This window comes from Melospiza melodia, chromosome 2 (assembly GCF_035770615.1).
Source record: "Melospiza melodia melodia isolate bMelMel2 chromosome 2, bMelMel2.pri, whole genome shotgun sequence".
Lineage (NCBI taxonomy): Eukaryota > Metazoa > Chordata > Aves > Passeriformes > Passerellidae > Melospiza > Melospiza melodia.
In genome coordinates this window covers 88,059,171-88,183,596 of record NC_086195.1, presented here as the reverse complement: position 1 = coordinate 88,183,596, position 124,426 = coordinate 88,059,171, and the positions used below count along the sequence as shown (strand labels likewise).

Below are 124,426 nucleotides of genomic sequence, written 5' to 3'. Positions count from 1 at the left end.
CTTTGAGTGCCTGGTGTTTTATTCCCATTTTCCCAATACAAGCCAAATGCAGGGCAGCCCCCCGCCTCTCCTTGCAGCTGGGGCTGCGGTCCCCCGCCCCAGAGCCGGGGCTGGCGTGGGTGGCCCCGCTGTCCCCGCAGGGCTCGGGCGCCGCCGGGCCATGGATGATTCATTGCGGTCCCGGGCGCTGCACCCTTCACCCGCCAGGGAGGGAGCGAAAGGTGACGGTGTTTGTCAGCCGTGGCACAAATAGCCACGTTTCAGATTTCATTGGGGAAGTGGGGAGGCAGGGAGGGAGACCACTGCGGCGCCCAGCCCCGGTCCCAGAGCGCCTCGTAAGCAGGCGGTGGCGAAAGCAGAGCTTCATCTCCGTGCGGGCAAGCATTCGCCCTCCTAGATTTGGGGGGATGCCAGCCACTCCTAGCGTTTGTGTTGTGCGGATCGGGTAGGGATGGGGATGCAAACTCCCTCTTTCCTTGGTGTGTCCTCTCAGCTCACCCTGGGGATGGCTGAGATGACTCTCTGGGGTCAGGGGACTCCTGAGGAGACACTCGTGATTTCTTGCCTTCTATGCTGCAGCTCCTGTGGGGCTCCACTTGACCCTTGGCCTCAGTGGAAAATTATTCTTATTTTGTTGATGGCCAAGGAATTTTGCCTGCTCAAGGGCTGGACTCTGCCTGCTGCTTGTTTCTGGCAGGCATGGGCTCTTGGGTGCCCAGGATGCTCTGCAAAGCTGGGCAGTTTTCAAAGATGGGATAATCCTATCTTTTGAGATCATTTTTAAAATAGAATGGATCCTGTTGCTCAGAACCACAGCAGCCACATTGGATAGGGAAAAGGTGCGAGCAGAACAGCCACTGAGATTTAGGAGCAAAGCTGTGATCTTGTTCCTCAGGTTGGTGATTACCCCCTGAAATCAATGGGATTGCTCAACCATGTTGCCATTTTAAACCTGACAAGGCTTTACTCTGAATTCACCATAAGCCTGTCTGGTGAGGAGATATTTTCTTAGTGCCTTCCAGTGGGAAGAATGGAACTGAAGACACACACCAACAGCTGCTCCTAAAAGCCTCCCAGACTCTTAGACCAGGGCTTAGTCCATTATATATATATTACATATGGTAGCAGCAGGTGCAAAATTATTTTATAAAACTGGATTTAAAATCCCACAAGTTATAAGAAGAAAAGTGAGAAAATAAAAGGAAAAGGTGGAAAATAAAATATAAGGCATTTTTCAAATTTAGCCTAATTTTAAGTTGAAAATCAACGTTTCTCCAATGCTGCTGTCAGTGTGATCTGCTCAAAAGGCCCTGTTATCACAGAGCTTAATGCCCGGGGAAACCTTGTTCTAATGAAATTACTTGAAATTACTTTTTCCCCCCTTTCCCCCTTTCCCTCTTGAAAGCAACTTAATATTGCTTTTTCTTTTTTTTTTTTTTTTTTTTTTTTTTTTTTTTTGAGAAAGGTTGTTTTAGGACAGTCACAAACTATCCAGGCCTGAGTGTGGCAGTGCTCTAACAGATTGGCAGCGATAGCAAGCGGCGATATCCAGACACGGATTGTGCCGGTGTCATGGGGGTGTAAATCCGAGTTTCCGATTCCTTCAAAACCAGGAGCAGCTGCCAGGCACGGGAAAGGTGCCTGCCTGAATCCAGGGCTGCAGCCGAGCTGGTTCCTGTGTCACTGCAAGCTGTGGCACTCAGCAGTGGCAGAGAGGGATGGAGGCTGCCTGAGGCTGCTCAAGGCTCCCCCGGGGCTGGTGGGGCTGCCATGGCTCCTGCTGGGATGCCGCGGGGAGAAGAGGGACTTGCCGGTGCTCTGCAGTGGCCAGCTGTCTGCTTCCCTCTGCTCCAGACCTGGAACATCTCCTGCTCCTCACCAAGGGCCTTCTGCAGGTGCTTTAAAAGCCACTGTTAAGTTTCCCAGCTTCCATTCTCCCCCTCCACAAAGAAAGGATCCTAATCTCATGGGCGTTTGCAAAAGTGAAAAATGAAGCTAGGACTGCTTCCTCTGCCTAATAATTTTTTAAAATTTGGTGAAACAAGCTTGGCTGTTCCTCTAGGTTCCTGCTGTGCCTCTTCTGCTTGCCCAGAGCACAGTGCTGCTGGTTATCCCTCCCTGATGGAAGCCACGGAGTGACCCTGCGTGCTGGCTGCCACAGGAGCTTTGCTGTTCTGTTACTGCACCAACGATGATTCCAGCACCAACTCCCATGGAAGACAAGGCCAGCACCCTTGTTTGGAACCTCAGGCTGGGGCCCCCCTGCAGGCAGATCCCTGCTGGAGGAGACCCTGTGGCCGTGCATCTGCCAAGGAGAGATGTTGGAGGGGCTGTGCCTTCTCCCAGGCTGCACGGAGTCCCCAGGTACGTGTGTACCCTGCAATCTGTGGCTTTGGTGTGAACCTAACCGACACCCCAGGCAGTTTTTCTGCAAGGTGGTGATAATAGGACTGACCAAAACTGTAGCTCAAACAACCAACAGGGATGTTTTGTCTCTGTGAACCAAGGGGCTGGGAATGGCTGTCTTTCCAAAGCCTTGGCCTGGGCTGTGTCACATCATTTTCATAATGGAAAAGCGATGGATAAGAGGGGAGGGAGCAGGCCCTGTGCTTTTGAGGGGGCTCATTTCAGTTTGGCATCAGATAGGCAGGGAGGTGGGCTTGGTTGGCTGATGCTCAGCCCACAGCCCCTCATCCCTGAGCCATGGTGTGCCCAGCTGCACCACCACAGGCTCAGGGCTGAAGTTCTTGCAGCTCCTCGTGCCGCAAATGTCCCAAAATTTTAGAAGAAACTTGGATTTCTGTCTTGGCAGCAGTATTATTTGGAGTTTGGATGAGGCCATGCAAGGCTCATTCCAAATTCTCCACGGACATTAGCAATAACTTGTCCTTTGTCTCTTTCTCTGCAGCACATCCTCCAAATGGGTGTTTATCAGAATCCAAGGTAGGGAGCAGACAGGTTTCATCTCTTTAATCACCACCACTGAAGTATTTCCATCATACTGCAGTGCAAGGGGGGATTCTTTATCCCTCCTGGAGCCATCCCCACATCTCCTTCAGTTGCCAAAGCACTGTGTTGGTAACAGGAGCAGACTTGGGCATGGCTGAGGAGGCCAAAACTGAGCTATTACGTGGTCAGGAGGCTGAGGGGCACATCCTTGCTCTTCTCAAGAGCACCCAGTGCCTTAAGACCCAGCAGCATCCTCTCTGGCCATCATCCAGAGCTGGGGATGGATGCTCCACTTTTCCCTCTCACCCAGCCCTGGGAAAAGCACTGAGACCTGCAAGTCAGATCTTCTCCTTCCTCTCACCAGGTGGAAATGGGGAAGGAAAAACCATAATTCCTCCTCTCCTGGACACAACAGGAAAGAGAAGCTGCCTTTACTTTCCACTGCCTTGCAGCTGAAAGGAGGAGGGGAAAAGTGAGTGTGGAGATTCCCCCCGGTGACCCCTCTGTAGTCTGCTGGCACCTGAAATGGGCACGCTGGGGGGGCAGTGTGGCACCCACACCTGCAGGGACAGCTGCTCCTGACTCGCACAGTAACAGTACAGGGCAAACTGGGAAGGCAACGCAGAGAAAAATCTGTCCCACCTGTGGTTGTGTCAGGGGTGTTGCTGGGTGTTATTTATAACATTTAATTATTTTTTTTTTTTACTTCTCCCAGTTCTTCCCAGGCAGAGAAGGTCGCTCTGGCCATTGCTCAGGAAAGAAGATGGTGTTAAACTGGTAAAAAAAAAAAAAAAAAGCTAAATTCTTGTGGGTTTATTTTTTGTTTGTTTTGGTTTTTTTCATGGTTTGCCATTCTCACTTCTGTGAGCACTCCTACATATCTCACACAAACGAGAGTTGAGCTTGGTATTTAAAAAAACAAAGGGTGGAGCAGCACAGAAAAATGGAGGTAAGCCTGTGCTAATGCTTGGCAAATAAAAACCCAAACATTAAACCAATTTCTTGGCAAAAAGCCCCAGGAGCCTGTGCCAGGGTGGTGGGCAGAGGGGCAGGCAGCTGGGCAAGAGCGAACCTGGCAGAGGGAATAGAGCCCCTGCCTGTTCTTGTGTGATGTCTGGTGTGGGATGAGAGCTTTTTGGAGAAGGAAAATCAGGCTTTGCTTACAGATGGGATGAGTCTGGGCACCAAACAGGACGTGCTGGTCCTGGAGAGGGTCACTTGTGGCAGCAGCTGCAGGGTAATGACCATCACTTTTGTATCTGCAGTGTGTGGGAATGGTCAGGGGCACTGAATGAGCATCACACCTGTGTCCTGTCTGTGGCCTGGGGTTGTCACCATCATGTACCCAAGCTGGGAGGAGTGGTTACTGCTGTGGAAGGATGCAGAATCAGTCATAAAATGGGAAGAAATGACAATCCTGTGGCAAGTTTGCCCTACTTCTTTTGCTCTCTCTATGGTTAAAAAGAAGAAGTTGAGGGGCTTGGGGCCTTCCACGAGTGTTCACCTCAGGCTGTGGGCTCACAACCTGCCCTATGTAGAGTGTAATCTCCTTACTTTGCTGTGGTCTGCTATAACTGTGATGTGGGATGAACACACTCCTCTGCCCTGGCAGCATGACCCTGCCCAGGAGTAAATGACTGCGGTGACTGTCAAGTAAATGCAATAAAAAAATTAAATGTAGCTGTTAACCCACCCCTCCTCTCTTTGACTCTTATAATTAGGTCAGACAGAGCAGCTACTAATTTGAGTATTTTCTGTGGCTCCCCTCAGACAGCCTTCTTAGCAGCAGTCCCTGATTTTTAATTGGTCTATGGAAAGGCATTGCCTTTTTGTGAACCATTTGCTAGACCTGCTCACCTCCACAGAGAGTGACACATGATTTTAGCGCACAGAAGCCAAAACCAACAAATCAACAACTAACTCGTGGTCCCTGATAGCCCAGGTGACGTGGGTGATTAATTGCTGAGACACTTACAGGAAGACACTTGCATGCTGGGTTCTGGTCATGACAAACGAGCTGTGACTGTCAGGGTGCATGCTCTGCCTTCTCACAGCAGTGCAGATAAAGATTTGAATCTAGGACATCCAGGGCTAGGTCAGTTCAAAGGTCCCTGACAAGGATTTGTCTCTGGGATGAGTGTGTGTCCCTTCCCATCAAAATGGCCCAGCACAGAGGTAGCTGTGTTGCACCAAGATGCTTGCAGGGCAGTGAGGCTGCCTGTGCCATGCCATGCCACCCTGGAGCTCCTGAATCTCCCAGGTGAACAAGACCCATGATTCATGCACCACGAAATCAAAGGGAGGCAACATAACTCTCTAATCTGATATGTGCAAGCTGGGTGGCTTATTAATTTCAACTAGAGAATTTTTTTTCCCTTTTTCTTTCTTTCAGAAAAAACCCCAAGTAAACAAGCCAAAAATTTGTGACTTAATGGTTTCCAGTGATGGAAAGTCCACAGCATGACTAAGTAAATTGTTACAGGGTCTTAATTGTGCTGATGAAGCCAATGGAGTTACTGTGAACTGAAGTTATGCTGGTGTGACTGAATAAAAAATTTGTCCTAGTTACCCGAAAGGAGCAGCACTTTAAAGTCTCTGTATGTCTTTATTTAAAGTTATTCTCCAGCAGAAGACATGGAAATGCAAGACTTGTCTTCCATAGCATACTACAGCAGTCAATTGGTCTCCAGCATACTACTGGAATATTAATGCCAAAGCCCATGTTTAAGACAGTTAATTGGACTTATTTCATACCTCAGTCTGCCTGCTGTCGTTAGGGCTATTTTGCTGCTGGCTGTGATAACATTTTTATCTGTTAACTTCCAAGCTGCTACGAGTAACACCAGCTATTCACTAAATGAGTCAGCTAACTTTCCTTTTAACTGTTTCTTCTGCTCCCCGAAGGTGTTATGAGGGTTGTGGTATGACAAGCTGGTCAGCACTCATTCCTTTAAAGCTTATGTATCAATTTTATTGTCACAGTAGGCTTTCTAAAAAATGGAATCAGTCTTCAGCAGCTGGGCAAGATATATTTGCCAGTTCAGTGCAAAGACCTGAGTGAAAACAATTGTTTTGATTTATTTAAAAAGCATCTTATGATGGAAATTGGTGTTACGATATCCAGGCTTTTACTCCCTCAGGAACAATTCTTACAGGCTATCTGAATTATCCAGAAAGTTGCAAGGCAGATTTATACTTAAACTGGATTATAAGGAAATACACTGCAAACCACCCCAACAAATCATTGCTAATCACAATCAATGGGAGTGATTAAAGCTCTGGAATCTCTCCCGACGTTGCGTTGATGGATGTGAAATTGCACACAAGTGGCACTGCAGTTCCCAGTGCCAGCCCAGCACTGCGCCTCTCATCCCCCCTCTCACCCAGCATGTTGCAAGGCTTTCCCTTGAACCAGTGTCCTGATAAATGGCTTTTCCATCCTGGATGATATTTTCACAGGAGGACTGAAGACCTTTATCCTGGAGAAAGAAGGAACACCGTAGGTTGTCACACCCTACAAAGATTTTAGCCCCTACAGATCAGTCACACCCTTATTCAGGTAAAATACAGACTAGTTAACTTTTCACAAGAAATAAATGTCTGTGGTATTCTTCTTCATTTCCTGTGCTTAACTGCTGGGGCTATTGTTGCTAGACACGTCAAGAAGCTATACTTTCCCACCCCAAATGAACAGGGAGCTCCAGCTTAATGCTTTTTTACATACATTGCAGAAATATTTTGAAGTTTACGTCTCTTGGACTGTGTTTGTTCAGTGTTTCAATAACCTCCTCTGAAAATACAAAGGATAATTCTTTTTTCTAGTCCACAATATTTTACTTATCCCTCAACTCAATGTTTGCTTCATGCTGATTACAAGGGCCATAACTCCGTGGCATTCAAATGCATAATTTCCAGAGGTCATTTGCTCTCTTTTTTGGGAGAAAAGAAGGACTTACACCCCAGAGGATGTTTCCTGGTTGCAGGGTGGTGATGGCTCTCCTGGGACTGCAGAGGGGGGTGACAAGATGTGCTGTGCCAGAAGCCCACTGTCACCATCACTGTGGATGGATGTCCCCAAGCATGTTGCTGACAAATTATGTTGACATCATCTGAGGAAGGCCCCTAAAATGTAATCCCTAATCTGTCTCCTCAGCAGCCCAGAAAGGCTGGTGTAGCTGGTGGGATATAAGAGAAATTTAGCACTTCAAAGCCAGAACAGGACATCTTCCATGCCCACTGCACTGGTGTGACCTTGGCCTGCACAACAGAAGACTTTTATAATGTCCCTGTGTTTCACCCTCATCAGGACCCACCAAAAGAGAGAAAATGAAGCCCCAGATGACCCATCCCCCATTGGGAGGCAGATGGGAATGTCTCCCACCTGCTCTGGGTGGGAGGCAGGAGATGTGCCCACAGACAGCGGCACCTGGGAGAGCAGTGCTGTAATTGCTGAGTGGTGAATACCTGTTTGTCATGTTCTGGAATCCTCCCCACCTACACCCACTTTGTGCCTCTTTCCTGTTTGGAGGGGAGATTATCCCAGCCCATGAACACCCTGGCAGCACGACAGCTTTGTGCAGCTCTCCCCTTGTGGCAGAGCTGATGGTGAGGATGGTGCCCATTGCAAGGAAAGCTGTGCGCCCCAGGGGCTGCCCCCCAAATGCCCTGTTGGAGTCACCATCTTCTCCAGGTCCCGTGCTGCAATAAATGGCACCCACGCTGTGTGTGCAGCACCGAGAGCACCACCAGCTCGGGTGGGGTTTGCAGCCCCTGAAAGCGACCCTGAAGAGGTGCCAACAGCTGCTTAGGACGTTCCTGTATCCCAGCACAGGCTAGGGGAGGTGACCCAGATCCAGGGCACCCTATCTCCCCAAAGGGTGTTGCTGCAAAGCAAAGCAGCGCTTCTTGATGCAATTGCTGCTTCGTGACAGGAATTAGGGAGGTGTGCTTTAATGAAGAGTGGCTTTGGCTTCATCCTGAGTCCCTGTGTGGGAGGATTGCTCTGCTGTGGGCCAGCGCTCTGGGTGCGTTCCCCCTGCTCCTGGCATTACAGGCCAGCCCTCTGGCTCTGGCCAAAAGTCACCTGAAACCACTCCTGGCTGGTGGTGCTGGTGAAGGAGGCAATGGTGACCTGGACTGATCATTGTGCCTTCTGCAGAACAATGGCTAAGCAAGCATTTGAGAAGGAAGGAAGTATTGAAAGGAGAAAAGAACCCCTGTAATTCTGTCCTATTTTTTGTGGTGATTTCTCATGGCATCAGGATACTTGGGCTGACAGGCCAACATGGGCTGCAGCTGATTCAAGCCAGAAGATTTTAACAAGGCAAAAGGGTCAGCTGGCCATGGAGGCTGCTCATCTTCCTCCCATTGTAAGTCCTTGGGATGTCTCCCTAGTAGGTCTGCTTGGATTTACTACTCCCTGAAAGCACTCAGGACTGCCTCCACAAGCACTTAATGTGCTTAATGTTTCTGGAGCCTACAGTCCATCCTTACAAATGTGTACAAGGTTCTGCATGTGCCAGAGTTACAGCTCATGGGGTATCACAGAGCCTCCTCTGTTTCATTTCATAGTGTTTGTAAGTATTCCCCCATTTTTACCCTCAGCTGGCACTTATTAGGTTGCAGAGGACACATCCCTGGCTTTCATCCCAGGTTACCTGGATGGCTGCCTGAGAGCCTTCAGGTTTGTTCTTACCTTCACAAGCTTTGTCCCAGCATATCCCTTCCCTGGGAGAAACCTGGCATGTGACCCTAGCACTGCTCCTCTGCTCCTGTGACCATCTCCACAGTTTGCATGTTCAAGGCTGTGTTCTGCTTTTCTACCATTCTGCTGGAATGATCCTGTAACTCTCAGCTGAGCACGAGGTGCTGCGTTCAGCAAACTCAGGTCTGTTCTTCAAGTCCTTTCATGCTGCCCCTCAGTCAAGCATTGCTTTCCAAGTAAGTGTCTCACTTCTAATGGTGAAGAGTCCCATTCCTAGTCAAGGTGATGTTTGTGGCACTGGACATAGCTGTCTCCTGAAAAGTCTCTCCTGCTGCTCTGTAATATTTCTCTTTCTTGCTGTGCGGGTTGTACATGCTCTGCTTTTCAGTAAGTACTAGAAGCCCTGGTCTGAAGACTTGTGAAAAAGTTTTCTCTCTTTTAAGTGGAACAGATCTTTGGAGAGCCGGACACTGACAGTGTGTATGTCTTTCCATGCCTTTGACAGACTTCCATGCTGTTTTCTGTAAGGTCATCCTTGGTGCCTCTTGCTGGTGTCTCCCTGGACTCTCAATATCCCATTTCTGCACGCATTGCCCTAAATTAGTTCTTCCTACCTTCAAGAAAAGACAAAAATCCTCTCACATTCCCAAGGTGCTTCAACACCCTGGAATCCCTGGTTCCTGCCACAGGGTTTCCTCCCTATCCCTTGCCCTGCCTCACCATTGCTCTTTGCCCTGCCTCCACTTCCAATGTGAAATCAGCATTCCCTGCTGCTTGGTAAGGTGAGCCCTGCAGAATGGCTGATGGAAACAATTCTTTGTTAAAATAACAGGTTAGCAGGCAAAGGGAGCAATCTCAGAGGGAGGGAAACCTTCCCCTTGTAGGGCCAGTACCAGCAGACTCCATCTGCAGCTCTTCCGAATAAGAATATTCTGGTGTTCTAAAGGCCATTGGTAATTCTGACTATAATCCAAGCAGACTTTAAAGTCCTTGTCAGTCTTCTCTCCCTTTCCCAGCCCATTTTCAGGTCAACATACTCATTTTTAAGTTGCTATTAGGACTTCAACACTGGCATCACATTTTAAAGCAAATTCAGTAGCAGAGGTTGAACAACACTAACAGATTGCTAATTTATGTAGCTTTTATCAAAGTGAAGCACAAAGATGGCTTTAAAATATAGAATCATAGATTGGTTTGCATTGAAAGGGACCTTAAAGATCCTGTAAACTCACACTAAATGTAAATTTGTGTGTTTGATAGTACTGTGTAATAATAGTAATGACGGTATTAATAAAATACTATTTTTAGTCTTTTATTGTAGGTCAGGGGAGGTGATTCTGCCCCTCTACCTCACTCTCAGGAGACCCTACTGGGAGTGCTGCATCCAGCTCTGGGGTCCTCAGCAAAGTAGGATGTGGATCTGCTGGAGTGAGTCCAGAGGAGGGCATGAAGGTGATCAGAGCAGGAGCACCTCTGCTAAGCAGACAGGCTGAGAGTGGGGGCTGCTCAGCCTGGACAAGAGAAGGCTTCAGAGAGACTCTAGAACACCTTCCAGTACCTGAAGGGGGCTACAGGGGACCTGGAAAAGGACACTGAACAGGGGCATGAAGTGGTAAGAGAAGAGGTAACGCCTTTAAAATGAAAGGGGGTAGATTTGACTGGGTATTAGGAAGAAAATTTTACTGTGAAGGTGGTGAGGCACTGAAACAGGCTGTCCAGAGAAGCTGTGAATGCCTTGTCCCTGGAAGGGACAGCTTGGATGGGGTTTAGAGCAACCTGGTCTGGTGGAAGGTGTCCTTGCCCACAGCAGGGGGGTTGGAACTAGATGACATCTAATGTCCTGACCTATCCATGCCATTCCATGATTCTGTGAAAACAAAACAGAGGACTACTCAGCTCCCAGGCCAGGCTTTGGATAAGTGAATTTTCTCTGCCTGTTTTCCTTCCTCAGCTACAAATGGAGTTAAAGTTGAGTGGCAAGGACTAAAACTGTAAGTTTTCAATGCTTGAGTCATGGCAGGTGAGCCTTACCCACTGCTAAATAAAGCCACACACAGCTTCTTAAATGCCCATCTCCCCAGAAGCCTTGGACAGCAGAAAAAGAACTTGAAAGCTGCTCTTCCACCTCATGACTGGGAAGATTGCAGGTACTTTCCCCTTTGCCTGGAGATATTGTTAGAAGGCAGCAGAGGCCCATTTTAATGCCACAAAAAGTTAATTAACTCCATTTTCCCCCCAACTTAGCTGAGCAAAGGTTTTGTGTAAGCCACATGCACTACACTGAGAAACAGGGCTTTTCTCCCACGTTCTTGCTGTGCCGCAGTGATACGGCCAGCAAAAGCTGCTGTCTTCTCAAAAGGAAAATCTCACATCTGAATTGTTTCCAATGGCCCGGGTTGCTCTTTTGGTTTCTAGCTAAACACACTGCATTAGAAGGAATTCCTGTCACGAATTGCCTGCTCCCCCCAGCAGGCCCTTGTGAATCATGCACGAGGGAACAGCGCGGCTCCGCTGCCGTGCTGAGCGTGGCAGCTGCCAGGCTGCTCCCCTCGTCTGCTGCGAGGCGATGCCCAACGTGAGCATCCAGCAGCTCACTAACGTGGGTCCATAATACGAAACCATATTCAAAATTTTTTGACCTGTTTTTCACCCCAGCTGATTCAAACAAGACATGCCACCACGGTGGTTGCAGAAGAGGTTTCCAGAAACTTTCTCGCAGCAGGGCTGCCTGTGACAAGAAGTGTAAAAAAGTCTCTGCAAATCAGGGAGCTTATTCCGTGGTGCAATCTGTGTAGGAAAAAGTTCACTCGCCACTTTTTGCTTGGCTCTGCCAGTGCAGATTCAACATCTCGCAGCTTCCATTCCCGCGAAGCACTCTCAAAATATTTGTCACAGTCTGCTTTTGCTTGAAACCTACGGAGCAGAGCAAGCTGTGCGGCACAGCGTGCCAGCTCGCCTGTGAAAAATCCCTTCTGGATGCCTGTCACTGCTCTGCTTAGCACTTTGCACTCTGTCTCTAGCCATTTTCTTGACCTTGTGTTTACCTCCATGGCACTTACCCACGTCCTCGCTCGGCTGCAGATCTCCTTGGCTGGCTCAGACGCCGCTGCACACGCAGCAATCTGTCAGCTAGGCCGTAACCCTGCTGAGGAAGAGATGCGCTGATTTCATCTGACACTGGCACACGAGTTGGATTAAAATATCAAAGGAAGGATCTAGTGGTGTAGGTGTTTTTGTAGACCTGTTTGCATGACTTCACAGATGTTGCTCAAATAGATGTTTTTTTCTGACCACTGTAAGAAAACCTTGGTGGAGGAGGAGGAGCACAACCCATGGTGTAACAGTGGTGTGTGGGATGAGGAGTTGGGTAACCAATGTGCCGGTGATCCCCAGCTCCTGTTTTGCAAACCACCCATCTGGCCACTGAGCTACTCTGGCTGCTGATTTCACACCCCCAGCAAACACTGAGCCGCCTTTCTCACCTGCAGCTGGAGCAAGCTGAGGACAAAGAGGGGATGAAAATTATCTGGGTGACTCTTTCTGCAGAGGCTTTCTTCTGGGCCATGTTGGGCCATAGAATACTGTCTTGTCCCTGGAGAAACAAGAATTGTTGAAATGAAAGGTTATAATGCAAATCTGTAATGCTGCAAAACTGCAGGAGGACAAAGACACATTCCTGAAGATCTGTCAGAAAAGCAAATAAAAGTAAGAGCTGTTCTGGTGAGTCAGAAATATTTGGTCATCACTGTCTCCAAATTATGACCCTTGATAACCAGTCAGCTGCAGAGAAATTCAGTGTACTCATTTGTGAGTTTTACAATCTCCCCACTCAGCTACCATATTTTGGTACATGATGACATTGTTTTGGGCTTCTTTGACATTGTCCTCTCTCTTTCTGGTCTTCTCCTATTTTTGTCCTTGCCACCCTTCATAGAGACTTCTACAAGATGACAGAAACCACCTTCTTCACTCTTTCTCCAGCTCTGCAAGCTGCCAGCTCACTGGTTGAAGTTGATGCCCTGGAGGGATCTGGATGATGTACCATAACAGAAGAGGTGTAAGACACAGTTATGGACCATAGGTCAGTCTCCAGGATGAAAAACCTGGAGACTGTTGGTGACAATCCAAGTCATCTCCCAGCCTTGGGCTTCTGCCTCTGCAGCTTCCTTCTCCACAGCTTTGGGGCTCTGGAGAGGATAAGTCCTTTCCTTTCCTCTGTGCTTTCCAGCAGGCTGAGGCTTGGAGTCCTGCTGGTTTGGGAACTGACTTTGCGTGGGTTACACACTGCTGGGTGGGATTTTGGGCGTTTCTCTGGAGGAGGCTGGACATCTGCTTCTCACTCTGGGCGCCCCTCTGGTAACTGGGGACTGGGGAAGAAGGGTCTAAACACAGTCAGACTGGTGCCTGTGTTTGCTATCCTGATTTAGTTCCAATGTCAAAAAACCCCACTCATTAGATTCACATGATGGAGCAGCAAAGAAAGTGTCTATTTATGGAGGCAGAGGAAAATCCACAGAGATGTGGGTTGCAGTTATTTGTCTGAATGGCGCCTCTGACATCACGAGTGGCTGGAAAGGCTTGCTCAGGAACAGCGGAGAAGGCAGCTCTGCCTGGCTCTGTTAAAGCCTAAACACCTTCAGCATCTAGAATTGCATTTCTTGTTTTTCATTACAGAAGTCTGATTTTGCAGGAAATATGATGTGTAGAGAGGACAATGCTTTTTGAGGCTTGTGAGAAAAGTGTCCTTCTCGCTTGTTTTGCGAAGTGACTGCGTCACAGACATTTTACAGAGAGTAAGATGAGGAGTGCAAGTAGGAAAAATGGAAAAGGTTTCACTTAAAAAAAATTGTAGGAATTTATTATCTGAAAGGAAAACACATCTCACAGGTCTGGAAAGTAAAAGAGGAGTCCTGCTTTTCTGCACTCAATTTCCTGTAATGCAAAAATTCATTGTACAACAGAACTATGAAAGGCTCAACTTTTTATCAAACACACATATGTTAAGGAATTCTTAAAAATTCAGTTTCATCCCTTGTCTGTTTTTATTTTGACTCTTGAGTTCTTTTTCAAGTGTGTATCCACATTCAGTGACCATCTCTGCTGGGTCCTGGGTGGATGGATTGGAAGAATTGTTGAGGGTGCCTTGGCATTTATTCAGGTGGGTCAAGGAGGGAGCAGCTGGCTGCCTGGTACAACTGCGTGATACAACACTTCATCAAGAGCTGTCAGTCCCTGAGACCCCTGGTTGATGAGCTGCGCCCAGGATGGAGCCTCTCTGGGCAAGGACTCCTTTGTCAACTCCAGGTCTTGCCTCTTCTTGCAGCACTGTCTGACTTTGCTGGAACACCACAGGGAATTGTAGCCTGGGGGTGCTTACTCCAGACTTGTGAGTGCTGCAGGGCGATGGCAGCCATGCCTCAGGATTAAAAGGACAGGAAATGCTGGCTGGCTCTTGCATGGCAGAAAGAGAGGCAGGACCAGCTTCCCAGCACACACTCGACCACGTGAACTTCACTGCAGTGTAGACTTTGGAAAAGAAAAATTTCCTCTACCTGCACCAAGGGCAGAAACTCTGGCTCCACTTGCCCACTAAATCACAATGCACATCATGGTGGGGACATGAAGGTGGCTTGGGAGAGCCTTCTGTGGGACACCCATGCAAACCTGCCCTGGACACCTGGGGAGGCTGTCTATTGTCCCTTGGAGTTCTGGAACGACGGCACTTCTGTGTCTTTTAAGTGGGTTTTTTGTTTTGCAAAAGTTTCAATTTGTGGTGCTCTGATACACACCCTCTTTCTTCATACAATGAACATTTCTCTCCTTGTTCCATGCTCATTTTCATCCTATTTTTTCCCCTTTTCTCTTTTGATAGTTTTTCCCTTCATTATGACTTATTTTTGTGATTTTCTTATCTTCCTCCACCCTTTCCTTCTTCCCTTTTCCCTCTGCTCTCATTCTTTCCCTTCATTATATTTCCTGTTCTCCAGTAGCTCTGGTAAACTCTGGTACCCATTGGAAAGTGTATTCCCTGTGAATGCCTCAATTAAGAGATTCTCACCCCAGCAAAATCATGCTAGAGAGTCCAGTTTCTGTCTTAGACCCATTTTTTGTTTGCTTTTTTTTTTTTTTTTTTTTTTGAGGCTTTGGATGGATTTTTTATTGCAAGATGCTTCATCAGCCAGCAAGATTCATAGCCACAATGGGAGTGAAGAGTGAAAGTGGGTGGCTCTCAGGGAGCCACTGCAGAGTTCTGTGCAGCTGGAGCAGCATTTCTGTAATGTGCGGCTGGATGGATGGGCCTAGCCCCACCATTTTCTCCTCTGCAGCCCATGCCTTTCTCTGCCTCAATCCCCCTCCTAAATCTCACTGGAGATCCCTGTCTGCTCTAGGGATAAAAAGAGAAGCCACCAAACTGCTGCCCAGCATGTGCCTTCCCATTATTGATCTTGTGGCAGGAACTTCTCTGGTCGTGGCTGAGCTCACTCTTTGGGGCCTGGCAGATGTACCTGTAAAATTGAAACTGCTGCTTGCCGCTGTTATCGGTGTGCAGGCCGGCGTGGTGTGCCTCTGCCTCCAGGCAGAACCTGCTGCTGCTGCTGGGACCATGCTGGTTTCGGTTTCATCAGTGTGCTCTCCTCCCTCACAGGCCAGGCACAAGCAAGGGTTGTGCTTGCAGCAGCAGATCTCAGAGCACTCACTTAACCATCTCAATTAACTCAGTTAACCAGAGCTGCAATGGGAAGGTATTTTTCACACCTGTTTTATGGAGAGGTGGAAGAGTGAAGCTGCCTGGGTTGCCATCCATGGGCTGTGGGTATTTACCCTATGGACGTGATTTTCTCACTGCAGACCTTACCCCCTGAGTGTCCTGCCCAAGATTTGCCTTCTGTGGTGTGCTAATCACCAGCAGTGTAGGAACATATGCATATGTGTCAAAATACTGTCTTCCTATCATTGTCTAGGCAAGTTTGCATCTATATAAATCTAGCATAAAATGCATATAATGTTATCATGCATATGTATTTTTGTAGCATATACATAATCACTTCTTTGTATGCAAATATAGTTTTATCCATAAGTAAATACACTTTTCAAGCCTGAATTCAACAATGGAAAAAATATTTGCTTTTAAAAGTAAGCCTTTATTATGCCTTCATGCTGATTCTGCCTGTGAATTATTTTTCTTGTTGATAACAGGTAGCTATCAGTTTTCCAGGGAAACAAAAGAAAAGAAGATGAAATAGTTGTCAAGCTTTGCATTGTACCATGCCATAAATTTTCCTTCCTACAGGCTGAAAAGAAACCAGTGAATTATATCGTAACTGTCAATCGTCCTGTTTTTAGTTTGTTGCTCAAACACAATAAAATTATTTAATATACAAAAGCTATCATGCGGAGCCAGTCGGTCTTTCCTTCAGCAATATATGGAGGAAAACAAGGAGTGAGAAACACACCTGAAAATGGTGAAACATTGACAGTAGAACGTTGGAGAATATTGTAATAGATCATATTTACGACAAAACAGAAACTCAACACCCTGGAAAACACACAGAGTACTTGAACTGTGTTTACTTCCAGGCACATTGGCCTTTGCATAGGGGTGGGCCGGGTGATTCAGCTGAATCTGAAACCTGATAAACTCCTGCCTTCTGTTTTTACATCACAGCCAGTGATTGCACATGACACATTGGGAGCAGATACCGCTATGCAGGCACTACCTTTGGTATTTTTTGTATCGATCAAGGATCACTCCTTGGCCATGCTGCACTTCAGCCTTTCACTTATGGGTGTGCATGTGTGGGTGCCAGAGGACATACGTTTAAATGGGAGGTCTTGTGCCTGGACTGGGAGAGAAGTGTGCCTGGAGTTGAGAGAAGAGCTTGTGGGAAATATTTTCTTGTGTTTAGCTTCTGTTTACAAACTGTGACAGCAGACTCTGGTTCCCAGTAACTTATGCCTCATTTGAGTTCATTCAGTGAATACGCTTTTGTCCAAATATTAAGAATCACGCCTAGAAGGAATTTGAGCTGCATTAATTGCACCAACCAGTTAAGTTGTCTTATTATTTCTTTTCTTTGATTGGAAAAACATGCAAGTACTTCTGGCATAAGCGCTGGCATGAGAGAATGTAAAATTAAATTCTGATTCCATATAAAACTGCCACTTAGAAATGGTTCCATGAAAATTTGCCCTCAAATCTTTATTGTTTACATTTTTGCAGATATTGAGAACAAATGAGGTATGAACAACAACAAAGGAAACTGTTCAAAAACACACAGTAAATATTTATTGCGGCACCTCTTTTAAGCCAGGGTGGTCCAACGTCAGCAGCCTTTAGATTTTGGTAGCCCAACACCCAGCAGCTCCATCTCTGAGCCTGGGAAGCATAACCCCATCCTCGTCCCACTTGACAAGTCCTTTTTACCCTTCCTCCTGGCAGCAGTGCCTGGCAAGCCCTCTGGCCACTCTCTGCCACCAAAGCTGCGACAGAGAAACTGGGGGAGGAGGAAGGAATTGTCTATGTCTTGTGGCTGTCTGGTTTGAAGAGCCACTGTCAGCTGCTGTTGGTGAAGAAGAGGAAGAGGAGGAGGAGAACAAGGAGGGTGAGGAGAAGAAGGAGCAGGAGGATGCGGCCATGGCTGTGTGAACCAGCCCAGCTCCCTGCAGCAGTCTGTGGGGAGATGAAGGGCGAGGCATTGGCTGTTTGGGCAGCTCTGCCATCACCAACCACAGCTCCCCATCTCCTCTGAAAAGAGGGGTGGGCTGCCTGAAGGCTTTCTGGGGGCTGGAGTTGCACCACATTGTGCGAAGATCTGTCAGCTCTCAACTCTGAAGTATGTTCAGAGGGGTGGGCAAGAAGTGCAGTCAGCACGTGGCCCCAGTTCCAGCCACGTGGATGTAAATCCAGAAGGGCCTTGCTGCCTCTATGGGAGCATTCAGGATTTTTCCCCATGTGCAGAAGGAGATGGACCTAAACCAAGATAACTTCAAACCCCTCACCAGCAAGAACCCTGACACCTCTGTGGTGATGTGTATTTTTTTATTTAAACGACCTGGACCAAAGTTGGTCCCTGCCTATGCATCACCCATGAGGTCCTCTGCACATCATGTGAATTCACAGTGGGCAGCTTTCCCCCCTGCAAAGCAGGACAAGCCATTTTGCCTTTGTTTTGCCATCTCTCTGCAGCACCTAGTTAGCCTGCGAGCCATTGTGTGCACAGCCTTTTTCTCACTGTTGATGCAGTGGCAGAGGGGTCAAAGATTGTGTATTTCCATGCACTATAAAGTGGGATGAGTGGGATTTGCTGGCCTAAAGTCAGCTGTCTGAAAGTGTGAACCCCCTGGAGTAAGAGCCTGGCACCTCAATGTCGATCAGCTCCACCATCTGGGGTGGTGAATCACCCATGGGAAGAATGTATTTCTCTCCAGGGACCATGGAGCAACCCTAAACGTGACACTGACCATGGAGTGACCCTAAACGTGACACTGACCATGGAGTGACCCTAAATGTGACACTGACCATGGAGTGACCCTAAATGTGACACCCACCTCTCCCAGGGCCAGACAGACCCCGGCCTGCCTGTGGGTGCTGTGTCTGAGGTGGGAGGCAAAGGGCAGGTGGAAAGGGAGTGGGCTCACCAAGCTGCGGTGAGGGATCAGCAGATCTTTAAATTCCATCAGTGGTTTGTGCGGTCGGTGGGGAAAGATGCGCAGCCCCAGGAAGTAACTCACAGCAGCAGAGCTCCTGCCATGAAATGCCTTGCAAGAGGGACTGCCTTTCTCCAGGGGCTCTGGAAGAAGTCTCAGACCCTTTGAACTCCCTTGGCAGGGCAGTGTAAATGCCTTGTTCAGCCAGGCTCTGTCCAAACCCTTCTGTGTGGGGCTGGGAGGGGAGGGGCTGCTCAGAAACATGCACTGCAAATCATGTCCCCTCTGAGGCTCAGGGGAGGAAACTGAGGGTGCTGAACTTCCTCATTCTTCCTCAGAAAATAGGATTTCTCCCAGCTCTGATGATACCAGACACACACTGGGTATCTCATTGTTGCTTTTTATGCTGTAGAAACATTTGTACTCTCTCACTATGCACATACGTGTAGAAAAAAAAAGAGCTGTACATAGAGTACGAGTGCTTTCAACTTCATGTAATCTCCTGCTGAATTTGATCAAAACCTCAGAACGTGAATTATACAGACAGTAGTAAAAAGACAGCACAGAACCTTTATTTTGGCTGCTTCAAACCCAGAATATGAATAGAAGGCTCTGCTTTATTTCAGTGATGATAAAAGGCAATCTTCAGGTCTTAAATTTGAAAAAAAAATACAAGCTGATGTTAAGGTTGATAGGAGATATTGTATTGTAGAGGAGTAGAAAATGGGAGCAGGAGTAGGAGTAGAGAAATGAAAAGGTGGAGTGTAGGAGGAGGAGGGTGGGAGTAGAAAATGAATTGTGGTGCATCCATCAGCATTTCAGCATTGTGGGAGATGAGATAAACCTAATGCTGTCATTTGTAGATGCAGTAAAATTTCTTGTACTGAGCCATCACTGTGCTGAGCCGTTTGAGGAGCAGGAAGCTCCCCGCAGCAGCTGAATGGGTGGGTTTGTCCACATGACATTGCCTAAGGGCGGTCAGCAGCGTTGGGGTGCACTAGGAGAGCAGTGCAGGCAGGGTTAGACACTTTCATTGTGCATGGCATGTGTTGCTTTGACTCTAAAATCTGTGGATTCAATCCCCAAGTTCTTGACAGAGAGAATAAATTCTAAAAACAAAAGTGGCAGATCACATGTGTGTGGACTGGGGCCCTACAGAAGAACTCATTCACCTGGGTGGCTCTGCCAAAGTCAGAGTAGACTACCAGGATTACTCATCCCAGGAAAGTGCACAGCATTGTCTCATTGGCCTTCATCCTTCCTCCAACCCTCAGCAGACCTGGTCCCAGCTGTTGGCATGCAATAGCCAAAATCTCTGCAGCTCAGCTCTGCCTGTTGCGTTGTGAGTCACAGGGCGCCGCTTGCTGAGCAAATGCAGCATTTGGAAGGTTCTGGTATCATCTTCTCCACCTGCATGCCCCTCACATCTCACTGCAAACTGCTGTCTGCACTCTCTGTACGCACTGCTAACTTTTGAGCAGCAAGAACACCGTGACATGGGGCACAAAGGTGGCAGAGCCCTGCCGAGAAGGTGAGGGGAGGGACAGAAATGTCATGTAGGGCCAAGAAAGGGGAATGCCACCTCTATCCTGCCGAATGACCTGGGCTGAACTACAAATGCACCAGGGCTTCCTAAAATCCCCCAACAGTAGCTTTCTTCCCAGTTTTCACAGTTGGCATCTGACAAAGGGAAGCTTTATTTTTTTCAACATCTGCATATACCAGTAGAATTCAGGGAATAGCATCCCTACTTTGGATAAAATAGAAGAGCAAGGACTGCAAGATTTAAAAAAACTCCTTAGAAGAAAGCCTGGGTAATAAATCCACTTCCTTTAGCAGGATGGGTGCCAATCTGGCTCTTAGATCCCCCTTTTATTTTTTTTCAGACACCAAGGAAAGAAAAAGAAAATGTTTCTGTGTTCTCAAGCACTTCTTTTGTTTTGGCTCCCATTTAAACACATCCATTCGCTGCGCGTCCCTGGCTGCTTCTCACCATTATATAACCTCTGCTTCTCCAAGGCAGGGTGCTCTCCCTTATTGCAGGGCAACTACTGCAGCCGAGTTGTGTAACACTGCCACAGAAAGCTGTTCCAAGCTGAAACGTGGCATGCAAGTTATTAGGTTGAACTGGGACTACTTTGCTTTCTTTTATTTTCTTTTTTTTTTTCTTAAACTGAAAAAAAAAGGCCTGAAAAAAAAGGTGTTTTCTAAAATTTGTGGGCTAAACAATAAAAATTTGTGGGTTGAATCCTTTAAAGGATTGACAAAACATAGAGATGACTTAAAGGCAAAGCAACTCTGAAATCTGATGAGCAGCCAACCTATAATAAGGTAAAATCACCTTTGGCATTTGATGAAATAAACATGACAAAAGCAGTGCTTTAAAATGTGATCAGTTACTATGCACTTATGCACATTTTGCACAAACTCTATAGTTAGGTGTCACCACATATTTTTAAAAGTGTTTTGATAATAGACAGCGTGAGTATCTAGATGTATGAGCTGACAATAAATTACCATGGCCTAAATCCAACCTTGTATTCTCTCCCCTTCATTATTGTTACACATTTTCAGAAAATATTTTTATAGGAACAATGAACTGCATTTAAATAACATTAACACTTTCTGCCTTGATGCAGAGAGGAGGAAAGGGTAACAGGTTTTCTGGCTCAGCTTTGACAATTACCCAGCTCTGCTGGTTCATTGACATGCAACGTCAAATGCCGTGGCTGGTTGTGAATTTTGTGACTTACGAAGCCATGTCTGAAGTATGTTTTTTAAAAGCACTCCTCCTACCGAAAACAAAACAGATTTTCTAAAATGTAGAGTTTGCCAGTTTGAGCAATTGAGTGTTGAGTCGTGTCTCATTCTTGGGATTATTTCCCTAGCTTAGTCAAATGTCCTCTTTTTAAATTTAAACAGAATAACACTTCTGTGTTAAATCAAACATATATATATATGTGTATGTGTGTGCGTGTGTGTGTATATATATATATGTATGTATCTTTGTATGTTGATGGGCAGGGGAGGCAGAGGCGACGCGTCCTGCGACTGTTGCCTCATCGAAAGGGGAGAATATAAACCTTAATGAACTGAGTAGCCCTGGGGTTTGCCGGGAAAAATATAAAGTATGTTCAATAGTTGACTTAGGATGAAATTATCCCGTGCTCCGTGCCTGCTCACGGAATAAAACACACACTCACGGTATGAAAACATGCTCAGCCGAAAGGGAGATTCATCACTTCGGGAGGTGCAGACACTCTTTGGCGAGGAGCCGGCCAGGGAAGGAGGAGGGCGGGGGGATCGGGGCAGGGCAGCAGTCGCACCCGCGGTCCGGCTTGCGGGGCTGCCAGGGCCCCGCACGGAGCCAGCGCTGCCGGGGCGCCGCTGGGAGCGGGGAGACGCCCCCCGAGGGATGCTCCCAGCTCCCCGCTCATCCCCGGCGGCGACACGCACCGGGCCCGTCGATGCGGGAGGCAGGACCCCGCCGGCAGCGACTGGAGCAGAGACACTCGCGGGGGAATTTTGCGTGGCCACCCCGCCGCGGCTCGCCGTGCGAGCACTCACTGCCTTCGGGCAGCCCCTGCCGCGGGGGCACCGCCGCCTGCCCGCTCGCCGCTTCTCTCCCCGCTGCGCCGCCGGGAAACAAAAACCACCCAGAAGCAGCACGGGGGGCACCGGCACCCTCCAGGCGGAGCAGCCCCGCGGCGGGAGGCGGGCGGCGGCGCGGCGCTGCCATTGGCGCGGCGGGGCCGTCCCTCCCCGCCGGGAGGAGGAGGAGGAGGAGGAGGGAGGCTGGAGGCGGGCCCGCGCGGGGCGGTCGCTCCAGTCGGTGCGCGCCGGGCGGCCGGGTCGCTGCTGTTGCAGTTGCGGCGGAGGGCAGGGATCCGGAGCCGGGCAGGGGCAGGGTTTAGGGCGGCGGGGCCGGGAGGTCAGGCCGGAGGTCTAGGGCGGCGGGGCCAGGAGAGTTGGCGGTCGCGCCGTCGGTGCCGCGCCGATCCGCGCCCGGAGCCTGCATGGGGCGGCGGCGCTGAGCCCAAGCCGCCCCGCTCCCGCCGCGCTCCCGCCATGGCCGAAGCACCGCAGCTGGTGGACATCGACCCCGACTTCGAGCCGCTGCCGCGGCCCCGCTCCTGCACCTGGCCTCTGCCGCGGCCGGAGTTCAACCCCCCCAGCTCGGCCACTTCCAGCCCGGCGCCGTCGTGCGGCGGGCAGCCCGATGGGGCGGCCGGAGCCGCGGCCGGGGCCGGGGCCGCCGCCTCGGGAGCGCTGAGCGCCGACTTCATCAGCAACCTCAGCCTGCTAGAGGAGAGCGAGGACTTCGCGCCGCTGCCCCCCGCCGCCGCCCCCCCGGAGGCTGCCGCCTGCCGCTGCGGGGACTTCCCGGCGCCCGAGGCCGGCTGCCGCCTCCACCCGCCGGGACCGCCGCCGGTGCCGCCGGTGCCCCCGCCCGTGGCCGGTCTGTCACCGGGCCCCGTGCCCGGGCAGCCCCGCAAGAGCAGCTCGTCGCGGCGCAACGCGTGGGGCAACCTGTCCTACGCAGACCTCATCACCAAGGCCATCGAGAGCTCCCCCGAGAAGCGGCTCACCCTCTCCCAGATCTACGAGTGGATGGTCAAGAGCGTCCCCTACTTCAAGGATAAGGGCGACAGCAACAGCTCGGCCGGCTGGAAGGTAAGCGGCGGGTGGTGGGGGACGCCCCGTCGGAGGGGGGTCCCGGGAGGCTCCGCCGCCCTCGGGCACAGCCGGGGCGCTGCAGGCGGCCGGGCACGCCGCCCTCCCCGGCTGCACGGTGCCCGCTGCGCAGCCTGCAGTGCTCCGGCTCCGCGCTTTCAGTTTGACCTCTCATTCCAACTTTTATTCACCTTTCCTAAGGGACAACTCCTACGGGAGGAAAGCGTTCCAGCCCTGCCGCTAGAACGCGGGCGCTGGAGGGACCGGGGCCGCCCCCCCGCTCTCCGCCTCCCCCAGCCCTGCCCCGCCGAAAGCAAAAGTTCACGCGGTGTCACGGCGCCGTCCCCGGGCACAGCCGCAGGAGCGGCGCCGCCTCCTGCTGCCCGGGGTGAGCCCCCGTGTGCCGGGGGTGCCGCGGGAGCTCCGGCGCTGCCCGGCCCCGGGACGCGGCCGGTCCTGCAGCCTGGCGCTGCAGGGCTTTGCCGTCGGGCGGTGGAGCGGGGACAGAGGCAAACAGGGATGGGGAAAGAGCGGAGGCAGAACAAGGGTTGCAGAAATACCGTGCGTTTAATGAGTAAGCCGCAGTATTTGACCTGATGGCTTTGTTAAACTTGAGTTGCGGGAGCGCCTTTCTTGTGTTACGTGGTGGGACGGAGCTCCCTCCTTCCCTCTCTCCCGCAGCGCAGTCCCTGCCGTCTGAGCGGAGCGCTGGGAGCAACCACCTGTTGGGATTTGTGCTCAGCCCCGCGCCGGCCGGAGCCGCAGCCGGTGCTGCCCGGATCCCGGGGTGGCATCTCCGAGGGACCCGCTCGCCAGGGCGCAGGGACCCTCGGGCACGGGCTGCCCCCCGACAGCTGCGGGGCTAGGCGGGCGAAGCTGCGCTTGGGGCTGCGGGGCCCCGGTGGCAGCGCCGGGCGCACGGTACCCTCCAGCTGTGCATCCCCGTGGATGAGAGAGGCTTAGCGCTGCTGCCAGTGAGTCCTCCTTCTCCGGGGCCTCCGTGGAGAAAGTGTCACCCACCCGTGTGTCCCCGTGCGCGGCGGAGGCAGCGCCGAGTTTTGTGACACTGTTGAGGTGGGAGCGTTGTCAGGACGAGTTTGTGCCGTCTGCGTGCGGGCAGAGCCTCCTCCGCCCTGGAGGGGTTAAATGATGGCAGAAAATGTATGTGTGAGGTGCGAGCACCTAGCACGGCATCAGCGCACTCTCGTGTGCTCGGGACTTAGTTCCACTTAGTGCCAATCAAGCTCTCTGCTTCACTTTCTACTATTTGTATTATCTATCTCTTATTTAAAAAAAAAGTGTCAACTCAAATCCTGCATTTATGTATTTTTAATTGCGCTGCTAGGAATGTTTGTTACGTCGGCTTTTCGTAAATTTCTAGTTTTTTAGAAGTAAGCTTTTCGTAAATTTCTAGTTTTTAGAAGTAAGTTTCCTGCTAAGGAAATGCAGATTAATCTGTAACTCAGTTTTAGCTGAAAGTTTTTAGGGCTTTTGAAAGTAGTTTGTTAGTTTCTATTGATGTGTTTGACTAAAAAGTTTAAAAGATAATTGTCTGAAGACATCTGTCATAAAAAACTTTAATAGGAGTGAAGTGATTGATAGTTGACAGCTTTTAAATAAGGTAACTTGTCACTTGAAAGTGCTGCTTTTTTTCCCAGTGGTATAGTCTCCTTAAGTGCCTTTTCAGAATTGAGTAAAAGAGAACCAAAAGCCAAACAAACCAAAATAAAACCAAATAGCTCCCAAGTTCAGGCGAGCAAGTAAGAAACACTGATAGCTGTGTAACTTACTCGGCGCTTCCTATTTTATTGCTGCTCGTCCCGTGGTGCTCCAGCAGGGAAGTAGTCTCGCACACCTCCCTCTAACAGACTGAGCACATCCTATGCCCACAGACCTCCGCTGTGGCAGGGAAAGCTGCTCCTGGTAGGATTTTTGGCTGCAATACCCTCTGGTAGAGGGCAATGCATAGCCTGCCACTGCTGGTGGGTAAATACACATGGGCTCTCCTTCCATAATTAAATAATCACCGTGTTATGCTTGGGACACGTGTTGCCCCCATCCCTTTGGCTGCATAACTGCCCGGCTGCTCGGAAAATTGCACGCTTGCAGGTTTTACCACTTCAGCTGAGGAAGTGCAGAGTTTCTCAAACACACTTTCAAGTTGAGTTACCAGCAGCCACTGGGTGTCAACTCTGTGACTGGCCTGGCTGAGGCGTGCAGCTCGTTTGCCTTGTTTATCACCAATTCTCCACGGCTCAGCGTGACCGAGGATTACTTTTATTTTTTTCCCACTTTGGGAGCCGTTGGTTTGCCCGCGGTCTGGGGAGCTGCGGTAGGCGTGGGGCTGGGAGCGGAGCCTGACTCAGCCGAGGGCCCTGCCGAGGAGGAGCATCGCGCCAGAGATGAGCGCAGATTAGCCGCTGACTTTTCTGCTGACAGAGGGAGCGCGGGTTCCCTCAGAGCCTGGCACTGACTGAGGGCTGGGAGTGCATTGTGCGCTGCTGACGCAGGCTGGGAAACGGGGAGTATTTCTTTTTCCCCCTTAAATAAAACTTCGAGATGCTTTGTCTTGTTGGGGTCTGCATGTTTGTGAGTGCACTCAGGTACCTTTCAAATTCTTCACGAAACGTACGAACACTTAAGAACGGGTAAAGAATGTGCACTTTCTGCATAGTGGCAAGGCAGTGTTTCTCAGGCAGAAGTTGAGCGCTGTCTGCTCTAGTGCTTGTGAATATGTACTGCCCTGATTTAATACATGATATCAAGCTTCTTTTTCATTTTTCACTGAAGAAAGTTCAGAGGTGTCACCATTATCTGGTAGCAGCTCAAAACAGCATCCAGGCTTTTCTGAATAAAAACATTAAAATAAAAAATGCCTTCTTAAATAAGGGGGTATATACCAAAGTATGTTATGTTAACATAAAATTATCAGTAACATTAAAATTATAAGTAAGTAAATTGTTCTCCGTTATACATACACAGTAGTTTATTCCTGATTTTCTTGTCATAAACTCTGCTTTATAAACAAATCCCCTCTTGAGCTCTAAGGGAGCAAAGTCTCCATGACCCCCTTGGGGTGGCTGCCTTGAATGAAGCCCTTGGGATGTGCTCTGCCAGACCTGCTGCATTGTTGGTTGTGAATGAGTGCTGATAGTGACCTGTGTTGCTCAGGGAAAGCAAAGCAAGAACAAGATCTACTGTAGAGATAACAAAGAAATTGTTGTGAAAGTTACATGGAAGAAGGAGACTTTTCTCCTAGTGTAGTGCTTAAGTAAAAGCAGCATTTTGCCTTGCCTGTGATAGTGGAAGACACAAGGCTTAAAACAGAAGAGGCAAGAATTCTACTGCAGCTGTAGATAATTATTTTTTGACATAAATGTGATAGCTTTTTGGCTAATCATCATACATAAAATATAAAAAATCTCCGTGATGTGCATATTTCATGTCTTTGCTTTATGGCAAGCGTTGAGATTTATTGTAAAGGAGCTGTCGCAGTTAAGCTTCCTTGAATGGTCTCATCCCTTCAGTCTGCTTTTGAAAATGGGTTCAAATAAAACCCTGTAATGTTTTTGAACAGGAGACATGGAATTTTGGTGTCACTCATCTGGAGGCAGGTGTGTTGTTGATTTTTCTTGGTGGCAAGTTTTAAGGTCCCATGGGCATATACACCTCCTTGACTTTTAGTCCCAAGGGAGCTTATTCACCTAAATTCATTTGCTGCCATTGTTGAAGGAATGAGGATGGAATATCTAGCTGCAGAGGGATGAATGGTTGTAAGCCTGAAAACCTGAGGACAAAACAGGCTTTTGGGACAGGTGCTTTGAGTGGCCTTATCATAGGAGCTCTCTATGGTCAGCACTATTCTGTAGTGATTTGGGCTCCGTGCAAAATGAATTCTGGGTTGCTCTGGTTCTGTTGTATTTGGTTTAAAAATCACAGGGAGTAAAAAAAATTAGAAAGACTGAAAAATCAAGAATAATTTTCACTGATTTTTTCAAAGTTTTTGAACCTAGATCAAGAGACAGTTTAAATTGTGGACATTTAGATGATTTATTTAAATTGAGTACATAGAATCAGAGTGTCAGGGAATAGTTTGGATTGGAAGGCACCTTAAAGATCATTTTTGTGTGGTTTTTCTTCTGATTTTTTTTTTTGTGGAAAAATCATAATTGAAGATTGCCTTTAACTCAGGCTGTGTATTCCCTCAGTACTGTGGGCATTTACCTCTGTCCCTTAAGATGGTGATCTGTGGCCCCCCCAGCATGATGTATTATACATTCATACAGCACACACAGGTATATGCAGGTAGAGGTGTGTATGTTTGGCTTGCTGTTTGTGGATTCTGTCGAGGTCAGTGCTATACAGTCACACCTTTTACTATACATGTGGCAGATAGCCTCAAGAGCTGGCAGCTGCAGTTGGGTCTGCTCTGCCATGACACCTGGCCTCAGCCCACCCTGTTGTGAGAAAACTCTTTGGTGTCTTGCATCCCTGCTCACTGCCACCAAAATGCATCTTGTAGCAGCCTATGTTGTCTGTCAGTCACCAGCTTGCATTTTGCTTAGTTCCAGGTGTGAAAGTTCAGCTTCATTTTTGCAGGTGGAAGGTGCTCTCCTCACCCGTGTCTGGATAAATCATAGGTGAGCTGTGTCAGTGCTTTTGAGCTTCCCATCAGGGCCTTGAATAATGCTTTAATTTTCTCTTAATTTTCTTTGCCTGTTTTCTGTTTGCTGTGGTATCTGTTCAGTTACTTGTATGATTATAGGTAAGACTAAACACCAAAATGAAATGTGTGAGTGGCTTTGTGTAGTGACATAATGAACTAGATTTTCCCTAAATGCCTTTAAAGAACTTCAATACAAAGACAAAGTAACAGCTCTCTGCCACTGTATTTTTTATGACATGCTCAGCTGCTTCCTTATTATCATTATTTTTGTATCACATGGTTTTACAAGTAGTTGGTGAAGTTGTTTGTTTGGGGAACTGGAGCCTTTGCTGCTTGTGATGGAAAGGGGAAGCAGCGTGGTGCAAGGAGATAAAGATTTTTAGGTGAGGTATGTGAGGTTGTTTTCTTTTTCTTTTTTCTTATTTCTTTTTAATCAAATAGGCAATACTTTTGGTGGTTGGGTTTTTCAGTAAGGCACCAGGAATTGTGTAGTCCTGAGATGTCTGCTCATATCTTTTTGGTTTCCAAAGCATGATGCTGCCTAAATACGCAGGTCTCTGTTTACTCAACTGGTGAATCATTCTGTAAAATAAGTGCTTGGCTTCTGGAATAAAAATGCAGATATATTTTGCAGCCGCAGTTTTGTGAAATATGTAGGGCTGTGGCTACAGAAATTCAACTCTCAGCCCCTTCTGTTTTGGGAAGAAGTTCATATGTGAAACAAGGATTTCTGATGGAAATTACTTTAAAACCTTGAGTAATGAATAATAAACTAAGACATAGTGAAAATAACCTGAAATATAGTTTATTGTTTTCCTCTTTCAGAAATATGCAAAAGATGGCTATATTTACTTCATTGTCAACTCTTGTGAGAAAGGAACTTCAAATTCGCTGATGCTGGCTGCAGACAGTTATAGTTAAGCATATGGTAGTGCATACTAATATTTTAATGAATTTTGTAGCATTTTGTTTGTCAGTCTGGTTGCTGAAATGGGTTTTAAATATTGGTGAAACACTGCTCTTGGTGGTGATAGGTTGTGCTTCAGAAATTAAGTACATTGCAAAGAGTCACATTTTGAAGGACAGCATCTCTGCTGCTCCATAGTGAGCTTCAGCACGAGTTGAATTGATATGTGAAGATAAATGCTATTCACATTTAAGTATTATTTCTAAATATACTTAGTAAACATTAATCATGTGTGTTTATCAAACAAAGGTGCATCATTCCTGCACCGTCATTTGTGATATGCAGATGTCTTAAGTAAGCAGTGCAGCATCATAAGGTTTCCTGGTAGATCTCCATTCCTAATGGAGGAGGAATAAAAAGAATTAAGGTGCTTTTACAGGATTGGTTATTACCTTCTTCATTAAGCCTCGTGCTTGTTCCAGATTTCGATAGTGGACTCTGATCTTTAGTAGATTGCTTAAAATGATGCCTGAAGAGGCACGTGTTAAGTTTTGAAGCACTTCTGTAATGAATTGTGAAGGCTTAGCAATGGTTTGGTTTGTGGTAGATGGGACCAGAAGAGGCTCTATCTTTATAAATGTAGTCACTCAAAACCTCCTGGGACTCTGACAGCTTCTGCATCAGACAGAGATTAGGAGTTGCTGGAGGAGTAGAGGGCAGCACTCAGTTTGCTCAGAGGACTTACTGAGCTGTTAAAGGCACCTTGCATCGCTGCACAGTATCAATGATATTCTAGTTGTGTTTGAACATATGTCTTATTTTAGAGTTAATTAAACTTAAAGTTACACATCTTCTCTTGTTCTAGTCTTAGAAACCTAGTTTTTGGGAATTCTGAGAATCCATGCAGTTGGAAGTGTGTTCAGTTCTGTTGCCGCTTCAAGAGAGCGTGCCAGGGATGGCTGTGATTGCATTTCTAAGCAGCCTGTGTTTCTCTAAGTGCTTCACTGGTGTGTACAAAGTAGGCTCACGTTGGTGTGAGCATGTGGGACTCCTTTTTAGTTTTGTCAGGGCTGTTGCTGTGTAGGTCCATGGGGTGTAGCTTCTGGGGCCTGGCACATGTGTAGTTGAGAGAATGTGCTGGGAACTTGGTCTCTGAAATAGTATAGCTTCAGATTTAAATTTGGACTGATTACCAGAAAAGTGCTTGCAAGGAGGGGTGCCCTTAACCATAATATTTGCTGACTAAATTATATCTTCTGGCTGTGCTCTGTAGTATGTGAGAATTCTCATTTTATTAGCATCTTAATTTTTTGGTGTCTCTTTCTCAGAGGCCACTTAGTGCAAGGCCTCCATGGTGCTTCTGCACCATGATGTAAAATGATGAATTGGGCTGGCCTCTGCTTCTTGCATGTTGGTGTCTCTCTTAGAAAATGTTAGAAATGCCCCTCCTTTAATTTAGTTGCTACCAGAATGAAATTTTCATCACATGCAGAAATCAGGAAATTAAAACCTTTTTTTAATGAAATGAGCAGTGTGTAAACATGCAGCAGTGATGCGTGTGAGCAGTCTTTGTGCTGTCCATGGGAACTGCGGTTCTGGAGAAAGTTAAAAGTGCATAAAGCTGCTTTAGTGCTGCAGTGCTTTGTACCTCCCAGGATTTGTTTATGTGTCCTGTTCAAATTTACACAGCAGAGAAGGTCTTTGCACTTTTTTGGAAGGGGAACTCTGGAGCACTGGAGTATGGCTATTAATTTTTCCCTTCCTGAATAAGGGGTATACACATAATTCAGAATGTGGACTCTAACTGTCAATTTACTGTTGGCAGTCTCACTTGCAATGGCAAGGTGGCAACTTCTTCAGTTTTCTTGTGCTTAACTCCAGAAACTGTGACGTGGGTGGGGTTTCACTTACCATCACTGACTTTTCAAACTGTGCAGTTAGATAAGACTGAAGCAACTTGCTATAAATGTGGTGACTTGTTAAACCGCATTTATTGTGCAAATGAGCTTACATCCTGCAAGATCAGCAGAAATGCTTGGTGTTTGCCTGGATGGAAATTAATTAAAATTTGGCGACTGAAAGTAAAGGAATGGATTTGTTGCCCATTGTGTTATATGAATCTGCCTTTCAGTTCCCACAGTGGGAATTAGCAGAGTTGCAAATGTTTTTTTGGCATATGTGAGTTCTAAGTCGGTGCTAAGTTCTGGCATCCGTAGCCTTCTTAGTTTTTTACTGCCCTTTAATATGTGTTAAATATATGTGAAGTCGCTAATGGCAGTGAGGATACTAGCAATCCAAAAATACACTGTTGTGGTGGTGGTGGTGTAGGCTCATTTGCTTGCAGCTTGTATTTGGTTAAAACTGATATGAGTTAATCTGCTAATTTGATTGTAATTGTTAGAATTAAGAAAAAAGGTACCGGTGCCATACATATCTTGGATATATATCCAGATTTGAATTTTGATTGCCAAAAGCATACTTACAGACTGAGATCTTTAGTGTTTGCCAACTAAATTATATCTTATAGCAATGCTTTGCAATATATAGAAACTCCTAATTAGATATTCAAAAAATGAAGATGCTGTTATTCAGACATGTTTCATAGCAGGCCTCCGCAGTTCTACCCTGTCAGGATGTGAAGGGATTATGTGCTCTGTGCTCCTGCTCACTGTTAAACGTGTTGATTTCTCTTTCCAAAAATATGCTCCTCAAATCTGAACCTTCAGATTAAATGTAATTATTTGCCAGCCCCCAACCCCTTCTCCCAGAAAACCTGGCTCTCTGAAGGCATGGTGGTGGTGCTCTGGGGCAAGACAGATTATGCGTGCTGTTGTTGTCTACACGTGGGAAAGTGCAGTAAGCAGGTGTAATTCATACCTGTTTGGTTGGACCCTCTCTTTCCTCGCCCCTTGGCACTGTTCCCCTGCAGGACTGCCCTGCCAGGCTCCAGCATCCCAGCTCTGCGGGGCTGAGGGCTGCTCCCAGTGCCCCTGGCTGTGGGGAGGTGTGAGCACAGGGCTGCGTGGGACAGCCTGGAGCCTGGCTTTGCCCCGGTGCTGGCAGGGTGCTGCTGTGCACATTTAGGGAGTGTTCCAGCTGTGACCTGGCAGCTGCCTGGCGCAGGAGCAGAGCCCCCTGGCACAGTCCTGCCAAAATAATTCATCTGCCCCTGGTGGGTACGCTGCTGCCTGCTGCTCAGGTGTGCAGAGAGGTCAGGGAAAGTAACCCTCTCTCCTCTTTGCAGTTCCCGGAGAAGTCTGCAGTGATTCACTGAGTAGATTTCTCACTACTTAGATCAGTTAAGGTACATCCCTTGCCCTCTCCAGAGCATACCATGCTGCTGCCTGTGCTCCTCAGTAAGATCTTTCAGAGTCTCTGGAGGTTCAGGGGAGGGAAGCCATGCCTGTGCTAACTTGGAAGATTTTAACTGAAAGAGAGTACATTTAGATCAGATAACTGGGAAGAAATTTTTTACTGTGAGGATGGTGAGGCACCTGGCACAGTTTGTCAAGAGAAGTTGTGGGTGCCCCATCCCTGGAAGTGTTCAGGGACCTTGAGCAGCCTGGTCTAGTGGAAAATGTCCCTGCTTGCGGTGGTGGGGTTGGAACCTGATTATTTTTAAGGTCTCTTCCAACCCAAACCAATTTATGAATCTATGAGATGTTGTTTCAAGGTAAATAATGTTTATTGATAAGATTCATTATTATTACTGCCATTTTTTTTTTTAGATTGATTATTACTACTACTGATATTTTTAAATGGTGTGGTGTTAAGGAAGGTTAAGATACCAGAATCAGGTCAGGCTCAGATATTTGCAGTTGCTGCTACTCTTGTCCTGCTTCACCCCTGCTTCTTTGAGATGAGCTGATGGATCTGCAGCTCAAACCAGAAGCTATTTGAAATTCAGGATGAGGATGCAGCCTCATGTGTGATCTGATCAAATTACAGTACATAAATTAAGCATAAATAAAAATGCTCTACACACTTCTATCTAGCTAGATATATTTAGATTTTTATTAATATATATAAATCTATAGTGGAGAAAAAGAACAAAAAAACCCCACAACTTTTTTTTTTTCTTTTTAGATGTGAAAACCTAGAGTGTGGCTGCATGTTTAACTTAGAGCAGCTTTATTTTTTCGTAGTTTTTATGTTATCTTGGTCCTGCTGTCATTGGGATGGTATTAAGGCAGACCTGGAAGACAGTTCCATGTTTTAAATGCTTATAAATCTCAGGGATGGATGAAGAGGGCTGAACCAGGAGCTTTCTCTTTTGGCTTAAATTGGGAGATTAATTTTATTGCCTTTTTCTTCTTTTTCCTTGATCAATATGTGCAGCCTCTGAGTAGAACTATGGTGTAGGTTTTAATGGCTGAGGGTTTACCTTTGTGGCAAGAGCTAAGCATCACTCCTGACATTGTGTGAGTGTATATTCTGGCTGGTGGGGTTTCAGTGCTGGTCTAATGTCTGGTCCCCAGTACTGTTTGTGTTTTGTGCCCTCCTTATACAGAAATGTAGTAAATCCACTAAACGCTGCCTTGAAATACAAACGAGGACGGGAGTTTAAAGCCGTATTTTAAAGTGTGGCATGTTGCAATTGATTTTGGGAAAAATCAAGAGATGCTATCTTAATGCAGACTTCTCCATGCTTGTTAGGAACTTGAGTCACTCTTGAATAATCCAGTTTGTACAGTCTATGAAAACCTGATACTGCACTCTTGCCGATTCCTTCTTTACAGTTCTGTGGCAATGACATAGTCACAAGCATTTAAAGGAGAAACCATAATCTTCTCTGCTTGCAGCCCAAGCCAACACTAGTCATCTCCTGATGCTATGAAGTCATTCTTTGCTTTGAGGTTTCTAACTAAAAGTCTGTTCCAAATATCTGCTCTGGGTGAGCAGTAGAGGCATTAGGGATGGAGTCCTGCTGCCCTCCCCACTGCCTCTGACCTCTTTTCAGACCATCCTCCTGGGGCCAAGGAGACCACTCCTGCAAAATCAACATTTTCCCTTGACAGCAATCCCTCCTTCCCACTTCTGGAGCGCTGGAACAGAAGATGTAAATGAATTTGCAATGATTGCGCAACCTTGTTTTGCAACGAGGCTGACGTGGTAGCGTATACATATGCAGAAAATGCCTTTTTGAAGATACTCCATTGAGCACAGTTTCACCACCTTCTCCCCAAAGATGAGGGCAACCGCATTACTGCCTTCACCTGGTTAGCCTGCATATATAACACACACCAAATACTCAGCTTCTGTTGACTGACGATTATTGTTGATGGAGCAGAAAAATAAATCAGTTCTTGTGGGCTGTTTATTTGGGAAGGAGTTTTTTAGCTTGGGGCTCAGAACCCAGACAATTAGACTACTTGGGCCTGGGGCAGTGGGCTGCACTGTAGTGAGTTTTTTACTGTCAGCATAATCTGAGCCACCTAAGAGTGTGTTTTGTTTCTTATTTTCAGATGAGTGATGGTGTTTTGCTTGGAGGCATCTTGTGCCATCCAAGAGGTCACTCAGTGAGTGCTCAGCATTGCTTACATCTGGCAACCCAATTCCTTGCTTCCTATAGTTTTTAATTTCTCTGGAAGAAGACATGCAGCACTGCTGACTCCTGTCTTTTGCGTGAAGCAGGGGGACTCATGGCATGATCCTTTTACTGCATTTTGGAGTCAGGCTGCTTGGTAAGGCTGCCCTAACACTGAATGTGATGCAGGCATTTGTTTTGTCACTTCCCTGGCAAAGTTACTCTGTGTGCCATGTGGGCTGATGGGTGTAATTACTGATACCTTGGGGCAAGGACAGACTTCCTGAGATCCCTTCTTCCGTGTTTTCCACTGACCAATTTGCATTCAGCTACTGGGCATGTGGAAGGTTGTTCTCCCAGCTAAGATGTGCAGTCTCTGAGAAGCTGAATCTCTCCCATCTCACCCGAAACGGCTGAGGCCATGGTTAATGTGAAGTCCTGTTGCTCTTGGCCTGACTGGCTGGTACATTTTTACTTAGGTGTGGGAAAATAAACCTTTTTTTGTCCCAGTTGCTTCTCTTCTGCAATAATTCCTTGTAGGTAGAACAAGTAAGTGATGTTATCTTCATGTGTAGTGCTTCTTGCTGATTGAAAGGAAAATTCTGCAAACTAAGCAAGTAGACTGACCTGACGACTCCTCATGACAACTGCTTACTTTTAGTTAACATTCAGAATATTTTTATCCTAGTTTACTCCTTAGAGGCTAATAGAGTGCTGCTAGAGTAATTTTCAGATGAATCATGCCATCTGCCATGCATACTTTGCTGTTTCAGCAGTAGGGGAGGAGAGGGAATACATACATACAGTGGTTTGAAACAGTATGTTTGTATTCTCTGTAAAACTCATTTAAGTTTCAGAGATTTTTGCTTGTTTTTTTTTCTTTCTTTTAAATTATTTATTTGGATTTTTTGGTTGTGGTTTTTTATTCCCCCCCCCCCCCCCCCAGGCATTCTGTATTTATTGCTTTGGCTATGAGTTTAACATTGGGCTCCAGCACTGATACTCATCTGTTGGGTGGTCTCTGCTAAACTTTGCAGAAGCACTCTGGACATGATCTGAATTGCTAGTGAGTTGATGTGGACTATTGCAAAGTCCTTCTCTGAAAACATGGCTCAAATGTTGAGCATTTGGGTTGCCAAACTGGACCAGCTGGAATTGGCACCCCTCTAAAAATAAAAGATAATATAAAATTTGTAGAGCAGTAGAACTGGGGGGGGGTTTAGCCTGAGAGTTTGGAAGGAAAGGTTGCTTGTGGAATGAGTTCTGTATGGCTTGTGTACAAGATTTCTTCTGTAGGAGCTGTCCTGAGCCAGGGGAGGATTGTCTGCAGCATGCAGCTGTCCTACCTGTGAGAATGTGCAAACTGGTGCTCGAACCTAAAAGTTCATAACCACATTGGATGCGTCACTGTGTTCTGTGTTGTGTTTTGTCCAGAAGCAATTATTTGGGAGACTGGCCAATCTGTTAGTAAGGTTCATGGGTTTGGGTTTGGAGAGGGCTGGGATCATAATCTTGAGGAGTTTGTATGTCAACTCTATTCCATCTTTGAGAACCAGGCTGTGATATTAGATAATGCCTTAACTATTACCAGGCAGAGTAAATTCTTCTGTTCTAATATGTTAAAAATCTTCCCTTGCTGGCAGTCCCAAAGATCTTGTTTTCTCATAAAATGATTTGGCTGATGAACCATTTGCAAAGGACTAATAGATTGCGTGCTTTGTTCATGTCTTTAAGCTTTTTCCAACAGTTTCAACTCATGTGCTTGATATTAGTGCCCTGACAACTGTATTTAAAGAAACTGAGAGCAGAATATTGAAATGTGGAGCAATTAAACTGTTTTCTTCCCTTTTCAAACATTTCACCCCCGCTCCTCAAGGGAATGATACGTCTGGTAAACTCCACTTAATTATGTGAGGTCAGTTGAAGGCTTGAGCAATAGCATGCTATCTTTTTCAGGCAAGAAAGACAATTTTAAAATGCCAGGAATCAAAAGCAAGGACTGCTTGCCAGTGGAGAGGAGTTGTTGCACCAGATATTGAGCTGACATGCAAGCAGATCTCTGCTGCCCTTAGATGAGGATTAGTTTGTGCCCTGAAGCAAACAGATTATTAACTCTTGTAATTTTATTTTAGCATGTTTAACAACAGATACTGTTGCTTATAAAACCCATTTAATCCTTTTTTAATCACTGCTAGTCATTTTTCCAGCAGTTATCCTGCAGGCATGGGTTCCAATGGTTAGTTATTTATTGAGCAAAACACAGTGAATTTGTGTTTGCCTGTATACTTGAATGCCTTGGATTCAAGTTTAAAATAAAAAAGGAAAAGAAAAAGAAAAAAAGTTGGGCCTCTACTTCTGTTGCCTTTCTTCCATCTTTAATCCCCAACTCTTCAAATACCTGCAGCATCCCCTTTCTTTTGCTCTTTGTATGCTCTCTGCCACATCCTTAATTCCCCTTCAGTTTTCCCTGGCCCCTGTGTTGCTGATGTGAAACACCCGCAGATAATCCCAGCAGATTTTTATTAGCTTGGGCTTTGCTCTGCACCTCAAGGCATTTATTGATAAATAGCAGCCTTGTATTATGGGATGTATAAACAGGAGCATGTGACTGCCCTCTGCGTTGGATTTGAGAACATAGGGAAGAGGGGTGGTGCTGGTGGCCTGATGATGCTCTTAAAGGAGGCAGTGCCTTTTCTTAGAGCCATGGGAAAAAGGCTGGCAAACTTTCAGGTGTGCAGGAAGTTCTTCCTGTGTGAAATAAAAGCTGTTAACATCAAAAACTGTATGGTTGAGAAGAAATAGTTCCATTTTCAAAGATGATGAGAGCAGGAACATCATTGGCAGGTGTAGAGCCGGGGCACCAGGGGGGTAGGAGCCTGAATGGCTCTCCTAAGTGAGAAGGATGAAAGCTGTTGGAGTTTAGAGACGTTGGTAGAAGCAGAGGAAAAGAAAAACCTGCATAGTTACTGGTATAATTGCTTATCTTTTACCCGTGTTTCCTGTCTAATCCTGGGACAAGAGCTGGTATTTCCTGTACTTTCCATTGCCAGCTAGCTGCCATGCTGTGCTGTGTAGGTCCTGCAGCCTGTCCTTCAGTAACCAGGCTGGAATGGAAGTGCACCAGACCTCTTAATTATCAAGTTATCATCCAGGGTGAGACAGAGGTAAGAAATAACTGACACCAAAAATCTTACCAGGTTAGGCATCTTTAGCTAGGCATGATGTGTGAAAGTACCAGCACCTGATGGATGCATGGCACACAACTCCCCCAGAAAGAGGGATGGAAAGTCTCAAGCCTTTTCAAGTTTGTTGCTCACTACTGGGATCTTTCAGCATCTTGGAAAGATCTGTCCTCTCTATGCCAGCCGCTGGGATGCAATGTAGCAGTGCTGCCTTGTGCGTGAGGGTACTTCCGTGCTCTGTCTAGTGCACATCTGAAATGAGGGTGCGTGCCGTAGAAACACAGAACTGTTCGGCTGGAAAAGACCTTTATATATCTGTGTAGAAGCCACTTCCCAGCACAGCGTGAAAGGTTGAGAGTGAGAAGGAGACAGTGGTAACATTTATGCGTTTCTGACTGTAGGAGCTTTGTCTTTTGGCTCTGATGAGGCCAGTGTTTAGCCTGTGAAAGTATTTTTTCCTCTAAGGTTGGGAGATCTGCTATTGCAAGCAATTTTGCCATCGGGGCCGGATGGCATAAAGTGAATACCTGACTGACTTGAAATAATTTGATTAGTCTGTCTTTTGCTGGGGGAATCCCTTGCTCAGGCTTATCCCAGGGATAAATGAATCATGCAGAGCAGAAGCCGAAATTGCCAATAAAGGTTTTAAGTTTGTTGCTGGTAAGTGATTGTTAAATGAGCTTTGCTGTAGGATATGTGCCTTTTCCTAGAAATGTCTTGAACATGGACTGAATTATACTGAAATATTGAACCTTCCAAATTTAAGGAAAAAACCTAAAGGCTGGAATGCTTTTATAGTCAGGAAGTTCTGACCAGGTTTATTGCTAATGCTGATGATTTGCTTGAGTACCACTTACGCCAAATTTTATTACATGAGGAACAGAAATAGAGTAGCAAAGAATATCTCTACTTAATATTCCCTCTCCTCATTAACACCTGTTTTCCTCTGCCATGTAAATCATGTGTTAATGTTCACACAGGCAACACCATTAAGAAAAATAGATCTTGCTTACTGTTTAAGGTTTTACTTCATCTCATACTGGTAACCTAAAGGTCAGGTGTGTAACTGCTGGTGCAAACCAGTTGTGAGAGAGTCCAGTAAGGTTCTGAAGTTCCGCTGCAGCAACAAAGCTTCCCTGGCTGATTAGCTGGTGTGGGAAGCACAGTCCTCTTCTGAAATTGTGTGAGGTTTCCTACAGGTTCCTTCCTACCTCAGAGGAACCTTTATTCAAGCCTGGTGGCTCCTATCTGTTTGTTGACTTTTGTGATTCAAAGAACCTGTTGGTGTTGCAGGGAAAGCCCTTGGGTAGCTGTTGAAGGGAAAGAAGATAGTTAGATGTGAAGAGGGTTACATAGTGTGCTTTTAGCTTAGAAGGCTGGTCTGTATGAGATTGGTAGTTGGTGGAGGGGAATAGGTTCCTGTTCTAAATGTTCACAAGGAAGAACTTCATCAGTTCAGAAGGAAGAACTTCATCTGCACAGTAATTCGAGAGAAAGGAGGCAGCCATTGTGACCTTCCATAGAGGTCTTTTTAGACTCAAATTATTAGTTTAGGGGAGAGGCCAAGGGACAGCTTCAAGTGTTGACAAAATAACCTCATCAAATTCAGGCCTGTAGTTCCAAGTGCATGGAACTAAGATGATAATCTTGGACCATGTTGTTTCTACCTCATGTGAAGACTGCATTTTGACTCCACAGGGGACTGGCCCAATTTGCCATATTTTCCAGACATTGAGAGTTCAGGAACCTCTGAGGTTTTTTCTGTACAGGCTATAGTTTGGCCAACTGATTTGGACACCAAGATCTGAGTAGCTTCTTGCCCATACCACAGTGGCCACTAAAGGACTGGAAAAAAGGTTCTATAAGAAGGAGTAAAACAAGCAAGTATTTTCAAGTCTGTAGAGAAATCACAGATTTCAGTTGTGGTAGTAACTACGTGCTCCTCCAAGGAGGTAGAAAGGTGACAGCCATACATGGGTTTAACCCACACCTAACTCCCTGCCCTCCAGCGCGGGGAAGTCTTAACTCTGGTCTCCTAAATACTGAGCACAACCACACAATTTACACACAGAAGAGGTATCTCTTTTCAGATAAACAGCATGACTTCCATGCATATGCAGTCCAAGAGGATTGTCACCCTTTTCCCTTTTGAAAAAGACCAGGGCTACTCAGCAGTGTGGTGTGTCTGGGTTGCATATGTTGAGATACGTTCTTTGAGCCAGAGATGGCCACGACATCTATCAGTCTTGGGCTTGCCCCCTCCTAGGAAAGATGTAGGGCATGTTTGAACTACAAGTTGTTCTGTGCTTTCTAGAAAGTCTGCAAAGGCTGCATGGTCTTCATATAGGAACAAAAGCTGTAACCCGCTCAGCGGGTTGCAGAGAAATTTTCTTGTCTTTGGAAACAGTAGAGTTTTGAAAATCAAAGCAAACAAATTGTTTTGGTTGTGGTGTTTGTAAGAAAAGGCAAGAGAGGAAATGAGAAAGTCTTTGAAATGTGAGTTAAATTGCGAGTACAATGAGTTGTTGTGTTTTTATGGTTTTTTTCTCTGTAAAATCCCGCTTTTTGTCATTGAGGCTTAGTTAGGAAAGTTTTACTTTCTAAAGAGAAGACAATATGTGTCACAAAGAAAAGGAATATCTTTAAGGTATGAAATCTCCAACGTAATGGAAGGGTTTGTTATGGAGAAAAACTGCAACCGTAAGACCTTACAGGGTTTCCTATCAGTTAAAAAAAACAGTCTTTACCTGGAAGCGTGAGCTCTTCATTAACATTGAAATACAGATGAGAATAAAAGAAAAAGATACAGAATTAAATGAGTGTCACAAGCTGCAATTAATAAGGAAGATAACGTGCTATGAGTTGTATGTTAGGAAATAAATATAACCATTCAAAAAATTAATAAAAAGAGTTAAAGGAAGAGCTTTAACAATACAAACCTTGTGTGCTTTGTCCAACTTTGCTGTTCAGTACAAGGTATGACAACTGTCTGCAAATCTTTCTTTAGGCAAATATATTCTTTTCTGTGATCTTTGGGTCAGAAGGAGGGAATTTTTTTTCTCTTACTGATGTAGGATAGAAAAGAGCAGACTTTTGCTTTCTGAAGCAGTGCTGTATAATGTCACTGAACAGATCTGTTCACATCACAAGCCAAAATGGAAATGAAATTAAAGGAAAAAAGTCCAGAAGCTTAAAATGAACCATTCTTCCTGCATTTTAAAGGGTTGAATTCCAAAGGGTGAAAGAGAGTAAAAATTCTAAATGTATCTGGGGAAATACAAAAATCCCAATTTCTTGCCATTCCAAATCCTGAGTGTTTTGTTCTTCTTTGTAGTGTTGTCATCGAAGTTGTTTTGATTTGTAACACTTCCTTGTAGTGTAGCTCTGATGTGAGATGTGGCCCAAAAACTATGGAAACTTTGCTCAGTTTAGAAAAAAACGCTTAATGAGTCACAAGGCAATAATGACTCCAGCTCATCACTGGGATATTCATTATTATGGATATCATAAAACATTGTTAAAAAAAAGGTTCAGTTCAAGAGTTAAGTAATCATGCTTGGGACTGCCATTTTCTTCCTGGTGAGTAGCAGCTTGCTGGCCAGTCCAAGCCTTTTTATGGACGTGGTGGATACTCCAAGGAGGGTTGTTTAGGAGGAGCTGAAGGATGCTGTGGAGTTTGAAGGCCTTTCACTGGGGCTTGTGGTATTTGGGGGCTGCTGAAGATAAAGGAGTGAAAGTAGTGAAGTTGGAGAGGGGGTGCAGATTGTGGGATTAAGGTTATGCCCATGGGAAGCTGTGGGATATGTGGTAGGGGAGGTGATAGTGTGGGTTAATGTGCAGGAGAGTGTGACATGGTTTGTTGTGCTTGCCTAGCTTCATTGTATCCACCTTTCACACGCCAGTATTTCACTCACTTTGGAATGCATTTCTGTTGAGGGCAGTGGAGAGGAGAGGGTGCAAGGGGCACAACCTTGAATGTATCAGAAGCTGTCACAAAATCCTGTGGAGCCTAGAGACAGGCCCAGGAAGAGAAAGAGGGGTTCTGGCATGCTCGCCGGCCATGGTGGGGCAGCTGAGGAGGAGCACGGGCCTGGAGCCCTGTGGGGGCTGGTGGTGGAACCTGGAGCTGGGGCTGGGACCATGACTCAAAGTCCCATGACTCCGCTGCAAGATCATTAGCCCTTTTAAGTAGCTGCCAAGAATTAGGGCTGATGGATAGCTCCAGAACAGAACTCAAATTATTCGGGGTTTTCAGCTAGAACACAGCGTGGGGTGGAACCCAGCATGGCAGTGGCTCACAGGCGAGCTCTGGCGTGGCAAAACGTGCACAGGGTGAAAGTGCCTGCCCTGCTGCAGTCATAGCTCTGAGCCCTGGCCACTGCTACTGCCCATAGGATGCTGATGTTTTAAGGGTCATCATAAAACTGAGTTGCCAAAGTGTCCACAAGAAGCTGCAGAAAGGATATGCAAGAAATGGAAATAGTTCATCTGTACATTTAAACTGTAAATTCAAAAAACTTTCAGTAAAGGGACACCACTCTAACATTAATTTTGTACTTTAATTTGCATTTTTGGTATATTATGGATATCATAAACCATATAAATAAATGGATATCATAAAACATATCAATAAATAATGTACTTATTTGTTGGTCATAAATAACTTAGTTATTGATTACCAGCTTATTAGCAGTACTACTTTGGGAATTAACATTTTTTTTTTCATACTCCAGTCCAAATTATTAATTTATATTTTTTATTCAACATATAATGCAGAAAAATGTGAGGCTACTTTTTTTACTACAATAAAATATTGGAGAATTTTTATTTTCTTAGTGCATGTTATTTTAATTCAAAGAATTTTGCATTCTTTGTAAGTCTAATATAAATTATCATGTCTTTCAAATATGCACGGTCATAGAACTTGCAATCCTTTTGGACAGATATTTCTCTGAAAACAACTGGGGCTGTCTTTGTGATATTTACTCACTTTTTTTTTCCTTAATTATTTCTGAAAATGCTCTCTATTTGTATTTTCTACTGTTTTAGGTACTTTCATTTCTTTTTTTGAGAATGGATGTTATTAAAAATTTAAAAATTTGCTTATACATTTTTCTTTATTGTTCTGGATTTTTTATATTATTCTATTGTTTTAAGTATTCTACAAATTTAGGCCACTCTGTGTGTGTATAAAAATACATGTCCTCCAAATTTGAGCTTGAAATAATCATCTTAATATATCTGTACTTTTTGTCTAAGTCCATAAAATAATGATGCTTATTTTCTTCCACTTGTTACTGTTCTTTCAGTTTGCAAACAGTGTGGATTCACTGCACCTTGCTTACAATGATCCTTCTGTTATATATATCTGTGCTAAGTAAAGGATGAGTTTTTTTGAGTTGCTGGGGTTTTATGGGTCTCTTAAGGGCTTTCAAGGGGGGCATTTTGTGTGGTTTATGTGTAGTGTTGGGGCAGACGTGACAGAAGTAGGGCACTATTTGCTTGCCAGCAATGTGCGAAGCAAGAGATGGCACCTTTCTTCTGGAGCTCACAGCTAGAGGTCCTGAGTGTGCAGACACACCACTTGAGTTGTCATCGTGTTGTGAACACAGGGACCTGACTAAAGACAGCTTTTTGGGAGCAGAAGTGCCTCAGGGTTACAGCCTAGACCTTCACCTCAGCTCAGGCAACATGTTGTTTACAGGAGCCAAGTGCTGGAATCACTTTGGCAAAGGGACTATTTGTCACAAATTTTGTGTTCTTCAGCTGTTTGTGCAGTGTTTTTCATCGGTATTTTTTCCTAAGGTATTGTTTTTGCAGGCCGTATTGAAAACATGCTGTTTTTTCTTTTCTAATTTGATTGTAATAAGGGCCTTGTTAATCAAAAATAAGTGCAATAAGGCAGAATGAGTTGGTTATTTTTACATTTTCCTGTTTGAAAAAAAATGCTCAGTTAGTGAGCCACAATGAGCCATGATGTATTTCCTCCATCAGGATGGAGAATAAGCCATTTATTATTTCAGCTCTGACTCACAGTGAACCTGCTGACACCGAGACGTTTTATAATCATAAGGAACAGGTTAGGGCAGTAACTTGGACGCCAGGCTGGGGATTACCTACTTATTACACTGTTTTACAACCTGGATACTTTAAGTTTTCTGGCAGAATGTCCTAAACCTCACACTAAACATCACGTTGTTATTGTACAATTACTGCTTGCAGGTCTTGCTGTGGGTGGTGCCAGCTAGACAGATGCCTTCATTATAATTATCCTTTTTGCTATATATAAAGATTTCATCCCTTTAATCCATGTAAAATTTACTGCTCTTGAAAGTGACACTAATAGTTATACTTCTCACCCTTCCTCCTTGTCCTATGTTGTTCCCAAACTGACTAGGGATGGGCTTGTTCAATCCAGAAATGGGAGCTTTCCAAGGAGAACCTGGGTTCTGTGGGAAGCAGCATTGATGACAATAGACAGTGCTGGTGGTCACTGCACAGTCCCCTGACACAGTCTTTGAGAGCAGCAATGCTAACTCCACCGTCCTGGCCAGACTCCAGCTGAATAATTACTTTCTGGCTGCCTTGAATTCCTCTGCAGCTTCACCTGGAGAAGTTGAGGTTCATTTCCCTTCTTGTAAACAATCTTGGGGTGTTGAAGCGAAGTCACTGCTTCATCGTACCTTAGAGGTAACTGTTTTGCCATGGGGTGAGTGGCTTTAACTTTGCACTGGTGCATAGCCTGAGAAATAATTGGGTTCATTTTTGGGTGGTAAGTCCTGGCTTTCATTCTTTGCATTTGTAAAAGCATCTACCCATTGTCTTTGATGCTTGTGTATGGCCTGGGAATAAAAACAACCAGAATTTGGGTGTTTGATTGGTCAAGCCAACTCCTACAATGCTCCTTTTACTATGATGTCTGACTTCATCTTGTACTCTACTTTTTCAGTAAGAGCCTATTTATTGCATTTACTGATAAATGAGGGCATCTGTGAAATTCAGAGCCATGTAAGGTAGCTGGGTGTTGAAAGATGACTGGGAAGGAAATACTGAGATCCTCTGTAGTGGATGAGCTGAGACTCCTCCAATGTAGCTGTTTAAGCACAATGGTCTCTTGCTCTTTGATAAGCAACACAGGAGGCAACCCATGGCTGGATGTCTCTAGTCTGCTGAGACCCACAAATGTACAGAGTAAATCAGAGAAGCAGGAAGCTAGGTCAGAAAATCGTGTCTGCTTTGACAGCCTTCAAAAATAGGAGCGTAGGCAGTGCCCTGCTCTCTGGGCATGGGTGTTCAGATGGCCTTATCTCCTCATGCTGGGAGAAAGGCTGACTTACTCAGTGAGAGGGGCCAGTCCTGCTTGCAGGTGAGGACTGCAGCTCCCTCCACACACAGGAGCTCTGACAGTATTTCATTGCTCTTTCCTCCAACAGCAGAGGTGTTGTGCTCCTGAGAGTTGAGGTCACTGGTGCTTCTGTAGGTTGGTTTGTGCTGGTGATTTGGTTTAATCTGAAATCTGGCTAAGTAGAGCTGCACAGCTCTTATCTGTCAGCTGCATAGCTGACAGACCCTCGTGTTGACTTGATTTTTATCAGAGGGTGACAAATGGAGTGTGATTCAGATGTGCCCTTTCACATTTAACACTTGCAAAAGTTACTTGCAAGAATCAAAGGCAGAATGGCTGAAGATCTTGGCCTCTTGATTTTCTGTGGGGTGCAAAAGAGTTGAATTGCTTTTTTGTGAGGAAGATAGAGAAGTTAACCTCACAGTTAAGCTTATGCTGAGGTTTGCTGTTGAGTTAATATTTTGTATAATATATATAATCTTTTTGTTACCAGATACTGAGTACATATTTAAGTACAAACACTAAGTCAAGATGTCATTACTCTTCCTATTCATATAAGAGCTAGCTTTTTGCCATTTATACTCCCAAAGAAGTTAGCGTGATCCACTCTTAAACTGCCCTTCAGATTCATATGTCCACCTCTTCTTGCTAAGGGGACTACTCATCATTGTCTTCTTGAAGCCTGCTCCTCTATTCAACATACATTTCATTGTTTTCATTTCTTCCTGGTAGCTCAGAAAGTACACCAGTGTTGTGTCATTTCTGTCTTGCAATATTGCATCTTTTCAAAATCTGATACTTGATAAGAGTTGGAATAATCGGTTTCTTTACCCCAGTGCAGGTTGCAGACTTAGCTGTGCAGAGTCATTTGAGCAAGGGATCACAAAAACTGTTTCTAAAAACTGTTTGCATAGCAAATTTTGCTTGGTGGTTTTTTTTTCTAGATCACCTTTAGGGAGTATGTGTTGCTTAATGTGTTGTCATAGTCAGGATGTAAGAAAGCACATGGTTTAACACTTAGTAGAGAGAGTCTCATGGCTTCAGGCTCCTTAGAAATGGCAAAATTTGGCTTACAAGCAGCTCATTGTAGGAGCCCAGGAACTTCACCAGCTGTGCTGAAGCTCCAGGGTGTGCAAAGAATGTATGATGGCTGAAGGCATAGACCTTCTGGGAAAAAAAAAAACCTGATGGTGAACATGCAGTTTTGTTAGTAAGTAAATGTTAATGCCAGACTTCGTAACTTGCTGTCTATGTGTTAAGCTGCATCTTCATAAATCTTTGCATATTTGCATTTAGAAAAAACTAAAGTATTCAACCAGTGTAGTTCTCCTTAAATCATTCAAGGATTCAAAATTGTACCTGGTTTTCTGTAGGCTTGTCAGCTCTCATAGGTCTGCACAGCTCTTCCAAGATGCAGAGGAAATAAAATATTTTGGGCTAAAATACAGACATATCTAATCTGAAAAGTAATAGTAGGTAAAAAAGTTGTGCAGAATATAGAAATTAGAAGACAATGTAAGTCCAAGGGTAAATTTGTATTATGAACCCCTTATTTATCATATAGACCATGTTCCTTTAATGACTGGTTTTTGTTTTGTTTTTGTTTTCAATCTGGCCTGAACTTGTGTTCAAAGGAAAACTGGAAGGCACAGGTTTGAACAGACTTTGACTTTGCAGAACCAGAGAGCTTCTCCCAGAGCAGGCTTAACGTGTGAATGGCCCTGGTGCTCCTGGGGAGAGATGGGTAGCAGGTTTGGAGATAGGATTGTAGTCGATCACTGCTTTCACCGGGGCCATGTGACTGTGTAAGTAGGAAAAGCTGCCTGGTAATTTAAAGTAAAAATTGCCTTTTTATGTCTATGGACAGAGAAGGTGTAAGTAGCTGTTCCTTGGGAGTTAGAAGGTGGCTTTTTAAAGTGAAATTTTTGTGTTGTCAAAGTACTATGTATTTTCTCTGCTGTTGTTACTTGCTCTGGTGGTAGCACTGCATTAGGTTGAGTTAACACAAGCCTTTTTCTAGGCAAGCCAGGTCTCCAGCTGAGAGAGTTTTCTGCTTCATCCTTTCCTTTAAACTTAAAAAGACTCGGGCAAATAATTATTTATGGAATAGAAAAGATGTAACTGCACATGGGAGAAAAAGTGATGAAATAAAAGTGAGAGTTGCAGGACTAAATTCTAGGTACTTACATCCAAGTTAGTAAAGAGACATAGAGTGGTTGCATGTCCCTTTAGATGCACAATGCTGGATAATGAGCATCTTTGTAATCATAAACCAGGAATGTACAGGTGATTGACTCTACACATGCCAAGCATCTTTCTACTACAGTTATTTAGTATTATTAGCTTCACACTTATTATCAAAGAATGGTTTAAGGCTAAGAATGAATTAAATCCTACTAACCCCCTATTTCCATCAATTTATCAAGCTGGATTTGTATTAAGTTCAAGTATGTGTGCCTCCCTCATCATTTGCTCTACAATGAGAATTTTTGTTGAAAAACTGCACCTAGATATATGTGTGTATTTTATTCTAAATTTCTGAGAAAAAATTAAGAACATGCACTAGTAAAAATTTGAGTTTTTCCTTGAAGAGCAAGTACTTATAATTAGACAACTTCTAAATTTGCTGTACATAGACACTAAAAAACTTTTGTGAGAAGTATTCTGCTACAGCCTATTTGTGGTAGTTACCCCAAATATTTAATAGCAGGGGTCTTTCTAGGAAGCATGTTATTTCATTTAAAAGAGGATAGTAAGCTCACAGTGCAGAGAAAACCCATTCCATAGCATGTCAGAAACCATGGTGTGATCCTTAGTGCCTTTGGGTCTCTGCTCATCTCATTTCTTTGAGCCATTGCTGCCTTTGTGAACCTACCACTAAGTATCTGGCCAAGAAACCCCTGTGTCCCAAGGTAATAACCATGGAAAATCAGAGAAGGCAGCAAAGAAGTTTTAAGCTGTTGCATTGTCCGAAGTATTTAGGTGTGGTTTTGAGTCTTTTTCGTTTCTGAGAGATGGAAACAATGCTTTTTTTAAAGTGCATTACCTGCGCACACAGTTTTTCTTGCTCTCTATTTGTTTGTGCAACTGCGTCCCATCCCTTTTGGTTTTTACATTTTAAAATGGTTTATTCTTCCTTTTTACAGTTCCCTGTATTGCAAAATAGCTGCTCCCAGAAAGGTGTTCTGCGTGGCGTCTAGTGGCTTTTTCTTTACACCTATGGGGAACAGACCTTCTGAGGATGGTTTCTGCAGAGCTGGGGTGAGCACACCTCCCTGCATCCTTGAGCTCCAGCCTTTGTGCACATCATGTGAAGGTGTTGAGGAATTTTATGGCGTGTGTAAAGCTGTCAGGGTGATGGCTGCCAGTGCTGCTTGGACCAGAGGCTGCGAGGACTGATGTGGTACCCACATGGCTTCCCCTTCACACAGCTCTCTGCTGCACTGGGAGGAGCAGTCCACATTTTTGTGGGAGGGAAGCCCCTTCAGCAGCACCAGTCATCACTCTAGCTTTGTAGGACTGTGGTGAAAGAAGAAAGCCCAGCTCTCAGTCTGTGTACTTTTGCCCCATTCCACAGCCTCTCCCCAATGCAAAGAAACCCCCTACCTGGTTTCTTCCCTTTTGCAGCAGCCTGGAATTTGCCTGACCGTGATTAAGGATTGCAGCACAACAAAGGTGGAGGATTAATAGCTTTTGTAGAAGGAATGAGGCTCGAATGGATCTGGTTAGTTGAGTCTGAGTTTGAGAAGATAGAGGATGGTTGTGTTGCAGTGGGAGTGTGTATGAGGTAGATGGATGGAGGAGGTCACGCTGCAGGGAGTGGGAAACAACTTTTTGGGGCTGTTCTCAGCTTCCCGCTTACAAACCTGGTAATGCCACCAGATTCAGTTTTGCCTACACTGTTGAGAAACCTTGAGCTGGTCCTAGGCAAGTATCAGTCACACGTATTTTGTCTGGGTGAGGATTTGGTGCCAGAATTGCTAATCGGATCAGGATGTCTGGGTATGCTTTTTTCTCCAGCAATGTGTGGGCAGAATGCTGTGCCTCATGCTCCCGTGGGTGATTGAACTTGCCGGGTTTTATAGCTCTGAGACTTTGGCCTCTATCACATGCATCAGCATGAAGCTGGTGCCAGGCTAGAGCTTCTAAAAGAGGCATTTATGTGGGGAGGCTGAGTTCAAAAAACAGCCCTGGAGTCACTGGCTGCAGTAACACACTAGTGGGGCTGTGAAATATAAGGGAAGCTGTATGAGAATATGCACTGCCAAAGCCCAGTGTTTCTGCTTTGAATGGCCAAATGGGAATTTTGACTGAAATGGGGTAGAGAAACACAAGTGGAAGTTTTATTTTTATTCAGTATATATATCTAGGTAAACAAATTAGAAAATCAGCTATTGCCAGAACAGGCAGCTTTAAGGGGATCTTAAACTTGTGTTTATATTGGAATTTCAAAACATAAATAAATGGCATGAAGTTACAAACATGGAAAACAGGATAGACACATGACTGAGTGTTTATGAACATCTATCCTGTCCCAGACCTGCAGTCCAGCATGTGATGTTGTTTCCACTCCAGCAGAAGGTGAGGGGGGAGCCACTAGAAAGAAGGGAGTATAACTTGGTTTAGTGTAATCTGAAGTCCTTTCACGGGGAGTTTTTTAACTTAGTGCACGCAGTACTCTGAATCATCTAAAATAAACATATTTATTTTTAAAAGATGTTACAGCTCCTTAATACATGATTTCTGTTGTAGTCAGTGTTTAATGGAAGCTGCAGTAGCTCTCAAATGCACCCGAGTCCCTTGGAAGCCTCAAGTCTGTGCTTTGGTTTGGCAGATGCTTTTCTTTAACAGACTAACTTGTTGCTGCTGTTGGAAGGCATCCTGGGATCCAGAGAAGTCCTTCTTCTCTGGGAGGAGATGGTGAAATTTTTCCCAACTCAGTGAGAGAGATGCTTGAATCCCTTGCATGGCGCTCAAATGCTGTGGTGTGTGCTGCAGTGCAGAGCGGCCTTCCCTGAGTGCAGATCCTTGGGATCTTCTGTAAATGCAAACATCCTGCAGCCTGTACTGTACAGTGGCACTTTAAAATGGTAAAGAGTAAAATACATTTCCTTCTCCCAGAGCTGGCCCTGGGAGGCCTGTTGGCAGCCGGGGCAGGGTCCTGCTCTCGGCATCGTTTCCTGCGTGAACCTTTGCCCTCCCGTCTCGCGGCACCATAACTCTGCGGCCCGGCTGTCACAAACCCTCTTCCTGTGATTGTTATCCCGACATCTCCCTTCCAGTTTGTTTTACAGCACAATGATAGTGAAGGCAGGGAGGAAGGAGTGGGGAGGAGCTCCAGTTGTAAAAGGATCTCTCCCCCACTTAGTGTTGCTATCTGTCCAGGGAAATCTGTGCGTTCTTACCCTCTGGGGAAGGAGGATGGACTGGGAGGAAGCAGGCAGTACTCCATGGCAGGGGATCCATGAGATGTAGCTGGCAAGAACAGGGGACATTTGACTTATCAGGCCTAATGTCAGGATTAAAACCAATAAATTTGAATGTGCTTAGCACTGCCTGCAGGCTCTTTTCATTACCTGGCTGCAGTCAAATGATGTTTTAAAAGTGAATTTCAGAATATAAAAGTGGCCTTTCGGGAGTAAGGCCCAAGATCCTCCTGCTCCAGTCTTTTTTCTGCCTGGGATCTATTCTGATTGAAGTGCAGGAAGGCATATACCCATCCAACTCAAGCAAGGGTTTTGAATTTATTTTGTTGAAAGTATGTAGCTGTGACTTAAAGTAGATTGATAACAGGAACACTGAATTTTCAAGTTGTGCATATGTCTTCATAAATACTGCATTTTTATTTTTTAATTTGTCGTGTTAAATTATAAAGAAATAATGCTGTTGTTGTCGCATCAGCTCCTAAAATATGATGTAGTATTACTGTTAATTGTGTGTGTAAAATACTTGTTAAATTTTGCAAGCTCAGAATTGTCATCAAGAAGGTACTTACTGCTGAAGTTTTTGGTCATATTTTGTGCTAGGAGACAGAAACAAAAAAGTTATTTAATAAAAATGTGAATCCTATTGACTGCCCTAGAAAAACATAGTGAGGCTCTCTGGTCTTTCTGAACAACTTTCATTAAAATCATTGTGAGCCTTCTTGGAAACGTCTTTTGCATACTACCTCAAGTCCTAGAAGTAAGAAGGCAGAGTGAGGCTGCCTGGCATGTACAGACATGTCTGAAAATAGCAGTAAGGACAGAGTTCGCTGTCAGCTGTGAATGGGGCTTGTAAAGACACATTAAAATACTAGGGGTTATTTAAGTTAAACCTCTGGTTAAATCTGAAGTCAGGGCAAATGTGATATACAAAAAGCAATTGAAAACACATGCCCGGCAAAAATATTCAAGAATTTGTGTTGGTATGAGCCTTGAATGAAAGTTATGTGAGCCTGCCTCGCTTATTCCTTTGGGAGTGGAGCTGTGGAAAAGGAGGTGTTACCAGCTGTTGTGCAACGTAAGACTGCCTCATCTTACATTACATTTACATGAGGGTTGCCTCATCTTAACATGTAAGGATTATAAATATATGAATATATATATTATACCTACCTATAAAATTAACTATTTAAAAAAGTAGTGTTTCTGTTGCTGATTTATGTCTGATGTGTCTATATTTAAAAAACCAGAACTATGTAAAATGGCCAAAACACAAATAATGGTGCTGCTGCAGAGGGAGATGCACCTATGTGCTCAAATCCTAGTTCTGCAGCAGTTGTTTTCTTGAGGTGGTTTGGAAGCTGTAACAAATGTGTTGTGCCATTGTCCAAAGATTAAGGTGACTCAGACATGAGACATTTCTCCTTGTAATGAGGTCTCCCATTGTTGTAGTCTTACTGCTTGGTTTCTATATATACCGTTTATTTTTTAAAAGAAACTTCTGTTTCTCTCATTTTCTCTGTACCACGGGTCATAGTTATTTTGATTCTCCCAGCACATACAGCCCATTTAGTATAGGAAGTAACTGCGTAGGAATTATTGGTTGAAGGATAAGATTTAGACAGCTGTGGCATGCAGGGGATTTCTCTCTGTTTTTGCCACTAGGTTTAATGTGCACCCTGGGGAAACTTCTTTGGGTAATGTCTACATAACTATCTCAACTTTAGCAGTGAATGGAATGAAAGTACCCCAAGACCTGGTTTTGTGCATAATCCATTTCCTCTATTCACTTGGTTGTTAAGGATAGAAGATATTCTGAAAACAACAAAAAAAGCATACAGGGAATTGCAGGTAGGAAGAGGATTTTAGCTGGATGATGGGTAAGAGTAAGCTATAAATTTTGCAGATGGATACATCTGCAATGGGAGAGCAATGTTTACATGCAGCTCTTTGAAGGAAACTATTTCAGGAGCAAAACTTCCGTGTGCGGTGCTGGTAATCAAGCCTTTAGCTGTTATGTCCAGAAAACTAATGCACCCTTGGATTTTGCCTCAAAATCATGGTTTTCGCAAATAAACAAGTCCTCTCCCCCGTGAATGTCACTGTGGTTTCCCAGCATTGTGGGAAGTTGCTGCGGAGTAGGTCTTCCCAATTTGAGGAGGATCAATTATGACTTGTGGGAGAAGCCGTAGCAGGTAGGTGTTGGTGAATTTGGGAGAAGACTTGTTTCCAGCGCAGTGCATGTGGCACATGCTCTGCTCAGTCCCTTTTTGCAGCCTGGTTGTGCTGGCTTGTCAGCTCTGTGGGTCACTGACTCGGTTACCCTCTGCTCCTGGCACAGTGAGGCCCTTTCTGCTCAAGGTCTCCGGGTGCTACTGCAGTACAAATATTTAATGATAAAACATGCTTATCTCCCGCCAAAAATCTGGCAGCGTCCTTATCAAGATATTATTAAATTGTCAGCTCAACCATATGCCGAGCGTTTTAGGCGAACAAATGTTCACGCTGGCTCTCGCGCGGTGCGTGAAGGCTCCGGGGAGAGACAGGTGGCCGTGTTTGCACCATCGAGTACTGCCCGGTTCCTTACAAACAGAAACGTGCATTAAGTGCCTCTTGCTTTATAGCAGAATCAAAATTTATGGACTTGATAGGCTTGAGACTGTGTTAATTTGATTACACTTAAAAACGTCTAGTGTAGGTCGGTGGAACCTGCATAGTTTGCGAATTAAAGATGTCGCTGCATTGACCATGGGGAAAAAGCAGTATGGGACAAGTAAACTTATCAGAGCCTCCCCACAAGAAAAAAAATGCTTGGCATCAAAACAATGGTTTAAAGTTTATCAGTACTTTTTTCTCTCAGTAATTAACAGAAAAATGCCTTTAACAGTAAATTTGACTACTTCTAGTATTTGCCACTGATAGACACTCAGGAAAATCCTGGTGCTTTTTTAGGCCTTTTTTTTTCATCTTTTCATCCCCTTTCTCTGGATGACATCACTTACTATCACACCTTGGTTCCTGGAATACTTGAGCTTTAAGATCCACCAAGTAGTTGTCAACCTTTTCATTTTGTCTTCAGATTGTCTCTTTTTCGGGAGTGAGAAGTAAGGATGTTGTTCTGTCACTGCACTAGCATTTTTTCCCAGACTTTTATTCTTGGAAGGTAGCCTGTTTGGCAAAAAATCAAAATAGTCTGATTTTTGTGTACATGCTTGGAATTTTATTTCAGAATATCTGCAGCAATACTGCACAGTCTTAGCTGTGGTTCATCAAAATGATATATAGATTGATTTCATGGCTGGATTTTTTTCCTCTCCTATGCTCTTGTTTTAAGAATAAATTAATAAATTAGTCCCTTGTGAAAGCTGTCCACTAGCACAGCTATTTGTATTCTTTTCATTAAGAATTGTATTATGTTCTGGGGGACTGCTACAGCTTGTGGAGTTTGATTTCCCTTTTTTCTTCCCCCCTCCTTTTTTAATTTTTTTATTTCTGTAAGGACAGACTTTGTACCAAACTTCCATAATGATAAATGAGAGAAGAGAGAGATGATATTTCTTCTCTTATGTCTTTATTTGTCGATGGTATTTGGATGCATCAGGAAGTAATGAGCTGAAAATGAATTAGAATTTATACTGAACATTTTCTTCAGTAAAAGAAATGCTTTTGGAATGCTTAATGCAAATTAATTTCAAGGAAACTGCTTAGCTGTCTTTATTGATGGATATTACTTTGTAATAATTGTGTTTGTTCTGCCTGTGTAATTTCTTCAGGAGAGAGAATTTCACAGGCCAATAGAAGTTTAAAAGTATAAATATCAAGAAAATTAATACTTGCAATCTTTGATACAGTTTAAGGTCACCTTCTCTTACTCAAAGCACTAGTTGCTTTGCCAGTGACTTAAAAATCTCTTTGACCTGTGTATTCCTTTCTCTGCAGCCCTTTTTTTGCCAGAATGAGAGCCACTGACCATAAAGCTGCCCTGCAGCTCCAGAGTACCATCAGCATTGTCACCCAGCCTCCAGACACCTCCCAACACCATCCTTGCAGGCTGAAGCTGGAAGAGTTGGACGCCACAGATCCTTTCAGAGCTGCCTTACAGCTGATGGCTGTCCCTGGGGCACCAAGGGAGCCAGGAGAGGCTTGCTGCTGCTTGGAGCAGAGCTCCTCAGATGCGTGCTCTGGGCATGCTAAGGGTGATTTGAACATACAGCAGCTGAAATACAGCTTGCAGTGACTGCGTCTGAACTTTGTTTTCCAAAGCAGAGAAGCACTAACATCTCCTTAACCCATCTGTTCTTCCATCCATCCTGTTCTCTAGAGAGACATTCATTATTTCTATTTCTGTATTTCTATAAAGAAGCGAAATCAATATTTCTATACTATATTCTACAGGGAAATTCCACTGTCTCACCAAAATCTCCACTGCTCCAGAGCAGTGTAAACCAAAGTTTTGCTGTGCCAGCTCTGTTTCAAGAGGTGGATAGGGTACATTGGAGCAGCAGTGACAGGGTTTTGGAAACCTCCAGCAGTGATGAGTCAATGTCCAAGGTGGTTTGGGAACATGAGGCTGCTTGTAATCTTCCATTTAATATCTGGAAATATTTTATGCTTTTTGTAAAATACAGAGAGTGCAATTCCTTTGGAATTGCTGTGTACCAAGTTGTCAAAAGAGCAGAAAGGCAGTGTGGATCAAAGTGATGTTTAAGACAGGGGAAATGGCCCTCCCTCCTGTGGCAGTGTAGGGTCTCCAGGCTGTATAAGATGACTAGCAGTGGAAACAGGCTAAGAGAGAGAGCACAGAATTAAAGGGTAGTGGAGGCAGGAAGGTACCTCTGGAAGATTGTCTAGTTCAGGCCCTTGTCCACTGCTGGATCTGCCAAGGCTGTGCTCAGGACCAGATCCAGCTGGGTTCTGAATATCTCCAAGGGTGGAGGCTCCCCAGCCTGTCTGAGCAACTTTTGCCACTGCTTGACTACCATCACAGTAAAGATATTTCTTATGACATAGAAATGATGATCCCCTAGGGAAAATTGGAGATACTGCTGGAGACCTGGTGAGGTGCTGTTATGAAAGCAGATGACTGCTTCCTATTTTGCTAAGCGATATGAAGCATATTTCAGTCAAATTGGAGATCACTGTTGAGAGGTAAGAAGCTGGTTTTTGTACGAACTCTGCCTGTGACCATGAGAAAAGCACCATGCTTCTGTCCATTCGCAGTGTGGTTGCAGAGTTAACACCCCATATCCTTAACTGGGCCATGCCGCATCCTTCGTAACCACCTCCTCCACCCTCCCTTGCCACATCTGATCTCAGTGGCTCACGTTCACTTTCAGGGCCTCATTAAACCTACTGTTGTTTTCCTTTCCACTTTTACTCACGATCCTGTGATGTTCACACCAACCTCTAGTGTGCCTGCAGTATCTGTTTCCATTGCCTACTTGATGCACCTGTACAAAACCTATTTCAGTGGTCTCCTGTTGGAGAGAAACCTTCTACAACAGTGCTTCATTATCCTCATTCAAAAGCTTATTTCAGCTCTTTGTAGTGTTTTAAAGACCCTGGTGATGGGCAGTGCTGCTTATGTGCTCAAGCTATTCCATTGCAGATGAATGTTCCCTTATTGGTTCAGTGTTATACTTCTCCCATATCACTGCTTGTCTGTTCCTTTATTCTGCTCTGTTGGATTGTAGCATCATGACTGAGAGGCTGCTGGTTTTCCCCCTCTGCAGAAGGCCTGCTAGAATGGGATGCAGTCCCTGGGTTGACAGGATAATCCACACACAAGAAAATGATGGTGGATCTATGAGACTGAGATCTGATTTGTTATGTAGGTGAACTTGGATGAGCAGCTCCCTTGTACAGGAAACCCTGTGGTCCAAAGGGTGCAGTCAGGTTTAAGTACTAAAATGAAAACATTTAAAAGGAGATAACAGAAAAATCTTAAGTAGTCTTGTAAGATGAGCTTTGTTAGATGAAGAGGTCTGAACTCTTAAATAGCCTGGGCTTGGTTTGTGTGTGGGGGTAATGGCTGTGTGGCAGTTTCTTTTTTGCAAAGCTGCTGTGCATCAGTTTAGGCAGGGTTATTGAGAAAGATCAGCCAGATGAAGCCCAAAGAAAATAAACTGGAACAAGTTTGGTTCCCGAGAATTTTGGCGTAACTCCCCGTGTCTGTACCCCAGTGTACTCCATCCCTGGCTTTTGGGCAATACACTGCCCAAATCATCCTTGTGCTTGTGGTGGCAAGAAGCTGCTGCTGGGTGGGTTGGAGGCAGGGAAAAGTGATGTAGTTGCTGGTGGGTCCTATTGGCTTTGGTGACATGACCAGCCTAATCTGGGCACCACTGGTGTTACCCTGTCCTGTTTGTGGTTGTGGTTGTAATACAAAGAAGCCACCAGTGGGCAAGATTTGGTGGCTGTAAGTCCAGTGACTGCTGTTATAAAGTTTCTAGAACGTGCTTTTTTCCCCTTTTGAGATGTTATATAGGTAGCATCACTACATAGAAAAAAGTGAGACCTTTTGATGCATTAATACAGAAAATTACTTTTCATTCTTATAATGTGACATCTGTCTGTGGCCTAAAGCAGAAGCATGTTTTTGCCACGATTGAGATAGTACGGAAGTAAATGACACCAAAGTTAAATGAATCCATTTAAAAACAAGATTATCTTTATAATTGGATGCAGAAAGTTGTCTCATCACAGCTGTGCTTGATTTTTTACAAGCAGTAAATCAAACTTAGGGATACATTAGCAGTCATAGGGACACAGCGACAGTTAAATGCTGGCTTTGAATATCTGAGCCCTTTTTTAAGGGGTGTTCTCCGAAATGGAATAACTGAACTGAAAATTAGTAGTGTTTCATCATTGAGATTACCGTTACACTGATGACTCTGAAATTCCAGTTTTAATATACTTAGTATTTTTAAAAAGCTGGAATTTCTGAGAACTGGGTTTGTTCTTATTCTTTTTTATTCTTGTTACAATGCCTAGGTGCCCCATGATTTGGCCTACTCAAAACAAATATATATTGGATGAGCATTAATTCAAGCCTTCCTGTGTGTGTCTTTTTTAAGATACATTTTCACCATGGCTTAGAAAAGTCTTAAATGTGTTGAAGCAACAAAAATGGCACATGACTGTCCAACGCACGTAAACGTATTTGGTTGAAGTAACACGAATGTGATGGAGAGCAAGTAAAATGCGGGAAAGTGATTGAATTTCGAAAGTCATCAGCTTGATGGCTTACTTTCTGAGCCCCAGAAAGCAAACACGTTTTGGTGTAATTGCCATTTCAACTAATTATGTGTTGAGAGCTGTGTATACTCTACATAGGTGCTCTGGTAACACCAGCAGCTTTGATTTTTCTGGAAAACTCAAGATTGTATGTCGGAAGTTTATGCTATGTCAAAGAATGAACAAACTTCACTGTGTGGCTTTGTAATTATTATAACCAAAAATATATATGTGCACTGTATCTGCTGACGTTATGAAGTTCTGAGTTTGTTTTCTATTCTCCTTATCATATTCCTTTGGACTATTGTGATTGACTCAGCTTTAAGTTTAAGCTCTGATTTTTATGCTTAAAGAAAGTTTTGTTAATTTCATACATAGAGAGAAATGTGGAAGGGAAGAAAGGAAAGGAAGCACACTGTTTTCTTACATGCACTGGACTGTAATGCTCTCTGTTATCATGAAATGTCATTATCCCATTCTTGTTTCACTTCTCCTTCCCCCATATCCATATTACATTTTTTTAAGCCTTTTATGCAAATCACTTCAAACCAGTTATTTAGTCATCTTAACGGAAAAGTTTGGTCTCAGATGGGTGCCGAATTTCAAAAAAATTATATTAGCTTTTTCTTCTCAGGCTAGAACTGTAATGTGTGCCTGTCTCCTGCCAAACACCACTAGTTTTGCATAGCCTTTGTGAACAGCAGTTAATCAGTATGAAGTTGGCCATTGCTAGGGAAGATGAGTTATGTTGAAAAGTTTGTTGAAGGCTCTAGATTGCAGGGGTTGGAAATATATTGACTAAATATGTCTTTTAAATCAAGGATCTGTTTTCTTTCTCTTAGTGCAGAATATCCTAGGATTCCCTGTCAGGTCAGTATGTATTGACCATAAAAACAACAAAAAAATACAGTAAACATGGATGTCTAGCCGAGTAAGATTATCAAAATAAAAAAAAAAAGCAGTGTGGAAGCAGTGTGTCCCAAGCCCAGGAATCACTTCAAAAAAGGTCACTACCGTCCAATGAACTTTGCTTTTGATTCCCCTTATGAAAGGCGAGGTGGAGCAATAGCGTGCAGGTCTCAAGTTTCCCCGTGGCTGTTTATGGGAGCAGTGTCAGACATCTGTTTCTGCCGCGGCGTGGTCACGCTCCGGTGCCCCCCGCTGGAGCTTGACGCGTCTCTGTGCCTCGGCACACATGGGCTCCCCCCGGGAGGGTCACGTCTGAGCGGTGCCTTGGCAGCCCGAGAGGCCCAGCCAGCGTGCCCACATTCCAGCTGCAGGCAGAGATGGTCCTGGCCCTGCGTGATCGGATGATCCCTCTGCTGCTGCAGCTCGGACACCCACGGGTGGTGGCCGTGGATTTCAGGGCTGCCCCAATACTTTGGTCAGAGTCCATTGGCAGTGGGCTGGCTGACCGTGTAATTTCTGGGTTGTGCCTCCAGGACGTTGGCCTTGGTTGCGTTTCCCCAGCCTCGTGTGTTCAGCTGAAGTTCAGACTTCAGAGGCTTTTGGTTAACAAGTGTCTTGTGTGTGTGGCAAGGGTGGGACCCTGGAGAGGGCCTGCAGTACCCTGCAAAGTGAACATCCAGTTTTTGTTTGAATTTAACTCTTATTTTTGGAACCATGGGTGACTTATTCTTGGAACCCCATTTTTCAGAAACCCATCTGCATGCAACGTTGCCAGGATTTCTGGTACAAATATTTTGTCATTTGCTCTTGAGACAATCTGTTGTTTCAGTCCTGGATGAAGTTTTGTAATATGTTGCTCGAGATACCATGGAAAAATGTCTAAGTGGTGGTGTAATCTTCTAGGTGAAAACACAAGGTTAAGAGCTTTTTCCTTTTTTTAAGGAAAAAAATTGATTATTCAGGTTTATCAATTCATAAAGTCTATAAATGAAGCATCAAAATAAAACACAACCCAAGAGATTAATGAATATATTTTTTTCTGTCTATGAAGTGATTGAGTTAGAAGTGAGCCATCTTTACTTTTCTGAGAAATATTTGGAGTTCTCACATTTGATGCTCATTTGGCTCCATCCCTTCTCACCTATTTCGCATACTCAGAGCATTCATTGTGCTTGGATGCCTGTGTGTTTTCATTTGATTTTTTTCCTCTAGCAGCAGAGCTCCTTCCCTTCACTAATACCTCCTTTAGTGTGTGTACAAAATCCTGCTTTTTGCTAGACAGGGAGGTAGCAGAAGAGTTGCTGGAACTTCTAGAAGTTGGAGATTTGAAAACAAAGTTTGATCTTTACTTTTTAATGGCAGTTCTTATTCTTTATCAGATTTGTGTGATGCTGCACAAATCTCTTAATGTATACTGAGATAGATAGTACTTTGGTGTGCTGTGTCAATAAGAAATGGCAGTATGCTACACATATGTTTCCTAGGTTACCCATTCAGAAATATAGAATGGTTTGGGTTGGAAGGACCATAAAGATCATCCAGTTCCAAAGCACTTGCCATGGTCAGGGACACTTTCCACAAGACCAAGTTGCTGAGAGCCCCATCCAACCTGGCCTTGAGCACTGCCGGGGATGAGGCTTCTACAGCTTCTCTGAGCAACGTGTTCCAGTGCCACACCACCATCACAGTAAGGAATTTCTTCCTAATGACTGATCTAAACCTACTTTTAGTCAATTTGAAGCTGTTCCCCTTTGTCCTGTCACTACATAGCCTTGTTAATCATCTTTCCCCATCTTTCTTGTAGGCTCCCATGAATACTGAGTCTTACAGTCAAGTGTTTGATGTTGTGTTGGTATTTGCCCCTTCTTGTGTTGCCAGCACTGTGATATCTCTGTGGGTGATGATATAGGAGGCACAGGAGGATGCTGTAGACTGGTTGCTCTTGCTACCACCATTAATAACTACATCAAGGGGGTAACTGCTGTAATTCCGTTTACTGCAATTACTTTTTTTCTTGCTTTTCAGTCTTTGGTGAATCTCATGACCCTGCTTACAGACAGATCCAAAAACTGGAAGCTGCTCCAAGATGCTATGGGAGAAAACTTTAATTGAGTTAGGTTCAGTTTTGTGCACCTAGGAAAGCTGTTGCAGATGAGGCTACTAACTGTAAAGAGAGAATAATCTCCTCCCACTCCAAAACTGGAGCATGAGTCGTGTGGTTGCCAGGTTTATTTTGGCAAAATAAGCATTGTAGGTGGTGGCTGATGCTAAAGGTGTGTTAAGAAAAGCACTTTTCTGTGATGAGCAACTTTGAGCTTGAGAAGGCTTTACATAACCAAAAAAATTCACGTAGAGACCTTATAAACACTTCTCCTTTTGGCACTTGCCCCTCTTCCCATTCCTCTAACTCTGCCTAGGAGCAGGCAAGTGGTGCTCCTTTCTCAGTCACTGGCAAGGAATTAATTCTCCTAGTGCTTTGCTTCCTCTTGTTTTGCTCTCTGGATACCTTGCTCCTGGCGAGCTTTCAAGTGCTCGTAGCTCCTTTGTGCAGGAGAGGTGGGCAGGTCTGGCCGCACGTAGCTCTGCTGGTGTGCTTAACTTTCACTTGTCTTCTCCTTGCAAAAGAAATAAATAATTGACGAGTGAACGGGAAAAGCGTGGGAGGAAAAATGTCAGGAAATTCAAAGGTGAAGCTATTTCCTCCCTCAGTAATATTTTTCTTCTACGTGTTGTTTCTTCTCTTCAAACAATGGGGTGAGTTAAGAATGGATTCAAACTATCAGCCTTGCCATTGTTTATTTAAAGCCTTTCATGTGTGTGACGGACCTCAGGAAAAGCCCACACTTCCACTGCGAGCCCTCTGGGCAGCCTCTCTGTAGTGCAGTGCCAGTGCAGCCGGGCTCCAGAGTTCTTTGGGTCCCCAAGTGCCTGTGAGTGAAAATCAATGGCGAAACATTGGTAAGGTGTGTGATTTAAAGGTGTTGACTGTGAAATCTGATAGCTCTGACAAAGCCTAATTTTTTTTAAAAAGCAATTACGTAGCCCACACACTCAGAACAAGGATTTCAGATGTTAACTACTTAAGCATAAGGTGTTTGTGAGCTTTTTGTGTGTGTCCATGTGTGTGTCTGTGTGCACACTTCCATTTGGGGGAAGGGGTGTTTTGCTGAAACAGGTGAAAGTCAGTTCTGTAGTATAAAACAGGAAGCAGATGGGTACTAATTAAAGCCCTGTTGATAAAAGCGTGACTGAGCTTTTGAAGCAGCTGCTTTCCTTACTTTATATATAGCCAGTGTGTTCTTCATATGAGAGCCAGGCTCCCCACACTTCATTGTTTTCGCCAAGCCGCAGGAAATGCGTGTGCATGTGCGTGCGTGCTGCCATGGCTGAGGGATGGCGCTTGCTGTTTGCTTCCTTCTCTGCCCCAGAGAAAACGGGGCTTTCCCAACCTCAAACAAAGGTGCCATGCACCTTTGTCTCCCTCCTCTTCTCCTTCAAGCTTCCCAGCCTCCAGCAGGCACCAGGCTGCTGGGACTGCCTGTTTCTAGTGGTGCTCTAGATAAGGGAGGGCAGCTTACTTTGTCTCACAGGTTTTTGTGTTTCGACTCGTCGTGGTGAGCTGCAGCTGGGAGGGAAACCAAAACACCAGTGAGGGTGTCAGCCTCCTCTGTGTGTGTGACTTCCCATTGTCATTATGGTCTTTAATCTTCACAGGTACTCTTTATATTGCTTTTACTGCCTTTTCTCTTACCTTGGGGTTTGTAGAATGGATAATAAACTAATTTACAGGAGGCAAAAAAAAGGAAACAAGAAGATTCAAACATAACGTAGACAAAGGAAAAATTGCACCAAAGCAGAGAAGATCTTCATATGGAAGAGCTACATAGAATGGTTGGCAGGGACCTTAATGATCCTATTGTTCCAGCCACCCCTGCCATCAGCAGCAGTGCTTCTCACTGGATCAGGTTGCCCAGGACACCTTTCAGTCTTGCCTTGAACACTTCAGGGGTGGGCATCCACAATTTTCCCGAGCTACCTGTTCTAGAGTCTTACCACCCTCTGGGTAAAGAATTTCTTCCTAACATCTAGTCTGAATCTCTCCTCTTAGTTTAAAACTGTTCCCCCTTGTTTTACCACTATCTGCTTGCATAGAATGTCACTCTCCACCTTTTTTTAAAAGCTCCCTTTAAGTACTGAAAGGCTTCAGTGAGGCCTCCCTAGAGCCTTTTCTAACTAGAGATGTAATTTTAGTATTTTAATGCCATCAATAGAAAAATGTGTGTCAAACATAGAGAAGTGTTAAGTTTCTTTTGACTTGAGTCGGGTAAGTTTTGTCTGTATATTGGGTCATTGAAACCTGTTTACTGCTAGCTTTTTGGTGTGGGGAAATTTGTTCTTTCACTGAGGAAAGTGCCAGTTTTCACTCTTCATGTTGGGGCTGACATCATTCTAGTAGAAATAAGGTAAATTTGGTCAGGAGGAAAAAGAGGAGGAAAAAGCAGGAGGAGAAAGAGGAGTAAATTTGGCAGGAGGAGAAAGAGGAGGAAAATTTTTGTCAGTGATGAGTTTGAGTCCAGCAGTGTGCAGATTCCGGGAATGGCCTCTGAGGTGTGAGGCAGTATCTTCTGCATGGGGAAGCTGTCCTTGCATTGGCTGAGTTCCTTAGTGGGTGGTGCTTGGGAATTGGGGTTGTGTTGGGCTGAAGTACTCATGGGCTACTCTCTGGTCATCTGTTGGAAGCTGCAGCTTTCCTGTTTTCAAGCGACTCCTGAGGTTACAAGTTCCTTATTGCATCTGGAGCAGAAACAGCTTGACTTGAGCATCAGACCCCTACCAGGGACAGGTGCTCCTATCACCCTGTAAGCCTCTGACTGCCTCAGAGGAGCTGGATGGCCCAGAGGGGTCAGGGAAGCATTTCCAGGTCTGGCAGCCAATACTCCTTCCCACCAAGAGTGACTGGTATTTGCTGTGGCTTCTCAAGCAGCTGTGGTGGAACTGCTGCACAACACAAGCCATGGTCTTTAAAGCTATGGTCTTCTCTGTTGACAGTGTTAGTGGGGACTATTTTCACCATGTCTTTTCAGTCTTTTGGCAAGACAGCCACAAACTGGTAGAGCTTCTTGACCTGTGAGCTGTTCTTGTTTTGTCCCTCAGTGTGAGGAGCTGATAGGTTTTTTATAGAAGTAATTCCAAAAGCCTTTTGCCCCTCATAGCAGGAGTGAGAGGAGGCAGCCAAAGCATCTGTCTCTTTCCCTGTACCTTGCTAACATTGCTAATGGAAGAACTGTGCACTTCTTTGCTATTCCATCTCTCATTGACTGCTGTCAGAGGAAAGGAAAACTGGCTGGTCCCATAGGGCAGGGAAGAATGGCAGTGCCACCTTCTCCCTTGGACAGTGTGTCTCTCTCAGAGGGTTTTTGTACTCTGAAGTCATCTGGGTTGTCTGTGTTTCTGGTTATGGACTCAGTGAGTTGTGCTGCATCATTACAGCCAGAACCATTTGCTGGAGTTTACCAGGAGCCAGAACTTGGACTGGGAGAGCTTTCCTTCAGGCACAGACTGCAGGGTTATGAATCCTCCTCTTAAACGTTCTGGTTTTTACAACCCCTCAGTGTTTGTCAAGAAGTTGTTGCTGTTTGAGTGTACTTTGACATCGTACTTGAGTTAATCTTCTTTAGCCTTATCCTTTAAGTCAGCCTTTTGACGAAGTCTGGGGGACAGGTTTAATCTTAGATGGTTCTTGCTCTTTTTTCTAGAGTCAGCAACTTAAAATTGTCTGTTTTCTTCCTGTGGTGCACGTGTGTTTAAGCCAGGATTACAGGAAAGCCCAGTGCAAACAGACAGAGGACATTTGACTGCCACTACATCCCCTGGCTGCCTTCTGAGGGATTTTAGAAGTATTTTGGAGCCCCTAAGAGTATGTGGGCTACAAGCTGAGAACAGCTGCAATAGAAAGGGTGTGAGTTTATCAATAGACTTTGATTAAAAAAAGTAGAAATCCGTATGGTTAGGGCTATTTGAGTTGTGGGCAGCCTCTGTGGCAGTGTAGAGGAATCAAGCAAGCTGATGCAAAAGTTGTGGTGTGCCTTTAGCTGTGCCAGGAAGCAAGTGCCTCGTCACTCACTGCTGCTCTCTGGCAAGTTCTTTCTTAAGGTAAAAAGGCCTTTAAATCTGCTTTTAACAGGTTTCTCTGGTGTTTGTTAGCCAGCTATACTGCACAGAAATCACTGCAGCCAGGGGATTTGTACAAATCATAGGCTTCTTTTCAGTTCTCCTTAGAGGTGAATATGTATCTTAATATTTTGCTTGATAATGTTTTTTCTTGAATGTTTTCATGCTTAAAAACTTAACACAAAAATAGAAATAGGTAAGAATTAGGAAAAGCCCCAATCCTTCAAGTTTAAAATACTACTTTTTTTTAAAGAGCTGTGGAACACAGATATTTTTATTTTTTCTTGTCAAAATTAACTACTACTCTCCTTGGAAAATGAGTCAAATATGTTGAATATATGCATGTGCGTGTGTGGGATAGCTGCTGTTGTTACGAAAACTTTGAGCAAGATAATGCTGCACTTTCTTATCAGATGCCCCAGAAATGCTTGGCATTGAAGGAAGTAGACAGCAGTGGATGAGTGAATGTGGGGTCCTTGAATAATTGACAGAGGAGGAAAAAGGAGGATTAAGCCCATGGCTGCTTTGCCGGTTTCCATTATTTGAGGAATGTGTTTTGAAGTGGTAGGTCCTAAACTTCTCTGATGCCTTGAGAATTTTATTAAAAAGAGTGTCCAAGAGCTGATAAACTTTCTTAAAATTGCAGTTGGTATGTAGATATCTTCAAGGTACTACATCCAGATCCTTCACTCATTGCTCCAAAACTGAGTTTCAAAGTATTTTTTACAAAGCCAGTCTTGGAAGAAATGTTCTTCTTTTCTTCATCTCCCTCTCCTTCTTAGGTAAACGACAAATTCTTAAGACTTAGCTGACAGAGGAGAGATAGAAATCTTCTCCATGATAACTTACTACTTAAAATACAATGTTCAACTTAAACCCATAGAAAAAAATCCTTGAGAAACTTTTGATATGTAGCTCTGTTATTTCTACTTTGTGACATAGACTGTTTTGTGTGAACTGCGTGGTGTTTGGAACATTGCCTCTCTTTTTTCCAATCCATAGGGCATTTTCTAGGGGTCACGATGGGTTTAGTAATCACATCCACTGCAGGCCGTGATCCTGCTGAGCAGCAGGGATGGCACGTAGTTCAAAGTCTCTTTCCCAACTCTCTGCCGTGGTGTCAGGGTGAATGTAGGCAAACAGTGCCTTGCTGGGGCTCTGCCTTGTCCAACTGTGTCACCTGGGTGCATGTGAGCTGACTTCAGAAGAGCTTTGTTGGCTTTCCTGTGATTTCAAAACCAGCCTTCAGCAAATATGTTTACTTTATATTCTGTCCCTCTTTTTTTCTTTTTCTTTTTTTTTCTTTACATCCTATTTCTTGCTCCTTTTTGTGTTTTTTTCTGAGCATGCTTGTGAGCATGTGTTTTATGGGTTGCAAAACTGTAAAATTGTGAATTATCTTGCTGTTGTAAGGCCAGCAGCGGACAGGAAGAAAGTGGAAAATACTGAATAGGCAGTATATTGCTGCGTAGGCATTTAATGTTGTTACAGTGTGATATAAGTTAAAATATTGCTTATTTCCTCTTTGCTGTTCAAAACAACCTGGAGCATGTTATGACTGGGATCTAAACAATAACTGAAAAAGTAAAAACAAATGTTTTAACAGAGAAAGGCATGGCCTGCCAAATACTCTGCGTGATTTATGATTGCATGAATAATCAACAAACAGAATACATGATAACACCTGACTTTCTGGGGGAAAACCTTAATTTTTTTTAAAACCAAATGAAAATGTGCAAAAATTCCCTGCAATATCTTCAAAACTGAAAAAAATCAAAAAATTAAGCACGAGCAGCAAGGGCTTCAGTGTTTCCTGCAGTGGCCAGCAGTTTAACAGATCTGTGGACATAAACCCAAATATATATCAATGACAAATCATTATAAAATTTCATAAACAAAGTTGGCTGGCTAATATTGGAAATCAGGCTTCAGTAAACATGCTTTCTTTTTTTCTTGTTTCATCCTTGTTTTTAAGGAGGGCTTTTTGTGACCCACAGAATAAATAACTTCCTGTGTCTTGATAGCTATTAGAAATGACAGCTCCTACTGCTGACATTCCTGCTATTTTTAATCAGATGTAAGTTAATGTCCTGTAAATTTTATTTATTTATTTATTTATTTGAAACAAGTGCCTCATTCTGGCCAGCTCAGTTAAAGAGTTTGCACATCTTTGGAGCTGCGCAGGGGCTGCGTTGCTTCTCTGGCTGTCTGCAAGAGGCAGAAGTACTTGAAAGAAGCAAAAGCTGTCAGGAGACAAATACTGAACAAGTTCCTCTAGAGTAACTTAAAACTTCTTTCTTGCATCCCTTTGAATTGATTCACGGCATTTTAGCTCCCAGGGTCAGCTGTGCTTTTGCCTTAATATGCTTTAATGCATGTGTGGGGAAAGCTGGAGGGAAGCTCCACTCCTTTCTTCATCTTTGGGCAAAAGGATGGGAGGCCCCTGGCAGGCTTTGTGATTGGGAATGTGACTGTTGCAGTTCTTAAATCTGAATATCGAGGCTGGCAGGCTCAGGCTGCCCAGTTACACGTGGGCTTCTCTTTGAGGGGGATTGTGGTGATGATGGTGGAACTTACACCATGTGAAGACTGTGACCTCTAGGAGGAGGAAGCCTAATCTGGAAGTTGATTAGAGCTTTTTGGGTTTGAGGGATTACCACAGAGCAGAGGAGGCTTAATGTTTTCTTTTCTGAACTGATAAGAGCGATACAGTGTCCTCCCTGGGACATCTCCTGTTCCACCTGGTAAAAGGCACCTTGTGCCCAGAGCTTCCCTGTGTCAGGCTCTGCCCAGGGGAATGGAGACTGAATGAGGTCTGATCTCTGAGCAGCCATGGTAAGGCCAGTTTCCTTGTGTATTTCAAATGGAAAGATAGAGTAATGAGGGGTAATTTATTAGACCTAGTTGGTAGGAGAAATCTAGCACCCAAAATGTCTAACAAAGCTCATTTTTGCACAAGTGTCCCACTCTGGAAGCTGTCTTATTTTGTGTCCACCTCTTATTTGGGGTTCTGCACCTCTAGCAGCAGGTGTGTACGTAGAAGATCTCAAGCCACAATGGTGCTGCTAATCTTCCTTTTCATTGTCCTCACTGTAATATTTTACTGCTTAAAAAAAAAAAAGGACGCTTGGGTAAAATGATGAATGCTGGTGCTTCAGAGCTCTTGGGCTTTACTCTGTTAATTCCATTCTTGTCATTAAAAACATGCCTTTTTCTTATCCTTTTTACTTTTCTTGTTTGTGAAGGAGGAAGGCAAATAAATACAGAGTTGATGACTTAAGTCACTGTTGCCAGATGACATTCTATGGGAATGTGGACTTGCCAGTATGTAGATTGTAAATAGTTCTTTGATTTAATAAGGGTCTCTTAAGTACAGAGCACAGCCTACAGTAGTGAGGGACTAGGAATGCTTCCAAAATGGGTGTGAGGGAAGAAATGGGCCTTTAGATTTCCCTCCTCTGAGTGCCCATCTTGTTCTGAGAAATACTGCTCTGCCTCCCATAGCCCAGTGAAAATTTTGAGCCTGTCTGGGGGTAACTGTTCAGAGTTGGTGGTACATGTTTTGCAAGATTGGACGACTCTGGCTTTATAATACTGAGCAGATGTCATAAAACCCAGTGAGGAGTGCCAGCGATTCTTGAACTGCGGCCCGAAGAACATCACAGAGAGCAGCATCTGAGGGGAAGACACTGGCATGAGCAGTGCAGCCACACAACAGGAGTCCTCTGTGTCCCAAGGAAATCAGCTAAAATTGAAGTATTAACCTCACCTTTTGCAACAGGGTGGCTGCAAGTGTGCAGACGGTGGAGAGGGGCAGTGCACGCTGGATTATAGCCAGAGGCTGTCCTGAAATTTGGATGAGGGTGTTTTGCTGGCTTTGGAGTAGTAAATTGTGTTATATAAAATCTGCTAGGCTGTGGGAGCAAACTTCAGTTGGAAAGAGCTCTCCTGTAGAGAGTGTGCTGGTGGTCTGACCTGCTTCTGTGGTGCGGGAAAATAAGTACCAAGGCAAACTGTGTTCTAAGAAGCTGGGGAGAAACATAATATCTAGTTTATGTGGTGCCTCTTTGGGATGTACAAAGAGGAGTAGTTGAAGATATATAATTGCTTCTTGTGAACTTGGAGTATAAAAACACAAAGAGAAATTAACAAATATTGACTGTATAAAGCAATATCCTTTACATACTTGCAGATATGCTGGAGTTTAACGGGAACTTAAATATGATCCTATTTAGCTATTTTAACAAAAATGTAAGAAATCAATTCTTTTCTGCTACTGCTTTGTTATCAGGAAAATTGTACTATATTTCCTTTTCATGTATAAGACAGATAAATTGGCTAGAGGAAACATAAATAGTAAAACAGTGACTATGTACTGGACTGCATTCAGACGCAAAAGAAACTAAGGGAAAGATAAATGTCAGTTTCTTCTTTCCTCAGTTTCTCCTGTTTACTACATCAACATCAGATATTTACAGCACTAGGTGAAATTCATGCTGTGGTTGCTGTTTTTAAGCTGACACTGTCCCCTTACAAATTCTAATTACCCATTAGATACAAGAAATAGTTTCTAAAGATGACCTAAGCCAAACAAAAAAAATCCACTTAACTTTGTTTTAGTTTTCTTTTAGTAGTTTAGGGGGCTGTATAAAATTTTGCTAGTATATCCTTGCACTTGTTATAGTCAAAAAAAAGATCAAATACATGGTGAGATGTAGCCTAAGATACCATTCAGCCTGTAAATAAAAGGTTTTGCCCTTCTTTTCACAAGCCTTGCAGCTTCCTCAAGCCAGGGATTTCCTGTGGGGCACAGCTAACCCTGCTGCAGAGGAAGCTTGCTGCTTTCATTGACTCTTTGTTTCTGAAAAACTGATACTCAGTGACATCCATGACCACAGAATGTGAGTCCTGTAGTCCTTTGCTTGCTAAATGAAAAGACTGCCTCTGCTATGCTAATGCAAGTGTAATAAGGAGATATATTTAATTTTTTTGTATTCTACACAAATGCTTGGTCAACAGAACTTTTAATAATGTTGGATCTGTACATCTCCTTTGATATGTTGCTTCTCAAGGTAAGAAATACAGACAGCCCTCGAGCTTCTCCAGGCATGGCCAGCCCATGGGCAGCACAGTGGATGGGGCAAGTGTCCTGAACTTAGCCTGTGTCTCCAGTACATCCTGCTTTGCTTTACTTGCCTCAGTTTTAACTCATTTTCAAATGTTTGCTTGTAAATTCATCATGTCTTCACAATCATTCTAGCCTTTTAGGCTGTCAGTGGTTTTGTGGGAGCAAATAGCCTTAATTCATGAAAATGGAGATCTGTGGCCCCCTAGCAAAGTATCCAGCTGAAACCAAACATACAGGTCTAGGTTTGCTTCTGCCTTTACCTAGACAAGTGACAGAGATCTGCTTTAATAATGCAGGGATTTCAGTCTGTAAAACTTACGTGGCTTCTCAAGCAGGGATCTTTACAGTTGTTTCACTTAACCAGTTAAAGCTTTTTGAGTAATCCTATCTGGGGTTTTTGACTGTGCTTTTTTTCTTGGAAGTTCTCTGTGTGCTCTCAAAGGCCAATGCAAAAAATCAACCCTATTTTCTACTACAACGTGTTTTCACCTCTGTAATTTGCATTTAAGACCTTGGCCTACTTCTGACCTTATTGCTTCTAATTGGTAAGAGCATATTTCCAGTGTTGCTTTTAAGATGATCTGCTAGTCTAATTAGCATTGATATATTTAGCATGTATACACTTTTGTACCTCTTCATTAGAACTAACAAATGTCAATAAGAGGCAGTTTAGTTTGAGAAAGAAAAAGAGCTGGGGGGAAAGATTTCTATAAAGAGTGCTGTAGTCTTTGTGATGAATTGGGTGTAACAGTGGAGAGTGGCAGAGGTGAAACAGGCTGTCTGTTAAACAGGAAATGAGTGATTAACATTTTTTGTCCTACTGATCATAATTATTCCCACTGGCTGAAAAAAAAATAAACACCACTTAGTCTCTCTTTACTATAGCTGCAGATTAAAATTTTGAGCTATTAGTCATTCTGACATTGTATGCATGAACTGCTACTTTATTACTTAATTTTTTTTTTTTTTCAGTTCAGTGAACTTTGCCTATAACTTTGATTCCTGTTTTCCTTTCAATAACCTGCTTTTGCTCTGCATTTGAGGACAGCTTTTCCTCAGACTGCTATGGCTGTGTGCTGCCTGTGTCCCTGCATTCCTGGTCACTGCATTAGAGCCCACAGTGAATATTTGTGAAAGCGCTATCTGCCCACCACGGGTCACAGCAGCCTTCCTCAGGGCTTGATGGACTGCAGGTGATTCCAGTGCTTTTAACTCCTTTGAAGGGCAGGGCACACCTTAGCAGTGGCGCATGGTGCTCACCTAGACTGCGCTGTTGTTCATTCCATCTGGTGTTGGCATAATGCAGGTGTTCCCTCACCCTTCCTGAACAAAAGATGCAGGCTGTTGTACGTGCAATGGCAGTATTTTGTGGGACTGATTTGAAAGACTGATTATTTCCCTGACTTCTGATGTTTTATTAATTGAGTCCTTTACCATCTTTTGTGTGATAGCGCCTGGTCTCTCAGGTTATTCACAAGTCCTCCTGCTTTGCTGGTTTTGTGTTACTGACATAATTGCACAGGCTGCTTGTGAAGGCCAGAGGTCTGAGAGTGCTTAAGGAGAGCAGAGAAGCCCTAGTTTGAAGGGCATTCTGACTTTGAAATATTCCTCTTCAATGAGGTCTCCTTGTTGGCCTCCTCTCTCACTGGTGAACTCGCTTCATCACGAGCTGTATATATCCATATATATGTTTCATATTTGTGGGAAACAGAAATGCTTATTTATAAATATGGAACCCTTATATTTGTCAAACACTTGTTTTCCATCTGTTGGAATAGAAAGCTTGCAGCATCAGTTTTGTAAAGGCGGTATTAGAATTTGTCTGGATCACCAAAAATAGTTATTATCCCTGCAACCTTTGAATTTTTTAATCTGATATTTATTTTTCTACACTTCACAACTTTTAATGCTATGATAAATGAAATCGATAAATGAAGCCATCATTTATCCTGATGGCTGTTTGCTTTTCTTTTTTTTGTAATGACACTGTGGTGCCTTCTTATTGTTGCCTTTCTTTCATCTTTGAAAGTGGATAGATTTTAGACAAACCTGTTGGCTGTCTTGGTTCCCCAGATGATTTTACCAGAGGGATGAAGGTGTATTCAACAGAATTCATTTAAAAATCTCATTTTCTGTACTTTTCTCTCTCTTGGAGGTACAGAAAACATAGGAGTGATTAAAAGTTTTGGTTGGGGTCATCATGTGTGGAACAGTATCCAAGTATGTGCTTGCCCTGCGTGCACACTTGGCATACTGTGAACCTTGCTTGTGGTTTTTACTTTCATTCTTCCTAAATGCCTGTGTAGGGAGAGTAGGCAGTGTTATCATCTCATTAGAAATGTCCAAGCTGCCATTATGGTAAAGTGCTTTCAAGGAGTCTACCTAGGATGAGGAAGAGGATATAGGGTGTATTGGGAAATACTCAAATACTTGTCAACAGAGTTGCTTGCTCTGACATGTAGGCGTGGACAGCCGAGTCTTAAACATCAATGTCTGAAGCTGGGTATGCATTTTCTGTTCCTACATGTTACCATGATCCACTCCAGTGGTTGAGAAATCCCCTCCAGTCCCCGGTGGCAGCAGGATGCCACCACTTTCAGCGTTCAAAGCTCTTTAGTCTTTGACAGCTATGAGAAGGAATCACAGGATAGTATAAATCTGTGAACTTGAATGCAAAAAGTACAGGACTTAAATTAATGCCACTCACATGTGGCCACAGGAAGCCCCTTTGTGTTCAGGACACATGGATAACAACCATATAGCAGTAACACACACTCCCTCCTGTTCTTGTACATTCACACATGGAAAAAGGGATGCATTGCTGAAATCTTACCACATGGAACAGTTTATGGAAGTGTCTCCATGTTTGGAGGTGGTGTTTCATAGGTAGTGGTCTGGGAAGGACTCTCACTATGTGACCACATGTAATGGAAAGCACAGAGAAACAGTGCAAGGTCCCTCTAGGAAGAGAGAAGTATTTCCTCACTTTTCCCAGCTGATACTTCTTAACTGCTTAACAGTGCAGGAGGAAAAATGAAGTCAAACAAAAGCACCTCCCCAAGAACAAAGGACCCAAAAAAGCATGACCTGTTTGGGAGGAAATCCTGCCTTTCCACCTTCATGCAGCTGCAGGTGGCAAGTTTCCAGCATCTTCTAAATATGACTCTTTGACCTGAGGCTGAGTGGCATGCTTTCTGTCCATACTCTTATTGGACAACAGGGAAGGTTTCTGAGCTGTAATAAAAAAATACCACAACTGGGTGGCAAAATTAGCTGTTTCATTAGCGTTTGAGGCCTCTGGCACTACAGTGTGGCTGTGTTGGTGAACATTGTTGTGTCAGAAAATGTGTGCTGTCTGTAGACCAAGTGCTTATGACTGTCCAAGCTCCATGTGCAGCATCAACATCTGACCTTTTTGTATCTCATAGTTACTAGGTAAGACAAACAGGATAGCCTTACACCAGACTGTTGTACCAAAGGAAATTCTGGTAGGTCTGGAGTTACCAATGTTTTCTTTCCTCCTTGGGCTCTTCATCCAAGTGCCATAAACCTGGCAGCACAGTTGGAAACCACAGCAAAATGGGCACAGGCAGTGCAGCTATTGCAGGCAGACCTGCCTGTTTTGCCAGGCATGATCTAATTTAGCCTTGGAGAGGTGCCACATGGTGCCACTTGCCATGGTCAGCCCCTGCTGCTGCTGTCCGGCTGTCTGTGCTGGAGGAGCTGTGAGCAAGAGTGCTGGAGAACTTCCTGGCCTCTGCACACTTTCCTAGGAGTGTTAATGACTTCGTCTTAGAGTGGTGCTTGCCACTGAGGCTCCAGGAGGAGGGTGATGTGAACATCTGGAACTGCTGTAGAGCTCCTATACAAAGACCTAGAGAGACAGGTTGAAAGTCTTCTGTAAAAGCATATGGAAATCCTGGGGGATGGAATCTCCACTTCTCTGCTGCAAAACTTTTGCTTTGATGTTGTCACCACAAGGAGATGGTGCTGGCTCAGAAAGCTGCTGTAAGCTGTCATTAATAGGATGTGCTACCACAGGTGATGGTAGAACAAGCTGGCAACTGGTGCAGGCCATCCCCTTGGAAGAGGTGTAGAAAGCAGTGGACTCCTGGGATGTTGTCTGAATGAAAACTTAGTGGGCAGTCATTAGACTGTTAATTTTAATGGAAATCCTAGATCTATGTGTGATAGAAGCAGTGCTGCTCCTGTGGCCTCCCAGTTTGTTATGACTGCATCTTCTTCCAGAGGCCAACTCCTTCTTTCTTTTGTCACTTGTTTGATCTCCCTGAGATGCCATGGTAGGTCTTACCGCAATGCTGTCAGCATATGCACCTTGATAGCAAATGCACTTGTTTATGTAAAGTGTATTGACTCTCACATCCATTCCCCACTCTCCCTTTTGGTCGCTCTTCTGGCACTCTGGTGGGATGAGAGCTGCCTGTGCCCATGGATGAAAGTATGAGGGCGGGAGAGACCATGAGCACTTGTAGGTGCTTTTACAAATTTGGGGTCTTGCAGCACCCCAGATAAGCACAAATTCACAGCTAGGTCCTGCTTGGAGAGGTTTGCAGTTGGGTTAAAGAGGAGCTCTGCTTCCCTCTGCCTTTAGTGTTCCAGTGTCTGGGGTGGAAGAAAGATGGTCAAGTGTCACTGTATGGTCTCACTTCAGTAAGCACAATGTTGTCAAGTTTAACTGAGCAACTGAGTTTTCAGCTTCAGTTGGGATAGGGATATAATTTTTCTCAGCAATTAGTCAAGTTTAGCTTGAGTTGCGTGTTTTGCTATTTATATCTTGGGTTTAAATGCAGTATTGGATATCGGTAGCGCTGTTGGAAATGTCAGAAGTACAGCTGAATTATATAAATATGTAGATTCAAGGGAATAATTATCTTAGCTTCATGAGTTTTATTAGCTGGGATGTGCTCTTCACATGGCATGTAGCTGATACTGGTCTTGTGTATTTTGAGTCTTAAATCAGCAAGTAGCAGTAAGCATGTCCACAGTTCCTGGTCTGAATGCTGAAGTAAGTTTATCTTAGAGGCAAAAGCTCAATCCCAGGAAGCTCTCCACAGGTGGCAGCAGCCCTGCTGCCATCCTGACCCAGATTTTGATAAAATTCCAGAGCAGTTACACCCAGTGCGATCTGGTGTGAACTGCTGCTGTGCAAAGACCTGCTTCAAAATGCAGACTCTTGCTTTTGCAGTCATTCAGGCCAGGTTTTGGGAGGCTTTGCTTCAAAGTCCAGGTGAAGCCCATGGCTGAAGGCATTTCCCCAGCATGCTGGCACTGGTGGTGCCGCCACACGCCCCAGCCACCAACAGCTGCGCCATTCCTCCAGCTGCCAAGATCCACTGCTGAAACTATACTTTTTTATCAGGTCATGTTTGCATCTGGCAAGGGTTTGTAGACACAACATCATTAACAGCAGTGCATATTTTCACAAGATTTACCTCTTCAACACTTTTTCCAAGTTAGTAAATCATAGCTTCTTTAATGTCCTGCTGGCTGCGTGAAAAACAGGAATTTATGTAACAAGCTCTGGGCCGCAAACCTTTTCCTGTTAGGAAAAATTTTTTTTTCATTGCTGGCAGAGTTAGGAGACAGCTCTGTTACTCAAAGAGCGACCTCAAATGTCCTCGGTACAATAATACCAGATCATAACGTTTTTGATGACTAAGGAATAGCAGCGATTTCTTAAATATTTAACACTTGTGTAGCAGAGAGGAGGGAGCTGAGCCTCATCACGGTGTTTTCCCTGCCCGATGTTTTGTGTGTTTGGTATGACTATTTTGATAGTAAACAGTGATCCTGAGCCAACCGGGTATGTTTACAAAATACAGTAAAAAAATGAACTGGCGCAGGAGGTTTTTTAATCAACAGAGCAACTTTCTTGCGACATTTGTAGAGCTGGACCTGTGTCAGGCACAGATTCGTCTGTGGCCCTTGAGTGAAAACAAGGGGCTGCGCCAGGCCGGCCTCACAAGGCTTCCCGGGCAGCCCCTGGGGTGCGGCAAGTCCAAAGATGGACTTCCAGGCTTTCCCTCCCTATGGCTTAGCTGCACCTGGTGCAAATAAAACTCCAAGGCCTTCCCTAGCACCCTGTTGCTAGATGAGAGATGGTATTTTGGTTGTAAGATTACTTGAAGTGAAGAAATGTGATCTTACTTTTAGTTTCTAGAATGGCTTCCTTTTGAAATTGAGTAAGGAAACACTCAAATCAGAGTTGTCATAGAATGCTTTGGGTTGAAGGAGACCTTAAAGACCATCTAATTCCAACCCCCCTGCCATGGGCAGGGTTACCTTCCACTAGACCAGGTGGCTCCAAGCTCCATCCAGCCTGGCCTTGAACACTGCCAGGGATGGGGAATGTTTGATGGTGTCTGTTTAACTGGGATAACTTGTAAAGATGGTTCTTCAGAGGAGAGGTTGGAAAGGTTTCTCAGTTCAGGTGCATGGTTTGACTCAGTGCTGTGCTGGTTGAACAGTCAGTGCCTTGAGGCCATGCTCTGCCATCTTCTGATGTTAAGGAGCGTCTTGTGCCCCTCTTTGGGGTGAAGCTGTGCTTCTGGGGGCATAGTCTCAAGTCAGTAGCACCTGTAAGGTGTTGCAGGACTGTAACACCTCCTTGCTGTCCTCATCCACTGAAAGTCTCCTCTGTGATCCCAGAGTAACCACCTCTGTTGAGCTCAGCAGAGGGCCAGTCCTGCTTTGTCTGTTCTGCTTTCCGTGGTCCAAAGCATATCGTGGCTCTTGCAGGGAATTTGAGCCTGTTGTCTCTGGTTTAAGCCATGAGATGACTGTTCATGCCTGGAATGCCTACTTAAGATCTTTAGACAAGTTGCTGAAAATTACTCTGAATGGAAGGCAGATAGTGAATTACTGATTTCTCTGCCATTGAGGACTATTCTGGTTTTAAACATTTATTTCATGTGTTGTTTTGTGGTTCCCTTCTCCTTGTTCTACATGAATTGGAGTCCTAGCATAGACCATGGTACTGTTTTACCCTTCTATTAACATCTATGGCTGCCTGTTTCAGCGCTCTTTGAACTTGTGGCCTTTTGTTAGCAATTGTGTCAAGATGCAGGAAAACTTTTCTGTTGATACAATGTTTTTTACATGTGCTCAGCAGAAAATTATAGGAGCAAAAACTTGGAAGTGCAAAGATTAGTCTCTTATTAACAGGTCAGCCTGTGGCCTTCCATTTTGGATTTTTTTAAATTTTATTTGTCTGTATTTAAGAACAAAACATGAAACATTACTCATGGCTGAGGAGGTCAAAAAAAGATCCAGTACTTCCAGCCATTCTTGGCGCAAGATATCTGGTGCCCTCAGGTATTTGAAGAGTCAATTTTCCATATTAAAATGTTGATTTTGAAAGAGAACAATGATTTTAAGACTAAGGGTTTCATTGCAAGCTTGTCTATGTTCTTACATGCCTTTATCTTCTATGATTTCTTAGGCAGTTTATGATGTTTACTTATAAAATTATAACTTAATCCTCCACTAGTTTTCTATATGTATTTTCTCATATAACAAGCAATATAAACCTCACTAATGCTCAGTGGCAATAGTGACAGTTTGTGTGTTGCATGTCTGTAGGGTTTCGGGATGTGCAGGATGAAAATCCATTACAAGGACCATAGAACAGAATCTAACATTTCTGAACTTTGCATAAAATAATAATTAAAAAAATCCATAAATACAGTAAAGTTCACTCATTAGATGACTCACTTCAGTCATCTTCTTGATCTTCTGGCTTATTTTTTCTCCTTTATGTGGAATTTTTATTTCAGAACGGTTCCTGCAGTTTTATTGAACTTTTTATAATGTCAGATGTGATGGAGGCAGATGACAGACAAATTGACATGGTGACTCTTTGCAAGCTTGTTTCAGCCAGTTCAGAGCGATGAGGAGATAAAAGAGGTTTCCAGGCTGGCATGTTTTCTTATTTAATGATTACCCCTGTGTTTTCTAACAAAATGAGAGTATGCTTACAAAAGCAGGTGTTAGTATGCCATAAAAGATGCATGTCTTCTCCATTTCTTACATGCTATTCTGTTTTTCAGAATTCAATCCGTCACAACCTGTCTCTGCACAGCAAGTTCATCAGAGTGCAGAATGAAGGAACAGGGAAGAGTTCCTGGTGGATGCTCAATCCTGAAGGAGGGAAGAGTGGCAAATCTCCTAGGAGGCGAGCAGCATCCATGGATAACAACAGCAAGTTTGCCAAAAGCAGAGGCAGAGCTGCCAAGAAAAAAGCATCCCTTCAGTCTGGTCAAGAGGGAAATGGTGACAGCCCCGGATCACAGTTCTCAAAGTGGCCTGCAAGTCCCAGCTCTCACAGTAACGACGACTTTGATAACTGGAGTACATTTCGACCTAGAACGAGCTCTAATGCGAGCACAATTAGTGGAAGACTTTCTCCTATTTTGCCAGAGCAAGATGACCTTGGAGATGGGGATGTGCACTCCATGGTATACCCATCATCAACCACCAAAATGACTTCTACTCTACCAAGCCTTTCAGAAATGAGTAATTCTGAGAACATGGAAAATCTTTTGGATAATCTCAATCTCTTATCACCTAATACATCAATGACTGTGTCAACCCAGTCTTCATCTGCCACCCTGATGCAGCAAACACCAGGTTACTCATTCGCATCCTCGACCACAAGTATAGGTTCACCAAATCCTGACTACAGGAAATTCACTTACGCTCAAGCTAGCATGAGCTCCTTGTCCCAGATTCCTATGCAGACTCTCCAAGACAGTAAGCCAAGCTACGGATCGATGAGCCAATACAACTGTCCTGCGGGACTTCTGAAGGAGTTGCTGACCTCCGACTCTCCGCCGCACAACGATATCCTGGCATCGGTGGACACTGGTGTTTCCCAGGCTGGCGGCAGGGCGCTGGGCCAGAGCGTGCTGATGGTCGCCAACTCGGTGGTGCCCAACTATGGCAGCCAGCCGCCCCACAACAAAATGATGAACCCCAACGCCCGCCCTCACCAGGGACATAACCAGCCAGCAGTCAATGGCCGTGCCTTGTCACACACAGTGAACACCATGTCGCACACGTCGGGGCTAAACCGCCTGTCGACAGTGAAGACTTCGCTACAAGTGCCTATGAGTCACCCGATGCAGATGAATGCCATGAATCCGTATGCCCCTGTTAACAGTTGCAATGGCTACGGGAGGGTGGGAATTGTTTCCCTCCACCAGGAGAAGCTTCCCAGTGACTTAGATGACATGTTAATTGAACGGTTGGACTGTGACATGGAGTCGATTATCCGTAATGACCTTATGGATGGAGAAACGTTAGATTTTAACTTTGACAGTGTATTGCCTAACCAAAGTTTTCAGCACAGCGTAAAGACAACCACACACAGTTGGGTGTCAGGCTAGGATGTAGTAGGAGGTAAGCTGTGCTTTTCATAATAAATCTGCAAAACAGCTAAAGGGAAAAGAAAGAAATGTCAAGATGCTTAAAATCTGGGAGTTCTTCTGTGTTGGCATGTGAACTCCCTTGGTAACAGTCAGTCACTTTCCAGTCCTTTGTTAGTTTGAGAGTCAGGTTTGCACTGGTGCATTAGGACTGTCAAGTACCAACTTCTCTTACTTCATGTGGAGCGCTAATGTTTTGTCATCGATGTTCTAAACAAAAAACTTGCTGGTTACTAGCCAGTAATGAATATTTTTTCCCCCCCATTTAAATATCTTAAAGCTAGCTTGAGCATATTTTAATAGATTTATTCATCTGTTGTGAATGTTAATTTGTTCTTTTTTGTTTTTTTTTTCTTTCTTCCTAGGCTATGGTTAAATTCTCCAGACTTGTCTGACAGCAGGAACTGAGAAAAGCAGTACAAAGATGTCCTTCACCTTTCTTTTTAATTTTCTTGACAAAGCTGTGCACATGCACTAACTTTTTTTGGTTTTTTGGTCTTTTTTTCCTTTTGCCTTCCTTTCGTCAGAGTTGGCAGCAGAGAGAGTATTTTCCTGTACAGGATGTTTGCCCAAGGTTTGCAGGTTATGTGCTGCTGTAGATAAGAACTGTGCCATTGGAAATTTCGTTACTCTGAAGTGCCAAATTCACTACACCATATAATCACAGCAAAGACTCTTACTTGCATCATGTTGTGCTTTCGGTTTTGTACAGTATGATCTGTAGAAGAAGAATTGTTTTTTAAGACTATCTGTTTCGGTCTAAGAAAAGTTTATAAACTTTTGTAAGAATACTGTGATGATCTCATGCCCTAAGTAAGTTTAACCTTCGTTGATGTTACCTGTGTTTTGATGAATTGAGATAACTGTGGACTTGCCTTGCAGCAGTACGAACTGCTTTATTTTACTCAAAATTGCCACACATTTCATATGGGAATAGAATAGCCTGTTGAATATGATCCTACTAAACTCACTGACTACTCAAAGCAACCAGTAGGTTAAATGCCATTTGATAATTTACCTGTATCTGTGTAAATTTATGCAAGAATATATCTGGATTTCGTTGTCAGATTAATCACTTTATTGTTGGGCTTAAGATAATTTTTGGAATACTTTGCAAGTTATTTTTCTTATAATTAAAATCTACTTTTGTTACATAGGCAACTTTAAAAAAAATAAATCTGAGATCTGGCAGCATTCATAACCTCTTCATTTTGTACAGTATTTTAACTGGATTAAGTACATGTTTTTATAAATTTCCCTAGCACTTGGGAGTGCTAATAACAGAAAAGCTTATTAAGGATCTTGAATACAAAACATTTCTGTCCCTTTTTTTGTTGTGTGATGTATAAATATAGACAACTTTATGTTTAGAAATATTTAATCAGTTTTATATATGCATTTTTAGAAATGTCATCTGCTTCTATTACCATTTTAACTACCACGAAGTGTTAAGTATTCATTGTTAAGATGCTTGTACAAAGCTTCACATTTATATTTATTTCATGGAGGTCTCATAATGTTTGTGCACTCAAGAGCAGGGCCTTTTGTGGAAAATGTGTAATGGTAGTAAAATTAAGGACAAAATTGTCATTTGTCTTAATTAGTACTATTGTAGGGTTCCTCAGTGTTTCTCTTTTAAAGCAGTAGATTTGAAGAGGCAAAAATGCTACTTTTGAGTGGGAGGCTAAAACTTTGACCTTATTGCAGGACAAAACATTACTTTTTTTCAAAAAGAAAGATAAAGTAAGTGGCAAAGTTATACAAATGCATGAGGTTTAGGATAGGGGAGAGCATTAATAACAGAGATCTTATTTCTGTGGAAAAACCTGGTCTTGCTGGAATAAGCACACTGACAGCTATTTGAGCTTTTTCAGGATTAGGTCTTAGAAGAATTGATTTCTGATTTTTTGTAATTGCATGATGCAGTTTTCATGGATGTGTGAATAAGAGGCCTCCCCTGTCTTTTCACTGGTTGCTACACAACATTTGTGTTACAGAAATCCTTGGAGCTTTTTTTTTAATGCCCTGACAGAATTAACACTTTGGGGTTTTTTTTGCTAGGGCTGCCTGTTATGAATAAGGGGAGAAACAAATATTTTTACACCGATTTTTCTTTTGTGTAAACAGCTCACAACCAGAAAATGTCCTCATTGAAACTCATCTTTCCTGTAGTGATGGTGTATGGTGGAGAAGGAGACAGGACGTGCCAAGTAAATGAAGTTTAGTAACAAGCCATATATTTAATGATCCTGTTACGACTTTCCTAAGGCTCTGCAATGTATTTATTGATGTGCTAGCATTTAGCTCCCTGTTGGGCTTAAATCACTACTAATTACAGCCGGTCCTACTTTTTTAGATACGCTATTACAGTTGTCAGGCAGTTCCAGAGCCTGATGTGATACAGGATCTTCCCCAGTGTGAAGTTGGTCTTTGAACTTGTTTTGAGCAAAATCAAATGTTCTTAGTGCCAAAGCCTGAATGAAGCCACCTGCTTTTACAGGCAGATATCTCCAGTAGCATCTTCCCCATCAAATGCCTAGTCTCTGAAACATGGTAGTAATTCCTGAGAATGGAGCAAGTGGAGGGCTCATACAGGGGTTTATGAAGATCATTCTGTCTGATGCATGTGCAAAAATGTTTGCTCCAAAATAGGCACTGATACACATAGGCCAGAGTTGTCATAAAATCCACCTCTGCATGTAAAGAAAGCAGTAATCAATGCTATGCTCCATGGGGATGCAGCTGAACTTGCTACATTTAACAATATACCTCCTGTTTATTATTTACTGCTACTGTATAACTTCTTGTAAACAGCTATTTTATTCCTTTCCTTTTATATCTATGAATAACATAAATATAGCCTTACCCTTAAATACAACAGTCTATAGAAAGCCCTTTTAATTATTGTGAGGAAACGGTTGTACGTAATCAGAGATTTGGGCTGCATGGTCTGTTTGGCTTTTTTTGGGGTTTGGGTTTTATTTTAATTTTGAGGGGGGGTTTTGTTCATTTGTTTGGGGTTTTTGGTTCTGTTTTTGGGTGGTTTTTTTGTGGTGCCATTCTAATGTTTTGCAATTGTAATTCTGGAATACTGTGAAGTTGGTGAAGGAGCATGTTGTCTGCCTTGAAAACAAACATTATGTGACCTCTAGTTATAAATCCTTTTTCAGTAAAAGTATCAAGTTTCTGGAGTAACTTAGTTTGTCAGAATTGTTGTAAATGATTGGTTTGTGAATTGTGCAGATGATCTTACCTATGCAGCCTTGTTTTTGACTTTTCTCTGGTTTGTACTGTTATTAAAAGTTTATTGTATTATAGAGCTGTTGAAATATTTTAAATATAAAGATGTATTGTTTCCATAATATAGCTATATGATATATGTTTAGGTAGTAGATGCATTAATTGGAAAGCTCTGCTTTGATAAACTGACAGTTTGCCTACACTTATAAGCAAAAATCATATTGCTTATTATTGGCTTAGGTCAACAGAGCATCCCTGAGAAGTTAAAATTGGACCAATTATAAAACAGTATAAAATTTGCACTTGTTAAACCACTGGATGTATGTTAGTACTTTTTTATTTTTTTACTGATTTGAAATTCCTATTTTCATTATGAAATTGCTAGGATTCTTAATTTATGACTGATTTTAAATAAGGTATTCTCATTATTATTATTATTATTATTATTTTGGTAATCATAATATAAGATGCAGCATGGTTTATGCAAGCAAAAAGCAAATTATTCAACATGAAAACTGGCCTCTTTTTTGAAGGTGTTCCACAAACCAGCAATATCTGAGAGATTGGCATGTACATACTGCTAGTTCTATTTGCGAGTGGTGTGACAGCTCTTCAACGCTTCACTGCTCTGACTTAGTCACATTGCAAAATTAAAATTCATACGTGGATATTTTCAGAAAAAGTGCCTGATGTACTTCTACAGACACATGAGAACAATCCCTGACAGTTTGTTGTATAAAGCCATAAATGTGTATAAATTATGTTAAAAAGATTTTGTGTCCTTTCTTGTATACAGAGAATGAGATTTGTACCAGGATTCTACTTGTGATTAGTAGTCCTTCTACTGAGATGTTGTCGTAATCACTTTCCTCACTGTGTAATCTTTTTAATGATGATGATCCCATTTGGACAATCCTGATGGCATTAGCAGTTTTATACAGAAAAATACCTCATGGTACCAAGTCTTGCCTGGTGAGATGATAACATATTAATGAGCAAACACTAACTGCAGAATAGTTAACAAATTTTCCATTACTTGGTATAAAGGAATTTTTCTCTCTTCGCATTGCTTCTGCATTTGGAACTGTAGCAGGTACAGGAACCTAATAGGGCTGAGTTACCAGTGTTTAATCACAACCTAGTGTGCTAAAAGTAACTTGTTTACAAGTCTTTGAGACTAAACAAGAAGAATCCATGCCTGACTTCCAGAGCTCAGGAGACAGCTTTGTGTAGAGGTGTGTTGTTACTGGAAGGTGCACGGAGCGGTGCCAGTGCTTCAACAAGCATAGTTCAGAGAAAATGGCAAAAAGTCCTGAAATCGTTTCAGAATGGGTATTTGTAAGTATAAGCTCTTAATAAAATTGCTATGACATGAGATGGTAATTAGTGTATCAGAATGTTATGTAATACATTATTAAAGAGTAATAAAAAAGGGGATGTTAACATCCATCAAACCACAGGAACGAATTAGTCTTTTAGTCCAAATTACATGTTAGAACCTAATGCTATTAAATGTGGAAGAGAGCGGGCCCAAATCCTCTTGGTCCTCTTCCCCCTGCTTTTTGCCTCTGCCCCTCCACAAGTCTGTACCTTTTCTCAGAGTAAGTTTTTTCCTGGCTGAACATTTGCCAGCCTTCCTGGTGCTGCTCCTTTTGCAGCCATGCTTCAGGCTGTGGTGATGGGAGCGCTGCTGATGCGAGTGAGTAGGGAGAACAGGAATGTCTAAATTTTTTTTTCAATTTTATTTTTTTTTAATTTAGATTGTGTTTCAAAATAGAGCTGGAAGAAAGGATGAGAGGCTGCCAAAACAGACAGCCAATAACACCCACGCCACAGTTGTCTTGTGAGGCCCATATCCCTGCTTGCCTGCAGGTGGGGAGGGAAGGGGTGGCAGAGAGCAGCCTCTAAGTGAAGCGCTGGCAAAAATAAAATTGCTGGCAGTTTGATCTTAAAATGAGCAGAGGTAGACGTAAAGAACATGAAAGAACTAATTGCATGTAAAAATAGAAATATTTAAAGATAGCTAAAGAATAATTTCTGCTTGTTCCTTGCAGTTCCATCTTTATTTTAACTTCAACCTTTTTCCTTCAGTGTACATTTTGGAAGGGCTTTTGCATGTTAGGGGAAGCTGAGGATATCTTCCCTGACATTTTCAAAAGCCTGACTTCTGGAATGAGAGGGTTGTAAGATCCAAAGATACTCTATTTGGGTGTTCGTGACGCTGTTTTTGGAAAAGATGCACATCTAATTGGTACATGACTAGTTACTGTTGTCAGGAGAGATAGTCAAAGCTTGTCTCTTGGGAAGGGACTGGCTAGCAATTTATGCCAATCTGGCAACAAGGGATTTGAATCTGCTGATCAAGCAGGAAAACCTCAAAGCATCTTTGTGCTCTGAGTCAGTTCTACATCATTGTAATAAACATGTTTTTGAGTAGAAACGTCAACTACTATGTCACCTCGGTTGATAATCCAGTTAAAACAAAAATGACAAAAGGTCTTGCAGCCATTTACTGTGCAGCTGGTGTGCAAAGATGGGATTTGTGAAGATCCTTGGAAGGAATAACTTGCAGTGATCAGTGCCTGTGGTCATGCCCACTGCTGGAATTGCATGCAAATCCCTGTTCATTACCTGATTATGTTTTGCTTGGGGTAATGTTCTGGCATGTGCCAAAATGATAGCTAAAATGAGGAGGCAGGGACAGCGCCCCATCTTACTTTATGTTCTTCTACTTGATGTTGGACCCTGGGGCATGCAGAAATTTTGCATATATTTTTTACGAGTAAACTTCTTGTGGGGATGTTTATCATTGAGCTGATGGGAAAAGGGATGAGAGCTTCGTGCAGTACAACTGGAAGAGCATTGCAGGAAGCTTCTGATGGGTATAATAGGGCTGTGGAGGGAAGAATCAGACAAAGAGCTCATTCATAATTTGGAACCTCAACATTTTACATCCTTCCTCTCTGCTCATCTTTGGTTGCTCATGCCATCCTTTATAAGAAGGGGCTTTTCCAAGAAAGATGAGTTGAGTGTTGGTCTCTTCTCCTAAGTAACAAGAGAAAAGAGGAAATGGCCTCAAGTTGCCCCAGGGGAGATTTAGTTTGGATATTAGGAAAAATTTCTTCACCATAAGGTTGTCAACCATTGGAACAGGCTGTCCAGGGAAGTGGTTGAGTCACCATCCCTGGAGGTATTGAAAAAGCCGTGTAGATGAGTCACTTAGGGACATGGTTTAGTGGTGGACTTGGCAGTGCCGAGTTAGTGGTTGGGCTGGATGATCTTAAAGCTCTTTTCCAACCTAAATGATTCTATGATTCTATGGTTATGTTTCTTTCTCAGCATCCTAGAGTGACACCACCTGAACAGGCAACAGCCCAGACCTTCTATAAGAGCCTTGCTGGGTTTCTAGGGAACTATGTTTGGCAGGAATGTCTAAATTGTTTCTGAAATACTCAATGAACTTCGGTAAAGTCAGCAGAGTTAGTGGAAAAGCCCATTATAAAAGTGTATATGCATTGGAAAGAAGGGGGAGAGATGAGAGATTCTGGGATGAGAAAGCTTGTTAAGTGGTTACTTTAAAGACCAAAGAAGACCGGATTTTCTCTAGGGAAAGGGCTAATGTTGCAAATAAAAGAGCTTTCTTTTTGTTGGATTTTGAAGTTGTGTCCAAGAGCAACCACAGACAGCACAAAAACCTGGCCTGAATTGCTGCTTCAGTTTTTTTGACCAGGTGAAAACAAGTGGTGAGCTGTGAAACCCTGTGAGTACTGGAGTTTCATTTCAGGAGTCCAAATAAGTTACCACTTCCTGCTCCTCCCTTTCTTCCTCCTTTCCCCACCCCCCGCCACCAATTTCTAGCAGAAGTGTTCCTGTTTGGTTGGGGTTTTAAAATTCACCCTGCTCAGAGAAACTGGACTATGCAAGACTCTGTGTCCTTCTTTCCCTTCCCCACAGTGATGGCTGAGCCCTGCTTAAGGAAGTTGTTTTCCCCCTCCTCTCCCAGCCCCTAAAACAGATCTCTCTATTCAATGCCCAGCTGATGCCCGAAGCCAAAGTTCATTCCCAGGAGCCTTCATCCATTCTTGGAAGACTTCAGGAGCCCTTTGAAGTGGAAAGTTTTGTCTGCTCGTGGCTCTCCTGCTTGGGGGGGCTTCTAAATTGAAAATAGCCTGGAGCTGACAAGGGAGTCCCTAGGAAGGGGGCTTGTCTTGGAGTCATGCATCTGCTCCACTGCTGGCCCTCTCTCACCCAGCCTCAGTGTCCTGTAACCCTCTCACTGACCCCTGTTGGTCTGCAAGGCAAGGCTTTCACAAGGGGGCTTTCTGAGTTCAGGTTTCCACGTCTTGTTCTGCCGTGGGCAAACCCTTCTGGTGTAAGCACATCTGCCTGGAAGTTTATTTTCAACATAAAATAAGCAGCATAGCACTCTTTCCTACAGGCTCCTTGAGCTGCTGACTGTCTGCATCTCCATGGTCCTGGTGTGGTTGGTACAGAAAGGCAAGAGCCTGCTGGTAACTGAGAATGCGAGGCAAACAGGGATAGTAGTGACTAATTGAATATGCTGGACTCCAACTGCCGAGGTCCTGTTGTTTAAATTGGTCCACATATATTAAGTTAAAAAAATTATGATGATGGTCACTGCAAGAGTTTTCAACATATTTTGTGACTAGCTGATAAACCAGCAGATACAATTATTGATAAATGTGGAATAATGCACAGGGAGAAGGGGAAAGTGAGTCTAGCACATGTGGACTCATAATGAACTGTGGATGAGGTGTCACCACCATGAGAAGCATCTCAGAGTAATTGAAAGGGTTTCTTGCAAGCCTCAGCTTAAAATTAACTGTGGATGAAAAAACCCCACAGGAGAAGTAATAGTAAAGAAACAGAAATAATATTAATAAAATAATAGAAATAATTATTTCTAATAATAGAAATAATGAAACTGGCAGAGTCCATAGCAGAGATTAAATAGCAGAAAGGATGAGTGAGGGTGGGTATAGTTGAGTGAGGTTATAGGGGTTTGTAAAACTGAGTGCTGTGGAGAAGGTGAATAGGAAGTGATTAATCAGTATTTCTTATGTCACAACTGGAGGCACCCAATGAAATGATCAGGCAGCAGGTTTAAAACAAGAGGAAGTATTTCTTCACACACTATATTATTAAAATTTGGAACTCGTTGCCATGGGATGTGGTGGAGGCCAAAAGTATAAATGGATTCAAAAAAGATTATACAAATTAATAAAAGATACATCCATCAGTGGCTACTAAATACAATGGTCCGGATGTGGCCTTTAGCTCAGGAAGTCTCTAAATGGCCAGTCCTGGAAGTTTGGAGCGTGTACCAGGGAAGGGATTACTCAGTCTGTGGCCTGTCCCTTATGCTGTTTTCTCCTCTGCATCTGCTGCTGGCCAGTGTTACTGACTGGACACTGTTGTAAGCGAGCCTTTTGATCTGACCTTCCAAGGGTTGTCTTCAGAGTCTTAATTATGCTGGGAATAATGCTGTTTCAGCCAGAAACAGATGCTGGACACCCTTCTGTGAGGAGGTTTCAAATCTCCACAAGTCCCTTTCCAATTCTCTGTCAGTGGTCATGGACATTGCGTTGAGTGTCTTGCTTGGTACATCTTGCTGGGAGGCATCAACTGAGATGATGCTCTCAACTCAATACGCTGTGATGTAACAGATGCGAAATACCTGGTTAGATTTTTAAACTTTTAGGCCAGAAAAAAATGCACGAATATTTGTAAAGAGGAAGACAGAGCAGAGAGAAACAAAAATCTCTTCATCCCAAGCAGCTCTTCCCTAGCAGGTCTATGGAGGCTGTGCTAAGGGCAGGGATAAGACAGTGTTATAAATCCATCCTCCCTCCCACACTCATGACTAAAGCGCTATTTTTTTTTTTTTTTTTACTTTTTTGACCAGTAAGGAGTTAAAGTCCTTTCAAGTGTGGGCATTTGAAAGCCTTTCAGGGATACTCAGCAGCATTGCTGGACAGTGAGCGTAGCAGTACTGGTCTAGAAGCAGTGGTCTGTCAGTAGCAGGGGCTTCTCCAGTGCTGATAGACAAGGTCAGCCAGAAGAGAAATGTGTGTGAAATGTGCAGTTTTACTGCTTTTTAAAGGTCATAATGATGCAGAATGGAGTTCCAGTGGAGGATAGAACAGCATTTTCTTGTCAGATCTATAGTTAGAGCTCTTTCCTTTGGATGTTAACAGAATGACAGCAGGCTTGTTAACTCTCAGCAAGTGATTAAGAAGCACTGACCTAAAGATGAAGGAAAGGTAAGTCTTACTCTGCCCAAAGCTAAAGCAGCCCATTATAGGACTTCATGTGAAGAGACGCTGAGTAGACATTGCAACTGAGTCTTGAATGCCAGCAGCTATAAATACTGTGTGAGAGTGAGTTTATACTGTAGCTCACCAGTCAACATGCAGGAAATCACAGACTTCACTCAAGTGTTGAAAATATAATGCTAATGGACTACCACATGCATTGCAAACGTACCTTTCTTTCCTTAGATCTGGGTCCAAAGCTGCTTCCTCTGTGAAGCTTTGAAATGTGAAGTCTGATCAATGCTGACTGTTCTCAAAACATTCAAAAAGAATTTCTAAGAAAGCTGTCACCTCTGTATGTTCCTCTTCAAGACTGAGTGGTTATTTTCTCTAAATTTCCACTTTTAAAAGAAAAGGGAGGTACCTAAACCTCCATTAATGCAAACTGGTAAGTGTTTAAATTAACTTAATGTTTGGTACCTCACCTGACTGAAATCTGGACTTTTTAATGTATATCAAATTAAATAACAGAGAACCGTGCATTTTATAAAGCACTGTTAGACTTTATTGTCAAGCAGATCTATTCTCTCTTCCCTGTCTTTTCTCCCCCACCTTCTCCTTGGTAAGAGGTTTGGCAGTGTTTTAGGGACACTCAAATCATGGGTGCAATGTCAGCATCTGGGCATCCAGAGTTCCTTCCCATTTGTATTGGCATCAGCTGTTATTTAGCAGCTCTTCTTTTGTGTGCTTTGATTGGCAGTGTTTGCAAGGTATTGAGCACTTTCCAAACAGGATGAAAATATTCCTATTTCTTAAGAAGCATGCAACTGACAGTTTGTAGTAAGCAATAGTTTTGCATCACTGGTTCTGAAGCTTCTATATCTCTCCTAAAATTTTCCTAGTTTGTCCTGAACCCTATTTTGACTCCATTGGCCATTAGCAATGTTAAGATGCATTGAGGTCATTATGAGAACTTCAGGAAGTTCTCTACCACCCACTCCAGAAGCTGTGCAGGTACTCTCAGGCTATTGCAGATGCAAAGTGAAATATGTGAGCCTAATCCCTCTGAATAAAGTTAATTTGGAGGTGATGTGTATTAACTATTTTTTAAAATTTATTTTTTAATTGCTTTTTTTCCTCTCATGTGCAATGGCCTGCTGGTGTTTACTCAGTCAGTTACTGCAGCTTTGTGGAGAAGTTACGACTTTTACCTTTGGCAGGGTAAAGGGAACCCAGAACACAGCTGACCCTGATGGCTCCCTTATTCACTCTTACTGTGCATCCTCATAATTTGATTGAGGAAGGCCTCATAATTCCATAATTTAAGAGGCAATTGCATACCAACACCACAGTTGCCTTCTGCGTGTTAGTTAACTGATTGATGATACAAAGCTGTTTCTGGCAGCCAAGGGGATGAGATCCAGCTGGCAGATCTGCTGGAGCCGGGTCTCAGCCAGCCAGCCCTGCACGCTCTGCGTTCCTGGGGCTGCCGTGCTAATTGCTGGAATGTGCCTCCTACCCACGGTGCAAGGGGGGAGCATGAGCCCTGGCCAGCCAAGGCTTGCCCATCCCTTTGCCAAAGCCATGGCTGTCCCCAGCTCCAAAGGCTGCTGTGCTTTAGGTACGTCACTGCTGCTTCACAAGCACCTGTGAGCTGCCCACGGAGAGCCCTGAGCCCCCCCTGCTGTGGCTGCATGTGGGGCTCACAGTGGCACTGGTTTTACGGGGTTTGTTAAGGGTTTGGTTTACCCAGTTGGAAAAATGAAAGGTAGGGTGTAGGGAGGATGATCTCTGATTCTGCATGTTCAGGTTCTTAGAGGCTTTAGTGGTGCAGACATAATAAATTGTACTCAGCAGCTGCAAGAGCAGCCTCTAACTTCAGTGGCACTGATAACCATAGTTAAACAGCATCTGTGTTTACTAGGGGTGTTCTCTATCTGTTGAAAAGATGATCCGGTTCTCTAGGGGACTGTTGTGTTTTTTACACCAGTAGCATTAAAAAAAATTCATAAGTGATTTCTTTTAAGGTCAAGATATATCTAACCACATTTGAAAATTATTTACTTATTTCTCACTTGAGAAAGGATTCTGATATTTAATGACTTATTTTGAATTTTTTCCAAGGCAAGAAAAAAATACAGCCCTGATCAGTGAATTTAAATTAAAAAAAAAATCTATTTCTTCATGCTCTTTTAGCTTATAGAAAACTCCGAAACACATCTATCTATACATTTGAACAAGGCACATCTTAGTTCCTAGGTTTGTGTGGAGAAATAATCAACTTGCTTTTAATATGACACAGTCCTAAAGAAATCCAATGTTGTGGAGCATAGATATAAACATACTCTTTGAAAGATGATGGAAATCAAGGAGCAATGGGCTTCTGGGTACCTGTTTTTATTACATTCCTATGGTTCTCCACTCTTTGAAGAGTTTTATACTCCTACTTATCAGCATTGTATGTGGCAGAATGGGGTCCCACCTGCCTGAGTGTTGGAAAACCTTCTCCAGGAAGTAATTTCTGCTTTGCAGTCTCTGGTCTTTGTTGTGAAAAAGGAAACATGCTGGGAAAAGGGGAAACAAATAAATGGATGAAATAAAATGCTGGCAGTCATTGTTATGATCCAAGTCTCATAAGTTTAAGAAGAAAGAAGCTAAGGCGAAGGAAAACCAAAAGGACATGAGTTGCAGAAAGGAAGGAAGGTGAATGGAAGGAGACTGGGAGAGGTTAAGGCCATGTGGAGAAAGAAATGGCGAAGGACAGACCCAGCTGCTGGTCAGTGCAGAACAGAGAGGGAGAGTTACCAGTCCTTTGAACCAGTGGCTGGGCTGGGCAAGATGTACCTGGTTTGAGAGTCACTATAGTGCAGAGAGCCAGCCAAAATTGCTGGGAGAGCATCTTCTCAGTCACACATGCAGGCAAAGCAGCTTCTCAGCCTGTTTGTGCAATGTGACAGTGTGTGGTCTTCCTGCCAAGGCTGGTAAAGTAAGCCAAAGCAATGAACTTGGAGGAGGTATTCATAGCTAAATGAATAACTATGTCATAGCATGGAGCATATTTACAGTCTTGTATAAAATTAATTGTCTGGACTACATATGGAGATAATTTGGCCACCAGGCTGCTGAGAAACAGCTCCTTGAGAAGCCATTAATGGAATTTGTGTAGCTGGTCGGGTGTGAACCATAAGTGTGAGCACATTTTCAGTCACTGGGAGAGTCTAACGTCAGGTAGAGATGTTGTCAGTGCAGACTTGGAACCAGTGGAATCAAAATGAGGCAGATGGCAATGGAAATGGAAGTTTTTCAGAACTGAAAGCAGTCTTCAAAAAACAAAATGTTTCCTCAATCACTAGGGCTACAAGCAGGGACATACCCTGGGTTTAGTTTCCAAGACATCAAATCTGTTCTCAGTTTTTGCTAAATATATCTTTGCTTACTATATCAGCTTCTATATCTATCACCTATTTACTCCCAGGGCTGAGGTGAAGCAGATGAATTTGTGATGTGTAGGTAGACAGTCTCAAGAAAATGATGGGTGCACATGCACCTCAAAGACCTATTTTCAAGGCTGGTTTTCTTTAGAAAACTGGAAATGGGATTCATCTAGCCAAGTGCTGAGTTTTGGGATGAGGCTGTTAGTTTGTGCTCACCAGCAGTCACCTGTACAAACAAACAGCTGGGACACACCTTTCAGCCCCAGCCAAACCCAGCATCATCCGTGGCTCCACACGCTGGTGACTACAGAGCCTCAGAGACTCTGGGTACTTGTCCTGCCCCTTCTGCTGACCATGCAGGGGAGCTGCTCAGGAACCGGCTCAGGGAGCTGATTTAGCCCAGATATAACAGGCCAGAAAAGAGGTTGTGGAGATTGTGGAGTTAGCAGCTGTGGCTAAGAGATGGAGCTGTGCTAGGCCAGCACTCCTTCCAAAGAAGGGTGTAGGGAAACCCAGGCATTACCCTCCACCTAAAAGGCAGGTGTAGAAACCTACACCACTGACTGTGCCTGTGAACCTAAGTGATAGTGAGCACTGGCCAAGCAAGAAAGCTTTCACTTTTGTGAAAGCCCTGAAGGATCATGCTTTAAATATTACTTCTTCCCGGTCAGTTCAATTTTTTTTTCTCTGCAAAGCCAGGTCCATTTGATTTATAGAACTACAAACAGTGCTTCTGGTCTAGAAAATTTGGAATAATTTTGTATTTTTATCCTGTTGCCAAGAAATTTCAGTTGAGAGTGACCTGGCTGCAACTAAGCAAATGCTGAAGACAAAATCTTAAAATTGGAACATGGCTGTGGATGTAGCACCTTAAATTTTCCAACAAATGCAGTAGGGCATGTCTGACTTGGGGTCTAAACTTATTCCTGGCATGGAAAGTCCCCAGTGTCTCTTTTTTCAATTCTGGTCTGAGAGGTCTAGCCCCATTTATGATGCTAGCCACCACATTCCCATTTATTTGAAAGAGTTCATGACAATTGACATATCCTCTCTAGCCATTTTCTCACCCTCTGGTAGCTCTGCTCTGCAGTTCAGGCCGCTACAGAAACTAGCAGAAACCAACAATCTGCTTTATTTGTAGTATAGAAAGATTCCTAGGAGGCCCTTTACTTTTAGACATGGATGGATCTGTGCAAAGTAAGACTGTCTGTACCATAGTCTGATGCTCAAATTTACTCCTAGCGCCTCATAATAATTTTGAAGAAAAAACTCTGTTTGGAAGAGAAGGTTGAGACTTTTTTCTTGTGCCATTACTTTCCTTTGGTTTTGGTCTGAGCAGTGTTGTTAGAATTTTCTGAGCCTGTGCTTGGTGTAAGTGTGGATTCCACCGTCAGAGAGTTGGGCTTCTCCTTGTAATGGACAAGCGCTCCACAACCAGGTGTAGCAAGCTGCTGTTTCCAGCCCAGCACTCTGCCCAAACTTTGGCTTTCATGGCTTTGTGATAAGGCATGAGCATGCCCATAACACATGATACTTGAAATAGGTCACAGTTGAGATGTTTTGCTGTGCTTTTATTAAACTGGCTGATGTCCCCAGTTTGAACTGTCTGGTTCTAGCAATAAAACTCAGCAGCTGCGAGGACTATCAGGTGCTGAGGGACCTTTAAGCATAAGTTAAGCCTGATGTCTTTAAGTCTGAGATGTTCAGCTTTGGAGGCTTCATGCTATAAAACTGCATTTGTTGGAAAATTTAAGCTGCTAAATCCAGAAATGTGTTCCAGTTTTAAGGTCCCAGCTTCAGCATTTGTTTAGCTTCCAGCCATCTCACTTTTAACTGAAATGGGCTGGTAAAATTAAAAAAAAACCCAAAAAACCAAAAAAACAATTACTCCAGAGCTTCTATGCCATGTCCCTAAATGTATTTTACAGGAAATGTTGGGAAGTTAATGACAGTTTATAAATATTTTGAGTTCTTCAGATGAAATTACATAGGAATGCCTGAATGTTGTTCCTACAGGGGCTGTTTACTTAGGCTAGAGCTTCCCTCTCACCTTTGTGCATGCCATAAAATGGAGATCTGTATGTACAAACAGGAAAACTGGAGAAGCCTTTTGGCCATCCCCTGATACTTTTGAAGAACGGGGCTGGCAAACACAACAGGAGCTTAAGCTAATTTCTAGTTTTGGACTCAAAGCAAACACATGGTTTAAAAAGTGCCTAAAAACTCCTATTGCAATCCTTTTCTTTTGGTTTTGTTTTGTCACCTGGCACTACAAAAAGTGACCAGACGTCCTCTACTCTAAGCAACTTTTCTTAGTAACACTATCCTCCCTCCATGTGTCAGCTCGATCATTTGTCAGTGGATTGGCTTCTTGCTAGGCAGCTGTTCTTATTTGGTTTAACAGTGACCCAACAAATCTGAGTTTTCTGCTGGACTGGAGAACAGATTTCACTTGATAGTCTGAAAATAGCCATGTCACTTTCTATTTCTCTACCCATTGCTCTATTATCTTTGTTCCTAGGGCTGCCAGGACAGTGAGAGTACCAGAACCAAACTAGCATGGACAAGTTAAGCTGATTGTCTGCTTCTTAGCCACACATAGGACTGTAATAGCCCTTGGCTGGATTTCAGAAACCAAAGGCAGTTCAGGGGCAGCTCCACCCCAAACAGAGATGAAGGAATTATTCTCCCTAATTTATAATAGCAAGAGCAAGCATTCCCTCCCACAAAGTTGCAACACAAGATGTGAACTGGCCCAGGTAACTCCTGCCTTTCCTTCGGCCTCTGCTTCTCACCAAGGCAGCGCCTGAAGAGCACAAAAACAATCAGCAGTTGTGAATGTTTTTATTAGAGATGCTAGGCCAGCATTTGTAGGTATCTTCTTAAAAAATCTCAATTTTTGCTCAGAGCATGGACAAACCAAGAAGAACTGGTGGGCACACCTTATATCTAGTTACTGAGCAAAACAGTTTAAATGGTCCTTTTGGATATATTTCTGCAGTTGCCCCTGTCCCTCTAGATTGAGGAAGATTGTCATTGCTTCTCAGGGGATCAATGAACAGTATCAACTAGCTCTGCTGATTTTTTTAACACTATGTCAACAAACTGGTAACTCTTCACCACTCTAAGTGTCTGGATGTAAACTGCTGCTGTGCTCAAAGAAAGGGTCTGCTTGGTGAGTCATAGAATCACCAAATCAGGGAACGATTTGGGTAGGAAAGGACCTCAAAGATCGTCAGCTTCCGACCCCTCTGACGTGGCAGGGATAACTTCACTATACCAGGTTTCTCAGATAGATAAACTGCATCCTGCAAGAACCCTTTTTTTTTGTGTGGACTATCAAGGGAATCCAAAGTAACAAACCCTCCTGAAGGTGCTGCATCAGTTGCCTCTGCCTTCAACCTGTGAATCTTGTCCTTGTATTTTTGATGGGGGGGATGAATTGCTGCTCCTTGGTAAAGTTTTCTTTCTTTATCTTTTTGGGGACAAAAATGGAGTGATGGGTTGTAATCTTCATAAGGCACATCTTTAAAACCCCTCGGCCATTCTGTTATGGGGTTCTGTCTGATTTCCAGTGTTTCCCTTGACAGCAGAAGTAGATGCACTGAAGCAGCATTATTCCTATGATTTCCATACTGGATTTAGTACAGATATGTTCAAAGATCCAAAGTTTGCATTTGTGTTTTGGCCAAAGTGCATCACTGAAAGTTTGCTATCAGATCATGACCCATGATTGCTCAGAGCCATGGATGCCTGAGGGATGCCTATGGAGCATCCCTTAAGACTGTTGCTTAATGGTCATTGCCAATAGAAATTGATATTTTGACAATACAGTTTTGATTAAACTTATCACACACTTCACTGATTTCTTCATCTTCTCTCTTTACAGTGCAAATGTTGGTGCTCATCAAAATCCTTTATATGTATTTAAGCTGTTCTACGACTCCTATTACTGCTATAAAAAACATTATAAGACATTGATTTATTTGATAGGAGTTATTTTCCACAAATATGTTGATTATCATTATGTATATATAGCTCTACATAGTTCTCAATCCTTTTGTCAATCGTGTTGACGTTTTACTAGGATCAATGTCAGACTGACAGAAAGGGGTTGACCTATTTATTTATTCAATAGCCTGGGGTACTAATTTGACATTACAATTTCTCCGTGCTCTTCCTCTTTTGCAACTTTCTTTCACCCTTGAGTGCTGAGGGTTTTTCAAGTCCTGATGCATGTCTGTCTTTAGCTTGCCTCATACCTTGCCTAGCACAGCACTAATGTTCTGAATGTAGTCACACAGAAGTTATGCTACAAATGAATCAGGAATATAAACATTTGGACTGTCTTGATTATCCTACTCAAAAAACATTTGTAGTGTTAGAGGTTTTCCTCCTTTGGAAATCTGAAAATGCTGGGTGGGAAGCTTGGAAACTTGGCTTTAAGATGTGAGCAGTGATTGTGAGAAAAGTTGTTGTTTGCAGAGACACAAAAGTTGAAAGTTTAGACAAAAAAAAATTAGGCTGTATATGGACTGTCTTTATTATTAAAGCCTAAGCTGGTGATGCTTAAATTGCAGTTTGTGGATCCTAATGATCTCTGAGTCCATGGCAAGTACCCTTGGTGTTTCACTGGCACATCAGGTTTGCCACTTGCAATGTGAGCTCTTCCCTTCTGTGAACTGGGAGTAGATCACTTTCTTCAGCCTCTGACTACAATCTCCCATCTTCCCTTGGGAACAGGATCACAGCAGACTAATCTTTTCTCTGAAATACTTCTCAGACCACCAGATATGATGTAGTCTGCTGCTACACTCCTCATGACTCTGAAATATTTCATGGAAAAAAGACATCCAGGCACCTAGATTTGCTTGGAGGTTGCCTCAGCTCAGGACCTACAGATGAACTGGAATGAGTTGAGTGTCCTTAGTTCTTTGCAGCCCAGAGACTCCTGCAAAACAGGCTTAATTGCAGAGCACTCACTCAGAGGCATTGAAAGGCATTGCTGTTTGCTGCAAAAAAAGGGTGTGGACCAAGATGTGCTGCTAGATTTTTGTAGAGGTAATTAAGGGGCCATCTACAATGTAAACAGTCCAAGTAAATTTGGCAGAGTCACTGCAAGAAGCTAGATAGCAAAAACCAACCTAGCTTATGTTAGCCCACTGACTACATTAGTTTATTGTCTTAAATTTAAATCCTTTGCAAAGGATTTAATGATGTTGAGGATATTGGCTTTTTAGTTGTGCCTTTGGGTTATAAGGATGTATCCAGCTAAAAAAAAAAAATAGAGAAAGGCATAAACTTATAGACCTGTCTGACTGGTAGATCTTGGAGACAGCACAACTATCTAAATGAAAAATATCCTTCTAAGGATATTTTTTGATGGAAATGGAGTTGTTTAGTGGGAGGAAATGGATATTATCCGGTGGAAGCTATTGCCAAGGTCCTTCTATTATTCACACAATCAACATATTCCTAGCTCTAGGGAAAGGTGCTCCTCCAAGCAGGGCTATAATCCAGGAGTTACTTCTCTGGGAACAATAGGAAATTCAAAAATGTCGAGAAACCTGTAGAGGGAATGAAACATTTGCTCTCCAGGATAGTTGTTTGTGAACAGCTTGGGTGCTCTCTGTGGGAGGATCCAGGCGTGTCTCTGCTGGCAGGAGCTGCAGCTCATGTCACCCTGAACACCTACGCAGCAGGATGTTCTTGCCAGCCAGGGGCTCCAAGTCTGGAGTGAGCCACTGAAGTTGGACTTGTGCTGTGTACGTGAATCAGGTAGACTCTTCCCATGGTTTGGCAGAAAGACTGAGGGATCAGGGAGAGCCTTTGTGTTTAGAGTGAGAACTTGCACCACCTGGGTCCCTTCCAGCTCACAATGTAGAATGTTGATTGCCACATCAACACCCTAAAGCAGATTTTAGCTCTGGTGAAGAGGTGATTGAAAAAGCAAACCAGGCAATGGAAAGGTTATACAGGGCCTCCAAAAATCTTCTTTGAAGTGTGAGTTGATGTCTGGCAGATAATACTTTCAAAGTTTACCTTTGCCCAAAGAGGAGCTTAAGACCACCTTGACGCTGATTTTCAGAGTGTCAGCCAACAGTGCAGTATTGGGAGAGGCAAAGTGAAAAAAATACAACCCTAAAGCACAGGAACACTTTTGAAATGGAGAGCTTGCTGGTGCACATATTGCTCTGCTGTGAATTTTATGTGTGCCTGTAGATCAGAACAGGAAGCAAGGCTTTGAGAGCTTCTGTCAGAAAACCTCAAAGCTTTTGATGGTATTATAAATGTCAAGTATGGTATAAAAAGGAGGAAAGTACCAGTCTGTGTTCTGTTCAAGACAATAGGGACTTTATAACATTACAGGAAGCTGCATGTAAGAATTACAGAGAAGTTAAAGTCTGTGGTATTAATGCACTGTAATAATGGAGGTCTCCTAGCATTCAGTTTATTCCTCTTTCAGTATATTCCCAGGCACAAGCAGTATCACACTGGTTGAACTGTGGAGTGTAGACTGGTCATTTTCAAGAGCACTTAAAGAGAATTTTGCCCCAAGTTCCAGTCCTCCTAAGTAAAGAGGCTGAAGCAAAGTAGTGAAAGCCAAGCTCTTGTGCTTAATTGTACGTAAGATAACTTGGTCAGTAGAAAGCATTGTCTGTAGCATCTGATCTTGGACAGAACCAGTGGTATTAGGAGGACAGAGAGTGGGAAGGCAGCTATATGTGGACCCTGCATGAGTGGTGAGCTGGTAATTATTGACATCTCAATGATGTTTGAATTAAGGAGGAAAGTAAAAACTTCTATCTCAGACCTGGATATGTGCTGAACACAAAAAGGTAGGATTACTTTATGTTTGGACACACTGTAGGAAGGTTAGAAAAAGAAGTGTCCCTGAAAATAGCTCAGCAATCTTCTACTCCTTTGCTGCTGGCTTTGTACCAACCATCTATGATTCTGTCTTGGCTGAACTGAAGCAAAAGCTATTATAATCCACCCAAGACTAAATTGTCTGTAGATAATTAGACAGCGGAGAAACTGAATTATAAAGTACAAATATATCCATGGGAGAATACATTAAGAAATCCTGAACAACTGTTCTGTCCTATTCAGGAGCTTTTTCTGTGTTTTTGTTCTTCATTTCTTACCATAGATTGTTCCTGGGGATTTCTGTGTTGATCATATACATGGGTCAAAAGCACTATATTTAACATTTCAAGGTTTTTGTTCCCTATTTCATACCAGTAGACCAATGCTGACTGTGTATAAAGATGGATATGTGAACTTTTTAAAAAAATCAAGTTGTCTTTTTAAGTTGAGAGAGAAATAATAACAAGTGATATGGACTACCAGAGACCACTGGGGCAGTTTCTAGACTTAATTTTGTTGCTGTGAAATGTTTATCCAGTCTAATGAGTAGTAGGGGGAGAAGTTATCCTATAAACTTAAGTAAAATCTTGCCTTTCTAAAAACATTTATTTATCAGCCCAAGAAGAAAACTCCACTTTTCACCTTTTTCAAGCATTTTCACTTTCCACTAGCTTTGCTAGAACATGCCAGCTCTCCCACACCAGTAAATATGAGAACAGTAGATGTGGTGAGTATAAAATTTCCTGAATTACTGGTGAGCACTCGGCTAAGCTGTTCCTTGCAGCTGTCTTGTGTTCTTACCACAGGAACAAGTACCAATCTGCACCACAGGCTGCAGCAGGGCTCCAGATCCCCAGGGCTCCTTTTCCTGCTATAAGGATTCCTCCTGCCTATTGACTTTTTCTGGCCACATCCCTTTTGTCATGGGAGATGTCTCCTTGGTGGACTGAGTTGTCTGCTTTGCATGGCTTCTTGATCACTTTTCTGTCCTCCTTGCTACTCCCTAGTGAACAAAAAGATGCTCAGAAGAAGAGTTGCTGACAACTCTCCCAAAGTTCACTTGTTTCTGCCTGTGCTCATGGTAATTAATTGTATCACAGAATACTCTGGGTTGGAAAGGATGCACAAGGACCATCAAATCCAACTCCTGGCCCTACACAGCACCATCCCCAAGAAGCACCCCATGTGCCTGACAGAATTGTCCAAACACTCTTGAACTCCGTTGGGCTGGTGCTGTGACCACTTCCCAGGGGAGCTGTTCCAGTGCCCAGCTACCCTGGGGGTGAAGAACCTTCTCCTGATACTGAACCTAAACCTCCCCTGGCACAACTTCAGGCCACTCCCTCGGGCCCTGTCACTGGTTCTGAGGGTGGAGATTGGTGTCTGCCCCTCCTCTTCCCCTCACAAGGAAGCTGCAGACTGGGATGAGCTCTCCCCTCAGTCTCCTTTTCTCCTGGCTGAACGCACCGAGTGACCTCAGCTGCTCCTCATATGGCTTCCTCTCAAGGACCTTCACCATCCTTGTAGCCTTCCTTTGGACTCTCTCTGACAGTTTAATATCTTTCTTAAATTGTGGCGCCCAAAACTGCCCCCAGCACTTGAGGTGAGGCCGCCCCAGAGCAGAGCCGAGCAGAGCAGGACAATGCTCTCCCTTGCCCAGCTGTCAATGCTTTTCCCAGGTCTGAACCCAGTCAAAGGGGTAGCTTAGGGTGGTGTAAATTCAAATGCAGTTCCCAGCTGACTCTAGTGGGACTTGGTGTCTCGTTGTTCATGTACGTGTAAGTGCTTCTGTGAACTGTGTCTCTTCTTGGTAGGGAAGGAAGAGCAGAGAGTAGAAAAAACAGCATAATTTCCAAAAGCTATTTTGAAGCCTTATAAAGCCAGCCTCCTTTTAAGTCCAAGAAATTGAACTTCACGGAAATATGATGATTTACGCTTGTGAATTGAGATTTATCGTGTCAGCAACTTGCACTTGCTTAGTATTGCTTTCCTAATTGTGCTGAATCTCTGTATCTTTAGTTTTTACTAGTTAGACCAAAATCCTGGTGCCTGGAGTAGGATTTGTGTAGCCAAAGAGTAAGGAAGATGGAAGTCTAAATAATCATTATTATTTCAGCTCTGCTTTCATGCCTTTAGAGGTCATAAAAATCATCCCTTGCTACAGATATTATTTTTCACACACTAAAAGGAAGGATTAAACTGGGGTTGCTTTTTTTTTTGTTTGTTTTTTTGCTTAGGTTTTGTTGGTTTTTTTTTTTTTTTTTTGGTCCTAGGCTTAGCCAAAGATTTTCAGGAAGTATATTTCCCTTTCTTAAAATAAAAACATGGGGTGATTGAAATGCAGTGGTATCATTTTCATATTTTTAATTTCCTACTGCAGCTCACACTGCAACAATCATACTTTGGAGCTCCTCAGATCATAGAGATTTTGATAACGTTAGAGATATGCTCAAGATCTAGTCACCCTTGAGTTAAAAGGATGCAAACTGTGTCTAGCAAACATGGCATTTCCATAGAAGATTTGAATTAGTTTGCTTTCATAGTGCTCTTGCAAAACAGGCACACAGAACCACCTCACAAGCAAAACAGGGGCATCAAAAAGACAATATACCTTCCTTCCTGAGGCAGATATTTCAGGAGTTGGGGAAACACAGCTTCCTGTGTTCTCACATGGATTTAGATAATGAAACTCTTGACTGATTCAGAAAGAATAGAGCATTACACAGCTGCTTGAAAATATTATGATGTTACTGTACAATGTGCTGTCGCATTAAATGGCCAGATGTAGTGAAATCTTCCCTGTACATGTCCTAGTAAACAATCATAGCCCTCAGGCTGTGACTGCTCTTTTCACTTTATACTCAGGCTGGGATGGGAGGAGCTGGACATGAGTGGCAGGTGGGAAAAAAAGAAAAGCGCAGTAATAATGAACATAAAGAGGTTAGAAGTGGCTGGTTCATTGCTGTTCTTTTAAAGATGTGATTATAGGTGGAACTGGTGGCTTTGGTTATCATTAAAATCTTGTGATATCTGGCAGCTCAATATTATGTTTTTAATTATTACTCACGTTCTCAAGGCTCAACCAGGCAGGCTGAAATTTTCAATGCAGTGTGCTGCCACAAGGCAAGTGTAACAAGAGAATGAGGCCAGAAAGGTTTTTTTTTCCCCAAAGAAGAGTTCAAGGTAGAATTAAAAACAAATTAAAATTTACTATCACTCTAATGATTTCTTTAATGGTCTCATTTGCATTCTTCCCTCTGCTTTGTAGGAGAGATTCAAAATACTGTAGGAAATTGTTACTTTTTTAATAAAATATGGCTCTTTTCCATCTCTCTGAAGGTCTCTCAAAGCTTATCCAAGTTACAAATAATGAGAAATATGCATTTTGCACAAATTTGCCCGGTAAAAACTTGCAGGTCTTTTTAAAATTCAAATCTCCTGAGGACACCTTCCTCACTGGTCAACTTCCAGCCCTGGCAATGTCCTCATGTGCAGACTCCATCCCTCCAAAGTATCTGTATTTGTGGTGGGCTGGAAAGCATCTCCTGTCTTGAACTGCTCTGGACAGCTGCTGGAAGTGAGAATAGAATGGACAGCAGCTCTCCTGTACGTGAGATTTTCCTGATGCCACAGTGGTATGGAGGAGAAAGCTGTCTTATCAAATGTGGGGAGGTTTATATGGAGCTCAGCAGGTCATGGTGGCAAGAGGAGAGAGAAACAGTGGCATGGAGGCTGAGAAATTCAGTGTAAGTGGATGAAGGAAATTGAGTGTAAGTTTGGCAAAGTGGGAGGTACATGGGAAGACAGCTAGAGTCAGCTCTGTGGCTGAAGAGAAGGAGAGGCTGGGACTGTGTGAAAAGGGAAAAGTGTAATCAGTGGACTCCAGTGTCCAAGTCTGGGTATGTTCCTCACTTTGTGAATGAGAAGGGTGAGAGGCTTTTCTCTTCGGACAGGATCCTGACATGGGAAATGTTTGCTCCTTCTCAGGGTCCTGATGAAAGATGCCCTAAGCAGCCATACTGTGCTGCTTCTACTTCAGTGTGACCAACTTCTTTTTCCCAAGCATGTGGGAACCATAACCACTCACATTAATGTGGATTTGGCAGTATGATCTATGCACACCTGAGGGTTTCTCAGTGCAAGATGGCAGCATTACAGTACTTGGGGAAAAGAGCAGAAAAGGCAGCTTTTGACTGGAAATGAATTTCTAGACCTCTTGAAATATTTTCATTACTGCTGATGCATCTGTGTAAGAGAATTGGGAATTTTTGTCTTTCACTTGATTCACGTCAGAGTCTTGCTGGAAAGCAAAGCACAACGCAGCTGCTATCAAGAGCCTTGAGTTCATATTCAGCTGGAACATTTGGTGTGCACGGGGGTGAGCAGTGCTGAGACAGCACTGCATCAAGGGCCCTGCTTGTCAGGCTCACACGTTGCCTCTCAGCATTTAGCTTCTGGATAAACAATTTGTCCTGTCTTTGAGGGCATTGCCATGTCATGTCTCTACCTGAACAGAAGCAAGATCTCGCTGAAAAACAGCTACTAAACTTGGCTTAATGGCAAAATCACGAACTTTAAAGCAATTGCAATAAAAATCTGTCTCCAAACAAGTCAGCCAAGGGGAAGTAAGGCTGCAGCAGTTCTGGTGGGAAAGTGAGTTTATTGAGGACAGGGTACCTCCAATTTTAATGGGTGGTCCGTGTTTAAATTTTCTTCTCCCATTTCCTTTTTCCCATTTCAACAGAATTAGAACTGATGTGTAAAGTGCTTATATTACTAGGAACAACAGTAGGAAACCCTTTGTTAACCTTAATTTCCCATCTAATATTTCTCTTCAGCGTCAGCCAGTCTCCAAGGCGATAGGGTTGTTGACAATAACTCCAAATTGCTGTGTAACTGTTAGACTGTGCAGCTTCTAAAGAGCAATTTGTTTATTTTGCCCCTGCTCATTTGTTGGTAGTTGGTGGGGTTTTTTCTTCATTTCCCCAGAGTTTTTGGACTTCTCACATTCTCAAATGTTAAGTAAATGACAGACCTGAGTTTCCTACTTAAGAAATAGTACATTTTTATCAAGGGGTAAATCCAGCAGGTTGCTGAGAATCTGCTGTAAAGCACTGAGAATCCTGCACTATTTAGGAAGCCAAAGAGAATGGAAGAGCACTCAGTACCATAGGAGTTACACAGTTATTTGCAGAATCTTAAGTCATTTAAGATTAAATATTAAGATGAGTAGAAGCTATGCTTAGCAGCACAAACCCCCGAAGATGTCCAGCATGATACATGGATCCATTTCTGCGCAGTGTGATGGTGGGTTTGAGAGCCCACGTGGCTCTACAGAATGTGCTCAGAAGCAGCACAAGTATCTGCATCTGTAAAACTCCCTTGGTAATTACAAGACTCCAAAATGTTTGTTCAGTTTTGCTATTTTCACAGACATTTTGATGAAAGAACCACAACAGTTCATGATGGAAGTGTTCAACTCAGTGAAATGTCAACTTTTCTAAATGTATCTGGTTCATCAGTTGTAGTCTTCCAACAGAGCCTGTGTCACTTTCCTCACCACCTACCTATGGCACCTGCTCTCCAGGGCTGTTGGTGTGATTTTTATTCTCCTGGCAGCAGGAAGTGTCAAGACTTTGAAACTATCATATTTATTTTTTCCTTCAGGAATGGTAGGGAGGTGGCCTGCTTGAGATGTTTTACCCATTTCTAAGGTAAGAAAGCAAAGCAGAACAGGTATTATCTCTGTGTCAAAAGAGCTCTTCCACCCCCTGGAAAAGTAGCAGGTGAAAGAGGAGTACAGCATCTAAATTAAAGGTCTAAATTGTCATTCAGGCTCCTTCCAGCTCCATGAAAAATGTGTATCTCCACAGGAGGGACATTTTTGGTGAAAGAAAACACACCATTTTGGTGTTTTACCCCTTCTTAGCTATTAAATAGATTTATGAAGGCTGGGAAATTCAAGTGTAGGTTTTGGAACATCAACAAACTCTTGTCAAGGAGAAATAAAATAAATAACATTAAAAGAAAAAGATTCAAGGTAAGAAACATTGCAAGATTGAAATGTCCCTTTGCTTCACTCCTGAAGGAAAAAAAAAGTGAGGCAATGTGTAGAAACAGTGACTCAGAGCAGTAACAATTAGTGAAAGAAGTAATTAGCTTGTGATTGGTCTTTTTTTTCCTGTGTGTTCTCATGTTTAGGTAAAGTATATTGTTCTTACAAATGTTGGACGGACATTTATCACATCCTCTGTCATAATTACTAGTGACAAGTCAAGCCTGAATGAAAACAAATGGAAGAAGTAAGTGTTTATCTCACTGTGAATTCTTTCTGATAATGTCTCATGAAATTCTTTCCATCTTGTACTTGCGGAAACTGGAGGAGCATTTTGACCCTGGGACACGCTGACTGTGCTACCATCGTTAATTGGAAAGAGCATCCCCTTTAATTCCCTCAACAGCAGAAGAAAGAGGTCAGTTTCATTCCCAGGAACTTTGCACTTCTATTGTTTTCACACATTTTTTTAAACCTGAATTGCACTTCAGTTAACTTGTGCAAAGTGTACAGTCGGTCCGTCTGATCTGCTCCTAGAACACCCAAAATGTCAGCAAGTTTATACTGGGGGAATTAAGCCTGGATGAATTTCCTCCCAGTCTTTTTTCAGAAGAGGAGAAGTACAAGAGGAGATCAGATTCCCTCTAATGGACCCTCAAACTGAGAGACATAGAACCATGTTTTAAGGATTACTCCAGTGCCCTAAATGGTGACAGGAGCTGAAACCTCTGGAACTCCTGCTCATTTACAGCCTTCCTTCCAGTGGTGAATTTATGCCATGAGTTGTACTGAATATGAGCAGAGGAAGGAAACAAACCTGTTTGGCAGAAAAGGGTATTAATGATATTTCCATGTGTTTGCTTCTAGAGACTAGACTGGATTGAGAAAAGGAGATTTTAAAGGGGAGACCTTCAAAAGAGCCTTTTGATGGTCACTGCTTTTGGCCCTTCAGAAAAAAATGTCTGTGGATTTCAGTTACAGCTTTATCCTAAAGATCCTGAATTAATCCTTCATTTCTGAAGCCTTGTGGGGCAACACAAATCTCAAAGAAAAGGACCCCAAAATTGCCTCAAGTAGTTTTCTTAATGATTAGATGACATTCTTGAGGATTTTTTTTTTTAAATACTCTGAGAAGTTTTACATTAAGTACAGGCTGAATCTACATTTCCCACATGTTTAAGAAGCATGAGCATAAGCACTAGGTATCGTGTCTAAAAACAAGGGTGTTGTGTGAGAGCTGCTGGAGATCACTGTATGGAGCACTGGGACTCTGTAGGTGTTTCACTGTGGGGAGACTGGGTGCATTCATGTGGATCCTGTGAGCCCTCCAGGGCTTTCATTAACTCCCCATTGCAGGGCTACTCTCCAGAACATTGGAGAGTTGGACTGGGGGAATGCAGAAGCAGGCAGAAGAAGCAGCTTCGGAGGAAGAGCTGATGGTTTGGACAAGGAGCCCCAGTGACCGCATGTTAAAGGCAGTTGGCTTTGGAATGGGAGGGACAAATTCACAGGCAGGACCAAGAAATCTGCTGTTCACCTACAAAATGTGCCAAAAAGGTGCTTTACTTCCATCTGCTTTGAAATCTACCAATCAACATGAAAAATATCACCAAATTAATAGATGTCTAGCAGTTGATCCAAAGCCAAGTGCCTTAAACCCTCTGTAGCTTTACAAGTCCCAGGAGCTCAGATTGGGCTCCTTAATGTTGAGTGCATCAATGGTAAAAAGAGTCTCTTCTCTCCTCAGCATGTTAAGAAACATGGCTGGTGTCCTTTTAGCGTCTAGAAATGCTGACTTTTGATGCTTTGTTATTAGATGGGGGTGGTTGAGATGGGGATGGGAGAGTTGGAAGCCTGAGTGTGGTCTGAAACTCCAAGGAAATCAAGCCAAAAAGGCAAGCATGATTTAGATGCCACTTTGAGCAGATTAGGTGGAGATTATATTGCCACAGCATGAACATAAAATCTGAGTGATATCCAGCACAGTGGGCTATTGTGTAGCAGCAGGATCAGGTAGGTCAAATAGTCTGTGGGTGGTAGTGGTTGGACCCCATAATGTGACTTATGGTAAAAGGAACCACCTCTGGGACTCAGTTTCTTGCTGTTTGGGATCTCTGTAAAACACTTCCCTGCTTTGGTGGGATCACTGGTTTGCAGAAATTTTGTGCCATTAGTATACGAAGGCAGTGTGAACTTTATTGGATCTGGTTCTAATAGTTTTTCTTGCATTTTTTCCCCCCTACTTCTTCTTTCCTTGGGCTTGCTTGAGAGCAGCTCAGAGATTCCTCCCCTGGCATTCATTTGCTCTTGTACTCAGCATTTTGAAGGCGTGTTTATGCAATTGGTCATGAAGTTTTGCCGAGTCAAGGCCTGCACCTGCTTCTGGCCCATACATAAACTTGGGGGGGAATGTATGGATGAATCCCTGGGTGCTTGTGAGGAAAAGGGCCCTCAAGGCTGGTAGCCAGCAGTCAGAAGGAGATTCCAGCCAAACTCTGAAGCAGTCACATGCACTGGGGGACAAGCAAGGGCTGAGCATGAAATTTTCATGTTTAAAAGCCAACTGCTATTTAGTTTGCTTGCTTTTTGGAGAGGTTTCCTCAGCAGATGAGTTTCACTGGGTAAAGAAAACAGTCTTCTGGTTTAAGCCACAGCCACTCTGGAAAAAAGAGAAGAGAGAACTGCTTGATGGTGAGCTATGTGAGGCTGAACTCAAAGTAATTTGGGGAACAATGAGTTTGGCAGGACCAGTGACCTTAGGTTGAGTCTGTGGAATCACACCAGTTTGAAACAGACAGATCCATATTTCAGATAATTTGTTACATAACAGCCCTTTGTCAGACAACTTTCCTGAGGTGAATGGACAGAGATTACTTTCAGGCCACACTGCTTTCTCTTTATTTTTCCAGTTCTTGCTGAGCTGAAAATACAGTAAAAAGGAGGTTTTTTCATGCAGTATTTCAGTGTTTCCCTCCCAGTCTGAACAGAGGAAGCAAAGAAGAATGGGAAAATAAATAAAATCAAGTAAGTTATTCTGGAGGATCAAAAGAGTTTAATTTGAGTTTTGGGATAGAAGTTTGAATTGGTTTTTATTTTCTGTGAGTTTATTTTCCTTTCACCTTGGCTCTGAACACAGTGTACTTTCAAGATAACATTGTTCAAAACCTCATGAAATTTACACATAAAGTCTCTTAAATGAAAGGGAATATTTAAGTTTGGAGATAGTTGTAGAGTGTCATGATCTAATTACAATAGCATTTTTGAAGGATAACAAACGTCAAAAAAAAAATAAACTGGATGTTATGGAAAATGAAAGTAGGGCCAAGAATCTAAGGCTAGCCAGAGAAATTAACATTGAGGCTTTTCCTCTGGAAGGTTTTAAATCAATTTAGTGTTGGTGAAAAGTGCCACGTTCATAGCAGAGGAAAATGATGCCTTTTATTTATTTGCAGGCAAGGCTGGCATGCGCCTGTGACAGCATCTCTGCTTTAGACTATTGCTGTTCTTTGACACTCAGCTGAACTGACCACCAGGAAAAGCAGCTCAAAAGTCCTTCTGTCTCTCTTTCCTTCTATCCTCTAAGCTTGCCAGCAGCCTGACTACACTTTGCTTTTGAAAGTGGTTTTGATCATGTGGATCTATCCATCAGCAGCTACACTGGGACAAATGACTCCTCGCATTCAAGTCCAGGAACAGCTGATCAGACAGTTAAAAAATATTCCATATTTAATTTTATTTTTAATTTGCATACAAGTTTGAATGCTTGTGGATTGGATGAATAGATAGACTTAAGACAGAGTTTCACTTTTTGGAGCACACAGTTCGTGCTGAAGCTTATTCATGATCTATTTCCACCATGCTGAGTGACAGGCAAGGAGAACCTCCAGAAATATTAGCTGCTCTCCAGTGGGGCACTAGCAAAAGAAAGTGTTGGTTTTCAAACTAGTTATGAAGAGTATAGATCTCTGATGGCAGTAAATTCATCTTTTCTTAGCTCTTTAGAGCAGCTTTCTTTCATGACTGAGCTTTCAAAATTGGTCTATATAGTAGGATATAGTAAACTTTGTACTGTGGGACTCCCTTGTGGGAGTCCTCAGGTGGTAAGTTAAGAAGTAAAATTGGAAGATTAGGAACTATTCCATAAAATACAATTTTTTAGTGAGATTTTCCCTCCTACTGAATGTAGAACTGAGGCTGAATGAAGGAATTCTTTATTTTAAAATTCTTTTTTTTTTATTTTCGGTGAGTAGCTGAAAAGAGAGTTCTTTCACAGGGCTCTGGTTTCAGTGGTGGGGCTTGATCACACAGTGAGGAGTGCCTAGGTACCTGGAGGCCTCTCTAAACCACACAGTTCAAAGCATTCTACAGCTCACACAGGAGGTGTTAAGGCATCAAGCACATCCCTTTTCGAAGGAGATGCTGCAGCCTTGTAGTCTCAGGCTCCACATTGCTGGCTGCTAAGAAATCAGGGCAGAGAAGCTAAATAACTTCATGCCATTTGGTGAGTTGCACACAGTGGAAAGGAAAAAGGCAGTGCCTGTCTGCAGCTGCAGATTACACAGCTTTGAATCACTGGGGCTAATGGGATCCACTGACTAACTGGGTGTTTCCAAGAGACAGCTATTTGCCAAGGAAGTGACGGAAGGGAAGGGAAGGTGTCTATCAGAATGTCTCTCTCTCTGGCATGTGGTGCCACAGATGCTGTGAAATTTGGCCTGAGATAAGACAGAAGTTGCACAGAGCCAGTCTCATGTCTGGTTGTCTAGGGCCTGGGTGTTAAAACAAAGGCTGAAAAGGAAATAGTGATCTGGTTTGAAAATGAAATCCAATAAGGCATGGCAAGGAAACTCCAGAGGGAAAACTAGTGCTCAGAAAGCTGTTCTCAAGCATCTGAGATCAAATTCATAGGAAAGAGACAAAAATAAATGGCCGGGTGAGGAATGTCCGGGACCTGTTGTGGATGAGGGAACAGAGGCTGGAGCCAGGTTTTGTGCTGCCCACTGCAATCAGTGGAGGGGGGATCCACGCTCACCATGTGAGCAGCCCCCTCTGGTCACAGCCCCTTTCCAGAGAGTTTCTGTGCTGCAGCAACCTTGGCAAGTTCCCTGTGACTTGCAGCTTTGGAGAACTGCATTGCTCTCTTGAGCAGAGAGACAGGTTTGCTGCAGGCAGCTCCCAGCTCCTGTGGGCACTGCTGTCTGCTTGGGATGGTGCTCCAGGGTGGCTGGCATGTCAGGGATGCTGCTGGGAGCAGAAAGGGCTGACGGCCGGCAGCCTCCCATGGGGGAAGAGTTTTCATGCAGAAATGTCACAGCTGGGTCTTTCAGGAGAGACAGATGGCTCCCTGCAGGATTTGAGAGGAAAACATGAAAATATTCCTCCCGTGTATGATAATAAACTTGAAATGGCCAAAGGAAAAAGTACTTAGCACTCACAAAAACGTTTGGCTTACTGAAATGCCCCAGAGATAACAGCACTTCAGTGGTTTGTATAGAGGCTGTGCACTGGCAGAGGAACTTGCCAGCTTTTATGCACTGCCCCACCAATCTAAATTAATTTGAGATCTTTGGGACTGACTCCAAAGGTGATAAAGTTGGTCAGCTTTCATTTCCTCTTATTCTTTGATCTCTCTCCTGAGACTGCCTTCAATGGAATGTAATGAATTGATTTTATTGTTATTCTTGATGATGAGATGACACAACCCCGGGGGAATAGAACAGAAATTGTGAGGGTTTTTTTTTTTGTTGTTGTTGTTCTTTGTTTTTTTCCAAACAAGATTTCAAGCATTTTAATTTATTGGACTGTGTTTTAGAGAGGTTGCATTGTGCTCTGCTGATCTCCATGCCTGTGCATTTGGGAGGTGTTTATAGGTGGGTGGTGGGAATCTTTGCCTCTGCAAGTCTGCAGCTGCCTTTGTGATACACCCCTCATCCAGCCTTGAAAGAAAAATTACAGAGTGATTATCAGACCCACCTTTGTGTGCTTCTGTGATGGGAAAAGTATATTTTTGTTGAGAAAATAATGATTTGTGCATTACCTGCAAACGCCAAAGGAAAAAGAATTTCAAACAACCTTAACACGCGTTTTTCCATGCACCTAATAGAAAATTGACATTATTTTTTCATATTTCGTATTTTCATGTTGTAAGATTATTTAACAAGCTCTACCTGTAGTCACCTTCTAATCTTTGTCCTTCTGGACGGTAGGTTTTGCCTGGGTGACTTTGGCACACAGCATTACAATCAACATTAAAGAGCCTGGCAGCTGTGGTAAAGAGTGTTTCACTGCACCAGTCTTAGTCTTTTGAATTAGGGCTGTCACCTCTACTGGCAATTTAGTAAAGAAGACTTTTACTTTCTCTGCCTGTGAGACAGGACCTCTTTGAGCATATGGAAGTGGTCCTCCCAGTTTTCTGACTTCCCAGGAGAAATGCCTTAAAGTTGCTTTATGCTTCTCTGAAATGTGTCTGTGTTATGCCAGCATATACAATAATACCTTTGGCTAGTTAGCTTTCCAGCATGTATCCTCTAGTGTTTTAGTTATAAATCCAGTGATAAGTGAGACAGTGATCCTGAAGACTTCTGGCAGCTCTGTCTTCTTTTTTTTCCCCCTCTTCTCTTTAGTGTGGTGGTAGTCTGACATTTTGTAAATGCTGAGACTGGTGAAAAAAAAAAAAGCCAAAAAAACTACCAAAAAGCCTCTTATTCCAAACCAAATCAGTTCTTTTTTTTTTTTTTTTTTGCCTATCTGGTGCCTAGTTACACGCTTCTGTTATTTGACCTGTTATAAGCTCCAGTATTTGCAGTAATGGTTACTCCAAGATTGTCTACACAAAGAACAATAAATGAGGGGATTGGTCAATCCATAAATAATTGCTTAAACGATTTAACTATTTAATAAGTATAGAATTATTTAAATGGTTAGGGTTTATGTAGCCTGCTCCTCCTCCCACCACATTCCTCTGCAGCAGGATTCATGTGGGTTTCTTACTCCCATCTATCTGCTCAATAATTCTTCATCTTGTAATGGCTTGCAACCTTTTACAGCCTTTCTTGCTTTCTCTGCCTTTACTTCTCTGTGAATGCTTCTGGTAGATCTCTGGGTGCCTGTGTGCAAAGAATTGTACTCTGTCCTAAAAGGAAAGCAAGCAGCATCGCCCTTGGGAAGGCCTAAATAGAGCCACAGAGGGAGGGAGCTGGTGGGAAGCACCTCATTTGTTATTGAATGCATACCTAGGTGGGGCCTTCCTGTGTTATGAATCTCCCAGTACCTCAGGTAACCAACATTTCACAAACTGACTCTGGCCCATCCTGAAACTAATTTAGTTTCTTACCCTCTTTTCTGTTGAAAGGTTGTTTCAGAGTCTCTGGTCTTTGTTCTAATCGACAGTCTGATTATATCTAAGCCTCATTTACACACAAACTAAATGTAGATTTTTGTCCCTGCACAGTCCCAATAGACTTAAAAATTACGAAAAGCCCCAGTAATTATGTACAGAGAAGAATCATAACTTTTCCTTTAAATTCAACTAAAAAAATGGACTCCATGTCACTCATTGTCTTAGTTTGATTTTGTACTTCAGTTCCTCTTCAAGGTGAAGATAATATTTATTGGGCATGGATGACTGGATTAGACATACAAACACTAGATTTTTACCCATCAGAAAGCAAAATAAAAATTCCCATCCACATCAAATATAGGAACTATTAGGAGCAGAAGGAGGACACATCTTCATGACATAATGTGTGACTTAACCAACCTTGAAAGCTATCCTGCTTTCCTTAGCTTAGAAAGGGTCTATTTATAATGAAAGCAGGGCAGCAGGAATGACCAGGAGTACAAAGTGACTGAATATATGGGACTTGTTTGGTCTGAAACAGAGGTCTCTTGGGAACTTGTGACAGAAGATTATAAAATTTGGGAAAAGGTTGATGGAGATTGGCTACTCTGTGTGACATCCTGAAGAAGAATTAGGGGAAACATTATGAAGTTACTTGAAAATGGGCTCAAAACATTAAAAAAGGGAGTGATTATTCATATGATAAGTAAATGTAAGGAAGTCCTGGCAGAAGGACAAAGTGGATTCAAGAAATTTACACTTGCTCATGAGTAGATAGAAAGTAATTTAGAAGAAAAATCCATTGTGGGTTGCTTAACAGTCAAACGACAATTAACGAAGGAAATCCCCTTAGCTGAAAATGTTTCAAGGCTGTGAGAGTATCAGAAGGAAGTCTTAGATGTGCTTGTCCTATTCTTATTCTTCCTGTTCTTACTCTGGCCACAGTGGAAGAAAGGGTAATGGGCTAGGAGAAGCTTTGGCCTGAACTAGTACAGCCATTTTAATGTTATTACCATTCCTTGTTGCACCACTGCTTTATGTCCTGACAACCACTACCTGCCTTCTCTGGAAATATCTTGGCTGACATATCCTAGGATCACATTTGCTTTTTCTCATAGTTGCATCACCTGGTAGCTTAAGTCATCCTATAATTAACTAATGCTCTCTGCTTCTCCTCAGTCATCTCCAGTTAATGAGCTCTCAGCTCAGGGTGACAGTTCTCACTGTTACTCCACAGATATATGATCTTGTGTTGAGTAGCTTTGAATTTCATCCCATTTTGGTGTTTCCTGTCACCTTCTCCTCCAGTTCTTGGCTTTGCAAGCCTCTCCTAGAAAAATGGGGCCTGTCTCCTTTATGCTATGAGCAAATACCAGCGGCACACTTGCTTTGCATATCAAGGTCACTTGCAAAAACATTAAAGACGACAGACCCAGGGCTGCTCCCTGAGTATTTCTATTAGTAGCTTCTCCTCATATTGATAGTTCCCCTTTCATCAAAACTCACTGCAGTCTCTTTTTCACCTACTTCCTTCCTGCTTGAAGTTCTGCTATTTGGACCCTGATTTTTCCTAGCCTTTGCACATGGAGGACCCTCAGGGCAGGGTCTGGGTCTTTAAAGGAAGGCAGCACAGGTTTAACCTTGCTCTACTGAAATCAGCTGCTGTCTCCCCATGCCTTTGGCTTTGGTGATGGTGGTGGGTGGGCTAGCATAAGATTGCAAAAAATGCCACTCACATCTTTCTTTGAAAGAGCAGATCTACTTTTACAGCCAAATATGTTTTCTTTCATGGAAAACATGGAAAATTGCATTAGGTTAGGATTTTGGTGTTTGCGTCTCCCATTTAGAAAAATGACACAGTGACACTCATCATCTTTGATTAAAACTTAATTTGCCTCTGAATTCTGTTTACCTATGCAACATTAACTGATGGGCTGTGGTTAAAACCAGAAGGTTTTGCTCTCTCATTGCTATGGTTCCATATAATGTGAAGCAAGTTACAGGGACACTGCTATATTCCTGCAAGTTAAGAGGTATTTATAAGTAAAACACTTGACTCTCAAAAAAAGGGAGACTAGCTTCTGATTATTTTAGAGATGAAGATGTGGACAACACTTGTGAAAATGTCATTTCCCAGCAATAGAAATTAGTTTAGGATCAGAGTTGCAGAAGTATCTGGCGCCTGAAGGTGCACTTGAATACTGGAGCTGATGCTTCCAAGGACCAATTTCACTGAGCAGGGAGCCCCTCCAGTGCTTTGATACCCATTTCCTTCCTTCCAACCTTTTGGTTGCGCCTTTTGGGTATTTCTTGGCGTGGTGAGAGGCATTTGAAGTTGCCTAAGAGGTCTGCATGTGGGTCCTGTGCAGTTATTTTTGTGCATGTGGAGTAGTGCTACTTGGGCACTGGTCCTGTCTGGGTTTGTGTCAGAGGAACATTGCACTGTAGATACTTCCAGATGCTAAGCCAGGTTTTTCTGGAAGCTCACATCCATGCTCCTCTCCTGGAGGGTTGCTCCTAGCTAAATTGCAATTCATCTTTAAGACTTGGTTTCTTAATTACCCAGACTGGACTAAGAAGTAGTTTTAATATAAAGAAGTCTGTCAGCCTCTCTGTCTCAGAAGAGAGTTGCCTGTTTCTTGAAAATCAGCGTTCTAAAAGAAGAAAGTTGACCGACTTGGAATCTGCCATCCAGGTGCTTACTCCTCAGATTTTTATTTAGAGGAAATGAATGCCTTTCTATGAAGTTATCAAGAAAAATAATGTGGGGCAGGACAAGTGCTGCAGTCAGAGAGGAAATGGAATTCTTTAAAATTTCATCATGTGTCAGGTGCTTTTTTGGCAGGAGTGTGTAACATAATTGTAGCTTTAAAAAGTGAGCTCAGTGGATATGTGATTAAGGAGGTGAATGTTCCAGAAACTCTGCATGCATGAGCAGAGCTGCCTGATGGCTTCCCTCCCTGCCAGACCCTCACTGTCTTGCTGGCACTGCTCTCTCTATGGACTCAACAGTGTGGCTCCAGGGGAAACTAAATTACTTGGAACTTATCAAGAGGTTGCTCGGTTACTTAATCATTATAATGGCTCGCTGGTCATTTCCTCCAGCCCGTGGTTTTTGTGTGTGTGTGTGTGTGTGTGTGTGTGTGTTTTTTACAGACTCAAACAATGATAAGCACATTGATTATAATTGGCTAGACTTCCCATTGGCGTAAAAGTGCTGAACACCACAGGTCTCAGGATGTGCACCTCCTAGTAGCAGTACAGGATCTACAGCTGAAACCACCTGCTTGCAGAGAAAGGGAATTTTTCTAGTGTACACACTCAGTAATCACTTGCCTGTGGCTGTTCACTGAATGAATATAAACCCATCCCTTTGAGAGCACTTGCATTTAATTTTGCATTTAATTTGCAGAATAGAAGCTGTTTAGTTACATTATCTGTCACTGCTGGTGTGCATGACAGGGACTGTAATTTTACTGTCCCCATTTTGAAAACAACTGTTTGGGCCAGTCAGTGCTAGACACTGATTTCTAAGCAACTTTGGAAACAGCATTTCTTCCTCTCATGTCATCTGGTCAAGGCTGATTTACAATTATGCTTTCAGTGAGTGAACAAGAGGGAATTATATTTTCTTCCTCTAGTCTAAGCAATGTCTTTTCCTCATTGCTAAGGAAATTCCATCATGGTGGCAATGTCTCTTTGAAGTGTTACAATCCCTCAGCTAATACTTAGCACTTATCTCATGCGTTTGTGTTTGTAGATTTCCAAAGAGGCAAAATATTTTCACCTCTGTAAATGAGACTGGCAAAGACCTAGCTTGGAGTGAAGTGATTTGTGCTGGAAAGAAAACACACTCTTCCTGAGGTTTATGCAGTTACCATCACCTCCAGCTCATTGTGAATTGCAGCTCAGCTCCTGAATGGATTAAAGTGGCTGAAGCTCAGCATCTCAGAGGGTAGCAACATTTAATGGAAACAAGCTTTGCACATAGGCACAAAACTAAATCTTACATGTAAGTAATACATAAGGTTTACACATCAAGACAATTAGGAAATAAATTGAGAACTTTGGGTGAGCACGTCATTGCCAGGGAATTATTCCTGAGGGAATGAGGCTGAGGGCATCATAACAGGCAAGTGCAACACAGCCAGGGCCACCTTCTTGTTTCAACTATTGCATGTGATATCATCATCAGTCTGCAAATCACTGTGGCTTCTGCTCCTTTATGTCCATTTAATCTAATTGTCTAAACCAGAGGAAAACTATGCTTAGAAGTAGATAAGAGGATTTAATGTTCTCCACTGATAGTGCTGTAAAAAAAGCCAAATTCTCATCTGTCCCTGGGTGAAATAGGATGCCCATTGATGTGTTCCACTATGGAACAACTTCCTTATTCTTTGAGCTAGTTAGAAGAACATGCTGTGTTTGCTTTTCTTTTGAAAAAGGCAGGATAAGAGAAAGAAAGCACTTCATGCCCATTCCCAATGCTGGCAAAGCATCTTGCTAGTTTAGATTTTGCACAATAAAACAGGCATTATTGAGGTCTAGAGCTCTGGCCTTGGAGGTGGGAACCTGACCCACTGTGCCTTGATCCCATTAAACCTCCATTTTAATAAATTCTTGCAGTAATAACACAAATTAGGCACACCATCTTTTCTGGAAAGTATAGGATTAGCTGGGGGAAAAAAAGATTAGCAACTGAAAGTCATGAATGAGCTTTGTAATGCATAATTTGAAACTGTTCAGGGAAGTTGCAAGAATTATTGTTTCAGATTAGGTCTATGGCAAGTAGTTATCAACACTAGGATTGTTAATGCCTATTGGACCTATGCAGCAAGAGGCCTGTGTGTGCAGAAGAGAACATGCCCTTCACATTTCCTAGTTATACAGAAGCAGTATTTTGTGGAAGAGTTCATCTTATTCAAGACTGTATTTGATGGAGTATTTCAGATCACTTATCAGAGCTCATTTGGCAGAAAATCTGCAGTTTCAGGTACTGAAGGCGAATAGCTCCTGGCTGATGCTATTAATATTGATTCTTCTGGTGTGTTCCCTTGAAGAGAAAGCCTTGAATACTGGGAACAGATGGTGCAAGCTCTTCACCAGTTCAGATGGGTCCTAGGCCTGACTCCAGGTTAGGGGAACCAGCCCTTTTCTGTTTCTTTGTTTCTTAAATGTAAAATGGAACAAATAGATTTCTGTGCAGGAGAGAATCGGTGCTGTGCTCATACCAGCAGGAAATGCCTGTTTTCTTCTCAGTTAAATCCACCCAGCTGAGGCCCTTCTTGGGGGATTCTCACAGAGCTCCTGTGGCACGCAGATGGCTGAGGTGCAAAATCTCTCAACCCTGGGGTCTCTGCTTTCTGGTCAGTCATGCAAAGGCACTGCAGACACATCTTCAGGTGCAGGAAACAGGCCAGTCCATTTTTCTGTCACTGCAAAGACTGGGGTTTTGTGTGCATGCAGGTGGAATTGCACTCTGCCTGCCCAAAATCATATGGTCCTTCTTTTTTCCACTATCACATGTGTTCTCTAGACATTTGTATTTCCATATAAATACAGTTCAGTTTCTTTCATTAACACAGACCTTGAAAGCCAAAGCAGTAACTAGGAATAAGTCACACTTTATTTTTCACCTCAGATGACACCTGCAGACCCTGCCCTTCCTGGGTAAGAGGCAGGAAGTCTTCAGAACCCAACACACCAGCCACATACTCATCTGCTATGCACGCTATTAGTATGTGACTTTCCCAAAACCATTTTTTATGGCAGTTTAGTGCAGGGACGTGGGGAGGGTCTGGCTGTAGGCTGCAAGCAGCAGCCTTGAGATGAGTTGGCCCAGAGTATTGAGGTTTGGGATGGTGTTCTTAGCAGTCTTGCAACCTCACCTCTGGGTTACGAAAGGTTTTGCACAGTAACTTGTCATAGGTGCTGGCATCAGATGTGCTGATATTCACACAGATAGTATACCACATGTAAAAGCAGGTCCTTCACCAGATGTACTCCTTTTGTAACCAGCTCATCTTTACTGCTTTTCCCAAGCATGGGTTTGGCCTCTCAAAGCAGTTTTGTTTCAGTACCATGCTGTTCTCTGACTAGACCTTGTAATTTAGCAGCATCAAACGGCTGATGCCTTAATGGGGCCATTTTCTGATTTTTATTATTGCTGCCTCTTCATTTGTTCCTGACAGCAGCAAAGGTGCTTCCCTCATGTGTTTCCCCTGACAGATCAAGAGATCAGACCCTCAACAAGTGATGGCAACACATCTTTTACGTGTCCCGTATGATGCTTCTCACAATATTCTGTGAAGGAATTGCTGTTTCTGTTCTGACCAGGATAGCCTAATTTGCTGCAGCGGGCCACTGCCATTGCCTAAAATGGTGAGGTGGCTGCTGGCAATTTGATGGGCAGGAACACAGAACTGCAGACCAGGGTCTGCACTAGGCTTCCTCTCCTGTTATTTCACAGGGATACAAAGCAGGAATAAAATCTCAGGGGAGTGAGCCCAGTGCTATCAAAGCTCCAAGAGCCCAGACCACTCTGGAGGAAACTTTTTGGGTAGTACAACCTCTCTCAGGAGGCTCTTGTGTCAGGTGCAGGTGCCAGAGCAGTCTGCAGTGCAGAGGTTGCTCCCACAGTCCCTCCCAGCCCCACAGTTTGTGGTTTTTCAGGTTTGCTGGCAGCAAGGGAGGAAATGCTCTTGCGGCTCTGCCTGCTGCTTCCCCAGAGCTTGCAGACCTGGTCCTCAGACATAAAAAATTATGTGTGCTTCAGACAGCATGTTAGGATCTGGGTCCTCCAAAACTGGCTGAAGGATCACCCCAGGGCCTTGGCAGCTGCTTCTGCTGCGCAAGGGCTGTTTCAGCTCCTGGTAGTTCTCTCTCAGCAGCACTGGTGTTTGTCAGAGACATGCCAATGGGAGTTCATGGTCACAGGAGGAGAGCTTGTATTTCCAGTAGCTTCCCTCTGTGAGATGAAACTGGTCTTGTCAAGCAGGGAGGGGTGGAGAGTGTGGCACAGTCCCTTTTGGGAGCCAGCAGCATCTGCTCCTGAGCTCCTAGGATGCAATGCGTCAGGAAGGGCAGGAGGAGGACTGGACAGAACTTGAGTTTTATTTTGTTGACTGTCCCAGTCATACTGAGGAAACCTGGCCCTTTTGTGACAAGTGATGACTTTATTCTGCCCTGGAAGAAGAATTTGGTCATTATTTTTATCTAACAGTGTGAGGAGCACTGTGAGGTCTGGGACAAAATGAATCTTCAAGCTGGCCTGTCTCATGGCAGCAGTAAGAGACAGTGTCACAAATCAGAGGCAATAAAGGATGCTTTCCACAAAAGTGCTGATGTGAGGGGTGGGCAGAGACCTTTCTGAGCTGGAAATGAACACCTGCAGCTGATGGGGTGGAGGAAAGGGAGGAGGCAGGTCATTTGACTAACATGGTATCTTGCACTGAGCAGGTTGCTTCCACAGGGGTACTATTTGCCACGATCACTAGGCTTTACCATAATCTTCCTGTAGGAATGAATGAGTATGTTTATGCTAAGATGCTTAGCATATTCTAGCAGCTCTTTATAAAGATCATTATCTATAATTAGGTAAGTGTGTTTAACTGTTATTGCTCTTGTGCTAAAAATTGCTGCAAATGGAGCTGAGGAGGGAGAGGATTCTAATTTAGACATCAGATAATTGGACCTAATTTGCTTATGAGAACTACTAGTTGTGGCTGCTTGAAACTGTAAGTCCTAAGCTCAGAAATAAAATGCTTTTCTAAAAGCATTTAGTGCCACTGTTCATATTTGTGTCAATATTTCCACTAGAGATGTGGTTTTGTTACTGAAACTTAGCATATGAAAATATCAGTCAGTGCACTGCTGAATGTGATAGTCCTGATTTTGCCTTTTCTCACAGACATCTGAAATGAGAAACAGGCTGCCATTTCCTAAACTTTAGTCAGTTCTGCTGAACTATGCTGTCTGCAGTTCATCAGTCCTGTTCCCACCATCAGATTCCCAGGCAGGGTTTAGAGGTACATGTGCTGTTCCTGTGGTCACAAGTGTGGTAGTGATGGATTCAGATGTAACTAATAAAGGTGTCTGTGAAGCTAACACTGTTCCCTAAAGGATGAGCTTCACCTCTTTGCACAAGCCTGGCCCAGGTCTAGATTTCACCATCAGTTTTGTGGAAGTCTGTGCTGTATTTCAATGCTTTTGGAAAGGAATTTCTAAGTGAAGGTAACCCTCCCCACTCTCATCTGCTGCTCTGCACGGGTACCCAGCTGCCCTTACATTTCCTGAGCCTGCTCTGGGCCAGCCCTGTTCCTGGGTGGGGTGGCTGCCCTGAGTGCAGAGTGCGTGTGTTACAGTGAGTGTGATGGAGAGTACTCAGGTTTGTGTGGACTGTGAGCTTCAGTGCAGCTCAAATTTACTGTAGACATCTCCAGAGAGTCAACACTGCCCTTACTCTCCCTCTGTCCCAGCTTTGTGGCCTCTTCAGTACCTTCTGGAGGATCCTGATATATTTTCGCTTCCAGAAAAAATGGACCCAGCTCCCATGATTTTAAAGCAATTATTTCTAAATACCTGTACTGCATTCTCACTTTTGTCACTGAAAATTTAAGGTTTTTCATGCTTTCTGTTTTACTGTGGCAAGTCTGGAGATGGAAATTGACTGCTTGTCTTAGTTGAGATGTGAAATAAATAAAAAATTAGCTATGCTGCTTATACAGAGCTGTTGGTGTGCAATACTTGGGGGTCAATGTTACCATCTGAGTGTAAGGATTGAATAGTTGTACAGTTTCTTGGGTGCCTTTGTTGGAGCCCAGGTGCTGGAGCACGTGGGCAGGAGAGGTGATGGCTTCATGGACAAGCCAGCAGTAGATGCCAGTGGCCCCCAGAGACAGGGGGCCTGCTGCAGACTGAATCCTCTGCAGAAAGAATGGAACCCTGCCAGTCAAAAGCTTCCTCCATCAGGTTCAAATTCTTCTCCTTGCTAGCAAAGTGAATCTGTGGAGAATTATGGTGTGAGGCTTTCTTAATCTCAGTTTTTGAATGCTGCAGAAATGAGTTATGAGGAGGATCTGATTCTCAGTCTCTTGTACCTCAGATGGAAACTCTCTTGAGCAGATAATAAAGCCAATTACCAGTTGACATGGATAAGGGAAGAAGTGAAGTAGCTCTAGCCAGAAGCACACCCCAGAATATCTGAAAGCTTAAGAGGAGATGAATCAGGTAGAATAATCTCCAGATTCTTTCTTGGTTACCAGGTAAGTAACCACGGAGATTTATGTGCAAATATAGTTTCTAAATTACTGCCTTCTGAGAAAATTATGCAACAGTCTGATGAGAATATATTCTGGATGCATGTTTTTGCTGTCTTTTCCCCACCCAATGAATTTTAAATCCTTTATCTAATTTCAATCAAATGAAGAAAATGGAAAGAAATCTCAAAGATGCCATATTCCTCCAATGGTCCTTAACATTGTACAGCCTGGAGGTGATGTTTGGCTCCTAGAGCCATTTGTTTGCTGCACAAGGACAGACTGATAGGCTCAGTACTAGTCATGAGAGAGCAACTGGGCAGCTGGAGTGTGGGAATGCTAAGTGGCCAGGAGACACATGCTGCTGATCCATTCAGACTTTTAGGCTATGTCTGTCCTGTTATTACTGTGTTAATGTTTTATCTTGTGGAATTCTACAAAAGAGATCCCAGATGTGAAGAAATAGAAGTGCTATGTGGATGCAAGAGGACCAAGATGCAGAGTAAGCACAGAAGCAGAGCTATTAGATAGTGAAAACAACCCTTGTATGTTTTAAGCACCATCTCTTTCCTTTGTGTCTTTGCTAGCTTTAGTGAATCCCACCCTGGCTGGTCTCCAGGATCTCTTTCTTTGGATAATCCATGCTCCCTGGGAATTGCGTGCACTTGGGGACGAGGATTCCACTGTGGAGTGGGGTGCTGTGGGGTCAGACATTGCAAAAAGAAGAGCTGAGTATTTTTGAGGACTTTGAGTATCTTTGAGGACATTCACCAAGTTAATAGTGGAATGAAGGATGTAAACACAAACATTTAACCTAGAAAAGATGCTGCACACTCTCTTTCTTTTGTGTAGCAATGATTTTGTTCTGAGACTTAACACCCTGATTAAGTGTGGCTGTGGCAGGGATTGCTTTGTCAGCCAGCCTGAGTTATTGCAACCTAACAGAGAAATGACTGAAGAACAAGAGGACAGTCTACTCTATAACCACTGTGTGTTACCATCACCTGTGGAGAAGAGAGATACAACTGAGTATCCTTCTGCAGTAGTCATTGTTGGCTTATTGACTTGATTATTCTCCTTGGATATGTATTCACTCAACAGATCACAGCAACCCCAAAGAGATTAATTACATGTATTTTTAAATTCCCTAAGTGCACATTTGCATAACTAGCATTTTTAAATATTCATAAATACATATTTGCTTGATAGATTGTAGCAGCATCATTTGCAGCTTCAAAAGGGACCTTCACTTAATCAAACCAGAAATGTTAATCATTTCTCCAGGCTCAGACATATGATCAGCATATTGTAGCACAATAAATATACTGAGTATCAGCTGGGGCACAGTGACTGAGTGCATGCTCCAAGCCTTTGGCACATGGGAGGAAATCTGAACAGCTTAGCCCCCTATTACTGTGGTTTAGGCAGGCCCTCTGCATTTGCTGCAGACAGAAACCCATACATAGCTGCCATGGATCAGCTCATTTGGCTTAAATGAGTCCTGCACACTTGCTGGCTCCTGTTTCCCAGTGACAGGAAGGCCACTGTGGATATTCCCAGAAAGGCTGTGTGCTCACATGGCTCTCCATGGCCTTGGCTCCCCAGGGTATGTCCATAGTCTTAAAGAGAAAAGGCCAGGAAAGAATTGTGGGCACTGGGGCCGTGATTGACTCTTCAGCTTGACTTATTCCCAGGCTCTCTTTTGAAATCTGTCAGTGAGCCCAAGACACAGTCCCAGCAGAGTCCTGGGAGCAGCTCCTGTTGTTCCCCAGGAGTGACTTGCCCTGCACAGTCACTCTGTGCTCCCAGAGGGCTCTGTGTCCTCAGCCGTGCCCACACACCTCCTGTCACACCAGGAGTATGCAGCAGGGGCCCTCTCATAGTGCCACAGCACTATACCTGGGCTGGAGCCAAATCCTCACTACTTTAGAAATTTTCATTTAAGAAATGTATGAAAATTAATAATAATCACTGGAACAGGCTCCCCAGAGAAGTCATCATGGCACCAAGCCTGTGAAGAGTTCATGGACCATCCAGAAAATGCTTTTAGTCATATGGTTTAGCTTTAGGTAGTCCTGGGATGATCAAGGAATTCAATCCTTATGGGTCCTTTCCAAGCTGAAATACTTCATGATTGTATGAGTCTGATGCTCTTGTAGGGGACCCCAGTGAAAGAGATCTGGGGCCATGAGCTGTATAACAGAGCCCCTCTGCCATCCAGGGATAACCCCACAGCACTGTGAATGTGGACTGGTCAGCACATCCCACACCTGCAGTGTGCAGGCAGAGCTGCTGCTGCCAATAGCAGCTGGTGTGTCAAACACTGAACTGCAGCTCCTCATTCCCCACTCAGTCTGGCTGGATGCTAATCCAGCATCCTGTTCACCTCCAACTCAAGAGAAAAAGGAGTGTAATTTTTATTCATGCAAGCAGATAGTGACCAGGTGTTACAAGAGAGGCTTCCTTCCCCTCACCTTTTCTTTTTCCTTCTTTGCAGTATCAAAGCAGGAAACCTCAAAGCAGGGTGACAAGGAAGTCAACTCCTGGGTCTGCCTGTGAGGTGGTGAGTCAGATGTGAAGGGTAGTCCCTCAGCAAGTAACTGAAAAGGAGAAAGAGAGGACAGCTGTTCCCACCAGCTGAGTTTGAGCTCAAGTTCAAGAAAAGAAGAGCATGAATTCATAACAAACCAGAAATGTCAAAGTTGGCATTCACACATTGCAGCTCATATCTGCAATGGTGCAGGAGGTGCAAGGAGGTGCAGGAAGTGGGACTATGAGAAAAGATTAAGAAATGCCTCTCGTGATGTGGGTCTGGTGGGAGCAGGGTACAGGGGAAAGGCAGAGGGACAGTGGGTTTGGGAGAGGGAAGAAGTAACCCAGAAAGAGGGAAGGAGGATGATATGGTTCCCATGCATCTGCATCCCTGAGCTCACAGAGGTCTCTGGCGTCTGGGCTGTTGGTCCCATATCCACAGGTGCACTTTGGGGTCACTAGTGACTGAGTGCTCCCAAATCTGCTGTGCTGCCCTGTCTGTGGGCTAC

General features: G+C 43.5%; 1 protein-coding gene across 1 annotated transcript; it reads left to right on the top strand.

Annotated features, from left to right (window-relative positions):
* Positions 1-22,332: 22,332 nt before the first annotated feature.
* FOXO1 (forkhead box O1) lies at positions 22,333-83,530 on the top strand. Its single transcript, XM_063149225.1, has 3 exons — positions 22,333-22,975; positions 77,539-78,889; positions 79,281-83,530. Exons 1-2 carry the CDS (start codon positions 22,370-22,372, stop codon positions 78,874-78,876), a joined length of 1,944 nt encoding a protein of 647 aa, XP_063005295.1. The 5' UTR covers positions 22,333-22,369; the 3' UTR covers positions 78,877-78,889; positions 79,281-83,530.
* Positions 83,531-124,426: the final 40,896 nt, after the last annotated feature.

Bases quoted from the DNA above. Each gene is read 5' to 3' on its own strand.
- FOXO1 (XM_063149225.1), top strand. From the start codon at position 22,370: ATGGCCGAAGCACCGCAGCTGGTGGACATCGACCCCGACTTCGAGCCG. The intron at 22,976-77,538 runs GTAAGCGGCGGG...TCTGTTTTTCAG, and splicing joins ACAGCTCGGCCGGCTGGAAG to AATTCAATCCGTCACAACCT.